At 31.6% G+C, this 144,179-nt stretch overlaps 4 protein-coding genes, 1 non-coding gene and 2 pseudogenes across 20 annotated transcripts; 2 read left to right on the top strand and 5 right to left on the bottom strand.

The window, feature by feature from the left end:
• Positions 1 to 1,560: 1,560 nt before the first annotated feature.
• On the bottom strand, positions 1,561 to 2,697 carry LOC133695408 (protein CURLY FLAG LEAF 1-like). The gene is made up of 2 exons (XM_062117388.1): positions 2,360 to 2,697; positions 1,561 to 2,227 (listed from the first exon to the last, which is right to left on the bottom strand). The coding sequence occupies exons 1-2, from the start codon at positions 2,573 to 2,575 to the stop codon at positions 1,808 to 1,810; spliced, it is 636 nt and encodes a 211-aa protein (XP_061973372.1). The 5' UTR covers positions 2,576 to 2,697; the 3' UTR covers positions 1,561 to 1,807.
• A 74,751-nt stretch (positions 2,698 to 77,448) lies between these two features.
• LOC133693134 (serine/arginine-rich splicing factor SC35-like) lies at positions 77,449 to 81,330 on the top strand. Of its 16 annotated transcripts, none has more exons than XR_009842081.1 (12): positions 77,449 to 77,670; positions 77,768 to 77,846; positions 77,919 to 77,998; positions 78,122 to 78,188; positions 79,294 to 79,365; positions 79,548 to 79,751; positions 79,860 to 79,955; positions 80,062 to 80,157; positions 80,266 to 80,427; positions 80,509 to 80,552; positions 80,635 to 80,735; positions 80,986 to 81,330. XR_009842081.1 is itself a non-coding variant. In XM_062114272.1 (10 exons), exons 1-9 carry the CDS (start codon positions 77,595 to 77,597, stop codon positions 80,396 to 80,398), a joined length of 903 nt encoding a protein of 300 aa, XP_061970256.1. In that variant the 5' UTR covers positions 77,449 to 77,594; the 3' UTR covers positions 80,399 to 80,414; positions 80,986 to 81,330. The 16 variants fall into 16 exon arrangements, 6 of the variants coding, with proteins under 6 accessions (XP_061970256.1, XP_061970253.1, XP_061970255.1 ...); XR_009842079.1 differs by having other exon boundaries at positions 80,976 to 81,330; XR_009842080.1 differs by having other exon boundaries at positions 80,266 to 80,414; positions 80,635 to 81,330.
• Positions 81,331 to 88,499: 7,169 nt separating this feature from the next.
• On the bottom strand, positions 88,500 to 91,554 carry LOC133695189 (uncharacterized). Its single transcript, XM_062117054.1, has 6 exons — positions 91,432 to 91,554; positions 90,849 to 91,297; positions 90,700 to 90,773; positions 89,803 to 89,938; positions 89,391 to 89,675; positions 88,500 to 89,053 (listed from the first exon to the last, which is right to left on the bottom strand). The coding sequence occupies exons 2-6, from the start codon at positions 90,972 to 90,974 to the stop codon at positions 88,790 to 88,792; spliced, it is 885 nt and encodes a 294-aa protein (XP_061973038.1). The 5' UTR covers positions 90,975 to 91,297; positions 91,432 to 91,554; the 3' UTR covers positions 88,500 to 88,789.
• A 2,259-nt stretch (positions 91,555 to 93,813) lies between these two features.
• On the top strand, positions 93,814 to 108,893 carry LOC133694359 (uncharacterized methyltransferase At1g78140, chloroplastic-like; annotated as a pseudogene).
• On the bottom strand, positions 100,393 to 100,465 carry TRNAK-CUU (transfer RNA lysine (anticodon CUU)). The gene has a single exon. It is a non-coding gene; the product is annotated as a tRNA-Lys (tRNA).
• Positions 108,894 to 110,640: 1,747 nt separating the features above from the next.
• On the bottom strand, positions 110,641 to 116,457 carry LOC133694358 (uncharacterized; annotated as a pseudogene).
• A 14,495-nt stretch (positions 116,458 to 130,952) lies between these two features.
• On the bottom strand, positions 130,953 to 133,147 carry LOC133693875 (uncharacterized). Its single transcript, XM_062115229.1, has 2 exons — positions 132,761 to 133,147; positions 130,953 to 132,615 (listed from the first exon to the last, which is right to left on the bottom strand). Exon 2 carries the CDS (start codon positions 132,596 to 132,598, stop codon positions 131,285 to 131,287), a length of 1,314 nt encoding a protein of 437 aa, XP_061971213.1. The 5' UTR covers positions 132,599 to 132,615; positions 132,761 to 133,147; the 3' UTR covers positions 130,953 to 131,284.
• Between the last annotated feature and the right edge of the window lie 11,032 nt (positions 133,148 to 144,179).

The raw sequence follows: 144,179 nt of genomic DNA, 5'->3' as shown, positions 1-144,179 counted from the left end.
ATTTGTAATAGACTAGTTTATTAAAATCATTATTTAATTAGAATGTTAGATTTTTTTATAAGATTAAGATTTCTTTTGAATATAATTTATTAATTCTAGGAGTTGAGACCTATAAATAAACTTGTAATTAGAAACATGATATACATATATAGAGAGATATAGAGAAGAGCTATAAAGGTATATCTTTTGACATAACTCTTAATAAAAATATCATTCCTTTTATTCTTCTTCATGTTCTTTAGCTTTGTTTTTATAAATTAGTTACCATACTCTATTTCTCTTTTCCAACAATTGCCCTTATGGCAAGTTTTGACAGAAACCATCTGGAAATTAACCATCACCTGCCTGGAAATTGTATCCATTGCCACTTCCTTCAAATCCACAGCACAAGCAACGACATGCATAATAGGCTGATACATCTCTATAGAATTTTGCAGAATTATTGTTAGGCATTTACTTTCTCATAGTGTGCAGTCCTATCACAAGCAGTTTCAATACATTGTCGAAATATCTCTGTCCTCTTTGTTGTTTCACTGGACATGGGAACCAATATTGTAGTATTTTCTTCTGTTAGTCACATCAGGCACATTCAAGTAAAATATGGGATTTGAGTTACGATGAAGCTGAGTTTTGCTATACAATCAAGCCCTTTCCCAGTCAATCGAACATGTTTGAATAGTGAGTCAAGTACCCAAAACCACTAATTTGGGGGGTTTTGTAAAATGGTCCCTGTGATTTTTTTTTCTCAGTTGAACAAGCGTGGTTTCTAGAGAAATGAGAGTTTTAGAGTGGTTCTTCTAAGTTCCAGCACCTGCGAGTTGAGATCATAAGCCAATCACGGGTGATATCCTGCAACCATGCATGTCCCGTGCATCAGATTCATGGTTCTAATCTTCTGAGTTGCTACTTGACCGAGCACGCATCAACATTTCTGATCAGCCTCGCCCGATGGATAAAACGTCTCGCTGTACCATGCATGCGAATTTGTTATTCCAATTTCGGCCAATCAGTACCAGCTAGGTTGATCCATTATATAATTTTTGGGATCATAATGTTAGATACTTGGATCGGATCGAAATGTTGGGGTTATTGGAGACCAGATGCTAAAGCAAATAGTAGGGGGTCTCTGCGTGTGTGTGTCTTTACGAGGATTTTTTTGTCGTCATATTGGATTGATATTTGAGAGTTTCTTGGCTCGAATCTGCATGAGACTGTGATAAAAGCTGTGTACATATAATGGTTCAAAATGCAGTACCGATAGCACAGGGAAAGAAAGATACACGCGTGTATGCGCGCGCACCATCAAGTTGAATGGTAGAGAAATGGTGACCTATCCGAGTTCCGAGTAAGAAAAGAGAAACATTATGGAAGCAGTTCTTAATTATGGAACTCTTTAATTAAAAACATTGAATTAATTCTACCCATAATTAAACCAAGAAATAATGTTTAGCAGGTATAAAAGGAAAATCCAATTAAAGTACGCCACGTATATATATATATATATATATATATATATATATATATAGTATTAACCAAATTTTCTCTACCAGCACCACCATGAATCATTATAAATATTGGGTCCCTTGAGTTAATTTTTATATTCTCATAAATTTGTGTACCATACAAGTTAATTAGTCCCCCACGTACTCATACTCTCTCTCAACAGTCATTTCTTAGCCTTTAATTCCATGATGATGAAGGGAATTAATGAACTCCATCTATTGTTTTCCCGGATAGATAGCACCCTAAAACTTGAAACTTGGCTTTGATCTTTGTCGACCTCATCACTACATAAGTGGCTAAGCCTTTACTTGAATAGTTTAGGAGAGCTTTGGTCTGGTGGATGCAGGAATTTGCAGTTAGGGCAGGCAGGAGAGGACCTGCAAAGCATCACCAACATGTGGCACCTTGTGCACACTGTCGCTACCATTTCTTCCTGATCCCTTTCAGACGCTAACCACGAGGGACGCCGTGTTAGTCCTCCTGAACTCTCCTTATCTCTGCTAGAATCCTTGAACAAATCACCAAAACCTCGGATGGAGCCACCGGAATTCTGCTTTGTAATATGGTCGTTTGCAAACCTTTTCCTTTGTGATTGATCATATGTTAGGTTTAGCTCAAGGTCTAAGCTCATATGATGATCAGGACTTGGTGGCTCGGGGGTTTTCCTTGGATCTCTTGATGTTCTCTTATGGGTCCTTGTATTATAGAAGTGTATCTGCCCTGACTGCATGCAAAAACCAGATAAAAAGATCAACAGTCTAATTTAATTTGATATTTGCTAGCTAGAGTTATTATATTGGTTTGCACACACATGTATGATGATGATACAAACAAATCATACGATATATAATAATACCTGAATATCGAGGCATCTTTGCCACTCCAAAGGTAATGGGGTCTCGCGGTGCAGCTCGATTTCTTCAAAGAACGATTTTGTGCTCTCTGGTTTTGATCTTTTCTCGAGAATCCCTTCAGTTTGCGACTCTTCCCACTTTCTCTTCTTTGATGAATCATCAAGCTCTGGTATTGACTTTCTCCCATTTGGAGATGGGAGTGCTTGAAAGGAGACCATATAGCTACTATACAAAGGAACTTTAACCTTTTCTCACTCTAAAGTGATGCGATCCATATGGTGAAAGACTTGGGTAGTTATATGGGCTGAGTTTGCGTTGTTTGGTCAGTCACATTACTGCAAGGAAGAATCTAATAGGGCAACTTTGAAGGCAAAAGAGCCTACCTATGCATGACGTGCTTTCCATGTTGGCTCTTTGAATTACTACACAGCTCCAAGCTGATCCTAAAATTATGACTAAGATGTGAAAACCTAACCAGCTCTTCTTGGTCATTTGTGCACACCCTTCACCTTGTTCCATTTATATAATTTTTTTAGATTAATGTGAGTGTTCGTCTGATGTTTATGTACATCTTAACTAATCCCACGAACCCTGAAGTTAATGATAATATAAATTTTTAATGGCTCTGAGAGCTTGTGTACATCTTGATTAATCCCACAAGCCATAAAGTTAACGATGATATAAATCTCTAATAATTCTGAGATTTGTGAAACTCAAACTGATAATTTATAAAGAATAAATCCAGAGCCTATTCAATTAAACTGCATCCAGCACCTAACCATTTATATAATTTTACACAGCACACAAGACCTTATAAGTGCCTAGATGCCATTATTTAATCATAGCGACGCGTAAGAATTTTTCAATGGACCACACAGTAACGTCAATTCGCCACACTGAGTCATGCATTGGTAGTTTGGGCGTATTCACAAACTTTGAACTGTTGAAGGTAGTAATTATACGATATGTGGTGCAATTTACTGCAGTTAGATACAATTTAATTACAAATGAAAAATAACCATTAGTTGAAGCAGTGCTTATATTTATATATAGCTCCTAATTGACTGAGAAAACATTAACACCAGCTAGATCGCGTTAGGATCGGAGGACGCACTAACAAACAATATTCAATATGATAGTATCATCAGCTTTTATCCTAGTGTAAACATATTTATTTTTGGAGCCAAGCCAAGCCAAAAGCCAAAAGACCAGAGCCACGATTAGTCTCTTGGTACTAGTCTTTAATTAGAGGCGGTGAGTGAAGGAGGAGGAGAGGTGTGGAGAGGGTGTATTAAATGCAGGAAGGCTGTATACGGTTGAAGGTCGTCTTGAATGCTTAATGATCTTTAATAGCTCATAACTCCAACTTCCACAATTGGGTCGCTCGAAGCAACTAAAACTTTTAAAGCTCTCATCACCCTCCTCAGCTGGCTATTTAATAAACAATCACTTCCCATGAACAAATATGCTTTTAAAGCTCTTAACAGTCTCAACCATAAAACAACTCATGTCTGAGGTGAAGATCGAACTAGTTATAAATTAATAATACACCATCTTAAATAAAAGTTTTTAAAATTCAAACTTGCTAAGTCTACACTATCTTATCTTACACTAAAATTATAATTTTAAAGGAGATATTTATGCCCATGGTCATTTAATCATCAAGAATTTAATTAATACAATAACAAAGAACTAGTAAGAAATTAATAATAGATTCTCTTGAGTAAAAGTTTTTTTTTAAAATTGAAACTTGCATATATACCCCTACACTACCTTGTACTAAAATTATAGTTTTAATAAAAATAAAAATAAAGATATTGAGATTTGAACTCATGGTAATTTAATCATAAAAAAACCATATCAATTTAAAATTTTAAATTATTAGGTGATGCTTCATTAATGATTTTATATTAATACTTATTATAGAATGTATAACATGTATGTGTATATATATATATATATTATAGGAATTAATATAGGATTATTCCAATGTTGTGATTCCTACAGTTACTACCACATATATATAAATAGAAAACCTAAACCATTCTATTATTCTCAACTTGATATCAGAGCCCTAAATAAATTAAAACACTTCATCTCCCCTCTGCAATGGACCGTTGAAGCTTATGAACACAAATTAGCTCTATTGATGAATGCAGATGAAGACATACCTTTTTGGTCAGAGTGTTTTTCACTTTGTTGATGGCTTATTGTCATGTCTTCCTTCTCATATTTCTAACAATTCTGATAGTTTCTCTTCGACAATTAACCTCTATTTTCTTTGTTGGAAGCAATAAGATCAACTTATTTTGAGCGCGTTACTCTCTTCTCTCTTCATAATGTGTTGCATCTTATGGTCGATTGTCATACCTAACATTGTGTTTGGTGCAACTTCGAAAAAACTCTTGTGTCTCTGTCTAATTCTCGTATTATACAACTTCATGGGTCCTTTTAAGATCTTCGGCATGGTGATGCTTCGGTTACTATACATATGCATCAAGCAAAATCATTATTTCATGAATTGGCTACTACTGGATGACCTATCTCTCTTGAAGACTTCAATCTCTATATGTTTTGTGGTCTTCATGGTGAGTTCCAAGACTTAGTAACCAGCCTTGCGACCAAGACACAATCGCTGTCATATGCTGACTTTCATAACCATCTCTTTACCCATGAATTTCTACACAAGACCTCCCTTCAATCTATGGATACAAGCTCACCTCTGCTACCTCAGCCACCGCTACTACCAACATCTTCTACTCACCTTGCCACATCTCAGCACAACCCCAATTTCAACTGTAACAAGGGATGTTCTCGTGACAACTGGCATCCCAACAGCAACCACCACAACCACTAAAACAAGTTTGACTATTGTGGCTTCTATTCCTCTGCTCCTACCAACTGGAGGCAGAGCAACTAGCAGCAAAACGGGTGACCCTTTGGGTCTGGATAGTAGTCTGCTCACTGGTTTTCTAAGTAGAATGTCAAGTTTCAATTGTGCCTCACCTTCGGCCATATAGCTCCATATTGTGCACAACTTCAGGGTAGTGGCTAGCAACCCTTTGCCCACCTTGCTGTTGGTAATGTTTTTGGCAGCACTTGGTTCCCAGACACCGTTGCAAACCAACACGTTACACCTGATCTTGCGACTATGATCGATTTTACATCCTATCTTAGTAATGATCATTCACATGTTGGTGACGGTAAGGGACTTGCCATATCCCATATTGGACATACCATGTTACATTCCCTAAAATGTATTTTTAAATTATCCAATGTTCTTTATGTGCCTCATATTACCAAACCACTACTTTCTGTTCATAAATTTTATCATGATAATAATGTTTATTTTGAATTTCATGCATCTGTGTTTTATGTAAAGGATCTCATCACCAAGGAAGTGCTCCTTTCTAGTCAGAGTAATGATGGTCTGTATGTTATGTCTGAGTCTTCTGCCACGTCCATTCCTCAGGCTTATTAGTCTCATTGCATCTCTACGACTGTTAATCTATGGCATCGTCGATTGAGTCATCCTACTTCCTGCATTTTAAATTTGTCAGTTTTCAAAAAATAAAATAGTTTGTACTTCTAGACGCTCTCTTGCTCAACGTCAACTGTTGAGTGTCAGTTTTCAAGTAAAAATTAAATCTGTTCAAATTGATTGGGGTGGTGAATATTGTAAGTTAAACCGGTTCTTTTAGACTATTAGTATTAATCACAGGTTAATTTGTTCTCATAACCATAAATAAAATGGTATAGTTAAGCGTCACCATTGGCATATTGTCGAAACCAGTCTTACCATCCCAGGAAAATGTAGTACTCCATTAAGATGTCGAAACTATGTATTTGAATCATCAATATATCTCATTAATCGCATGCTTATTATTGTCCTTCAAAATAAATCTATGTTTGAGTGTTTGTTTCATTGTATTTCTGATTATGATTTTCTATGTACTTTTAGGTGTCGTTATTTTCCTTTTTTGCGTCCATATCATGCTCTTAAGTTGGATTTTTGTTCATCTCCATGTGTTCTTAGGATATAGTTCCTCTCATCTTGGTTATCACTATCTTGATTTAACATCTCAATGTATTTATGTCTCCCGTCATGTTTATTTTCATGAAGATGTGTTTTCTTTTACAAATTCTGTATAGATACACACCTCCCAACCTTGAATCCTTCCCTAAATTTCACCCTACTGCCCTACCAATTCACTAAACCAACAGTTCTAACTGGCCATCTTCCGTACCCCTTCCGATCCACCACTCGCCCACCATGTTTGCAACAATTCCATCGCCACCCAGCCCTGCCCCTGTGTCACCATCTGCTTGTTTTTCTAATGATTATTGTGCAGGAACATGATCTCTTTCTTTAGAGTTGCATGCTTCCAGTTCTGCTACTACAAAGATATCTGGTTCTACCGCAAGTTCTCCGCTCTTTGCTGCTGCAATCCAATCCTTCGATAGGTTCTCCTACTAATTTGTAACTCTGTGTCGATCTCTCTTTATATCCTTTCTAGAAGCTTACGGGTTTAGGTTATTCTCCCCCTCGACCTGCTGCTTGTCAGCATTCCATGGTCCTTCTTCCTCAGCTGTCGAAAACTGCCTTGCTCATATCATTTGCAACTACCTCTGCTGCTCCAATCTATCAAGTAGTGTCTCCTCCTAGCTATGAACCCATTGCTTTTTCTGATATTGACAGGTATAAGGCTTGGCATGGTGCTATGCACGAGGAAATTTAGGCCTTATGCTCTAACGACACCTGGTCCATAGTTCCTTTTCATCCTTCGATGAATGTTGTTGATAATCGATAGGTGTATATGTTCAAGTGTCGTGTTGATGGTAGTATTGAGAGGTATAAGTGATTAGTACTTAAAAGTGCATTTTTATCAAGGTTTTATATCATCATTTTGCACTTAAAGTATCAATAACTCCTTAACTAAAGCATGTTTTATAATAACATATCTAATTATATAAGATACCTTTAATTTATGGTAAATGTTCATCTTAAATGCAGGCCTATCACATAAATGAAAGAATTGATTGATGAGTTGAAGTACTGAAATTGAAAGGACAAAAAGATGGCCAAAGAGATGCTGGTGCAGTCCAAACTGGAACATAGTTCGGTAATTGGGTCATATCTGGAGCTGTAGATCTTGGATTTAGGTCCATTTTATATGGATGGAAAGATGAGACATAGGCCTACAACTTTTATGTGGAGCCCAAGATTTAAAAAGGCTGTTTTCAAGTCCAAATTATAGCAACAACAAAGAAGTCTGAATCTGTCCTGCAGCCCAGATACTATTTAGTGTTCAACCCATATCTCAAGTTCTAGAAGTCCAAATGATCTCAAATTTTTATCCTGGAAAGATGAGACAATTTCCTAGAACTTTCATGATTTAAGTTTGTTCAAATTATGACTTCATCAATGATGTTTTGGGCAAACAAGAAGATAAGAATTGTTACCAAGTCAAGATGTGGCCACCCACTCATCAATTAGTCAACAAATCAATAGTTCTGAATTTTGGCCTATAAAAGGAGGCATTTGCCATGTATTTAGGCATCTTGGTTTCCAGATCAAGATCATACTCTTGCTTTCTCTCTTTATATTTTGTAATGCTTAAGTTTTGCTTATATTAATCTCTTGCTTATGCTTTTCATTTCCTTTCCTTGTTTATTTATGTTTCTTTCTTTCATTATGTTTAGTTAAATTAATTATGTCAAGGTGAAAAGGGTACACTAATGGTGTAAGAATAAGTATAATATAAACTTAACATGGACCTTAATGTTGGATACTAACATGCTTTATATTTGTTATCTTGTTCACTTTTAATACTTTGCTTGTTAAATGATCAATCTAGATTTATGTTGTATAACACTTGGTACAATAAATACTTGGTACTTTCATAGCCCATACTGTATGGTATAACCGACACCTAAGCTATGAAAGGAACTTGATTTGTTGTTAACATAAGTTATAATCATGAATGTCAGACAACATTTACAAGTATTAGCATTATTCGAGTAAGATAACTAATGTAATCATGTTAACAATTTATAATCCGATTGGAAACTCCTTTGTGTGTGGTTTCCAGTTGAGTAATAAAAAGAGTTTATACTATACTTGTTTGAAATACCATTAGTGGATCCTCTAACCTTGACAATTATTTTTATCCTTGTTTAATCCTTACATCAATATCACATCTCAAAGCTCTCTTTAACTTATTATTATTGTTGTTGTTGTTATTGTTGTTGTTTATAATTTATACAATTAACCTCCTTGTGGTTCGACCCCGGTCTTGCCTGGTTATTTATTACTTTGACACTCCTGCACTTGGGAAAAGACATCAATCTTTTGGTCGTGTCAATAAGGTATGCTTGGTTACTAGAGGTTTTACTTAGCAAGAAGACATTGATTACTCTGAACTCTTTAATTGATAATGTTGTGAGCAAATCATAATTTTGCGAGGAGGGTTTGGGAGAATCACGCTACAACTAGATAATATAAAAAACAATACGATAATTTTTTTTGAATTTTAAATATTAAAATTTCATTTGTCATTAACTCATATATAATACATTTGTATCATATAGGTTGCATGCTTTTTGGTATGAGGCGCAAAAAAAAATCTAAAAAATATGCGAGAGAAAACACTCTACTAGGATGAAATGATGTGGCAGTTTGGAAGGATTTTTGGCCACCATATTCATCGTAAGTGTTTCACACGACGCTCATAGTCCAGTGAGGGGAATCGTAGTTGGCAAATGCACGATTCGGTTACCATGCATACCAACAACTCAGTTCTATCATTTTCATGCAAAACGAATGGTAAAAATTATTTTAATCACAGCTATTTTAATTAATTTATTGATATTTATAAATATATTTAACTAGCAATATTTTTTTTTACATACTACGACTCTTGGACATAAGCCAAGTCCAATGGAGCTTTTTGTGGAGATGTATGTGCGGAGTGAATCCACCGAAAAGGGGTATAATAGTTCATTGACAACCGAGCTTAACACTTTTTGGTGCATTCGTTCAACCATTTTCTTTTGTAAGTTATTCTTTTCTTGAATTTGATATCTCACTTTTTATTTCCAAGAGATATATAACAACCAATTGAAGAAGAGATACAGGGACAATTCTTTAACCAACCCAGATTTCGTTCTAGATTTATGGATGGAGGCAACATCGTTTGGTAGACCCAATAGAAATCAGATGTACATACTCTCAAACACTACAACCGAGAATTTGCAGACGGTCAATAGTGTTTTAACCGTTGGGAGCTCTCAATCGATACCGAGCACTTAGTCTCTAGAGTTTACGACCTTATTACATTAAGGAGTGTAAGAATATTTAACCCATCTAAATGAAAAATGTGAACGACTCTCTACGGATTATGAAGAACTTTGTCGAATGGTCATGAATATGAGATCATAGATGGGTGGTATATGTGCACCCCCTTATTAGCCCTATATCCCGGGAACGACCAGCCTCTTCGTCCTCCTTCTTCAGCGCCGCCTTTGTTCTAGTTTCATTGTATTTGAACATATAAATTTGTAATAAATATATGGCTTTTATATTAAGATAATTTATTTTTGCATGATATTTATACAAAATTATTTTCTTTTTCTATTCAATAGATTTTTTAAAAAATATATATTTTTTAATTATTACGAACTGGGTTACTAATAGACTCATTCCGTCGGTATATTTTAGAGAGTTAGAAAAAAATTATTGCAAATGCCACTTTAACTGTTATGTCACTGACGAAATTATTTCGTCGATATTTTACAGAGAGTTGGAACAAAATTACTTCAAATGCCATTACTAATTACCAATGGAATAATTTCAATGGTATATTCTAGCAGATAAATGTTTTTTGTGCACATTGCCTGTTTGTAAAACCATTGATTTTTTTTATCGACAGACTTTTCGACAGACAAGAAATTACCGACGAGGTTTTTTCCAACGACTATATTTCATCCATAAATTTATCGGTAAAATACATATCAATAGAATAGTTAAATGTATTAGTGAATCATGTCAATGAATGATCTATGAGCCTATGTTAGGCTCATTGAACCCAGTTCAAATCTTACAAAATGTCCATGGAAGGTGCTTCAATGAGGTTCACCTATCCTATGACACATGGACTTTACTTGCAATATTTGTTGAAAAAACTTAATACTCCCAATTTCATATTTTGATATAATTGGTGAATATTAGATTGAAAATCTTCTTAATACTTCTAATTTTGTTATCAGTGAATATTAGACTAAAAATTTAATACTCCCGATTTTGTTATCAATGAATATTAGACTGAAAATTTAATTGTTTGAAAAATCAAGAGGATGCATTACTCCTCTTAATCTCCAAGGAAATGACCCATATTGAGTCACTTACTCTAAATACCAAAAGTGAATAGAAAAACATTTTTTTAATATGATTTGTGAGAAAACAAGAATGATTTTTTAAAAGTTTAGAATGTCGACCTGATGAGTTATAAAAACCAACATAGATACATTCATGAATGAACATTGATTTTCTATTATTTAATGCAAAAGACCATATCAATACATAATGTTGAATAGGTACATGTTTGAACACAAAGAAAGACATGTTGCAATGCTAAAAATAACGATGCGATGGCCAAGAACATGAAAGAAAACACTATGCAAAATTTAAAGGATTTGGTGAAATGCATTCAAACACAAATCTCAATCCCATAAATATTGTTCAATCTTAAAATCTCATCACAACACATTAAAATTAACAATAAAATCAAAATGCAATATTAAAATCATTCTAACACAAATATCCATTCAATGAACATTGCCCAATCAAAACATCATTATAAAAATATAAAAAATCAATAGTAAAGCAAGATAATTATTCAAGAGAGGTTTTGCGTTTCAAATAAACCTTTCAAAGTGGCTGAGGATGACTAAAAAGAGTTAGAATAAAGGTAAAACACTACTAGAAATAAGAAAATCAGTGGCAACATGTGGCTACCAAATGTTAGAAAGGAGTTGTTTATTTTGGCATGTTGTTCCATGAGTTACCAATTTTAGACCGTCATATGGAGAGTCTTGCAGGGTGCGCGAGACCATCCTCTTTTTTCTTATAGTGGTGGTGGGGGGTATTTGACATAATAAAACCATGGTGGTTGTGACTCTCTCGTTGCCATCTTATTTTTCTCCCTCTAATTGCTCACACATAGTTTTTTAGTATTGGGAATTATTTGGCTATGTAGTGATTTTCAAAATAAAAAGAATGACTATGGTCTTGCCTGGGTTAGAGGTGTGATGATAGAGAAACCAAAGAGAGAAGCTTTTTAGGCCTATTCTCCCTCTCTCGCTCTCTCTCTTCAAATGATGATGATGTAGGGATTGTTGACTTTAATTAATCGAGGGCTTTTATAAAGGGGTTCAAGATGAAAATAATGATGGTTGTCTCATCAAAATTGGAGTTTAGAGGTAAGACATAAGTGGAGAGTTTCAACTTTAAAGAGAAAAAAACAAGGTTAGGGTTTTTTTTTTATCAAAGAAAGGTAGGAGAAGATGAATAATTTTCTTCTAGGGTTTATTTCTCCCCATCTTAACTCATATTGTCTAAAAAAAAAAATTCTCTAATGGCTAGGGTTTTAATGGAAGAGATGATGAATAGTATTTTTTTTGTTAGGACTTTGGTGAAAGAGATGATGAGTAATGTTTTTAAGAGATAACCCCCTATTCTTTACAACCCACTCATCTATTTATAAGTCATAAGTTTCATCATCTTTTCTTTAGTTACTTGGTCCCTCAAGTAACTGAATCTCACTTTGGTCCCTCATTTATATTGTTTTACACTTTAGCCCACTTGACTTTTGTCAATTGTTTTACTTACTTGGTCCAAAGCAACTTCATTTTATCTTGATCCCTCATTTTTATTGTTTTGTACTTTAGTTTCTTGTCCATTTTTTCTTCTTATTTTGATTTTTGATTTTCTCTTTTATATATATATATAGACACACACACACACACACACACAAACAACGTTAACATCAATTTGATAAGAAAAGTATTTAAGAAATACAAAATGGATACAAATGTATATAAAACATTTTTCTTTGAATTTGATTTTTTGAAAAAGATATCAATAAGAGAAAAATAATTCAAAACTATAAAAGTGCATGTCAATGGTTGAAAAGCATTGAAAACATGTTTATTTGTTTTTACTATTTTTTGGATTTTTGGAAAATATTTGGAAAAAAAGGAGTAAAAATCGGGTTATGACAGTAAGCTACATAATTTTACTTGTGAACTAAGACCATGAATCCTTTTTTGCAAGGATCTAGGTTTTTAATTATATTTAAGAGGTAATGCTACTATAATAAGCAACAATTTTGATAATTTATAAGCAATTTGTTCTCTTTTTTTTTTCTAGATGTTCAACCTAGATAACTAACCTTTTATTATGTTAGCTATCTTTGCTCTTGTTTTCCTATGTCTATGGGCATCAGAGATCAAAGTTGATCCTATTTTGGTGATGACTACCAACCTAATGAGTGTTCCTAGTTCAATAAAAACAAAGAGATGCTAGAGTTACGAAGAATTCTAAACCAACTCAAGCAAAAGACATTAACCATTATTGAAATTAAATTGGAAGCCTTGAAGAAGCCTTTGGAAGATGACCAAAATATATTAGATATACCAAAAGGTAGTCACAAGGATCTAGATTATTTTCATGATGTTAGATCCATAAACCATATAATCCAAGGTGGACTAGAAAAGGAAAACACACTACACTTCAATTGATAAAGAGATTTAATAATGCAAGTAGTTTTGATGAGTCAGTTGTGAATTTGTCATAACTAAGCTTTGTGAATAGCTTTGTAGGGATTTTATGGATTGATGGGAGTGGAATAAGTCTAAAAAAAGGTTTAGGTTGCGCAAAGTTATCAACTTGATGAAAAGGACCTTGAAATTTGATCCGATCATTGGATCATGCTTAACTTTTATTAGAAGATTTTAAAACCCAATTTTATAAGAGATTAGCTCACCATAACTAGATGATTTCCAAAAGACCTCTAAATTAGGCTCATAAGCTTTTATTATTCTAATTTTGTTTATTTTCCTTATTATTTTTTATTTTCCTAGTTTATTTAGGATTTATATTACCTTTTACTTTATTTTTGGATATTTATATTGCCTTTTACTTTATTTTTGGGTTTTCTAGTTTGTTTAGGTTAGTTTTTAAATTTATTTAAGGAGTTATAAACCACTTAGAGGGAGGACTACTTGAATAAAAAATATTCAGTAATAAAATTTTGAATTAAGATATTTGTGTAGTGATCTTATTCGGTAAGATTTGGTTTGCTCATGCTTACTGTCTTTCTTGTGTTATTCTCATTTGTATTAGTTAAAGAGCAACAAACACTATTTGTTGAGAAGGAAGTTACGAATTGGAGTTTTTCACTATTATGATAAGATAGAGGTGGATTGGGATCTTCACCAATTTATGATATTTATTTTGATAATAATTATGATGTGAATTATTGCATAAATAATGACATTAATTATAATGATGATGTCATCAATGATGCCCTCATTGACAAGTTATATGTTGAGTATAAAGAGAACATGAAAGGGTCTTAAAAGAAATTATAATTTGGGATATGTTGATTATTTTTATTACAAGTTTACCATTATGATAAGTATAGATTTATTTAATGATTATATGGATACAACACATATTAATGAAGCAAGTTTGATGTTTTCCATAAATTACAATTCTAGAAGACAATAGAAAAGAAATAAGTTATCAATTGATTTTTTTCATGAAAAATTTAATATGAAGGGATTGAAAATAATATATAGAATTGTTATACACCTAAAATAAACAAAGAAAAAGGGATAAAGAGTCTAGATTGGACATCCATGAGATAAAGGCAAAAATAGTTTCAACTTGAGAACAAGTTTCTTCTATCTCGATCAGTAGCTTTATTTAAACTTTTCATGGTGTTAGGATTACTTTATTAGTCTAGATGTGTGATTAGTGTATGACTTTTTAAAGCATATCCTTTATAAATAGTTTTACTTATGGGACCATGAATCTTGTTTTACTCAAGGATTAAACTAGTATTTAAAAACTTTTGTCACTATAGTAAGCAATAACTTTGATATTTTAATAATTTTATAAAGAGCTTGTTCTCTTTTTCTAGATATCCAATATAGACAATCAGTCTTTTCTTGTACTAACCATCATTTAGTTTTTTTCTTCCTACATCAAATTTTAAATTTTAGCAATAATATAGCTCTAACATGAGAGGATCCAAATCTTTTTTACTAAAATTTTATTAATTACATAGCGATGAACCAAGATTATATAGATATATCTTTATATATCTTTTCTGAAAAAAGCTGGATCAAGAAAAATATACGGGTATAAGTTTCCTACATTTTTAGATGCGTTGGGCTAACATACATGTCCTCATGAAGGCGCACTAGGTGTGACACTAGACAAACCCAAGTGTTGTGGGCCTAGTGAAATCCAACCTAAAAGTTGATAGATCTTGCAATGTCCAGGTCCAAGTGATTGTTAGGTTTGACTAACACCAGACCTAAATGACATTGACTTTAGCGCTTGCCAAACCCATACACCACATAGATCTGGCGCTACCAAACCTAACACATAACAACGTGTGCCAGACCAATTGCATGAGTTAGTGCTACCACACTCAATGCAAGGGTATGGCAAATGCTGCCAGCCCAGTGCTTGGGCCTAACAATTCGTCAAGTCCAAACATAACTTGAGTTTGACATATGCTAGACCCAGACCCATCTGGGTTAGGTGTTGTAAGGCCTAATCACTTGCCCTGACTTATGTTATCCTAAGGTGTTGAACCCAAAGATTTTTGTCATTGCATCCTGGATATGGCTGGATTCGCTATACCTATGAATTCAAACATAATACATGAATATAATATAATCAATTCTATAGATTTTTACATAAAATCTTAGAGAATTTATTTCTCAACAAATAAACTTAATTAAATAAGTCTATTTTCATCAACACCATTAGATGTATTAAAGTTTCTCATGACCTACTATGTGTCCATTATTTTGCTAGATAAAATTAGTGAAATATAGCTCACAATACAATTCAAAATATTATAAAGGTGGAGTTACATTTCAGTCTCTGCTCTTCACAAAATGACAAGACTTTTAGATATAAATACACAATCAATTCTTCAAATAAAGAGTCATAATTTTTATTCTTTACTGTATATATATTTTAATTGAGAATATCTCTTTCTAAAATATATATATATTTGTCTCTAAAACCAAATTTCGCCAACTTAATATAAATAAGAGAGGGACACTGAAATAGACAACTCTGCAAGATCACATAATTATAAACCTGCCCTATTCTATTGCTAGTAGTCAAAACACAAAAGATCACGACAAGTAATTATATTTTGTTCAAAGTCTAATGGTGTTTTAATTACATACCTGTATTGAGCATAGAATCTGTAGAAAACTAAGAAAAATAATATAATAATAAAAGAAAAATAATATAAATAAAAGGGACCAAACTATATATTATAGGCATTGATGGAGAAAAAAGATGTTCAAACAAGTCTATCTGCCTTCATTAACTCATCTTTAATTTACTTAAATGCAGAAATCAAGGATGACCATTGAATTGAAACGCCAAAACCTTCTTTCTTCAACATCTTTCTTCGTCGCTTTTTCTTCTGTTAAATGCTCTCAACTCACCTCTTCTTCTCTTCATTTATGTTTTTGTTCATCTCTCTCTCTCTTCCTCACCCTCTCTTATAAATGCTTCAAAGATTTATTTCACTTCCATATGCTAATGAGAGTAACTGTCAGAATCTATTCTTATAACCATTAAATTACCTGTTAAATAATTAAAAAAAAAAGAAATTTCGAAGTACATTGTCAGTTGCACTTGGTTAAAGTGTACCGCGCACGCGGGCATATATATATATATATATATATATATATATATATATATATAAACAGCAAAATTAAGTTAAAAGTGCAAAGAATTAAATAGGCGTCGGATCGGCAAATGGGTTTTGGTCAACATATAGCAGACTCCATATAAAAAACCAAATTTTTATTATTAATTTTAAGAATATTATTGAATATAATTTATCTAGTGGATAGAAGTCGAAGGCAGATCTTTATCGAAAGCAAGAGGGCAATGAGATTGACTATATGTATCAATGAGGGTTGTCAATAGATATTCGAGAAATTTCATTTTATCCCTTAGATCGGTTGTCTTAGACCTAAGTTGGGTCGTCTCAGCACTAAGCTGAGTTGTTTGAGCTTGAACTTGTTCTCATATATTCGCTTGGATGACCAAAGATTGTTGCCTCGATCTCGATTGTGAGGAACCAATGATCAATACATTATAACACTTTCACATATCCTCAATCACAGTGTTGGAGATATCGTAAACTTGATTTATATTGAGTCCATTAGTAGATCTATCCTCTAATCATATGTTTTTTGAAGAAAAAAAAGTCTATAAATTAAAAAAAAATAACTTAAAATTTTTTTTGAAATCCAACTTACCATAAACTTCTGAGCTTGTCTATCTATAAGTTGATGCACCCTTTTCCCACGGTCCTTATTTTGCATGTAGGTTTCAACAAAAAGCTCAATTGGTATTGGATTGCATCCAAGCACCGTAGCCTATAAAAGAAAGCTATTGTTACTTAAATATTTTCATATAATACAACAATTTTTTTAAAAATAACTTATAAAACAAATGGAATGGATCCGTTAGTGTATGTTGTAATGGAATCATGAATCTTCTTGGTCTAGTTTTCTGCATCAGACTGCAATTACCATAAGAAATGCTCAGACATCACGTGCTAGATATAAACATCCTAGATACCCTTCGAGATGTGTAGAGGTCTGAAATTTCTCCACGCAACCACGTCTTCCTAACCTAGGAGACCTTTTTCTTTTGCAAAATTTTTTTTACCTCGTACCATAAATCATGCAACCTGGTTTTTAGAAAACAATTATCAATTAAGACTAGAAAATGTAAAATTTTAACATTTAAAAAAATATCACAATTTGAATTCAATATTACCTAATAGCATTGTGATTCTACCATACTCTTCTGGCAACAACGTTATCAACCTTCTCCCAGTATAATGTTTCCTTACACATTAATTTTGTAAAATAATTATTTTATTAAAATAAAAAAAACTAACCAAATTAAAAATAAAAAAAATTGTTTATGTATATACTAACTTTGGTCTTTTTGAACTAAGCATCAATCATGGGCTTCCATTTAGGATTTTTGAAAACTTGACTTTATTGAAACAAAGACATTCCCATCGATGATTCCATCATTGATTTTATCATGTGAGCAACCTCCACATTTGTAAACCTAAAATTTTATTCATTCATTAAAAAAATATCCGTTGTTGTTTTTTTTTTAATCATGCAAGAAAGGAAAACAAACTTACATGGTGTGGTTAGACTTCCATTAAGCAATATACTTCCCAATATATACATCCTGCTCAGAAGGAACACCCCCTCTGCGAGTCGGCCTCCCACTCGATGAGCTTATGTCAAGAAAGGGTGCCTATGCTTGAGGTGTCTGGTCATGGTCGACACCTAACTATTTATGGTCATCAGAAATGCTGTCAAAAGAACCAACAACGCTCTTGTCCGTATTACTCTCTAATGATATTCTCTTTAAATTCTAAACAAATTAATTATAAAAAGGTAATAACATTATCATTATATTTTATTTTAAAAACAAATTGCAGCACCCCCTCTATATGGGAGTCTACTTAAAATTTTATTACCTACAAATACGCATAAATAAATAAAGCCACAAACCAGTTGATTTTATTTATAACTAATATTTAATTTAAAACCATTCCAAAATTCAATTAACATATTAACATCCTTATATATTTTACAATTATTGCACATTACTGTTATCCAAATTAAATACATTCCATCATCATGCCAATCAATTTAAAACATAATAACATCATCTCAATTACTAAATTTACATAATTAAAATGTATTTTATTCTTTAAAAATTAAATATAGTTAAATTTACATCTAAATAGAAATGTAATGCCTTAGTTGTCAACCAAAATTGTAAAATATAATCCAAGTCATTATGTTCTTATAGATGCTAAGTATGTACCCTTAAAGTTTATTCATATGAAGGAACACAAGCAAAACATATTCTTCATGGTTTTTCTTACATAAATGACACCATAGGTTTATAGCTGCGTCACAATGAAGATAAGCAACATTCCAGGGGTGAGCATTAGTTTAAAAGTTTGCTTGTCACTTGTCACTAGCACTAAGGATAGGGGAGGGGAAGAGAAGAAGAGGGAAGATATAGAGAAGAAATTGACACAAAGAGAAGATATAATAGAGATGGGTTGTTCTTATGAAATTAGGGATTCTGGTATTTTATTATTCGGGTTTTTTACTAACAAAATTACCAATAGACGAATAAATATTTATTATTTTTGAACATCCATCAATAATTTTGTTGGTGATTAACACCGAAACTTTTCAATAAAACTTGAAATTTTTCAAAACCCCTTCAAAATTTTAAAATGAAATTTTGTTCCATCAGTAATTCCGTCGATCATTTTTAATTTTCAGTGGAAAAGTCCTAAAATTATTTTTCCAACCCTGTAGAACTTTTCGAGGGACTTAGTTATGTAATTATCAATGGAAAAGTCCTGTAATTTTTTTTTTCAACTCTCTAGAACTTTCCAATGAATTTAGTCTGTCAGTAATTATGTTTGTAATTGTTAGTGACAAAGTCCTATAATTGTTTCTCAACACTCTGGAACTTTCCAAGGAACTTAGTTCATCAGTAATTATGTCTATAATAGTTAGTAGCAAAGTCTTATAATTTTTTTCCAACTCTCTTGAACTATTCGAGGACAATTAAATATTTATTAATTTTTAACATTCATTGGTAATTAACACCAAAATATTTCAATAAAACCTAAACTTTCCCATAAGCCCTCCAAAATTCTTTAATGAAATTTTATTCCATAGGTAATTTCATCAATAATTTGAAATTTTTAGTGGAAAAGTCCTATAATTTTTTTCCAACATTGTAAAATTTTTCAAGGGACTTAGTTCAGTGGTAATTCCATTTGTAATTGTAAGTGGCAAAGTTCTGTAATTTTTTTCAACTCTCTGGATTTTCTCAATATACTTAGTCCGTTGATAATTCTGTTTGTAATTGTCAGTAGCAAACTCCTGTGATTTTTTCCAACTCTTTGGAACTCTCCGAGAGACTTAGTCCACTAGTAATTATGTTGATATTTTATATACTGTCAGTACTTACATCAGTATAAAACAATTGTTTTTTCCCTAATTTTTTGTATTCCATATCTGTACACCCTGTGAATACAATAAAATCACAACACAATAACACAATTTATATACAACAACATAACAATAAAATCAAAACAATAAACGTTTCAATTGTGTTAATAATAGTTCATTGTAAAACAACAACATATGGAAAAATTACATTAAAGTCAATGTCATTAAACATTGATATTTTACATATAAAATTAGTTCAAAATCTTTTTAATCATAATTATCTTATTCTTTTTCTTCTATTCACTTTTTCTTTTTCTTTCTTTTTCTTCTTCGTCATCGTCCTGTCCATCATAATCTTCTTTATTGAATTAAAGCTAATCAATCTCATCATCTTTATTGATTTTTTGTATGTCCAATCATTCTCAATATATCATTTAACTCTTCAGCGTCAACATCAAGAAAAATATTCATAGTTACATGAAAATTTGAATTTTTTTCTAACTCGGTAGATTGAGCAACTCAATAGGGATTTGGTTTTCACAACGGATAATCAATCAACCCTAGAACGATTTTTTCTAAAGAAAACAGTGTACGTGTATTAAACTTGTTACCATTGCTTGGTAAAAACAAAAATATTTTCAACATTGTGAAGTATAACCTTTGTATTAATTTCAACCAGACTATGGTGGGGATCTATTTAATTCTTTTATCAGTGGTATCATATCAATGACATTTGAATAAAAAGATTCTATTATGCTTGGTATGATATTGCAATTCCATCACCTTTTCTAACTTCCTATAATAATCAACTTCAACCTTATTAGAAGTTGATCCTTTAACACAAACTCCACTATTATTGGCCTTTCTACCCTGACCATACTCTTCAGTATGAAAGACATATTCATTGACGAAATATATGTTATAACACTTAACCTTTCTTTCAGGATCTAAACATATTTAATTCAAACTACCATTAACATTCCCTCTGATTTGATAAACCTGATACATGATTACAACCATTAATCATTAAAAAGAAAGGTGTAATGAAATTAAGTATTATGAGAGTTAAGAATTATTAAGTATTGTTTACATGTGTTCTGAACTATGTGATAAATTGTACATCTTATAATTGGAAAATTTAAGATTCAGTCAAATGTTAATTTTAAGATGGTAAAAATTGACAATGTTGCCTATGAAGAATTAATCAATCTATTATTTTATAAGATTATAATAGAAAATTATTTAAAAATAACAACATGTCTGAATTTTGGCTTCCCTAGCTTTAATTTTTTTTAGTTGGTTTTCATTATTTCATGTCTAGAGCTTAGTAGTTTCCGTCTAGGGTTCTTTAAAAAAAAGAAAAAAGAGGTGTTATGTTAGTTTTGTGTTGTCTTAGAATATATCAGTAATATAAAGAGTAAAAAAAAAGAATGTCCAAAGAGGAGCAATTGAATCAAGGAATGGGAGGATGGCTGAAAATGAGAACTTGCATATTAGAAGGACCTTCTTTGCTAGCAAGGTTCTTCTTTGATGATGATATTTTTCATCTTGTATATTAGAAGATGTTTTCCATGATACAAATTCGAGGTCAAATCTTTTTAAAGAAAAGAAGGATAATATGAACAGTTGGCCATTTTTACGAGATTAGACATATATCTTAAAACATGTATTGGATTGAGTTGAAATTTTATAGGGAGATACTAGACACTTGGAACTATATTGTTGTAAGTTATCAGATAAATGGAGTCCAGGAACATATTATTTCAAAGGTTCCAAGTTACTAGATGAATCTTGTAAAATATACCAAACTAGACCTAGAAGAATTTTAGCTTGAAAACTTTGTTTTTATTATCATATTTTCTTTAAAATCTGCAAACTAGATTTTTAATTTAAGCTTGTTTTGACCCATTAGACATTCTTTAGGGGTTTATTTCATTAATAAACTTATATCAGCTGATTACTAGTTTAGGCTCATTAGCTTGCAACCTAAAAAGGATCCACTATGCTTAGTTAATGAAGACTATATTATTATTTTAGCTGCAAATCTCAATAGTATGTTAACGAATAAACATGATTTTTTTTTTTGCCAAAACAACTTTCTTTGCAGGGAAAAAGATCGTACCCTGACTTATTAAAGATTAATTGGCTTTGTGGTATCATTTATATACTTAGAGTTCTCAGATATAAGGTTATCTTTGGGTCCAAGTATTTTTCCAATGCCTTTAGTTCATAGGTGCAGGGCTACCTCTTGGTCAAGGTTCTATCAAACCCGATTTTTGACTTTCTAGGATGTTATCTACTTTATTGAGAGTTGCTTGACCACGTGATCAAGAGGTCTGCATCAGTTGGTATCTAAGCTATGTTCTAAAATCAGGTTATATCCTTCATTTTCTTCTTGTTAGTTTTGACTTTCTTAGCTTTAGTTGTCTTTGAGTCGATTTTTATTATTTCATTTCTAGAACTTAGTAGTTTGCATTTAGGGTTTCATAAGAAAAAGAAAAAAAACAAAGGTGTTATTTTAGTTTGGTGCTTCTTAAAATATATCAGTAACATAAAGAGTAAAAAAAAAAGAACATCTAAAGAGAGGACTAACTAAATTAAAGAAGGGGAGGATGGCTAAAAAGAAAAGCTTATATATCAAGGGGACCTTCTTTACAAATAAGGCTCTTCTTAGTTTTGATGATGATGTGGTTTTTAAGCTTGGTATTGATATGTTGACCTTAGAAGACGTTTTTCATGATACAAATTTGAGATCAAATCTTTTAAATGAATGGTAGGATAATACGAACCAAGTCAAGTCCGAATTTTGCCTTAAAATGAGTACTGACCAGTTTTGCAAGATTGGGCATATATCTCAAACCGTATATTGGATTGAACTGAAATTTTAGAAAGAGATGCTAGACACAATTAACTATATTATGGTATAATTTCATGTCAAATGGATTTTTGTAACATATTATTTTAGAGGGTCAAAGTTACTAGACAAATCTGGTAAAATCTGTCATACTAGACCTTTGTGTACTATTTAGGTCATATCTAGAGCTATAAGAGGACTTTTTCTATAATTCAAGGTTGGCTATCAACTAGACATCGCAAGCTTCTCAATCATATATGGTAGGCTTAGTAATTCATTTAGATGAGAAAGAGAAAAGTGTTTGAAGTCAAGACTGAATATGCCAAGAATATGTAGAAATTGGAGATTCGAGCTATATGAAGGAATTTTAGCATGAAGACTTTGTTTTTATCATCATATTTTATTTCAATAATGAAATAAACCCCTAAACAAATTCTAATGAGCCAAAAAAAAGCCCAAATTAAAAGAATTGTTAAACATTAAATAAATAAATAAATAAAATAGAATGATAAAACAAAGTTTTCATGCTAAAATTCTTTCATGTAGCCCGAATCTTCAATTTTTGCATATTATTGGCAGATTTTATTCCTAACTTCAAACATGTCATTCTCTCTCATCTAGATGAATTATTGAACCTAACATTTATGGTTCGAAATCACAAAATGCATAGTTTCCATCCCAATTTGAATCAAAGAAAAATTTCACTTGTAGATTAAGATATGTCTCAAACAGTACATGAAGATCTAGTTTAGCATATTTGACAAGATTAGTCTAGTAACTTTAACCCTATAAAATAATATGTTTATGAACTCCATTTAACCTAAACATTTACCACACTATACTTTTATGTGTCTTGTATCTCCCTGAAGAAGTCTAGCTTAATCTGATGTACAGTTTAAGAGATGTGTCTGATCTTACAAAATTTGTCAATAAACATTTTAAGCCCAAATTTAGACATAACTTGGTTTGTATCATCCTCCATTTCTTTAAAAAGATTCGAGCTCAAATCTATATCATGGAAAACATCCTTTAAGATCAATAAATTAGTACCAAACCAGAAAATAACATCATCATCAAAACCAAGAAGAACTTTGTTAGCAAAGAAGGTCCCCCTAATATATAAGTTTTCCTTTTCAGTCATCTTCCCCTTCTTTAATTTTAGTTTCTCCTCATATATTTGCTTAGGTGTCAAAGATACATGAGTTATAGGTCTTCCATTCATCTCAAATGAATACTTATTTGTCACTCCATCATGTATAACTCTCTTATCATAATGTCATGGTCTACCAAGCAACATATGACTCACTTGTATTGGCATAACATCACATAATACTTCATTATAATATTTATCAATAGAAAAAACAATTAAAACTTGTTTATTCACTTTCACTTTAACATTATCATCTAAGCACTATAATTTATAAGGTATATGATGTTTGGTACTGTGCAAGTTCAATTTTTCCACCAATTCAGTACTTGTTACATTATTGCAACTACTATCATTTATAATTAAGCTACATACCTTATTCTGAACATGGCATCTCGTATAGAATATGTTCTCCCTCTGACCTTCCAAATCATCCACCTTGACATGCATATTCAATGCTCTCCTCACCACAAATACCTCTTCCTCAATCAAATACTCAACATAAACATCATCAACATCCTTCAATGGTGACATCTTCTCCTCTTTATCCTCACCATAAATCTCAACCTCATTATTAGCTTTCATAACCATAACTTTTTTGTTTGAACACCATCAAGGAACATGACCAAAACCCAAACAATGAAAAGTATTCTCCTAACATTGTTACCTTTAACAATGGTCGAGGTGTCTTTCTTCTCTCTAGGGTATGTAGCCTTACTCTCCCTATTCAATTGTGATGGAAAACCCCTGGTGTTAGCTTTATAAATGGTTTTCTAAGGTGTCGGAGGGCCTAATGGTTGGCTTTGTTGAATGGTACCCCTCTATTTAAGATGTTTCTCCACCTTCATGGTCATATACACCATATGCAACTCTATAATATGAGCTATATCATGATTAAGGTTATTCATGAATCTAGTCATAGTAACGTCCCTATCCTTCTCAACATTAGCTTGAATCATAGCAAGTTTGATCTTTTCGAAGTACCCATCAACACTCTTTGTACCTTAACTCAAACTTTACAACAATTGATACAATTCTTTATAGTAATGGGTAGGCACAAATATCCTCCTTATAATGGATTTCATCTCATCCTAAATATCAACTTGCCTCTCATAATTCCTTATATGGTTTGTCACTAACTGATCCCGCCACATAATGAAATAGTCAGTAAAAGCAATCACAATAAGCTTAACTTTCTTAGGCTTTGGATAATTCTGACACTAAAAAATTCACTTCATCTTCTTCTCCCATTTTAAATAAACTTCAAGTTCATTCTTCCCTTAAAAAACTAGTATTTTTAGCTTAATTGTATGCAAATCTCCACCAAATTCAGTATTATGGTCTTAATACATATAATTACCCCTCTAGCCAAAATTATCATAATATTTTTCCCCTCTCAACCAATCATTTCACTGCTTTCCAAAACATTCCTCATGTCCCATGGACACATCTTTAAAATCAACATCACTCATGTTCGTATTATTAACCACAAACTCATCCACATCAATGATAACTCGCCTAACAGCCCTCGTAACATTAAATTCTCTTCACTCGTGCCTATTTTGAACCCCCATTATGATCATTAGCATATTGCCTCTCCAACCTATCTAATCTATCTCCAAATTCATTAGTCATTTGATCCATCCGCTGATTTATAATGCGTAACTAAGTTACAATTTTATTATCTCCTCTATATGGTGTCATGTTGTTGCTTGCCTCTAACATCTTCAAATTTGAAAATTGGTTAGTTGACAAGAAATACATATTCCTCACCCACTCCCTCATGTGTTTGCACTCCTCTCATGTTTCACTCAAATATATGTATTTTAAATATGCTTGTCATGTTTTTTCCTCTCGTCTCAGCTTTATTCGGCTCTTGCAGAACTATTTTCAACACCAAATATAACATCCTTATCAGCGTAGCTAAATATGTGTATATGACTCAAGAAGCAAGAAAAGACAAAATCATAATTATAATTTCACGAGTAACAAGCGAATTTGTATGAAAAATGGACGTTAAAGAAAAAAATGCAAAGGTTATTAAAAAAAATGACACTTAAATATATCAATTATGATGTTATTATACTATTAAAATTGAAAAATAATAGAAGCGAAACAAGTTTGAATTATTGACACAATTTAGACTCGTTGCGACAAGTTCCAGTCCAAATTTATATCTTATAGCAAACAAACTCCAAATAACCTCAAATATGATATGGGTTGTGATTAGAATTGTAAACCTCATTATATGAAATTTTAGAATTGTATGGATTTATTTGACTCGAAATTCCCTTCTAATATGAATTTGACCTATTACGACAAGTTTTAATCCTAACCTTGGTTACTATAACAAACAATCTCCAAATGAGCTTAGTTTTTATATGGGGTGCAATTAGGACTCTTAGAACCAATATATAAAATTTGAGAATTTTTAGAATTGGTTTGGTCCGAATTGTCCCTTGTTTGTGTACTATGGCATATTCGACAAAAGTGACTTTTAGACATTCTTTTTCTTTTTCTTTGACTTTTTATGCTACTAATATATTCTAAGACAGAAACAAACTAAATTAGCATGGTTTTTTTAAAAAAACCCTCGATGCAAACTACTAAGCTTTAGACGCGAAATAATCGAAAACCAAATCAAAGACAACTAAAGCTAAGGAAACTGAAACTAACAAGAAGAAAATAAAGGATATAACTTGATTTTGGAGCCTAACTTTGATACTAAATGATGTGTACCTCTTAATCACATGGCTAAGCAACCCTCAACAAAGCAGATAACAATCTCGAAAGCCAAAAATCAGGTTTGATAGAACATTGATCCAAATGTAACCTTGTACCTAAGAACCAAAGATATTGGAAAAATTCGTATATCTAAGAACCCTTAGTATGTGAATGATGTCAAGAAACGATTTAATCTTTAATAAGTCAGTGTACGATATTTGTCCCTACAAAAAAAATTGTCTTGCCATAAACAAACAAAAAGAAAACTAATGTTTATTCTTCGACTTACTACCACAATTTGCTACTAAAAAAAACATTATATAGCCTCCCCTAACTAAACCTAATGGACCCCTTTAGGTTGTAATCAACTAACATAAGTCCAATAATGAAATAAAACCCTAAACAATATCTGATGGGCCAGAACAAGCTCAAATTAAAAATAATTATTCAAAAATAAATAAATAAATTAGGATGATAAAAACAAAGTTTTCATGCTAAAATTCCTACATGTAAACTAAATCTCTAATTTTTACATATTCATAGCAGATTCTAGTCCTAACTTCAAACATGTCATTCTCCCTCGTTTATATAAATTACTGAACCTACCATATATGATAGGAAATCACAAGATGTCTAGTTTTCATCTCACCTTGAATCAAAACTAGATTCCACCTATAGTTCCAGATATGTCCCAAACAGTATATGAAGGTCTTGTTTGACAGATTTAACAAGATTACTCTAGTAAATTTGGCCCAATGAAATAATATTTTCCTGAACTCAATTTGACTTGAAAATTTATCAAAATATATTTTCATATGTCTAGTATCTCCCTGTAAAGTTTTAGCTCAATCCAATGTACGGTTTGACATATATGTTTGATCTCGTAAAATTGATTAGTAGACATTTTAAGGCCAAATTCGGACCTAACTTGGTTCATTTCATATAATTAATAACTTCATCTTCAATGGAGATAGAAATAGCCTAAAAAATCAAATAGAATTGAGGGTCCTTAACTTGACTTTAATAAGTTAAGAATAAGAGAAAGGTATTGCTAAAAATTTTACTAGGAAAAAATGTAAAAGAAAAGAAAAGAAAAGGAATTGTGAAGGTTGTAAAAGAAAAATAATAAATTGGGATAAGAAAGATAAATTACAGAAAAACAGTAATGAAATTGTATATAAAGGGCAGCTATTGTTTTTAGCAATTATATGATCTTTTTATATTATTAAAGAGATAGAAACCTATAGGAATGATAATTCTGAACCTTATAAAAAATGTTAAAAGCAAATCAAGATCTCATAATATGAATCGTAATATAATTTAAATTCATATGAATCTTTATAATAACATGTTTTCCAACTAATTTGTGATACTTGCCACCATAATCTGCTAAAGACTCTTATTTAAAATAAGATTTGGTCTTCTTGTTAATCACTCAATTTTTTTTATCTTTATGATCAACTGCTTTCTATCCTTAATCAGTTTAAACTCTTTCTAAACCTGGTTAGTCTTACTATTAACAATCAATTTAACCTTTCTTTCCCTTCTTAGTAGTGAACAATTATTGTTTTTATTTTGTCAACACATGGATGTTTATTTTTGGTATAAATAATGTCCATCATATTTTTTTTATTTAAAGCTTAAATGAAAGAATATCCCTTGCCATTTCAATGTTGAAACTAATCATACAAATTGACCATAAATAATATGGAAAATGAATATTATTTCCTAAAATTATTGAGTACACTTTACTATCTGACATGTTACTAAATCAAATCATTTTAACAAGAAGTGTGCTCTAGCTTTTAAAAGCAATGCTTATAATTTACAAAAACAACAATGGTATATCATAATTAATTTATCAATTCTTTAATTAACACCTAACACGTAAAAACCATAGATTTTTTAAAAAGAAATGAACCATGAACCCTAAGCTTCCCTTATCTTTTCAATCTTTGAAATGGCATTCTTAAGCTCTACTTAGTAAGAATTTAACCTTATGACTAATTGAATCCATCACATAAATTGGTTATCATCAATAATGCTTTAGTACACATGACTAACAAAGAAGAAATCACAAAAAAAATGAGACAATTTATTTTTCTTTTATGTTTAAAGAGAGAGACTTCATTTACAACATGGTCATGAGAATCTTACTGTTTAGAAGAAGTCAATTCCCATATGGGCCAACATTGCTACTGCGGACTACATTGCTGAGGAATGGAAATGCCATAGGTTTTTTTTACAATTTAACTATTCAGAATTCCCACCTAGCTAAATAAAGAATTGTTGGCTACCATTTCTCTTTTTCATGATACTCTATGTGTGAAAGGACTTGACATTTTACTAGTTTTTTTTCTCAACTAGGATATAAGAAAGTTCACACGTGTCCTTTATATCATAGTTACCAATAATGGCACCCATATAAGGATCTTTATTCACTTATAGCTCACATTTTCTTTTATCTCATTAACTTTAGACTCCAATTACTCTTCAAAAATAATAAAATTTCTAGCCTTGTTGAGACCATAACCTCTGTGATTGTATAGGGATATAATATAAAAGTCATATAAAGAGACTTAGGACTAGTTTTAAAAGAAAATTTTTCTTAGGTTGTTATGCTATTGTAATTAACAATATTTTTCTCTTGTTTAAGGATTCTGATTCTTTAGCTGAGCTAGAAGCTATAAGATGTAATTGGAAGAAGCTTGTATTAGTCTATAGAGGTGAATAAGAAGGGAAATCTTCAGTCATCCCTAATTACTAAATATGGAGACACGGTGAATTATTTGGGATACATGAAAGTGTGGGAATATAAGGCCTAATGGAAATTAGCAAAGTGGGATAATTTATAACTAAAGAACCTAAGGGAAAAAGGATAAACAACAAAAAAAAGATGTGAGATGAGTTGGATAGGCTGAGAATTGAGTTAAATAACAATAGAAGTCAGCATAAATTCTTAGAAAACCTGCTTTTGGAAAAAGAGAAGCTAAAGGTCTTTCTAAATCAGCAGCTGAAAAAAAAGGATGAATTAATAGTTGCACTAATAAAAGACTTGGAACAAGGAAATAATGATCAGGAAATGGTTAAAAAGTCCGAGGAAATTGTGCATGGGATCCAAGAGTGGTTGAGGGAAAGAGTAGCAAAGTATAATGATCTGGTGAACAAGCATATGATGTTGGACAATAAGCTGGTATTATTGGAAAGGGCTTTTGAGGACAAGAGACATGTTGACAAGGGATTTATACTTCTTTGAAGAAGAAAAAAAGGAATCATAACAAAATGAGGTTGAAGGTTGAAAAAGAGAAAAACAGATTAGTTAATCTCAATATTGAGAAAAAAAAAAAGCTTAAGAGTTTAGTACAAAGCCCAAGCTCGTGATGAAAGAGAAGCTAAAAGGGCAGCTGATTCAAACATAAAGAAGTATCAGGATAGAGTAAATACCTTAAAAGACTAGGTCTTTATAGTTTTGTCTAAGCTAGGAATTTAGGAGGAAGAATTAAGAAAATTGAAAGAGCAGTATCTAGAAGCTGAGAGAGAGCTAGGTGAGCTGAGATAGAAATTCAAGGTATGACAAGATCATATCAGCAACTTCAATTTACAGCTGAACATGAAAATAGCAAAGCTTCGTATTGAATTGGAAGAACTTTATAGGGTTAGGAACCATATCCAGCAGTTAGAGAAGATAATTCAAATACTAGTAGGAACAATGATTTGTTGGCCACAAGCAATGGTGCACTGCTTCAAGACAACAATTTGTTCCATTAAAAGATTAAATAGACATATAGGTTGATCGATAGGGTGGCTCGAAAGGCATTACAAGTGAAGGTCTCCATGATCTACAATAATGTTGGCAAGTATGTAGAGTATTTGAGTGAGGTTTCAACTTTTATAAAAAAATATAGCCAATATAAGGGTGGCATTTAAGAATTAGTAGAGATGTATAAGATTTTTATTTATAATGAAAACTCATTGTATGAACTATTTTCTTTTGATGAATGAGAAGGGCTTAGACCCACTCTTCATATGGTATTTTTTAATATGTATGGAATTCAACCGATTCAAGGACTCGATAAAAATATTTTCAAATTTATCAGACTACGAATTCTATTTGTATTTAACAAAGAAGTCATGGATTAACTCCTTGAACCTGTTAATCTATATTTGATATATGTGTACCTACATTTACATTCATCAGCATGTATGCATTCATGTCTTAGAGTTTGAATGTCATGAGTGCATGCGAGGTTCAAATATAGGTCCATAAAAGCTTGAATCTATATATTTTATAACATCCAACTTCAATAGTGAAATATGGAAGATGAAGAATGTGCCCACTATGATGCCCACTTCCAAAAAAAAGTTGGATTCCTTGAAGGTTAACTGATACAACCATATTATTCGATAGTTTTACCCACATTTAACTAGTGTTTTGCCCATGTTATTTATATAAAATGCCTTGATATTCTTTGTTTTATGTTTTGAAGGCACCTTTAGATGAAAGATGCAAAAAAGGAGTAAATTGGAGGTAATTAGCAAATTTGACCCTCAGTCGATGTTTTATACAGAACGTGAGTTCTAGAAGTCAAAACGAAGTGATTCCAGTGGCATTAGAAATCTAACATCCATACCTTTCTGGAAATCTAAGTCAAGAAAAATAAAAATACAAAGAGCATGGAAATCACATCCTTCAAATTCAAATCTTGCTTTCTGCCAGTGTTGACCATTGGTCATTCAATATCTGGAGCTACAGAAGTCCAATTGATGCAAACTCAATTTTTTTAGATTTCTGACTCAAAGACCTACAAACGCTCCAAATTTTAGCCAAAAATAATGCCATATGAGGGAGATATGAGTTTTCAAAGATGATAACTGAATTTTGCCAGCAAACAAGTTTCATGAAGAAACGAATCCAAATTACATCCCAAAGCATCCAAACCAAGATCCAAGTTTTTATTTCAGCAATTTAGCTCCTCTAGTAAATCAATCCAGAAGGTCAAGGAAGGCAACCACCAACCACAAACCAGCTGCCAGCCGCCAGCCGCCTTCACACTACCACCATCTATTGATGTTCACACTTGAACTTTGATTTTTCTTACTTATAATTTGTGTATAAATAGGTAGCTAAGTTTATGCTATTAAGAGAGCCAAGAGAGAGGGAGAGAGAGTGCGGTAGAATCAAAGAAAGAAGGGTGGCAGCCATAAGAGAAGAAACACAAACTCTCCCCTGTACAAATCAGAAATCATGTATTCTTCCATCTTTAGGAGTAGTTGTTTAATAAATATGCAAGGCTAAGCTTATTTTCTTGGTTGCAAGGACGCAAAAACCTTCAGATTTCAAGAACTGTGAGATTTATTCTTCTATTTATTTTTAGTTTGTATTATGAATGAGTATGTTTGTTTTCCTATGCATATTTCCTATGATTGTTTATCTTAATTTCTAGAGCGGACTCTAAGTTATTATTGTGAACAATCTATTGCTAAGTTTGATATCAAAATCGGAGTTATGATATATAAACTTGTGAAGCAACTAAGCTTGATAATTGTAGCGGAACTATGTTATTAAACTTAGGGAAAACATTCGATCAAAGCAACACAAGCAGACAACTTGGCTGTTAAGATTAATGAATTTATCTAGATTTTAAGGCTGCCATTGGATTAAATCATTAGTGCGGACACTGTGATTGTTTGTTGGTTAGGGTTAGTTATATAACAGATCTGTTAATCAACCAACATTAAGAAAAGATAAAAAATTCAGAATATAAACTGAAGTTTCGTTTTAAAGATCGGTTCTAATTTATGTAGGTGGATGTGTGCTTGCAACCAAGGTTTGTTTTCTTGACAAATTTCAGTTTCAATTGATTTTATTTGCTAGTTTAATTTCTTTCATAGTTTAGATCATCACAAATCAAAACCCCCCAATTGTATAACGTATAGCATAAAAATCTGAACTAAACCTTCCTCATGGGATTGACCCTATGCTTGCTCTATACTATCTTGTGTGTTTTAAGCTAGGGTAATTAATTTGTGCGACCACTATATCATAACATTAACATAGCCTGCATCGCTAGCTTGCTCGAGCAAGTGCTCAAAAACATAATTGGTGAAGGCCTATCCAATTAGCTTATGACTCTTGCTCAGACCTATGCAACCATTCAATTTGAAGAAAGGATAGGTGAACAAGGCTAGGAACCCCTATTTAATACAGTATTTATACAATATATAATACATGCACTAGTCCTATCAGTTGTACACACATTTGTTAATGAATCCTATAAAATAAAGTCCTCTAAGTACATTGATCACGATAAGATAGTTATGCAAAAAGCCAAAATAAGGGCCATTGAAGGAGTGGATTTGTATAATCCCATACAAGCCGTAGAAATGTGATTGGTCCCGAATGTAGTAGTACTAAAAACATTTCGTACACCTAAGTTCATAAATTACACCGAAACTCAATATCTTGTCACCCACCTCAAGTCTTATTGCAACAAGATGGCAGAAGTAATGCATGATGAAAAGTTGTTGATACACTTCTTTCAGGATAATTTAAGCATGACAACATTAAGTTGGTACATAAAGTTTCATCAAGCAGTATAAGTACAATATAGACATGCCCCCAATAGAAGAAGTTTGTCTCGCCTAGAGAAGGGAGACAAAGAAACCATGAAAGAGTACACCCAATGCTAAAGATATTTGGTTATAGAGGTACATCCTTTATTTCAGACAAAGAGATGGTTACTCTATTTGCAAATATGCTCAAGACGTCATACTATGAACATGTAATGGGTAGTTCAGCATAGTAATTTACTGTTGTCATGGTCGAGCGTATAGTGCAAAGGATAAAAAGTGGTAGAATCTCTGCACCCATTAAAAAGAAGGGCTTTGAGTGGAAAAAGGATGTTGATCATATTGAGGGTGGCTACACAAGCAACAATTTCAAAACTACAACACTCCATTTATTGATCCTAAATCACTAATATCAACTTTCATTCTTTTTTTTTTTGTCAAAAAAATTTAAACGCAAAACAATCCAATCAACAACCAAGCTGAAAACTGACCTAAGACAAATTACCAAAGAATTCAGGAACAGTTACCCCCACTAGCACTACCCTCAAATGAGATGTATCAAAAGCTACTGAGTATCATATATATAGCTCTACAATGACAAATTACCAAAGGTAAACTACAATGATTTACCACATAACTACAGGTACTCCTTTTAGAGCATGCAACCAGTAGAAGTTGAAGGCTTAACCCGCAACGAAAGATGCTTTACCCTAGAAGAGCTTGAGAAATAAATGAAGGTTAAAGGGAAAGAAGTAATTGACCTGAAAGAAGAAGTGAACAAACTTTTCACTTAATAAGAGACCAATGAGTTCTTAAAGATGATAAAACATGGTAAATACAGTGTTATTGAGCAACTTAAGAGGACTCCTGCTAGAATATCATTTTGTCAATGATCTTGAGTTTTGAACCACATCAAAAAGCTCTACAAAAGGTTTTGAACGACATATATATATGCCTCAAGATATCAACTAGGAAACTATGATATACCTAGTAAGGAGAATCTAGGCTTTAAATTATTTGTACTTCATAAAAGATGAATAGGATCCAATTGGTATTGGGGATGGCAAACCATTGTACATCACGGTGCGATGCAAAGATGTCCTAACAAGAAAGGTACTGATCGATAATGGTTCGACATTGAACCTTCTGCCAAGGCACATGATGGGAGAAATGCTCATTGATAAGTCACACATGAAACCCAAGTATAATGATGACGAGAGCATATAATGGCTCACAAAGGAAAATAATTGGTACCCTAGAAGTAGAGCTATATGTAGGGCCACAAGTGTTCTTGCTGACACTACAGGTAATGGATATTCATACTTTCTATAGTCTATTATGAGGAAGACCATGGATCCATGCTGCTAGAGCGATAGCCTTTTCGTTAGATCAGTTCTTGAAATATATCATGAATGAGATGCTAGTAATTGTCAAGGTTGAAGAGACAATTTACATGATAAGAAATGTGATTGTACCATTTATTGAGAGCGAATATTGAAAGGACAAGAATATTCATGCTTTTGAAATCATGAATACTGAGTGGGTTCCTAAGAATACAGTACTGAGAAGGCTAAAAATTTCAAAATTAGCAAGGATGGCTGCCAATTGCCTTTTAAAATTTAGGATTTCTTTCCAGTATAATCCTGATACTGGGATGCCAAAGCAAACTCAATGTGATGAAATTAAAATGTGTTGACCAAAGATTCAAGCTTGGATATAAGCCCAAGAAAGACGACTATAAGTGGATCACCATGATCAAAAGGGGGGGTAAGAATGGCAAAGATTGAAAGTCGAGGAAGAACCTATTTTCCTGCCACTTCGAACAACCTTCTTGAGACCTACTCAGGTGATTAGATTTAACAATGAAATGTTAAAGATAACATATCTCCATATCAGAGCTTTAGAATGTAAAGATGAAGAGCATTTTGAGGAGGTAAAAGTCAAAGTAGAGGATGAGATGCTACCATAAATGTCTATACACATTGTCAATGAAATCCTTGTGAAAGCCTTTATAGAAAAGCTAGTTGATAGGGAAGTGTACCAGAATTGAAAAATAAAACATGTTCCTATTGTGTTCAAAAAGTAATTTTCCTTGTTTGACTATGCTTGCTGAGATTTTGTTTGGTTATGTTTTGTTGTTGTCTTATTATGTTTTGTGGTTTCTACCTATTTCAAGTCTTGATAGTAATTTTGGCTTATGATGCCACAAGACCCTCATTTTTCAAAGGAGCCTTTTATTTTAATAAGATCATATATTTTTTTGTGTTTCAAATTTTTCTCGTTTCCTTCTGTATACCATGCAAATACACACTTATATAAGTGCACTTTATGCTTTCAGGAGTTCTGAAAGTGAATCTTCCATCAATTCACAAACCCACTACATTGAGAATAATTGGCTAGACTTTAAAAATATAAATGCAATGGGTGATGAAGATTAGGAAAGAGAGAACCTAAAAAAAGTTTACTAGGTTGATGGAAAAAGCTGAGAAAATTTGGAAACCTGCTAGTGAAGTACTAGATGTAATAAATTTACATACTGAACAAGATAAGAAAGAATTGAAAATTGGTAGCCTTATCACAGTTGAGGAGAGAGATGGTTTGATTTCCCTATTACAAGAATATATGGATATCTTTGCCTAGAGTTATGTGGATATGCCTGGTTTGGACACCGACATAGTGGTTCATAGGATTCCCTTGGTGGAAGGCAGTAGGTCGGTCAAACAGAGGACTAGATGAATGCGCTCAAATATGCTTGATTAGTACTTAAAAGTGCATTACAGGAAGTAGATGTTATTGAATAATTAGTTTATGATCAATTTGAATCTACCATGAGTAAAATAGAATTTGACGAATATGCAGATTTGCAAATGATTTATTCTCAAAGAGAAATTGAGGACAAGAAAGGCACCGAAAATGTTGATATGGATTTTTTATCAAGATTGACAATAGATTCGATATCCGACATCTAACATCACACCAATCGATGATTACTTTCCTGATAAATCTTTACTTTCTCTTAGTTCAATGCCTTAGTTTGCTAAAACTATCAATTTTCCTACTTTAGGATTTTTGCCAACTCACTGGAATACCGAAGACAAAGGAAAATTTTTGAACGAAGTGAAGAAATTTTATTGGGATGGCCTTTACTTATTCAAATATTATCCTGATCAAATATTTTAAAGATCCATTTCGGACAATGAGATAAGTAGTGTCATTAAACTTTGTCATTCTAAGGCATGTGAGAGTCATTTCTCGTTAAAAAAGACGACTGTAAAAATCTTACAATATGGATTCTATTGGTCCACCATGTTTAAAGACACACATGTGTTCTACAAAGCTTGTGAAAATTATCAAAAGTCAAGATTTATTTCAAAACATAAGGAATCTTTAGATAATCTTTTATTGAATTTTGAGACGTATCCTAGTGAAGATGTGCATTGTGCAATTCATGATTTATAACCTAATTTTCATAAAAAAAAAAAAAACATGCTCGCCATAGTCTTGGGAATCTGACTAAAAAAGACCTTGTTTGCTAGTTTTTAAGAAAACTGGATGGGAAGCTTATCCTCGACCCATAGAGGGCGTTTAAGCCGTTCTTGGATGTAAAACCATAGGAAAATGTGAGCCACAATCACAACTACTTGTACATACACATGTTTTAAAAAAAAAACAGAGAGAGAGAGAGAGAGACTCCAGTTGCCTATATATAGGTGGTATGATTGCATTTTCAATTTCTCATCTATAAAATCTTCTTTTCCTTCCCTTCATTTCTACTCAACCCATACATTCAACAAATATAGAAGTGTATAGAAATGGCAGGTTCCTCAAGTCATCAAATAAGAAATATTTGTGTTTTCGGTGGATCCAGTCTAGAAAAGGAAATAGAGTTTTTAGAATCAACAAATCATCGTGGTCAGGTACTAGCTGAGAGAAAAATTCATTTAGTGTATGGGGGAGGCAGCCTTGGGTTAATAGGGGTGTGTCAATAGCTGCATTTCTAGGAGGCAGTCAAGTTTTGGGGGTCATCCCCAACACTTTAGCAAAATGGGACATCATTGAAAAAACAATTTGAGAGGAACTACAAGTCTCCACAATGTCTGATAGAATAAATACAATGTTTAACCATGTTGATGCCTTCATTGTCTTACCATGTGGTTTGGGCACATTAAAAGAGATCTTTCATATTTCCTCTTGGGCCCAACTTCACATTCACCATAAACCTATATGTTTGTTAAATGTTAATGGTTTTTATGATAATTTGTTGTCTTTTCTTGATCATACTTTGGAACATAAATTTTTAACATTTTCGACACGACAAATCAAAATCTCTATTGCTACTGCTGAACAATTGATGACCAACTACAATATTTCATCCCTATAATTGATCCCTCAATGAGTCGCATAAACTAGTCAACCATATACAGTCGTAAAAAGCTTAGATTGGATTTACACCTTTATTTGTAAAAACTTTGTGTCTTTTGGTTTTATTATTGTGTTTTGTTGTTTCTTATATTTATTTACGTGTATTTCAGGTTTGTCAGTGTTCATTGTTTCAAGTGATGTCTTCTATACTCTATCTTTCTACCTTAAGACATTGAGGATAATGTCTCGTTTTGGTTGGGGGGAGGGTAGTAGTTGATATTAAAAAAAATTAACTAACTGCAATTTCTATTATTAAAACCATTTGCAAAACTGTTGTTACTAAGATGGCAGAGTAAAGAAGGAATTTTAGTGACTCTTGAGACGCATCCTAGTAAACATTCTTAACAAGGTCTATCAAAATACTTCTTGAAATATTGAGGTTTACAAATTCTGGCATTGTTATCACTTGATTCTACTCATATACTCATTTAACAAGTATTCTTAAACCTTTATTTTCACACACACACACTTTAACATATGATTGTGGGTTGCACATTGGATTATTACATTATTTATGTTCTTTTATTAAAGGTAACAACTAAGGGAAATGGATAGTATATAATTTGCAAAAAAAGAAATTGAATAAATAAAAAAAGTAGATAAGTTTGGTTTCGTAACCTCCTTGACTTAAGCAATTAAGCCCGAAGGGGTGTTTTGACACCTAATACCTTAAAGTCAATTGACTTGGGAGCTATTGACTCAATGCTTGTTACATGGTTGAGGAGAAAGTTCAAGGAAATCAAACATTGCATTATTTAAATATTAGTATCTGCAACCCGAGTTACTAAGCTTGAAGGGGTGTCTCAACACCCAATGCTCTAAGACCAATTGGTTTGGGAGTCATTAGCCTAAAGCTCGTTATATGGGTTAAGAATGCATTGTGTTTTATTTTTAAAAAAGAAAAATAAAAAAAAAGATAACAATAATCTCAACCCAAATGACTTAACCTTAGAAAATTATTAGAATAAAATATTATTTTCTTCCAATAAAATCCTTATCATCTATGTTTTTATACATTGAGCACATAAAAAGAAGGTTTATTAATATCTTGTTTCAATAGTATGAAGCAGATATATAAATTTAATAAGAGTTTGTTTATTTGGATAGATTAATGGAAGTTGAATGATGAATGTCTTGCTTTGTGGAACTTGTAAATTATTTTTCTATTTTAACGCTTTGATTACTAGGGACTAGTAATAAGATGGTTGAGGGGTGTGATTAGTACTTAAAAGTGCATTTTTATCAAGGTTTAATATCATCATTTTTCACTTGAAGTATCAATTACTCCTTAACTAGAGCATGTTTTATAATAACATGTCTAATAATATAAGATACCTTTAATTTATGGTAAATTTTCATCTTAAATGCAGGCCTATCACATAAATCAAAGGATTGATTGATGAGTTTAACCATTGAAATTGAGAAGACAAAGAGAGGGCTAAGCTTAGAAAAGAGATGTTGGTTCAGTCCAAACTGGAACACCATTCAGTTATTGGATCATAACTGGAGCTGTAGAACTTGGATTTAGGTCTGGTTTATATGTATGGAAAGCTAAGACATAGGCCTAAACTTTCATGGGGAGTCCAAGATTTAAAAGTGCCATTTTCGAGTTCAAATGGTAGCAACAACAGAGAAGTTAGAATATGTCCTACAGCCCAGACACTGTTTAGTGTGCAGCCCATATCTCAAGTTCTAGAAGTCCAAATATACCGATTCTTATTTTGTTGGAAAGCTGAGACAATTTCCCAGAACTTGCATGAAAACTATATGTTCAAATTCTGATGTTAGCAATGGCGTTTTGTTCAGACAAGAAGATAAGGATTGTCACCAAGTCAAGATGTGGCCACTCATTCAACAATTAGTCATCAAATCAATAATTCAGAATTTTGGCCTATAAAAGGAGGCATTTGCCATGCATTTAGGCATCTTGGTTTTCAGATCAAAATCATATTCTTGCTTTCTTTCTTTGTATTTTGTAATGTTCAAGTTTTATTTTATGTTATATTAATCTCTTGTTTATGCTTTTCATTTCCTTTCCTTTACTTAGTTAACTTATATCTTATTTATGTTCTGATCTTGTTTATTTATGTTTAGTTAAGTTTATTATGTCAAGGTGAAAAGGTTACACTAATGGTGTAAGAATAAGTATTGTATAAACTCAACATGAACTTTAATGTTTGATATTAACATGTTTCGTATTTGTTATCTTATTCACTCTTAATACTTTTCTTGTAAATGGTTAATCTAGATTTATGTTGTATAACCCTTAATACAACAAATATTTGATCCTTTCATAACTAACTGTATGGTATAACCGACACATGTGTCATGAAAGGAACTTGATTTGTTGTTAACATAAATTAACATCATGAATATCAGACAACATTTACAAGTATTATTATTATTCGAATAAGATAACTAATGTAATCATGTTAACAATTTATAATCCAATTAGAACCTCCTTTATGTGTGGTTTCCAATTGAATAATAAAAATAGTTTATACTATACTTATTTGAAATACCATTAATGGATCCTCTAACCTTGACAATTGTTTTATCCTTGTTTAATCCTTACATCAATATCCCATAAAATTCTCATAAAGTCTTTATTTTATTAAATATATATTATTTGTAATTTATATAGTTCACCTCCATGTGGTTTGACCCTAGTCTTGCCGGGTTATTTATTACTTCGACACTTCTGCACTTGGGATAAGATATCAATCTTTTGATCATGTCAATGCTACTCAAAGTAAAGGTAGAAATACAGAAGCAATAGAATGCAGAATTCTTGGATGTGGTCCATTATCCTTAATGGGTGGCTAACGTTGTTTAGTTCACAAGAACGATTGCTAGATTAGGGTATGTGTGGATTACATAGATTTGAACAAGGTAATCCTAAAGGATGACTTTCCTTTACCCCACGTAAACATCTTAGTAAATAATGTTGTAAAGAGTGTCACATACTCATTCATGGATGGATTCTTATGATATAATCAGATTAGAATGGCAGAGAAAGGCAAAGAGAAAACTAATTGTCACGCTTAAGGACCTTTTTGCTATAAGGTGGTGACATTTGAATTCAAGAATGTTAATGCCACATATTAAAAGGCAATGGTTACCTTGTTCCATGATATAATGCACCAAGAAGTGGAGGTCTATATGGATGATATATTTGCCAAATCAAAGAAAGAAGAAGATCACCTACAAATATTAAGGAAGTTGTTTGAAAGGTTGCGTAAATTCCAATTGAAATTAAATCCCTTAAAGTGCTCATTCAAGGTAAAAATAGGAAGACTATTAGGTTTTGTAGTAAGCATTCAAAGAATAAAAGTTGATCTAGACAAAGTAAAGGCAATTTAGAGTATGCCAACGCCCAAGATAGAGAAAGAAATGATAAGTTTTCTCGGGCATCTGAACTACATAGCTTAGTTCATATCCCAGCTCATGGTGACTTGTGAGCTATTATTTTGTTTTCTCAGGAAGAAAAATCCAGGCATTTAGGGTAGTGATTGCTAAGAAACTTTTGATAAGATCAAGATGTATTTACAAAACCCGCCATTAATAGTACCTCTTGTGCTAGGAAGACCCTTAATCTTGTATTTGACGATGACAAAAATAGCTATAAGATATGTATTAGGCCAACATGATGAATCCTGGAGGAATGAATAAGATATTTACTACTTGAGCAAGAAGTTCAATGGTTATGAATCCCAATATACTATAATAGAAAGGCTATGTTGTGCTTTGGTTTGGAGTGCATATCGGTTTAGGCAATACATGTTGTATTACATGACATGGTTGATCTCAAAACTGGATATGCTCAAATACATATGTGAAAAGCCTTACTTGTCAAGTAGGATAGCAAGGTGACAAATGTTGTTGGTAGAATATGACATTGTTTATATGACAATGAAGGTTGTAAAGGTAGTTTTATTGCTAACCATTTAGCAAATAATACTTTGGAAGATTATGAACCATTAAATTCTAACCTTCCCGATAAAGACGTATTAGCAGTCAATGGTGATGGTGAAATGAACGACTAGTGGACCATATATTTTGATGGAGTTATGAACACATCACGGAATGGGGCTGGAGCAATGATAATTTTTCCAAAAAAAAAGCAGTACCCCGTTTCGGTGAGATTGTAGTTTGAAAACACTAATAACACGACTGAATATGAAGCCTGCATCATTAAAATGGATGTTGTTTTAGAACTAAAAATTAAAAAGCTCGATGCTTATAGGAATTTTATGCTAATCATCAGCCAAGTAAAAAGGGAATGGAAAACTAAAGATGAGAAGTTGAGGTTATATCATGACTATCTTTTAAAATTAGCTAATGAGTTCAAAGAGATAAAATCTACTTGCTGTGCAGAGATAAGAATCATTTTGCTGACGCATTGGCAACCCTAGCTTTGATGACACAGATCAATATTGGGATCAAGATCCAACCAATAAACATCAGAATCAAAAATCTCAAAATTCACTATTTCTTACTTGAAGAGTCACCAGATGGAAAACTATAGTACAGTGATGTTAAAAGGCTTATCGAGCACCAAGAATATCCTCTATGAGCCTTCAAGGTGGATTAAAAGACTTTGAGGAGGATGATAATAGACTATTACTTGGATGGAGAATTCTTGTATAATTTGATGAGATTTTGCTTAGGTGTTTGACTAAGAATGAAGTTGAGCAATGAGCATACAATGGCAAGGCAAATATAGAGGTTTGGGTACTTCTAGTTGACCATGAAGATGAACAATATCAACTATGTCAGAAAATGCCAAAAATATCATATACATGGTGACAAGATAAATGCATCTTCAGCATTGTTGTTCAAAATGACCTCGCATTTGCCTTTTGGTATGTAAGGATTGGATGTTATAAGACCAATTAGTCCAAAGGCTAGCAAAGGGCATAAATTCATCTAAGTAGCCATTTACTACTTCATTAAATAGGTAAAGGCCAACTATTACGCGCATGTGAATTAAAAGTGGTTAGGAGGTTCATTGAGAAAGATCTGATTTGTCGCTACGGCATGCCAGGAATACTGATAATGCTTGTCACACCCGAACATCACGGCGACCGATAAAAAAAAATCTTGATTGGAAAAAAGAACAGATATCTGGCATCTTGTTCTTTTAAGGAAAAATGTCTAGTTTAAGGAGTCGTCACCTAGTATTATGGTCACTAGGAACCCTAATAGGTCAACAGAGATTCTATGGTACGGGACTAGTCACGTCAAAGGAAAGATGTTATCACCCCTTAAGTGTCCTTCCTCAGGCAAGCTGTATTGCTGGTTTTGTCTAAAATTGCTAAGAATTTGTTCTCTTTTTCCTTTATTATTCTTCCTTTCATGTTCTTGACTCTGGCATCAGTGAACAATTCCTAAGAATATTTCCAGCAGAGCGTTGGTAAATATCACGCAAATCTAAAAAATATAATACTCCTGACTCTGGCGTTAGTGAATAATTTCGCAAAAAAAATAATATTGAAAAAGAAATTTTCTATGCCATTTTTTTTTCTTATTTATCCTTTATCAATATTTGCCCTTTTTAGATGGAAATAAAAAAGGCATTGCACGACATATTTGCATTTAACAATAATAGTCTATAGATTGAGCACATAGCTAAAAAACAATACAAAATGCAAAAAAAAATTCAAAGTACGAGAGGCCCACAAATAAAACAATGAAGATCCCCAAATATTTTTGGAATTTTCTGATATCAAAACGGGGCTCATTTGGCCAAATTTCAACTAGAGTGAGCATAAAAATTATGGTCAAGGCATAAGGGTGTGTTTTGCTAAACACATCCTTAATAAACACAATTTGGCCCGGCTGGGCCTAAAGCCCAGACCCGACCCACTCTCTTTTTCTTTTTTCTTTTTAGGGCTGGGTCGAGCCCACCAGTATGGGCTGGGCTGGACCCAGCTGGTCCAAAGAGTAAGCATGTGTGAGTTGTTCACACACGCTGCTACAACCCTTATGTAATTAAAATGCCAAAACGGGGAGAATGAAAGCTTACCTGGTCTGCAGAACCTTTGAATAAGAACCAAGCAGTGCAGGGCAACGTTTTCTTCTTTTGTATTCTTTGCTACTCTCTTTAAATGAGAATGAAGCTTGCTTGGTTTTCTTCTTTTCCACAGCACCTATGTAATTAAATTTCTTTGGCTTTTGTTTGGCTCGTCTGGTTCTCTCTCTCCATCTCCTTTCTCTCGATCCCTGTCTTCTTTTTTTTCTCGATTTTTCCTAATAACCTCTTCTTAGGGTTTCTTTTAATAGTCTCCTTTTAGGGTTTTTTTTGTGATTGTTCCTTCCCTTATGTGCATACCCTGAGATCTGTATTTATAGTGCAAGAGTCACATCGCGTGTAAGAAAGAAAGTTTCAATCAAACTCATTCTCTTCTTAGCAGTTCGACTCTTTTTGTCGCTCTTCTTTGATTTGCTCTTTATTGTTTTGCTAGGGCATACTCATTTTGTCTTTGTTATCACTATTTCTTGTGATTTGGGCATGCCCCCTAGCATTTAAGTTTCTTAGGCTCTTTTGCCTTTATGGCTTTCTCATGGCTTTTTTTCATTAAAATTCTCACTTGCCCCTAGTGTGGGGTGTGATCCTAGTCGGGATTTTTTAAAAAAAAGAAAAATTATTCAGGCTAAAAAGGGACCATAAGGGATATACTTTTTAGAATGTGAATGGAATAACAAAGATGGCTTTTCCTCATTTCAAACACAAGTAGTTAGGATCAATAAACTTTGATCTCGTCTAATGTGATGGTTTGGTCTTTGCAAAGAGATGCATTTCATTAGTCTATAAGCAATGAGTTCACTACATACATTATTCATACATTTAAAACAACATGGCTTAAGAGTCATGGTGTGAAGATGATAGATTATTTTCTATTTGTGCACTTTGGTTTAGAGTTTAATCACCTTAATGAAAGAGTTACTTGATTCATGTGTCATTCTACAAGTAGAATGTCAAAAATATCGCTTTAAATAAACATCAAATTATTTTGAAATCAAAATGCAAGTTTAATTTTCAAAATTCCAATGGGAAAACTGATATTGGTAAAAGAGATGAATTGAGTCTATGAAATCACGCGAGGCTTCAAAAGTATATTTGTGAGTTCTTAAAAGGAACCTCTTTTTAGGATATTTTGGATGTAAATCAAAGGAAGAGACATAATTGAAGGATAAACTCATTATTTCATTGAAATCCTAAAAAAGCAACAAAGACCTTATACTAGCAAGGTGATACATAAAAAAGGCTAAACAATTAGCGGTCATCGATTAGAATTTTTAGAATCTTCCAACCGTCCCTCTCTTTTGAATTCCTCGACAAGGGCACCTTTCCAATAGTCAGTTAGGGTCACACATAGACCAGTCTCGGCCTAGTGACACTGTAGCTTCATCTTCAAGACGAGTGATCTCTAGATGTCTTTGTTTTGGTAGCTCTTTCTCTCGCTTTTATAACCACCATTGACATTGTGAACTTCGGTTTCTTTCCTTTCTCCAGTGAAACATTTGTCCTCAATCAAGTTAGCAATCCTTCCTTACTGGATTGCTTGTTTAATCCTCTCAATCATAGCAACCAGGTCAGAAAAATATTGTGTAGAGCTTCCAACCAGGTATTCAAAGTACGAGGCCTTAAAAGTGTTGACAAACAAATTGATCATCTCCTTTTCCAACAAAGGAGAATTAACTTATGCTGCAGTGTCGCACTGCCTTTGAGTGTATTCTCTTGACCTATCAGGGCCCACATCCATATTAAACTTATATGCCTAATGAAGGCATCAACTAAGTCCTTCCACTTTTTTATCTTGGTATTGTCCAACCATATATACCAAGTAAAGGCAACATCACTCAAACTGTCTTGAAAGTAATGAATCAACAGTTTCTCGTCATAGAGCACCTCAACCATTTTGTTGCAGTATGCCTTGAGATGAGTTACAAGGCATTGAGTTCCTGTATATTTGATGAATTATGGCAACCTAAACTTCTTAGGAATGACTACGTTAGGTACCAAACACATCTCGGCGGCTTTTATATGGTCATGTAGGTTAGTTCCCTCGAATGCCCTCAACCTCTGTTCCAGGGCAACCCATTTGTCCAGACCATCTTATTTTACCATCTTGTTTTTTTGAGATTCTTTTATTGTAAGGTCAATGGTAGATGACATTCTTATGGGATATGCTAGTTGAGCAAATTGGGAATACATAACCTGTTGAGACACCTCATTTGCCCCCAGATTCTGTAGATTTACGAGCATAGGTTCAGGCTGAGCTTTAAATTTTTCTTCTTCAGATTTAGATCTTAAGGCCTGTTCGAATAGGCTAGTAAGCCTTGTGACTTCTTCTCTAAGACTTTCCATCTTTTTTCAGTGTTGAGCTTCCAACTGGACTTTTTCTTTATTTTCCATTTGTCTTTTCACAATCGAGTGTTATATTGTGTTTTAATAGGAGACCTATATTTCACCTGGAGTGCAGTATTATGATAGTTTATAAGTGCATGTTCAAACATGCATGAAGATGAATGCAACATATTAGGTATGGATTCGCCTTTTGGGGGGTGACATAACGATCTCTATTCTTTGGATGTGTGGTCAAATCTGAATCCAACATGCATTGCAATGTCGAGAGGAGATCTGTTTAGCCTTTTATCATCTGAGCTTTCAACCACATTCTTGGTGTCTTTTATTATGCATCTAATGTCTTGGAGTAGCGGCATCTCACCGACATCCAGTCTAAAACAGTCTCCCTCAGTCATTTGTAATGATTCAAACTCGAGTCCATACTCAACAGTTATCTTAGGAGTAGTGGCTATTATGTCACCTGAAAGCCCTATAATGAGGGTGCTTACATGTTAAGCTTATCTCAATGAAATTATGCAAGGATCCTCCTAAAGGATAGGCTCTAATCATTAAATGCATCAGGTTAGTTTTGCTATCTAGTCTCAAAGGTCTTTCGCATGCTTAGTGATCATCCTTAAAAGGTCGATATGAGGTTTACAAGCAGCGTGAAGATAAAAGCCCTGAGTAATATCAGTTCAGCATATCGACCGCTGTCGAGCAAACAATCATGTGAAAGTTGGATAGTTTCGCGAACCTTACCTAGGCTAAAGCCATTGAGGTGTCGTTACTCCTCCACTTATCTTAAAGTTGATACCCCTATAGTTTAAAAATGAGACGTAGATCCATATCCAATACATATGCAAGATAAACATGAATAATTATGCATGCTAAAACAATAAAAAAACAATAAAAACAAAACTTGATAAACACAAACAACATAACAACAAAAACACAGTACGACAAACATTTTTAGCAATAAAAAAAATAAATAGCAAAGCTTAGTCTTAGAAGTCCTCAGTGGAGTCGTCATTCTGTCACAGCCGGACATCACAGTGACCAATTAAAAAATAATCTTGATTGGAAAAAAAAACAGATATCTGACATCTTGTTCTTTTAAGGGAAAATGTCTAGTTCAAAGAGTCGACACCTAGTATTATGGTCACTAGGAACCCTAACTAGTCAATAGAGATTCTATGGTACGGGACTGGTTACGCCAAAGGAAAGATGTTATCACCTTTTAAGTATCCTACCTAAGGCAAGTTGCATTACTGGTTTTGCCTAAAATTGCTAAGAATTTGTTCTCTTTTTCCTTTTTTATTCTTCCTTTCATGTTTGTGACTCTAGCGTCAGTGAACAATTCCTACGAATATTTCCAGCTCTGGCATTGGTAAATATCACGCAAATCCAAAAAATACAATACTCCTGACTCTGGCGTCAGTGAATAATTTCAGAAAAAAATGAATTTGAAGAAGAAATTTTCTATGCCATTTTTTTTCTTGTTTATCCTTTATTATTATTTACCCTTTTTAGATGGAAATAAAAAAGGCATTGCACGATATATTTGCTTTTAACAGTAATAGTCTACAGATTGAGCACATAGCTAAAATAAATTCAAAATACGAGGGGCCCATAAATAAAACAATAAAGATCCTCAAATATTTTTGGAATTTTCTGATATCAAAACGAGGCTCGTTTGGCCAAATATCAACTAGAGTGAGCATAAAAATTATGATCAAGGCATAAGGGGGTGTTTTGCCAAACTAGTATGGGTTGGGCTAGACCCAGCCGGACCAACCTGGTCATTAGCCCAAGCTATTAACCCGGCTAGTCCAAAGAGCAAGCATGCTTGAGCTGTTCATGCACACTTGCTACAACCCCTATGTAATTAAAATGCCAAAACAGAGAGAATGAAAGCTTACCTGGTTTGCAAAACCTTTCAATAAGAACCAAGCAGTGCATGGCTATGTTTTCCTCTTCTGTATTCTTTGCTGCTCTCTTTAAATGAGAACGAAGCTTGCTTGGTTTTCTTCTTTTCCACAGTACCTATGTAATTAAATTTCTTTGGCTTTTGTTTGGCTCGCCTGGGTCTCTCTCTCCCTCTCCTTTCTCTCGATCTCTGTCTTCTTTTTTTTTCTCAATTTTTCCTAATGACCTCCTCTCAGGGTTTCTTTTAATGGCCTCGTCTTAGGGTTTTTTTTTGTGATTGTTCCTTCCCTTCTGTGCATACCCTGAGATCTGTATTTATAGTGCAAGTGTCTCATCGCATGTGAGAAACAAAATTTCAATCAAACTCATTCTCTTCTTTGAAGTTCGAATTTTATTAAGAATCAAATTTAAAAGTGGATAACTATCATTTTCTTGAAGACAAGGATTATCCTAAAGATAGGGATTATCTTGAAGATAAGGATAGAATGACAAAAGCACATTGTAGTCCCTAGTTTTCACGCAAGCTGACAAATCACACTTTTCATCGAAATAAATCTCTGATCTTTTAATTTTACATTTTAAACCCTGTAAAATTAAATCAAAAGCCAACGGGCCAAAATTGGGTTACAACAATGCTTAGAAATTCTACATAAAGTTAATTGTTGAGCTCTGCACTAAATGGAAGATTAAGCATCTAAATTCTTCTCCTTATAGACCCAAAATGAATGGGGGCGGTCAAGGCAGCCAACAAAAATTTCAATAAAATAATCTAGAAGATGGTGGTCATTTATAAGGATTGGCATGAGATGTTTTTGTATGCATTTCATGCGTACTGCACCACGATCAGAACTTCGAAGGGTGCAACCCCTTACTCTTTGGTATACGGGATGGAAGCAATTATGCCTTTAGAAGTGGAGATTCCATCATTAAGGGTTCTAATTGATGCAGAACTAAAAGAATCAGAGTGGGCAAAGCTAAAATTTAAGCAGTTGAATATAATCAGTGAGAAGAGACTGACAATCACTTGTCACCACCAGTTGCACCAAAACAGAATGGCTGGGGCCTATAAAAAAAAGGTTAGGTCAAGGATGTTTAAAGAAAAAGACATGGTATTGAAGAAGATTTTGCTAGCATCGGGAGAAAATCAGAGTATATAGGAACCAAACTATGAAGGACCATACAAGGTGAAGAAAGCCTTCTCCATAGGAGCTTTAATTATAGCCAAGATGGACGGAGACAATTTGCCTGGACTAGTAAACTTTGATGTTGTAAAGAAGTATTATGCCTAATATACTTTATTGATAAATCAAAGTTTGGCCAAGAATTCTTCAGTGTATTTTCCTTTTCTCTAAACAAAAAGCTTTGCATTATCTTATAGGCTCATACAAAAAAAACCATTTCTTTTAGTGTTTTCTCAAAAGTTTTTAGGAAATCAGAGTTGTTAGTACAAATGCAGAAGTCAAACTAGTGTTTGTTTTTAACAAGCGAGTTTTAGGATTTCAAGTGATCTCCTAGTGAGGTGACCAAATGCTTAAAAACTTGATAAATAAACCAAAAACCACCTAAAATAACTTTGAAGTTGTTTTTTGGTTGAATGAATAATGATTCATAATCACAATGAGAAATGATTTTGCATATCCAAACTAATCATACTGAGAGAAAGCAAAGCTTACTAATCCTAAACGCATGTGTTTGAAATGAAAAAAATACCATCTTTGATAATTCTTTCATGGTACTAAAAAATATCATTTGCAATCCCTATTTGGGCCAAATAAGTTTTTTCCTTACAAACCACCCTAACTACGATCACACCCCATACTGGGAGCAAGTATGAGAATTAGAAAGATTTTGACAGTTAGAATATATAAAATAATCATCAATGATCAAAGATGCCCAAACTAACCTAGGGCATGAAAAGTTCAAAGATTCAAAAAGGTCAAGCATGCCACACTAAATGAAGAAAAGAAATAAAAGAAATCCAAGCTCGACACCGGGGGCATGACTAGACCATTCTACAAAGTTAATCATAAGGTTTAGGAATCCCTTGACCAAAAAAAGGTTTGAGATCGAGCTTTAGTGATCCTTAGTCTTGAGATCCCTTAAACACCTTTTGAGCCTATAAATATCATTTCCTTTCATAGCCAAGAGACAAAGCCCACGTTAGATGCCCAATAAAGCTCTTTTTAATCAAAAGCAAGTAACAATGCTTTCCCTCATACAAGTAAAATGAGGTTTTTAATACAATCAAAAGCATGCCACACAAAATAATATTTTCAAGAAACTTTGGTTATGTTTTATTACTCATATAAGTAAAATGAATGCTTCAAATATTTTTCCTTCCTTTGAAACTCTCAAGTCAAAACTTAAACCTTTCAGGCCAACAAGATGAAAAACAAAAGGTCACTTCACATTCTCACTAACAGAAAAACCCACGGAGAAATTCAATTTTAATGAAACCCTATCTATGGGAATTGCTTGAATTCTTTTCAAAACAAGTTTGTTTTTAAACTTGTATCAAAATGGTTTTCGTATTTGGAAATGGCTTTAAAATTCCAAAGATTTCCTATAAAAGCAACCTCTTGTAAAAAGCTAGACACTCTTCTACATGACATCATCCCTACGAAAACCCAAGTAAAAAAAAAACAAGATAATATACTTAGGGGCATGATCAGACTAGGAGAAATCCAGGAAACATAATATGACTAGCTCCATAATTCCTTTATTAGGAAAACAAAGAAAGGAAAGCGAGCTTGAAATCCTCTTTTAGGAAAATAATAGGGTATATCAATATCATCTCACCTCATCAAATGAGCATCCCCTTCCTAGAGGATAAATCCATAAGTTGTGGTTCGAGTAAGAAAAAACAAAAGAGTCATGGGATCTTACTACCAGTATCGGAGCTTTGAGAGATAGAGTCATGAAGAAAGGGAACCTATATTTCTCGTGTAAAAATACATGCATATTAATCACAACGCATTGCATTTTGACCCTTGCAGGGAGTCTAAGGAAAGAATCCTTGATGGACTCAAATTTTTCCAGCAAAAAGACCTCGCAAGATTATAAGCCCAACAAGATTTCAAAGAAAGAGTCCAGTAACACTCCATCAAATAAGAATCCAGCAAGGTTCTAAGGCTAGCAAGGCTCTTGCTGATTAAAAACCAACAAGATTTTGATGCAGTATCTTTGAAATTATTTTCTTCCGAGTGCGCTTTTTGCCCTCACATATGAGATAATATGCTTTCTAGCCCTATCTATTTTATTTTGAGCGCTCTTTCTAAGCCTTACATATCAAATAGTATGCTTTCTAGCCCTACCTATTTCATTTCTGAGTGCGTTTTCTAGATCTCACATGTTAGATAATGTGCTTTCTAACCCTATCTATTTCCTTTCTAAGTGTGCTTTTTAGCCCTCATATATTAGATAGTGCGCTTTCTAGCCATATCTATTTCCTTTCTGAGTGCACTTTCGAGCCCTAACATATCAGATAATATGCTTTTTAACCCCATCTATTTTCTTTTGAATGTGCTTTCTAGCCCTCATATATTACATAGTGTGTTTTCTAGCCTTATCTATTTCCTTTCTAAGTTCATTTTCTAGCCCTCGGATATCAAATAGTGCGCTTTCTAGCCCTATCTATTTCTTTTTTAAATGCACTTTGTAGCCCTATCTCTTTTCTCTAAAATACGCTTTCAAGCCCTCACTTCTGACACTTTTGGAGAGATTGACCTTTTTTTAATCTAGTCAATCCACAATCCCTCATCTTTTTTTCCTTTCTAAAATCTCTTATGAGACTTTTTATCGTAAACATTATAAAGAGGGGGTAACTGTTATAACCTAATTTTGGGTTTCCTTTAAAATTATCTTTTTCTTTTAAAAAATAAAAAAAATAAAGAGCTAGAGCAGGCTAAAAAAGGTTTCTAATGTATAAAGGAACCAAAATGAGAATTTGGATAAAAATCAGGAACCTAATTGTACATAAGATTGAAAGACAATGTTGATTTAAGGTTTTAAATGATTATTGGACGAATCTGTATAAACATTAAGTCTAAGGACTTAAATTGACTTTTAATAAGCCGATTTGATTTAATTTTGGGCCCAATTAAAGGTTTAATTATGTTTAATAATTAATTTGGGTCAAATTAAAAGAATTAATTAAGTGCAAGTACTTAATTAGACTTTTAATTGGTCAAATTAATTTTATTAGAGACTTAAATGGTGAAAAATTAAGTTTAGAAGCTTAATTTGAGCTTAATTGAGAAGATTGGAATTTTAGATGATTGGATTAAATTTTTCCAAACTCAATCGGGTGAAATCGGGGATAAAATGGCAAGAAATTCAAATTTTAGGGGTCAATTAAGGATTAAATTAAAGAAATTCAAAACCAATGACCTTTTTGAAAAAAGCATGTGAATTCAAGACCCAAATCAACTGAAAACAAGGATGAAATTGAAAAAATTAGAAGTTTGAAGGTCAATTAAAGATGACATTGAAAAAAAATCAAGACTCGGGAGCAAGATGAAAATGGCACTAAAGTTAAGGGATCATTTTAAAACTTGACATGGGTGAAATTGAATTGATTTTTAGAATCAAAATTCAATTAAGAACTTAATTGAATAATTAAAAGATTGAGGACTGAAATTGAAACAGAGGATTTAACCTAATTTAAACCTAAAACACCAAAACAACATCGTTTCATTTAATTGAAACAATACGTTTTGTATAAAATGATGTCATTTGCTAATTAAAAAAAAACAATGGAAACAATATCGTTTTGAAGCATATTGTTCATCATCTTTAACACCTACCCAATGTAAGCAGTAAAAAGCCAGTCTTGATGCCACCTTTCAAACCTCTCTTCTCTCTCATATCCTCACCATCCCCTGTATCCCTCTGACACTGAGCTTTATATGTAAGCCACCTTTTATTTTTCTTAACATAACTAAAGCCCTGGCATGACAAGTGAAAATCACGGCCTGAACAACAAGCTAAAACATGCAAGTGCAGTGTACTGAGAGGCACATTCATATGATCAAGATCAACGGCCAGGATGAAGGTTTGGTCATCAACAATGATGATTTTACCAATGTAGGGGCCTTGGCATCCTTTAAATCCCTTATAAATACCAACTCCAGGACAACTATAAAGTGTATGGGGGAGAGAAGAAACAAAAAAAAACAAAGAGAAAATACATAAGCATGAGAAAAATAAAAAGACATGAAAGACCCTTATCCAACTAGTACACACAAAACCAGCACCACCTATAAGGTCCAACCACCTATCTTCAACTCTCCTTCTCACCACAAGACCCACTGTGATTGTCACCAAAAGAGAAACAAAGAAACTTAAACCAGCAGCAAGCAATAGTGGTTTTTACCTCATCTTCAACCAAACAACCAATAATAGAATACCTTCCACACACCATCATTCTTCTTAAAGCCACTACCATATCAACACCATCAAGGGTACACAAACCGACCCTCTTTAACACCTAGCAGGTCTTTGACACGACCAAAAAGTTGATGTCTTCTCCCAAGTGTAAGAGTGTCAAAGTAATAAACAACCCGGCAAGACCGAGGTCAAACCACAGGGAGTTTAACTGTATAAATTACAAATAAAGAAATAGATAATAACAAAAAAGAAGTTGAAGAGAGCTTTGAGATGTGATATTGATATAAGGATTAAACAAGGATAAAATAATTGTCAAAGTTAGAGGATCCACTAATGGTATTTCAAACAAGTATAGTATAAACTCTTTTTATTACTCAACTAGAAACCACACATAAAGGAGGTTCCAATCAGATTATAAAATGTTAACATGATTACATTAGTTATCGTATTTGAATAATGCTAAAACTTGTAAATGTTGTCAGGTATTCATGATTATAACTTATGTTAACAATAAATCAAGTTCTTTTCATAGTATAGGTGTCGGTTATACCATACAGTTGGGCTATGAAAGTGCCAAGTATTTGTTGTATCAAGGGTTATACAACATAAATCTAGATTAACCATTTAACAAGCAAAGTATTAAAAGTGAACAAGATAACAAATACAAAAATATGTTAGTATCAAACATAAGTCCATGTTGAGTTTATACTATACTTATTTTTACACCATTAGTGTAACCTTTTCACTTTGATATAATAAACTTAGTGATTAGTACTTAAAAGTGCATTCTCATTAAGGCTTTATATCATCATATTGTACTAAAGTATCATTAAATTCCCTAACTAAAGCATGTTTTATAATAACAAGTCTGATAATATAAGATATCTTTAATTTATGGTAAATGCTTATTTTTAATACAGGTATATCTCACAATTCAAATGATTGATTAATGTGATTAACTATTGAAAGTGAAGAGACACAAAGAGGACTAAACTTAGAGAAGCGGTTCAATTCAAACTGGAACACCATTTGGTTATTGGGTTATAACTGGAGTTGTAGACCTTGGATTTAGGTCTGATTTATATGTATGGAAAGCTAAGACATGGACCTAAAACTTTCATGTGGAGTCCAAGACTCAATTCTACTATTTACAAGTTCAAATCTTAGCAACAACGGAGAAGTCGGAATCTGTCCAGCTGCCCAGACACTGTTCGATTTTCAGCTCATATCTCGAGTTCTAAAAGTCCAAATAAACTATGGTTTTTTAAAAAAAAAAGCTGAGACAATTGCCCACAACTTTCATGAGTAGAAGATGCTTGAATTCTGATGTTAGCAATGACATTTTGGTCAGCCAACAATATCAATAACCAGCCAACAATATCAATAATCAACAGCCAACAATGTCAAAAACCAGTCATCAAGTCAATGGTTGGCCACCAACTAAATAGTTTGTCAACCAATCAATAGTTCTAAATTTTAGCCTATAAAAGGAGGCATTTGCCATGTATTTAGTCATCTTGGTTTTCAGATCAAGATCATGTTCTTGCTTTCTTTCTTTATATTTTTGTAATGCTTGAGTTTTGCCTTCATTAATCTCTTGTTTATGCTTTTCATCATAACTATGTTCTTGTCTAGTTTATTTATGTTCTTCTTCTTCATTATATTTAGCTAAGTTAATTATGTCAAAGTAAAAAGGTTTCTCTAATGTTGTTAGAATATGTATAATATAAACTCAACATGGACTTCAATGTTTATATCCAAGAAATTTTGCTATTAACATGTCTTATCTTTTTATCTTACAATTATTAATACCTTTCTTGTTAAATAACTATCTAGATTTATGTTATATAACACTTGGTACATCAAATGATTGATCATTCATAGTCTTCGGTTGACATCGTTGTTATGAGAGGAACTTGATTTGTTGTTAGCATAAGTTAGCATCTTGAATACCTGACAATATTTAAAAGTATTGGTGTTACTTAGATAAGATGATTAATATGATCATGTTAATGATTTATAATTAGCTAATAACAATAAATCATTCGATTGGAACCTCCTTTGTGTGTGGTTTCCAGTTGAGTAATAAAAAGAGTTTATACTTTACTTATTTCTAATACTATTAGTGAATCCTCTATCCTTGACATCTGTTTTATCATTGTTTAATCCTTACATCAATATCACATCCCAAAACTCTCTTCAACTCCTTTTCTGTTATTATTCTCTTCAAATCTTTTTCTTTATTTGTAATTTATATAGTTAACTTCTCTGTGGTTCGACCCCGGTCTTGCCAGGTTATTTATTACTTTGACACTCCTGCACTTGGGATAAGACATCAACTCTTTGATCATGTCACTTAGCTAAACATTATGAAAGAGAGAAACACAGGTAAACAAGATAAGAACATTATTATATAAGTATAGTAAAGGAAATGAAAACCATAAATAAGAGATTAATGAAAGCAAAACTTAAGCATTACAAAAATATAAAGAAAGAGAGCAAGAACATGATCTTGATCTGAAAACCAAGATGCCTAAATTCATGGTAAATGCCTCCTTTTATAAGTTAAAATTTGGAACTATTGATTTAATGACTAATTGTTAAGTGGGTGGCCACATCTTGACTTGGTGATAATCCTTATCTTCTTATCTGAACAAAACATCATTACTAACGTCAAAATTTAAACCAATTGTACTCATGAAAGTTCTAGGAAATTGTCTCAACTTTCTAAAAAAGAATCAATGCATTTGGACTTCTAGAACTCGAGATATAGGTTAAACACGGAACAGTGCCTAGGCTACAAGACAGATTATGACTTCTCTGTTTTTGCTAAGATTTGGACTTCTAAACAGCAAAATTGAGTCTTGGACTCCCATGAATGTTTTAGGCCTATGTCTTAGCTTTCTAGCCATATAAACCAAATTGAAATCCAAGATCTACAGCTCCAGATATGACCCAATGACTTAACAGTGTTCCAGTTTGGACTGAACCATCATCACTTTTCTAAGCTTAACCCTCTCTTTGTCTTCTCAATTTCAGTAGTTGAACTCATCAATCAATCTTTTAATTTATGTGATAGGCTTGTATTTAAGATAAACATTTACCATAAATTAAAGGTATCTTATAGTATTAGGCTTGATATTATAAAACATGCTCTAGTTAAAGAGTTATTGATACTTTAAGTGCAAAATGATGATATAAAACCTTGATAAAAATGCACTTTAAGTACTAATCAGTCTTCTTCACACTAGCAGGAATAAATAGATTCTCTTTACCAACAAGTCTTTCACTCCCTCAGCCATCAGTTGCATTATGGGCCATCAGCAGCTCCACCATCCACCACGCCATGACTAAGACGCCACAACAAGCCAACCAACATCCTTCCCCATGCCATTATCTTCCTCTCCCTTTCCTTTCCTCAGATGTGTTGTGCATAAAGATATGTTAGGCCAATGGTGAAAAGGGAAGAAAGTTAGGCCTTCATTCAACCCCAACCCATGTGGCTAGGCTATTTAGTTTTTTTAATCTAAAAAAAGACATGTTAGGCCATCTTCCAGCCTAACAAATAAAGTTTAGGCCTCGAGTCCAATAGGCCTAGCCCATGTGGTTGGGCCAAGCCCAACCCAAAAGCTAAGGGCGTATTTGGCCGCGTTAATTTTATGAAGGATATAAAGCCTTGTTTGGATCCTTAAGACGTGTTTGTCAAACATAACCTTAAAGATTTTTTTTAATGTCTCTGATTTTAGGTTAAGGGCATGTTTGGCAAACACACCCTAAGCTTTTTCCTTTAGTTTTAATTGTTCTTATTTTAAGGTTTAGCCAAACAAACCCTTAAAATTTTTAAAAAAATCTAAAAAAATTCAAAGACCGTTTTGAAATTATTTATAGGTCTCTCGGATGTTTTCCAATAGGTTTTGCCTAATATTGGACAATATACTTATATTGTAAGATAGAGACCTGATATTTAAAATACCTGATTTTTCTCCAAAATTTAAAAAAAAATAAAAAATTCAAAAAACAATTTCCCATATTTCAGAAAACACAAAAATATGTTTTTTTCAAGAATTTTATTTAATATCGAACTATAGACTTACAATGTAAGATACAAACTCAATATTAAAAATACTTAGTTTTCTCTAAAATTTTAAAAAAAAATCCAAAAACAATTTAAAAAAATTCCTCATTTCAAAAACATAAAAAATTATGTTTTTTTTTTCGTGCATATAGCCAAATTATAAATGTTTTTCATGTATATTTTCTATAAAAACAAACAAAATTGCATTTTTATCGTGTTTTAAAAAAAACAAAATGGATATTGTAACCAGTTTATTATTATCCATTAGGATTTGACAAAAATACCAAAAATCTCACAACAATTAATTTGTTTAATTAATATTTGGAGTACTAGGATTTAATTGTAGACTTTAATATTTTGGGATATAAAATTACACTATATAGTATACCCTAAGGTATTAAAGATACAAAATAGAAATTAAATGCGATGATAAAATTAGGATCTTAGAATGGTTAAAATTGAACTTGATATGATAGAGACTTCCTCATAAAGGGAGATCTGCCTTGAACCTTAGATGAGACTAACGGATAGAAACATGACTTAGATTAACAATCAATCAATAATGCAACTTACGTTAGGTAGGGTGTACTAGGGGTAATGTGTCTTTCCCTTACACAACTAGTCCCCTTACCCAAACTCTCGCAGACTATAGGTTTTCTAATGACCATGATACTAGGTGGTGACTCCCTCTAATTATAACTTTATGATTAAATCCCAACACCCTTCAATCCAGGAGGCAACTCCACCATTCGACATCGTTCACATCACGACAAGTTTTGTGGGGAAAAAAAAGAGGTTTTGTAGTAATTAAGTGTGTTTCCTTCAAGAACCCATCATTTGGTGTGTTAAGTATTTAATTTGCATAAGTAAAGGTTAATCTTGAAAGGAAATAAAAACTCAAGATTTCAAGGATAAGGGTTCGACTAGAGAAAAAGAGAAAAAGAAAATTTCCAAATGCTAAAATGAGCTAGCCATTTTGAGAAACGACTAGACCGATTTAAGAAAACTGTCATACCGTTTCTCAAAATTATGAGATTGTTTTGGCTATTGTTTTATGGTGACCTGATTTTGTGTTTCGGCTTTTTCTTGGTTTTTTTTTATTCTTTTAGGTTGTTTAAGGAAGATAGGTGATTATTATGCGGAAAAAGAAAAACATAATATGTGTGTATGCATGAAATAAGCTTATATGATAACATTGTTTATATTGGAACATTAAGAGTTGGGAACCTTAAGTTTAATATGAGATAATATAAGAATACATGTATTCATGAGTAAAAAGTACTCAAATTGTTGTTAGAATATTAAGAAGTACATTCATGATATTTAAAGAGTGAGTTTGATGTAAGACCTTAGGTGATGTAAGACAGGCATCACCTACGGGATCCTAGGCAAGTGGGACAAGACCAATTAGAGGAACAGGTAGGTGCTCGTCACCTTAACTTCCTTAATTTTCAACATTAGTTTAATGTTTAATTTCTAAGTTGCACTCCGATAAAGAGATGTTTATACAAAGTAATTAAATGATTAAAGACTAGTGAAGTCTTGTTAAATGTGTACTTTAAATTATGTTATGTTTATGAAAGTTTACCATATGAGTGGGGCTTGGAATAATGAACTATAAATTTCTCATATGATTGTGTAATTATATGAAAACTAACCTCACAGCAAGAAACTTAGTTTGTAAACCTGTGTTGGAAACGGGTATGAATAAAATGTGTTCATGGAAGCCTGCCACATGAGTGGGGCTAGTTTTATTAGTCCTTGAAGGACACATTAAAAATGTATTGAACAAGGCACCTTAACACATGAGTAGGGCTAGGTTTGTGGTCCTTGGAGGACATGTAGAAAATGTATTTGAGTATGAGAGTCAGCCACATGTGTGGGGCTTAAAACATGAGATAACAATGTATGCAAAATTAAAAAAGGTGTTGGTATAAATCTTGGACAAGATTAACTTATTAGAATTTGGATTGTTTGTACAGTTATATAAATGTACAATCAACTGAAAATCAAGAAATTTATCTTGGAGTGAAGAGCTTGTTTTGTTTAAAGTTAATTATTGGTGTAATAACACCAAACTCAGGCTTAAAACTATATGACATATATTGGTAAGGAGTTTTGGGGTTTAAAATATTATATGACTTATTAGAATATTTTGAGAAGTAAAAGAAATTTAGAATTTTGTAGTTAACTCAAAATCCAAACTTAGGGGTGATATGGTACTATGTTACTTCCAATGGTTGGTATAAGTAATGTATATGGTAAAGTTATGTTGTGTAACTAAAAAGGTTGTATGAATCATATGTATTTATTAAGAAAAAAAACAACATTTTTGCATGTTGAGTGATTACTGATGTAATGTGAAATTTAACTATTATTCTTTTTACTTAGTTTGTTTTATTTTTTATAGGTTCATTATATGTTGTTCAGGACTAGATGGCTTATTTTGTATAGTTGTAAGACCTCTTTAATGGATTTTACCTAACCGTAAGATTTTCATAATTTATGATATTCATGTAGCTTATGAGAGTTTGTAATAAACAAAAAAATCAAATTATTATGAATTATTATTTGTTTATGTTGAAGTTCTCCTCACTAGTGTTGGATATTTATTTTCATTATTAATATAAGATGTTGGATGTTTTACACTTTTAAGTATTTTTTTTTTATGACGGTGTTATATTGCAAGATGTATTCGTGTGAGTTGATTTGGAATTGTTATAAACAATTATGGATAAAGTTGGGGTGAGTATGAGTCACCCAAAATTGTGTTTTACAAAAACAAAAATCACACTACTTATGTAATATATTATTGTTTATCTTGTATGATCACATACTGAGTATGTGAGAGCTATTACTGAAAGACTCATGTGACAGTTATGTAAGTAATTCTTAAACTTAATATCACTAAGTTATCTTATATATAAAATGATATGTTTTGATCATGACTACATGTTGCCTTAATCATGGGTACCAAACGATTAGGTATTATGTATAACATGAACTATATGAAGGTATTTGAGTGATGATAAGAGGATTCATCACCCTAGGTAAATTAAAAAAAAATATTTGACATGTTCTCATATAGTATTGATTGTGAAATTCTTGTGTAAGATAGAATGATATTTGAAAAGAGTTTTAAATTTTATTTAAAGAATCAATGACTAGTGTTGAGATCAAATATAATTTGACAAAACAAACACACTTCATACTCAAAAGTCCAAATCAAAACATTCTTGTTGAATAGATAATAATTACAGTGAAAAACTATTTACTGAAAGGTCAAGTCAAACTATATATGACTTTCTTAATATTTAAGGGATTATGGTACGTTACTAGATGATGCACTTGATCTTCAAATATAAATCAATCAATTATTAAATTGATAATACATTAAATTATTTAATTTATTTTATCCTATTTTATTTAAAATTATGATTTGTATTTGGGTCAATATATTATAAAACCTAATGGGTCGTACATATAAAGAACCATTAATAAAAAAAAATTGTGATAATTAAACAAATATAACTTGATTGTATATAAGTTTTAGAAATTAAAAAATATAAAGTAATACATATAAGGGATTATAATTCTATACTTAGAAAAATCAAGTAGGGACTTGATTGTATAAATTTCTAAAACTATCATAAAATAATAATATATGTGATATTATTCTGGGAACAAAGTGACACTTTACCATTTATAGGATAAATAAGTCTTATATTTTCTCAAGATAAGTATGTTCTAAAATTAATATAAAAACATCTGAAATCACAAAATTTAAAAAAAAATTGTATTCAAGTCATAACAATTCATCTCTTCTAAAAGAGTTTCAAGATATTTTTGATTTGATAGTTCGTATAGATTATTATTATTAGAGATTAAATAATTTAAAAACTTGTAGTATGACCCAACCTTGAAAAGTAATTTTTTCTCCCCAAAATGTCCTTCCCTTCCAGCTTTACACCCCCCTTATTTTAACTCAAAGAAAAAGAAACGAAACATAAGAATAATGTGATCGCAATTATTTTAGTCATAGAAAGGAAAGGGATGGAGGTGGGAAGCCATAAAAATGGTAGCTTCTGTTCACGAGTGGTCATGACTCCAAAATAAAATGGCCACCAAAGCTAAAATACCTCAAAAGTCAGAGCCGTTACACGTTTCTTATTTTGTTTTCAGTGTCCTAAGACTATATTGTTACAATCAAGGTGGTTAAATATCCCATTGAATTTTAATTCTGCGTGAACCCGAAGAAAAAAACACTAGTGTATTAACCTAATATACTAAAAAAAAACTTGGGAAATTTATGAATAGTTAATAAAATTTTATTTCATTCTTTTTTCAATTTAATTTTTATATATTTTTAATAGGAGTCCGGGTTATTTTTAAATTAACCAAGTCGACTAGATAACATCAAGGCAACTCTCACACGATATAATTTTAAATTTAGACTCGGCAAGGAGTTGAGTCGAGAATTTCTTTCTGTCAATTTTATTTTTTTTTTTAATTTCATCCTCATATTTTTTTACCAATCAGTCGAGCAATCTTTAGACCATCCAAGTTAACTAGGTCATGTCGAGACAACTCCACGCAATTTAATTTTAAACTCAAGTTAGACAAGAATTTGGGTCGAGAATTTGGGTCGAGAGGATTTTTTTTGTTAATTCCATTTTTTTTTTTAATTTCATCATCGAATTTATTTTTATTGATTGATCAGATTGTTTTTGAATCAGACAAGTTGATTGAATGATATTAAAACAACTCACATACAATTTAATTTTAAATTTAGATTAAGTAAGGATTGAGAATAAAAAATTTTAAAATTAATCCAACCATGAGCATGGCGCAAAACTATAAGCTTGGGTCTACTGTATATATTATGTCATCCACGCGTTTGCTTGATGTTCTCTTGACGTCCTAATTAATTTCATCTATTGATGAGGGCATTTATTTAATATGGGCAAGAAGAAATATGCATAAATGTGCTTGAAGTAAATGCATAATAAGCACGACATTTTCCTAACTTCATTGCACAGGATTTATGATCTACACGCTGAAAATAATGTACACTTCAAAGGTTTGAGCTTGAACCCAAGGCCTCGTGTCTTGCAAACCACATTGTTTCTTTCCTTTCCTTTTGTTTTTTGATAGTTGCCAGGCACCAAAATGTTTTAATTAGTGTTGAAAATGTAAGTGGATCCAATATTATTGTCTAGAAACAGCAACCTTGTCTGGCCACGAATTCAAACCCATTAATGTCGGGTGCTCAAACATGCCCACAAGCACACTAAGGTAGTAGGCATTAAAAATGACATGTTCTGTGATTATGAGGAAGGATTTGGACCAATTAACAGCAGTGAATCTAAGTAAATTGTTTAGAGTACTTAATTTTATTTACAATTACCAATTTAGGTAACGAAGCATGGAGGAGCACTAAGGTGATGGACTCTTATAAGAGTTAAATTATAGTGACCAAGGTTAGGTAATGGATTTGTTGGGCTTCAATTTTCCTGCTGTCTATTAACTCTCATATTCCGTGCCTTCCAAGGCTTGTTGGTTTTGGGTGACCACCATCATTTAAGGTTTCTGCCGCCTTCGAAAATGAGCCTATGGACGGAGAGAGAACATACTGTCATTCTTGAATATTAATATATATCCAGCTTGATTTTGCCGACCATGCTGTATGCCAGGCATCAATATCTTATAGCACGTTCTTGGCAGATTAATACCACGTTTATTTTTATATTGTGTTTTTGAAAAAAAATTAAAATGTTTTTATTTTAAAAAACAAGTATTCGAAGAAGCACCCGTTCACCGACGTTTTCTGTGAAGGATAAGATTTCGGTCCTTCGAGCAATGAAAAGCATGCCCCTAATTAATTGCATATAAATTAAAGTACTGAAATTAGGTAACCAGGCTCCAGCAGTCATCGATGTTGAAGCCATAGAGGTGCGTGCCCCGTTGAAGTCCCACGTGTATTGTATGCCAGCAAGTTTAATTAGTTGTCCCAAGTGGCGTAGCGTGGTGGCAAAGGACTTGAGATCTGTACAGTAGGTCTCGAGTTCGAGTCAGGGCGTGCACCTCTTGTAAGAGCCTGGGACAGCCGGGGTTTTACTCATTTACTTGGGTCCACAAAGTGCGCTTTCCGAGAAGTGGGGTTTCCTCGAATCCAAAAAAAAAAAAAAAGTTTAATTAGTATTTTAAGTGATGTGTGGAGTTTTGAACAAAAGGGAAAGTTCAGTAGGTAAGAAGATTTATTCCCTTCTTAATTTCACGTGAATCAACGAGAATAAACTGAAGAAGGTCCATGATTTTGGTATTGTTTGGAGAGAAGCAAGGGAATAAACTAGTGTAGGATAGGTGCTCTTGATCACAGCTTAAAAAGTCAGCTTAGTCGCTCGAGTAGACTAGGTGACCCGTCACTTTAAAACCTAATTCAAATCAATTTTTTTTTTAACTAGTTTAGAAGTTTATTAGATCAATCTCAAATGATTTACTGATTAACACACGAACAAGATTAATCCGGCTAAACTCGGATGAGACTTAACTAGTTTAATTTTAATATTTTTCATTTCTCTTAATCCAAAATGATAAGGGAATATATTACTAGGTATTTCTAGAGTATGGATACTTCATATATATTATGTTCGGTCTATTTCTTATGTTCGGTCTATTTCTTCCGAGCGAGGGAGTGATACTCTTGAAAAACTAAAAAGAAAAAAAGTATTTATGAATGCCAGACTCTTTGATTTGGACTTGTTTGGGAGTGTGGTTGCAGTTGTTTTTCAAAGTATTTTTCATACTGAAATGCATCAAAATAATTTTTTTTATTTTTAAAAAATTATTTTTAAAATTAATGCATCGAAACAACTTAAATTATAAAAAAATAATTTAAAATTTTTAAAAACACATGTTAGGTCGCGTTTCCAAACACTCTTTTAATGGCTACTTCCTATGCAAGTAAAGCAAATTGGCTTCCGTCCGAAAATGAAAAAGGAAATTGGCCTGTAAGGCCCATACAAAGAGTCTAGGCAACAATTCTGGAATACTATGGGAATGCATACAAAGAGTCTAAATTGGAAAAACGAAATGATTTTTCTTAATGTAAAAAATAATTTAACAATTTAGAATAAAAAAACTTACTGAATGATTCTTCAATTGATTATAAACACGCATGAGAATTTTTTGATAAAAATATATAAACTAATTTTATTTTTTTATATATTTTCTAGGTTTTTTTATAATAAAAATTACAAAACTACTAGATTACAATGAAAACTACAGGTATAGTATTACAAGCCTAATGATTATTGCTTAGAAATTTTTAACCTACAAGTTAATTATAAGATATCTTATTATCGCTAATGGGATTACAAGTCTACTAAAAAAACAAATTTTGAAAATCCCGAAAACTTATTTCAATTGTATAACGACTGTTATTATTGATTTTTGTTGAGTTTTTTTTTTCCAGCCTGGAAAATGTTATAGATAACCATCTTTATTACTCTTTATTTTAAAGATGGATCACTTGCTTACTTTAATATTAAAGTTTCTTTTAAAATTCTGTATCTTATCAAACCTCTCTTATAGCTGAGTCTGCATTCTCTTTCTTCTTGTACAAACTTAAACCCTGTTTATATTTATGTTTTAAAAATATTTTTAAAGAAATTTAAAATAATTTTATTTTTTTTCTTTAAATTAATATTTTTTTGATGTTTTTAAATTATTTTAATATGCTAATATTAAAAATAATTTTTAAAAAATAAAAAATATATAACTCCCCTATTTTTTATTTATTACTCATATCTAGTACAATGCATAATCAAGTTTGTTCTCCTTTTCTCTTGGCCTAGATCTTGGTGTATTTGAAATTATGGTAACAATAATGTTTCAAAATATTTTTTATTTAGAAATATATTAAAATAAAAATTATTTTATTTTTTAAAAATTATTTTTTACATCAGCATATCAAAACGATCTCAAAACATAAAAAAAATTAATTAAAAAGAACATTTTTAAAATTTAAAAAAACACGATTTGTACTGTATTTCCAAATACACCCATCGGCTCAGCTCATTATTAGGTTTGTCTTTATTATTCGTTGACCCATACTATTTTTTCTAATTAATTTACTGTGTAACAGATAAAAACAAATATGAAGTGATTACAACATGCTCTAAAAGAATTGAGATAGTGCAAATTCGTGGTGAAATTTGCATCAATGTTTATGCTTCGGCCTGTCGGTCTCATTTTTTATTGAGACCTTTTTATTTTTTCACAGATGCTCTGAGGCTATTTTGGAAAGATGTTTTTATTTAATTTTATAACTATTAAAATAAATACTCAACAAATTTCAATTATTAAGATTATGGAGTCAGAAATTATATTTTTTTGGTTTAAATTATCTTTTATTTATTTTTTTATATTTGACAAAGTCATGGCTTTTTTTTATTAACAATACAGTTTTTTTAATACAAACATAAATAAATTAAAATAAGATTTCAAATGATTTAAATTTAGGAGAAAATATATATTTCTTGAGACAAAACTCCCTTTTCATTTCTCATTTATTTCTCTTTTATTTTGATGAATAATGCTTTTTTATAAGAAGATTGGTTTTTTTATAAGAATTTATCATGATTTGTAAATTAATTTTTAACCAAGAAGAAAAATATCTCGATTATTTTTATATGACTGTATGAAAAAATAAAAGAATAAATAATTCAAGAAAAAAATAAAAAATAACAAAAATATATTTTATTCTCATTGAATCTTCATGTACAATTTGTTTTTTAAAAATTCATACATGTTACTTTCATACATAATTATTTTAAAAAATACAAATATCACTATAAAAAATTTTAATTTTATTTAAAAAAATATGACATAATTGAATATTTTTTTAAACATCAAGATTTATTTTAAAATATAAAAATAAATTTAACAAAAAAAAACAAAGAAATAAGAGCTCATAAAATAGCCCAAATATGTATGGACATGAAAGGACAAAGTTCAGGCATATGCATTCTAGCTTTCAGAAACCAAGCCGATGAGTAACTAGGCCTTCAAGCCAAGGCTAGAACCCCTAAACTTTCAAAAAAACAGCCTAGGCATGCCTAGGCCTTCGAGTCCAAACTATTCCCCTTCTTTTTTAAAAGGATATGAATGACAAGTCATCCATATGAGCAAATGATATGTCTCGTGCTGTAATAGTTTCCTGCCACCTTTGGTGACAGAAAAATTAGGTTGCTAATTCTGCATATCCTAAAAATCTTATTCTGAACCTTTTTCGATTTAAAAATATGAAAAACAAATACTAGAAACCTCTAAAACACTATTTCCAAGCACAAATTATTGGTTTCTTAAAGCATATATACACAATAAAAATTATAATTTTAAATTTTTTTGAGATTTCAAGATCCTTACTTGATTTTTCTACATCTATAATTATAATTTCTTGTATAGATTACATTATAGTCCTGAATTTCTAAATCTTATTTAGAATCAAGTTATACTTGATTAATCATTCTAGTTTAATTTCTTACTCATGGTTCTTAATGTTCATGACCTAATAGGTTTTCAAATATGTTATCACAAATGGAAATCATGATACTAAATAAAATAGGATTGAAAGATTTAATTTATTAATTTATATTTTAAGATCAAATACATCGTCTAACAACGTATCATGATCCCTTAAATATTAGAAAAATCATTTGTGGTTTGTCTTCTTAACCTTCCAATGATAACTCTCTCAGTGTAATTATTATATTTTCATCAAGAATATTTCAATTGAGATATTTAAAAATTAAGTGTGTTTGTTTTCTTATATCATGTTTCTTCTTAATATTATAGTCATTGATTATTTGAAAAAAATTTGAAACTCTTTTCAAATCTAATTTCATCTTGCGCAAGGATTTCACAATAAATATTATTTAAGAACATGTAGAATATATTTTTTTAGTTTACTTAGGGTGATAAATCATCTTTATCACTCAAATAACTTCATATAATTCATGTTATACTCAATATTTTTTTCATTTGTTACCTTTGATTAAGATAACATGCAGTTAGAGTCAAAACATAACATTCCTTATATAAGATAACATAATAATCTTAAGTCTAAAGATTACTTATACAAGTGTCACATGAGCCTTCATAGAAAATCTCATGCAAGTCAGTTCAGTGTAGATGTCATCTTAGAAGCACTTATATATTACTTTTAGGTATTTCTTATACCTTAGTTTATGAGAACAATTGTTTTCTTTCATAGAAAAAAGAATACAATATGTATCCGTTTTAACAGGTCTAATTAATATCTAGTCTTAATAGAATATCGATAAAGAACATTTAAAATAATACTTTGATACAAAGCAAATATCATAATTATAACTAACAGATTATTTCACAGATTTTGATTATTTTTTTGTCACTCTCCACTAACATAAAATTAAACACAAATCAAGCAAGATCTTTCAAATTATATAAATTTCTGGTTTTGTTTTGTTAGAATGAGTCATTTTCTTTAATAAAGTCATTTTCTATTATTGAAACTTCGAAGTTCGGTCATGCCCCTTTTCTTTTACCATTCATCATCGACCAATCTTTGGATGCAATGTATTTGGTAGAGAAGGTTTTAGGTGTGGAAATAAAGAGAGAAAAAGATGATTCATTTACCCAGGATGGGGTGGCTAAGGCTCTGAAACTTACTCACTACTGCAGTTTTTGGAAACTAGAAGTTGCATCAGGAGTTCTTTATTGGCAAATTTCTTTATTTTCTCGAGAAGAAGAAATGAGATGTTTGAGAGAGACAATGTCACATCTCGCATGGCAGATTTGATCATCACCAATAATGCTGGAAATTTTATTCAGGTGCAGTCATATTCTCAAGTGTTAAAATAGAAATAAAAACTTTTTATTTATAAAGAAACCTCATCAAACTAGCTATTATAATTGAAATTATGCAACATTTAGTTGCCTTTATAATGAATTCATGGGTTCTTGCGCACTATATTAATTTGGTGGGTTAATTAATAATTAATTGTTTACCGGACCATGGGTTTTGGTCGCTGGATTTGGGCTGCGAGAAAAGAGTATGGGTGAATGCTTGGTTTTATTTATTTATTTATTTGATGACAAAGTTATAATATATATATATATATACACACACACACACGTATGTATATATATAAGTTATAATGGTTTTTTAGTCATTAATTCAATTATAATGATAATTTTATAATTTTCTCAACATTTTTTATTGATATTTTTCTTTCATACACTCAAGCTAATATGAAAATTGTTCTAAAAATTATAAACAATGGTACGGAAAGAGTGTTGGAATTGGCTTTATAAAATATGAATGGATTCTTTTAAGACCAAATTAAATGTGATATCCACTTACATTTGATATTAAAATCATATTGGAATTTATAATTTAATATTGAATATTAACATATTTTAAAAAATCAAATTAAAGATAAATGAGAGATTATTCTTGAAGAATCTTTGGATAAAAAAAAAAGATATGAATCCAAAATAGCTTGTAAATTGGACAGTGAGTTTATGGGCTTATGAGTTTGAAATTAATTTTGGTTAATGAAAAATATTGATTATTTTGTTCGATCAGTAACTTTTTTTAGTCCATAAAATGTATTCGCACATGAACCAGTACATTAATTATGTGATAAAAATAAATATGATTATGAGTAATTTATGAACTATAAACATTTATGAATATGTTTTATAAATATGAACTTACATCAATATTCATGAATATAAATATTCATTATAATTAATAAAAATTCATGAATTATAAGCAATTAATGTTTTGGATCTTAAGTCATATAAATAAATGTCTTTGATAGGTGAAAAGAAAATTATGAAATTTCTTGAGATATTTTCTTTTTTTTGTTGCCGGTTTTTCTTAGACTTATTCTTCTACTCATTCTTTCTATTATGGAGCTCAAGTACCATTTTTTTTCAAAATAAATTTTTTTATTTATTTATTGAAATAGATACTTGTTGTAGGCTAGTGATATGCTAACTTGTAGACAACAATTACACTCATGGTTCTTTCTCACATGGCGAAAAGAATTACTTTAGAAATATGTATATGAAGGAAAGAAATACAAAGAAATCATATGACAAATTATTAAATGTAATAGCATGAAGAATGATGATAAGAGAATATTAATGGAAGAGAAACAAAAATTTATAAAATATTTACATAACTATAATACAAGAAAGACTTTAAATAAGAAAAATTACATTTAAGAGGCTTGATTCTTCATGGCCACTCACTTATGATTAAAAGCATGTGTTGGTCTAGGGTTGGAGGATATAAAGATTGGAATAAGAAATGATAATTTTACCCGAACCTAATAGATATTAACTGTAATTTATCCAAATGTGTATGATTTTTTTCTTGTTCGGGGTTCAGGTCAGGTTTAGGTAATACCTGAAGTGAAAAAGTTAGGTTCGGGTAGGGTAAGAATAATATACATAATCATAAAGCTTTAAAATTACGTTTGTAACTAGCTATATATTTAAAGAAAAACTAAGGTTATCCACGTACCCTCTCCAACCGACTAGAGAGTCTCCCAATCACACGTCCCTTCTCTTGCTCTCTTATCTAATCTCTAACTAGCAGCAAACATGTCACAACACCAACAGCAAGTTGGTTTATTCTTTGTTCCATGTGATCTTGCACTTAAAACAACCTTCTTTTTTTCTTTGTTACCTTTACTTTCTTGGCTTGCACTCTCTTTTTATCTGTTTCTCTTTCAAGAGACAAGCCAAAATGGCTTTTATACCAAAGTCTCATAGTAACTTTAAGGTTTAAAGCTAGCCTTCCAGCTTTTTTTGGTTTTAATTTTAATTTTTTTTTCATTCTAGTAGACTTTATCAAATGAGCATAACAACCCAATAAAAATAACTATTTTTTCAACCTTAAGCCTTGAGAACATTTTACTTTTAGGTTTTTGCTTGTTTCATGAAGTTTGCAGTTTCCTTGATGCTTTATTTTGGCGATGTCAGTTTAGAAAATGTAAGGTATTAAAACTGTTAGGGTTTGATTGTTATGAATGAAAATAAAGCATCTAAAAGCTTGGTGTACTTATTGCTTCTTTTATCCTGGAATTTGAAATGCACCCCCTTAATTAGCATACTAATGTTTGAATGTCTATTGTCTATTTCTTTTAATCTATATGGTGTACATATTTGATCAATGCAAATTTAATTGATTCTTGATTTGATCTATTTGGATCATTTGATTAAATGATGGATCAAACTATTTTGATGTATGATTTGTCCAATGCAAAATACATTATAGTTTTGGTTTTGGTTTTGGTTTGAGTTCAGGTAAGGTATGGATACCTAATAGATATCCAATGAATAGCTAATAAATACCCAATAAATGCCTAAAACCCAATCGAGTTGAGTTTGGTTTTTGCCCTATCAAGTTCAGATAAAAAAATAGAGATCAGGTTTAGTTATGAATATACAAAAACCAATCTATAAAACCAATTGCCATCCCTAAATGGAACTCGAAGGGGTGTTCGAGTATAAGGCTTTAGACCATGTTTATTTATGTGGTAATTTCTATGTTCAATTGAAACCACAAGATGATGTTGTTTGGTTAGCCTGTGAACCACATTTTTTAACTTATAGGACCTATAATTTATGTGTTGCAACCACAGGTTCAACAAAAGCAAATGCAACTTGCTTTTGTTGAATACTGACTTCAATTGCACAAAGAGTGCACTGGCACCTTTAAACCATTGAATTTCATATTGTCCAAAATAACCCTGTCATTTCTTTTCACTTGTCTCTTCTCCCATCCATCTTCTTACCCTTCTCTCTAACGTGCCTTTCCTTTCTCTCCATTGTTTTTGCCTTTCATCCAGCCTTTTTACCTCCCACACTATCACTTTTATATTTTTGTATGTCAACAAGTCATTCAAACACCCAAAATATTACCTATCTCCAACCCAAATCCTCAACCTAAACTCAAACCATACACCAAATTTGCCTTCGTCTTCTATTCTTCTCGGGTTTTTGGGTTTTCTTAACCCATAAATGGTTGACAATACACCATAATTGACACCATCTTCAAGGTAATTTTTTAAGAGAATATTTCAAAAACTTCATGTAATTAAAATTACCAATATCATAGAAAACCATTCCCTTCGTCTTCTTCTTTTTCTAAATTTATGTGTTTTATTTTGTTTTAGGAACTATAAATCTAACATCTTTATTCCTAGAAAGCATAAAGAAATCTTGATTCTCACTGTTTCGGTACATTCTAGATTACAAGACTCGTGATCTTTGTAATTTATTTATTTATTTGCTTATATGTTTTGAAGTTTAGCTAGAAATAGCAAAAAAATGAAGACTGTTCTTGTGTATGTTCTTACTACACAATCACTATATATGTCTATATTTGCATATATTTTTTCACATTATAAACTGATATATTGTATTATTATTCATGCATAAGCATTTCAATTCCAATAATAATATTATTATTTATTTCACCTAATTGCAAAAAAAAATTAGGATGTCATTCATGATTAGGATATTTAACAAAGTTGTTTTTAACTGTGCATATTACTGATATTTGACGCTTTTATGTCTTAAGCGAGATGCATTGTAGAACTTCATGATTCCATTTACATGTTAGGTGACATGATTTTTCTTACTTGTTCTTATCCATGTGGATAATCCTGCAATCTCTCATATTTTATCTTTCATGTATGATTTATTGCATGTGTAAATTACAACAGGTAAAATGTATGGATTGGTCATAAATATTGCTTTTGGTTTCACATTAATTGTCATATCTAGTGGCGCTAAAATCCATTTTCTACATATCATTGCCTATGTTAGGACGAGAACTATGAACAATCAATTTCCAAATTGAAACTGACAAGCTAGGCCTATATACAGATAGACTTCTCAAAAATTGTTTCTGAACTTGAAGGATTTCTTGTAACTTAATTGTGACACCCATGTTTTAGATTTCTTTTGTTTGTAGTATTATAGTTAGTGTGTGGGTGTGATGATTTATGTGGGATAACTTTAACATTCTCATGAATTACTGGACTTAATTTTTTTCCTTTACGATTTGGTTTTCTTCTTCTGTAACTCTCCTTTCTAAACTTGTATGGGTTTCTTTTAATTATTGTTTTAAAAAACTTGGTCCAATCCATGCGTGATTTTTCACTTGCATTAAATGCTATAAGATCAGCTTATTTGGTATTAATGTTAAATTCGTATCATCAACTGCATCAAACACCTTCTCTTATCAAGTAGCCATTAGTAATTATTGCTTTCAAAAACCAAGATTGTTATTGCATTCACACAAATTGATGTGTTGTCATCACCTTTTGTTATATTGCATCTAGGAAATTAACTTATTAATTTGTATGTTAGAAAAAATATTTTAACTGAAAACATGGAAGATTCTCAATCACAAGATAAGACATGTTGGACTAGAAAGATATTAAACATATATTGTGATATTTGTATCAAAGCATTTGAGAAAGGCATGCAACCGAACACACATTTCGACAAAGCTGGATGAAAATATGTTATCAATTGCTTTAAAGAGCAGGCCGACCATGCATTAACGAAAGCACAATTAAAGAATAAGTGGGATGAAATAAAAAAAAGATTAGAGAATATGGAAGAAGTTCATTTCTAAAATAGAAGTAGGTTGGAGTCTTGAACTTGGAACAATTTCAGCCACTAACGAGTAGTGAAAATCTAAAATCAAGGTATGTTCTTGTTTAAGTATGTGTATAATTACTATAAACTGCTTTATTTTTTATTCTTACAATTTTTATGATTCATTTGTATCTTTATTTTTCCTTGTTGTAGGAAATACGAGGAGCTTGAAAGTTTAGGCATTTTGGTATCAAGCCCGTATTGTGTTGTAAATATGATATTATGCTTACAAACATTGTGGCTATCGATAAATATGCTTGGGCTCCATCAGAAGGTTTCAATTTTGATGATGATGATGATGTAGGTGAAGGGATAAGGAATGCTACTAAGAGGATTTAATTTTAGAGGAAGGTAGTGGTGATTTAGAGGATGATACTTTACTACATTTTATAAAAGATGTCAATAATATGGTTACTGGTGTTAACTTTGTCAATAGTAGTAGCAATCTAGTAGTAGTAATGGAAAGAGAAAAGGGTCTCAACAATGTACAAAAAGAAGTGCTAAAAAAAGATTCAGGAATAGGAGCGCAACTTTTTTTGCGTTTAGATCGATTAGTTGATAATGTCTCTCTACTAAGGGTGAATGTATATCTAGTGCTTGGGATAAAAAAAAAAAAGATGTAGCATAGAAGAGGTCGTGAAGGAGTTTCACTCCATTGAGAAAGTGGTTTTCGGTAATGAGCTTTATTGTTTTACAGCTAAGTTTTCATGGTTAGAAGCGGAAGGGGAATGTGGGCAGCAATTGAAGATAAGGAAAGAAAATTTCAATGGCTGAAATTAATATTTAAGAGGAGATCAAACCTTAAACTGTGATGTAAGGGTCAATATGATTAATCTACTTTAAATCTAAATTGCATATTAAGTATTGTTGTAATAAAATTATCTCTAAGGCATTTCTGAAAAATTGATATTGAAAATGATTCATGTGTTTTGAGGTATTCTTTGAATTTCATATTTCAAGTCTAATATCGTTGGATAGGTTTTTACAATTTCATTTAATGATATGCAATGATTTGTTCATTAGATGTTAAATGCTTCATGAACATAATATTTATTGAGTATTATCATATACATACTTTAGTGCTCTATGTTTTATAGTTATGAGAGATAAATTTTGCTATGATATGTTGATCTAGACATCATTATTGCTGCTAAAATGTTGTTGTGTTGTCCATTAGTCTGAATGTACGAAGTTAGGCTTTATTTTTTAAAAATTTTATTCTAATGTTAAAGATGTTGAATGTATTGCATTTTATTAGTGACTGTTGTAAGTTGGAATTGTAGGTGAGAATGATTCATATTGTAAGTTGAAATTATAGGTGAGAAAGTTGGTATGAATGTTGAAAGTTGGTATGAATGTTTGTTAAACATTGAGTATGTCACTTTCATATTTCAACTCACGTGAAATTTTATTGGTTGCCTATATAATGCACACTTACAATAAAAACACATCCATCATTTTTAATAGCTATTGTAAGACACAACTGTATTCATTATAAAATGCATTTCATTTGTATCATTTTAAATTGCATGTATTTTAAAAGGTGAGTTGTCTTTTTTCAATTTACAACCATGACCTCATATGAGACATGTTTTTTCATCCTCATTTCATCCCAATTAGTCTGAAAACTTGACTAGGTTTTATTAAACTTAACTCTCAACATCATGTATACAACTAATCTTAATTAAATGCCATAAGATATGTTGTATTAAACTCATTTACCTAATTAAAAGCTCACATATTTGTATGTTTGTTTTACATTTACTCTTATATTCATTAATTATTACTCACAGAACTATGGTAATTTATGAATGCTTCCATAATTTTCTATTTGGGTATAAGTTTAAGCCTATATCAAATTTTCAAATTATAAACATATCCCTCCGTCTTCGTCTAATTGTGTCATTCTCATGAGTGAAAAAATATCGTTCTTCTGTAGATATGGATGCAAATTGGTTTAATGATCTATTTGATGGGGATTATGAAAATGTTATGAATAATGTTGTTTAGTATGTGTTCACATGGTTCTGGTGATAGAAGTAGTGGTAATGGTCTTAAATATAATAGCAGTGCTGGTGATGACAACAATACAAATGATGATGATGATGATGACGACGATGATGAAAATGAATACAATGATAATAAGGAAGGAGATTTGTTTTGGCTTAGAAATTTTGATCGGCGTAAACAACTATTATGCACAGCTAGAGCACTTGTTATACATTATAAGGAACCATGTATGGTTTCATACAACACGGGAAAAGGGATGTTTGAATGAAATTTTAAATGGGTATTGGATATGTTGTGTTGACATGTTTAAGATGGATGCAGGCACATTGCAGAGTCTATATGTTTATTTGAAAACGCAATATGGATTAAACCATCTAGGAGGATGAGTGTTATTGAGAAGGTAGTCATGTTTCTCTGTACTTTAGCACTATGTGCTTCAAATAGAGAAGTCCATGAGAGATTTCAATATTCAGATGAAACTGTAAGTATATATTTCAATGAAGTTCTTATGTTGATGTGCTTGCTAGCTGTTGATTTCATCAAACCAATAGATCCAAAATTCTCAACAATACCGAGAGAAATCGCAATGAATCCAAGATATATACCATATTTCAAGGTGACATTAAAGTATTTTAATTATTTAATGATTGAAAAGGTTACAAAAAACATATGTTGACTAAGTTTCAATTGATTGTTAAACTATTCTTTTTGGAAGTAGAATTATATTTGAGCGATTGATGGAGTATATGTACATGCTTATATATCACAAGAAAATCAAATATCATTTATTGGCAAAAAAGGTGTACTCACTCAAAATATAATGGCGACATGTAACTTTGACATGCAATTTACATTTGTTTGAGCTAGTTGGGAAGGTAGTGCACGATACAAGGATATTTTTTTGAGACGATTGATAATTCAAATATAAAATTTTCAAAGCCACTAAAAGGTATTGAGAAATAAACAATGTAAATGCTATTAAATTTGAATAATTTTCTTTTCGGTCTGTAATAGGAATAAGTTTAAAACAAACATTATGCTATTGCAGGAAAGTATTATCTTATTGATTCAAGATATTCAAATGAGTACGGTTACTTGGGGCCATATAAAGGTGAGAGATATCATCTTCCAGAATTTTATTAACGATGCCAATTGCAAAGTCGAAAAGAAATATTCAATCGTGTCATTTCATCGATACAATGTGTAATAGAACACACTTTTGGAGTTTGAAAAAAAAAGGTAAAAAATCTTGTAGAACACACATGTGTTTCCTTACAAAACACAAGTTTAAATTATTGTCGCATCAATGACACTACATAATTACATTATAAGGAAGTCAATCCAAGATGTTGCATTTAATGAGTTTGATCGCCATCTCGATTTTTTTCCTGAGGATATTTTAACCGACGTGGTTCCACGATCACAAACACATGGGCACTAGAGGGCTTCGCGTATGGATTATATTTGTGATGACATTGCAGCAAATTTGATGGGATAATTATATTTTTTTTAAAATGAACAATTTCCTTTTATACTGATTAATATCAACTATTTGTTATTTTTTTCTATTTAAAACATAAGAAATAAATTTGTGTCCTTTTTAGTCATTTTATGTACAATATCAATTCCAACCACAATTTTAACCAAACATATCATGACATACTTTTGGTCAAACAATAATTCAAATCACAATTTTAACTAAACACATATTTTTATCTAAACCAACCATAAAAAAATGATTTTTTTAAAATCACTTTTCCAAACCACCACCACAAAAATTACCGTAAAAACAAACACACTATTAGCTTATGGTGGTGCCAACAAATGGTGATGTGGAGAGTAGAGAGGAGATGTAAGAATTATTGACCTTATTTCTATATATTTTGGCCTTTTCTTTTTAATAACATAAAGTTATTTCTTTTTGAAAAAGAAAAAAAACATTTTTGTAGGAAAAGAAATGTGGGTCTATGTTGATGGGAAAAGCATGAGCGAATCTTGAACTCACAAATATAGTTTTAAAATCCAAATCGGTTTAGGCTCCGGATTGACTAAGTAAAAAGAAAAACTTAGCTATCTCGGTCAAAAATCTAGGTTGATTTGGTCAACCCAATTTTAACCTAGTCAAAACTCAGTCATTAACTTGTTAATTTTTTTTAATATTTTTTTATCAAAATAATATTATTTTAAATTTTTTTCATTAATCCTCATTGACCATTTCAATCTATGACCTAAATCTTATTCTAGTATTGGATCGGGTTTTAAAACAATGTCCACGAAACAAGTGGAGGAAGCTTCTTGTAACTCTAAAAACAAAATAGGGGCATATACGTAAAGATATAGGTGGTATTTAGTATTGTAGTCTAATTATATTTTTTAAAAAAATTAATTTTAAATTAATTTTTAAATTGTTTTGATATATTAATATTAAAAATATTTTTAAAAAAAATTAAAAAAATTATAATATATTTTCAAATAAAATAAAATATTTTAGAGACCACCCTAGACAGCTACGTAAACTCTTCTACTGCTACTATATTTGCCAAAAAAAAAAAAATTCAGTCGCATTTTTCCCACTCCTCAAAATTCAAAACCCTAGCCCCCAATCCGCCACGCACAGAACACACACACTCTCACTCCCTCACTCCGTCACCCCGTCACCCGCTAGCTCATCAAAGCCGCACAGCGATATGTCACATTTCGGCCGATCTGGTCCTCCAGATATCAGAGACACCTTTTCTCTCCTCGTTCTCAACATCACTTTCCGTATTTATCCTTCCCTTCTCTCCAGTTTTACTCTTCCCTTTAATTTGGGTACCATAATGTTAATAATTCATAACTCTCTGTTCTTACTCTCTCGCAGGAACCACTGCCGACGATCTTTTCCCTCTCTTTGACAAGTACGGCAAGGTAGTCGATGTATTCATACCCCGCGATCGGAGGTATATAAATAAACCTATGCATACACTTTTTTGTATATAAATGTGTGTGTAGTAATGATTGTTTTTCGAAAGGACTGGAGAATCGAGAGGCTTTGCGTTTGTGAGGTATAAATACGCTGAAGAGGCGCGGAAGGCAGTTGATAGGCTTGATGGTTAGTGTTTATACTTTTTTATACACTCGAATTGTTGTATTCTGTTGTTGTTGTTTTATTATTATTATTATTATTATTTTGGAAATTTAAGGTTATTAATTTGTATTTTGGATTTTTTTTTAGGGAGAGTTGTGGATGGGAGAGAGATTATGGTGCAATTCGCCAAGTATGGGCCCAACGCTGAGCGAATGTGAGTAGTTAAAACTCTCTTAACTTGTTTTGAGTTTATTTAATGGGGAAGAAAAAATGTTAATTTGGATGCTTGTTTTGTTAATAATGAACAAATTATGAGACTTCTAGCGCCTGCAGCTGTGCAAATAATCTACAATTTGGATTAGGTAATACATTACTATTGATCCAAATGAGAGCTATTTTGCCTGTAACTAGCAAACAACCGTATGTGTTACTCTATTAAAATTTTTGTTCTCGGGTCTATGTTAGTGATGTAGATGGAAGCTAAAGACGACAACAAACAAACAAAGAAAGAACACATGAATTTTAATGATTGAAAGGGGCTGCAGATATGAACCTCAAGTTTGCAGGTTTTATTCTCTAAAATAACAATCCTCAAGTGCCCCTTTTTAGGAGGTATACAAAGCCTTAAATAAACCAAAAACCCTATCTCAATCAGAAAACAAAATAAAAATCTGAAATTACAAAGGAAAGAAGCATGAAATCTGAAAATAACAAGGAAAATCACAAAAACTGCCAAAACCGGGGCCTTATGGCATTTTCAGAATCTAAAGATCCGATGGTTGGAGTAGCGATTCCATGCTACACTAAGGAAAACAGCCTCCAGAAACTTCTATAAAATTTGAGTGTGATCCAATGGTTAGATCAAAAGTTATGGTCCTTTTGAGTTGTTATTCTGGTCTGGCGCAACCAAACTTTTTCTTAGACCTAGATTTGTCTCACTGGTCCATAAATGTATCTGTCCGGCTATCCATGTAATCTGTCTAGGGCAGGTTCTCATATAATTGTGATAAACCCACACCTGACTGTTTATAATCATTTGTTATCGCAAACCCAACTATATCAATTAGATGGAAGCTTTCTACTTGTTCTTTTTCCCCTTCTGTGGAGTATGTTATCTTTCTTTACCTTGGTGAAATCTTTTTTTTCCCTTTGTGTTCTCTTGTTTTCAAATTAAGTTTTCTACTTTTGTTTGCTATATGATTATCTTACACCAGGATATTTTTTATTAAAACTGATTGAGAAGTTGCATTTTCTTCTTCAAGTAATTGTTGCTTCAGGTTTTTTCCATTTTAATTCAGTTGTTTTGTTTATATTTTCAGTCGGAGTGGGAGGATAGTGGAATCATCTTCAAAGATTAAAGGTAGGTCCAGAAGCCGCAGCCCTCGTCCAAGGTGAGGATCTTCTCCAGACTTTGGCTTGCATTTTGTTTGTATTGTGGAGGATTTAGGTTTTAAATGAACATTTACAAGGAGATGCCATCATCTTGCAAATTGATTCCACCTTAAAGCTTGTAAATGTGACATAGTGTTATTGTAGTTTCACTGCTTGTGGTGTCTCACCAAATATTTTTCAGGTATCGAGATGGCTACAAGGACAAGGACAGGGATTACAGAAGGAGAAGTCGCAGTATAAGCAGGGATCGTTATGACCGTGATGGGTATCGAGGTAGGGATAGAGATTATCATCCCCGAAGCGTGAGCCACAGCCCAGATCATCGCAAAGAATCTGGTAGAGGACATGATGAGAAACGACACCGTCGGAGCCAGTCTTATGGAAGGTATTATTAGATCATTCTTATGCTTTTCTCATCATCAAAATTGCTTGTAATTTGTTTATCTAATTGGAAACTTGATCCATGTTTACATGCCTTACTTGCTTGGCTCAGCCCTAATTCTCCAAGCAGCCCTTCTCCACACAGGGCACATCCTAGGGATGGAAGTCCTAATGGACGTAATGATAACAAACGATCACCTAATGGAAGGTTATTAGATCATTCTTATGCTTTTCTCATCGTCAAAATTGCTTGTAATTTGTTTATCTGATTGGAAACTTGATCCATGTTTACCTGCCTTCCTTGCTTGGCTCAGCCCTATTTCTCCAAGGAGCCCTTCTCCATACAGGGCACATCCTAGGGATGGAAGTCCTAATGGATTTAATGATAACAAACGCTCACCTAATGGAAGGTATTATTAGATCATTCTTATGCTTTTCTCATCGTCAAAATTGCTTGTAATTTGTTTATCTGATTGGAAACTTGATCCATCTTTACCTGCCTTCCTTGCTTGGCTCAGCCCTAATTCTCCAAGGAGCCCTTCTCCACACAGGGCACATCCTAGGGATGGAAGTCCTAATGGACGCAATGATAACAAACGCTCACCTACTTCAAAGAGTGTCTCACCTTGCAATGAATCAGTTGATTCTTGAGCCCATTAACATGAAGGTTTGATACCGATGTGAGTCCCGTGCAATTTGATTATTGATTATATTCTTCATTAGTGGCTGGACCCTTAGTATTATGACTTCTTGCCTTGCAGGAATGTTGGGAATTTTGTTCGTGGAGTAGTGTGTTCCTACTTTTGTAAGACTAATGACATGCTAGAATTATCTTTTTGATGGATGAAACATTGTATGTTGGATTTAACCAACTTATGCTTTTGAAGGTTGCATATATCTACGTTCTTGGTGCATTGCTCACCAAATTTAGGCTTGATCGAAGTTTTTGTACCTGCTCTCATTGCCTGATGCTGTATGAGTCTCTCAGGTGTTTCTTGCTCATTCACATGCTATTGCTTTCACATTCCAGCTTTGTTGCTTGCCATTGTTGAGACTTTACTAACTCCGGGTGGATTCCTTTTCCTTTGTTCCTTCCCACTGTGATTCCTTGGTTCATTACTTCCCTTAAATGATCTCTCTTTCCGTTATGATTGTCGTGTCCAATTCTATTACTAAATGTTCTAATCAATATGATTTCTCATGGTTCATTTATATTGGCCTTATATAGTGTTTTTTAGGAAGTGTGAATGATGCTGACTGGAAGAGGATGCACCAGCTATCGCTGCTACTCTGCCATCAACGATTTCATATTAATGCTGGCCAATCTGGTGTTTTAACAACTTTACTGTGACATTGTCTTGATTTGGCCCGGTGATGCTGTGCTTTTTATCAAGTACTTCTAGCACTCCACCAACCAATAGTAATGCATGAGCAAGCTGATAAAGAGCTGTCTTTAAGTTCTAGATTCCCTCTTTTCTACCGATGCAGCAGAAAGATTGTCAATTCTGTGCAAATTATTGAACTAAGTATTTGAATATTTTGATTCTCATGAAGTTATTCTGGATGAGGCTTTGGTCCTGGAATCTACTTCTGCAGGTTTTAGTTTCCATGGAAGTGGCTGCATTGACAGATTGACTACCAATCCTGCCAGCCCTTTCCATTCTTTGACACGTTTGAACTGAAGGGAAGATTCAGGGCGAAAAGGATCAATCCAGATCCAAATGAATATGAAAACTGGCGCCATTAGGTATGTTTGTGTCGTACGTGTGTTGAGTACAGATATAACAGCAAACAAGGTGCTTTATCTTTGCAACTCCCGGATGTTAAGTACGAATATATGGTATCAGTTTGCATTCATGGTACCCGTTTTTAGGTTATGACAAGCCTTCAAAGAGGGTAAATATTGTCCACTAAGACGAACTGAGGGTAAATATTTTTGGCAACAATCTCGAGAAACGATGAAGAAGCTAAAGAATTGGATTGGTACAAGAAGCTAAATATTGTCTGCCAAGGCGTTGCTCATGCGGTGGCTTGCATGCACCACGATATTTCACCCCAACTTGTTCATCTAGACATAAAAACCTATTGCTCGATTTCGAATACGGAAGCTCGCATATCAAACTTTGGCACTGGCAGGCTTTCAAAATCTCAATTCATCTAATCACTTCTTGCATATGAAAGCCAAGAAAAAGAAAGAAAGAAAGAAAGAAAACCCCACGGTAAGACTTGACTTGTTCACTCAATTGTGTGGCAGAGCTTCTTTGTGCACCGAAGTAACCGAAAAATGTGATGTGTATAGAGGTGTTTAGTAGTGGAAGTGATAGAAGGAAAGCATCCAGGTGATCTCATCCTTTCTCTGTCTTCTTCAGCTAAAAAAGAAGCTTTTCAGTTAGAGATTGGACGTCTAACATTTAAAACAAGGAAGGAATAATAAAAATAAGTGCAAGTCTGCTAAACCATTTTAGCATAGGCTGACTCAACGCACAAGAGGAGAGAATAACAAGCACTCTCAATAAAAAGGCCTAGCAAGAGTTAAAAAACCATGATCACCACCAATCTAAACCTCGAAAGTGAGCCTGAACCCAAGCTATAGAAATTCAGAACCAGTTTTAGTGGTGGTGATGTAGTTGGGTCGGTTTGTATTTATAATTATATCTAATTTAAATTTTAATATTTAATAAATTATAAACTTGGTATATTTATTTTTATTAGATATAAGCGGGTTGGATTTATTAAGTTGGGCTAAATTTTTATAAATATTACATGTTTACATGTATCTAATCTTATATTACTAATTTTCGTAAATTCACTTTTGGAATAGAATTTACAGCATTGACTCTAAGTGATATGATACTCTCAACATTAGGTCTAGTTTTCATACATTGTAACACCATTAAATTATAATCACTTCTCTTTTTCTTTATAGTAAAAAAGACAAGCTTTTTTTTGTTATGTTAAATAAATTTAATAGAAAAATCACTAATAAGAATTTTGAAGTCAAAACATTTTTAAATAAAAATAAGTGTTCGGTTCGCAAATTATCAACTCTGACTATAAGATATTTTGATTGACATTTTTTAAAATTATATTCTGTCCAATTTAACTATTAAATATGACATACAAATCATTTTCTTTTTTAAAAAAAAATATAGTAAAAAGTCATCAAAACGGCCTATAGTGCAGGATGTTTACTTTAAATGGATTAATAGAGTTTTCCAAGTATATGTGTACAAACTGTAGCTGTTTAATAAATTCTTTTTCTCGTTCTTGCAGAAAAAAAAAATTCCAGTTATTCTTGATCTTTCCTTTTGATTTCATAATCTTTCTCACAAGTAAATTTAAGCATGTGAGATTTCAAAATTTAATCTGCAATTCTTGTCCATGCTTTTTCTCGATCGTGGATTACTCATTACAGTCCTGCAGTTAAATTCGATCTGAAGATCCACTCGCTAGCTAGATACAACACCAGTATGTAAAACCACCAATGGAATGGTGAATTTGTAATTAAACAACCGATAGATCTTCCGTGGAGTGATAAAATTTATAAAACTACAAATTTTTTAGTCGATGCTACACTGTAGGTTGATAAAAAAATTAATGTAAAAAAAAAGTGTAGGACATTACTAACATCTTCCTATGAAAAAAAAAAAAGGTATAGGACATTGCTAACATCTTCTTAATAATTGTTTTTTAATTATATAGGAGTTTATGAGATCAAATCGATTAGATGAATTTAAAGATAATCTAAATGATTGGTAAAAATATAGTTTAACTAAAAAAATCAAGATGATATTTTTTTTTTAATATTGAAACAATAATATATTAAATCGACCTGAGTTAACTGCTAAACCCACGATCCGGGTCATGAGACCATGATAATACAATAGAAAACAAATTGAAACAAATTTGAAACTCAATTCACAATCAATCCAATGTTGAAAGATGAAATAAAAAAAAAGACAAAAAAATATCTTAGCCAACCCATGTTAACCTACAAAATCCACAATTCAAGTTATGAGACCGGGATAACCTAATAAAAAGCAAATCAAAAGAAATTATGAAGCTCAATTTCTAATAAACCCAATGTTGAAAGATGAAATTGAAGAAAAAAAATCAATGAAAAAAAAGGACATAAAAAAACAATTTGAGTCAACCCGAGTTAACCTGCTAAACTCATAATTTAAGTCATGAGACCAAGATGACCTCATATAAAGCAAACTAAAAAATAACTTGAATCAAGCCAAGCTAACCTCTTAAACTCATGATCCAAGTCATGAGACTGAAATAACCTTATATAAAGTAAATCAAAACAAATTATAAAGTTTAATTCTTAATCAATTTATTGTTAAATGATAAGAATGAAAAAAAATCAATTTAAAAAAAGAATACAATAAAAAAAAGACTTGGATTATAAGATCAATATAATCTCATAAAAAACAAACTAAAATAAATCATGAAACATAATTCTCAATTAACCCTATAGGAATGGTGAAATTACTAATTAAAAGGAAAAAAAACCAATTAAAAAAAAAAAAAACACTCAAGTCAACTAAGTTAACCAGTCAAGTCTCTAACTCAGGTCATAAGACATTAATAATTATATAAATAGTAAATTAAATCAAATTATGAAGTTTAATTTCTAATAAATAAAATGTTGAAGAATTAAATAAGAAAACATAAATTAAAAAAAAACTAAAAAGAAAAAAGAAAAACAAAACACTAATTGTGAGGTTCACCATTTTTAGTTTCTGTTAATTGATGCATGTGCAATTTTTCAGTACATGAAATGTCCCTAAATGCCGCATTAGATGCAATATTTAGTTTCATTTAAGGGTTCTATTTCTAATTGAAAATTTGGATATCAAGATCTCCCACTGACCATTGTTTTTTCACAGACCATGCTAGTGCTTCGAAAAGCCGTGAAAATGGTATGGATCCTTCCTGAAGTAACGAGAGTTTCGTATGCATTCATGCTAGTCATGCTTTTATGGATGGGATTGTGATCCTTTGGAGCAGCTGATGTTGTGGCTTCAAACATTAATCACAGTGGACATTGGTGGGCAAGCTTTGCTCTTGATTCCATCTTCTGTTTCTGGAAATTGTTTTGTATTCTGACTCTTATGGACCCTTGGATATACTAACTTGGCAAAGCGAGCAATGCGAATGAAAATATTTTTAGATAGGTATATACTAACTTGGCTTCTCTGCCACTTAATGGCTTTGTATTTCGGTATGTTGGGATGAAAGCTCATGCTACAATGCACCATAGTATCATTCAATCACAAGCACGTCCTTTTACAAGAGGTGGAGCTATGTTTGAGCAAGGCTATATGGAATGCCAAAACGTTCATGGAAGATGATGATAAGGGTTCGTATTGGCCTGTGAATTCTAGGCAGGTTGGTGAGGTAGTTAGGGGTAAATCAGGTTTAGAGTTGGCGCAAAGTCCGATTATGAATTTGAAGCAAGGGCACTGCTACCAAGAACATATTCATCAGCACCTGATCTTACTTTGAAGCTCTGAATTCCATTTACCTTTTTGAGTATTGTTTTTCTCTTGGACATGCTACTCATAACAGTCTTTACTTTGTACAGTGAGATATGCATCGCCAATAGCTTTGAGCTTTCTGATTTTCACTAGAGCTTCGCTCTCTGTCTATTTTTCTTGTCAATTTCTTCTTGTTGTATTTTTATAGGACTAACTATGTTGTTGAGCTGCTTATCTTGACACAGAACCATAAGGTAACTTCTACATGTTTCAATTAAGGAAATCCTTAGATGTTAACATATGTGTTTTTTCCATGAATGCTCAACAACATAGTACAATTTTTCCATTTCAGTGAACCATGAGGTCAACTTAAGTTATGAATGAGTTCCTCCGTCCTTAATTTGAAGATGTTTTTTAATGAATCATGACTTAACCGATCAGATTTTAGATTTGTTTATCAAAAATTACTAGTTTGAGTCTTACAAACATCAGAATCACTGGACATTTACATAGTTATTAGATTCAAGACCCGTAGAATTAGTCGAGGTACGTGCAAATTGATCCAGACACTCACGTTAATAAAAAAAAATATTTTTTGAATGGATTTAAACCATTTAGATGTACTCTCATAATAAAGGTGATATAATTAGAATTTGATCATTTAATTAATAGTTAAAGTCAGTCTATCAACATATCGCTCATCTTCGATGACCATATTACGCTTTATAATACACACTTTTATAGTAATTGTTGGTTCCAAAAACATTCGGTTCACGAGAATTATGGTAAACAAACCGTGCCTATAGCACCCCCAAAGCTTGCTCTTCATCTTTGCAGACTCTTAAACTGCAAGAAAGAACTTTTGTTTTTTTCCTTGTGGAGATGGAATTGTATTTACCAAAGTCGACCATGTTGGATATATACCATCAATAAGATAATATCATATTGTATAGTTATAACCATTTAATGAACAATTAACACATGGACCATGCCTTTTTGCTAGTTCAGAAAAGATATAAGAGCATTCTAGAACATTGATGACACTGTGAGGTCTGGTAATTAATTCAAAGAAAGCATGCTATATCCAAGTATCATATAAAGCCACGGCTTCTAAAATAATTGTTGGTTCGTGAACATTAACTGGAAGAAATGTGGAGGATATAAAGGGGTTTCAGCAAAACAGTTATGCTCAAGCATTTCATGACCTTCAGGTCTCTCACGATAAATGGAAGAACCACATATAGCTTGTTGCTCTCTCTTCTTCTTTAGTTGTAGCTGCTGCAAATAGTTTAAAATTATCATCAAAATTACTATCGTGAAAAGGCATTTTAAGTAAGAAACTGTTAGAAGCCATAAACAGAGATTGAACTAAAATGGCTTTTTATCTGTTTTAGCTAAAATGCAGAGAGCATGGATGTGGATGTTGTATGAAGTTAGAGGGAAGAGAGAATTGGAGCTACTGACCGATTTTGGCTGCAAGGAGCAAAGCATAGATCAATGCTACTCTGAACCGGTAAAAAAATGAATTTGGTAATGATATCAACAAGGAGTAAGCCTCATTGTATGGTAACTTTTCTATACAGGATATAGCTGTAATTGTGGGATTTTTTGACATCTTGATTATTTTTAATATTAGTGCATTAAAATTATTTAAAAATATTTTAAAAAATCAAAATTTCATGGAACGCGGTGCAAACGGTTATAATCCAAGTCGAACCTCAAATCCACACTTCATCCCTGGTTAGCTATTACAAATTTCATGGAAGTGGGAAGTCACATCTTGCTAGGAAGCCTAGTTTTATATTTAGGCTTTCTGTTAGTTGATCATCAATTGCTAATTCTTTAACGGGCACTTCTATGCGAAGGGCTTGAAAGCCGGTCCCAAGGATGAGTTCTTCGCATGGCTGAGTGCCACTGTTGAGTGCTTGACTCGCCCTGAGAAGTGCTCTGTAAAGGTTCTCCGTCGAGCGATAAACAGGAGAGGAACAGGTGAAGGTGCTTTGAGTACTAGAGTTGTCGCAACAAGGGCGGAGGTTGACATGAAGGTCATAAAAGATGAGTGAATACCAGCGAAGGAACGGTACTAAACCTCTGGGTCGTGCCATTGTCAAGGACATCCATGGTGACTATGAAAAACTACTTCTAGAATTAGTGGGGCATGAATATGCCTAAGCTGCAATATATTTCAGTACATGATTCTGCTACAAGGCAATTAGTCTATCAGCGTGTCTTTCCTGCTTTGCCTTGCTACTTCTGGTTGTCTTGGTTGCGTGATGTGGTTACCAAGAGCTCCCTTTCGAATAGGGCGGTCTCCGCCATGGCAGCGGTGGAATGTGTCCCAGTCTTGAAGAAACTATTTCAGAGACCTCTTGTCATTTACACTCAACGTTGAGATTCATCAGCAATCTGATTACTAGCTCATTTATGATCATACTTGTAAATTGTAATATTTATTTGATGAACGAAGACTGCAATAGATGGACGCAGATTTGGATTAACAATAAAAATGCCTTGAATGAATAAACCATCAGATAGAAGCACTGGACTGAAGCATAGTTTTTAAACGGGTCACCCCAGAGCGAGCCCAAGTCATTGTTTTTAACCAACGTCAACTCAATTTTTTTATTTTATAAAAAATTTAAAATGACATCATTTTTTTATAGAAAAACAATCAACAGGTTTTAACTATTTTTTTCCTAGACCAAACAAGTCACCCAGATAAACCCAGGTTTTTTACTAGATTATAAAGTAAATTCTCCTTACTAGATTATAAAGTAAATTCTCCTTTTATTTGTATTTAAATTTGGAGTCACAAGTCAACTACTTAGATCACAGCTGTGGCTGCGTTCTCAAAAAATTTAAATTTTTTTTTTGTTAAAATTTAATATGGTTTATACATTTTAGATCGTTTTGATATGCTGATATCAAAAATAATTTTTAAAAAATAAAAAAATATCATTGACATGTATTTTAACATGAAAAATTATTTAAAAATCACCCGCAACCACACTGTGAATGTATTGTTTAGCTTCAAAACAGTGGACTGAAGTGCAGACCGCAAACACTACAATCTGAGCACTACAGAACTACGATTACAGATATTGGAGACAATCCCTTCATGGATTTCTTGTCCTCTGGACTACTCTTAAAGGTCGGGAAAATGATAAAAAAGGACAAACACCAACTGCTACAACTTTTAAGGTTCAACAAACACCGAACAATCTTCTGCTGAGCTATAAAGGCGCTCAGTGGGGACAAGAAAATAGTTCATCAGAATGAATCACAAACAATTAACAATGGCAAATTTAATCCTAAGTACAAAATGAAATCTGGTCAACAGCCCAAGTACTTCACTAAAACAAGCACTGAAAAAACACGAGTATGGACACACAAACCAATTAGCAGACAGTCCACAACACTGTTTGGCGTGTTAAGACCTAAAATATAATTCCCAAAACCCACAATGCAAGGTCAAAATAATATTGGAACACATTCCCACTAGCAATAAACACAACCAGACACTGCGTGATAAAATAACGGGGTTAGACCTAATAAATTAAACCAGGGCAATGCTGCTCTCGCCGCCAGGGGGCTTCCGTACGCCACCTAGGAAGTCTCGAGACTCTACCTTCCCATCAGCAAATATATCATTGCCGCTCATCTCTCGCAATTTTGCCACGCTCAGAGGTTTCTCTGCAGATGATGGAGGAGCATCACCTTTGAATATGTCATTTCCAGAAAGTTCATTGAATTTCTGATTATTAATTTTCTTTGCTGTCTTCACTACTGATTCCTCGCTAGGCTGCTGACCTCCAACAGGCTAAAAAATTCCAGCAAAACACATAACCAGTTAGGCTTTAATTCAAACCTACAGAGCAGGTCAGTCCTGCTGCAAGGAAATTATATACTTCCTCTAGTAAACAAAGTCCATTTATTTAAGCAGTCATCCTAAGCTTAGGCGAATATAACCTAAAAATTTTGAACAATAAATCTTTGGCCTGCATGTATGACAACCATTACCATGTCCCCCAACCAATTCATTTGGTCGATTAAATTCCCTTGCAAAGCAAGAGAGGAAAAGGGATTGGGAGAAACCAGAACACTTTGCTTATGCATCCACACGAACTCAAATTATAAAGATTGATAGAAGCACTTACATCATGCGGAGACGGTTCACCCAATTGGATGCTTTCTTGCAAAGCCAAAGCACGCACAGTTGTCGGCCGTGGTAAAATTTCAGGAGGGGGTGCAAAGATGTCATGTCCACTGAGCTCTTTGGACTTGGCATCGGAGATCTGCTTCTTCAACTTGGCATCGGATTCACTTTCTAAGGTTCCACTTAACTCCCGTTGTTTTGCTACCTCGGGCAGAGTAGTAGGCTTTTTGGGAGAAACACTATCATCCTCTGCAAATGAAATGTGACTGATTCCAGCAATTGCTTGCTGGCAGTTCCCGAAATCAAAATACAGAAACACAAGTCATCATATCATTTAGCGAAATTACTTTAATGTGGGCAAAGAGTGGTGCGTAAACTAGAAGAAAATTAACCAAGAACAATGTAATAGGTACCTGGTACATTCGCAATCCTGTTTTGCTGTTAGGAATAGGGTTGGCACTGCCAGATTCGGCAGTATCATCTTCTCCATTGGCTGCAAAAATGCCACTGCCAGTCATCTCCTTCATTTTATACCCAGAACAAGGTTTCCTGAAAATTTCAAAGCCAACCAATTCAAAGACCTCACATGGAAACCTCAAAACAACGAACAACAACAAGGTGCAGAATGACTGTACATCATTGCAGTTTTTTTAGTATCAGAAAACAGAGATTTTGACAACCCCACGGCCATCAAAGACTCCATCACTCTACGGAGAAAACAATATTGATAATGGTTGTTTCAATATTTTGAAATAAACCTAAAAAACTAGAATTGTTAAAAGCAATATCAATGACTTTAAAAAAACTCGGTAGAGATTATTATACTACTTCAATGAGAATATTGGCAAAGAGTAACATAAAATTAGAGAGGATTATAAGTCAAAAGGAACAAATATTAGAAGTAAGATGTGTAAAACAAATTTTTTGACACAAACCTTATGAGTAAACATATTTTTTAAGCTCTGTGAAATCTGATGGAAATGCATGTTTCAACAGATCTAAGGACAACAAGATGGATTAATCACGCACAAAATGATTCAAATTCGACAGACAGTAACTAGAATTATATATATCGCACAAAATGGTTCAAATTCAACAGAAAGTAACTAGAATTATATATAAGACCCCCATTGTGCGAAAAAATAATAATAATGACAACTCTTCCAATTTTAGACAAAAAAAAATCTCTTCTTTCTCAGTTTCTTATCAAAGCCAAATTTAGAAAGTTTATAGTGGAAATAAAGATGAATTATTAAGATCCTTGAAAAGTAACGGGACAGAAAAAACAAAAGAAGGCAGGCAGATCTCACCGTTTATTTAAGCTCTCGAACTCCTCCTCGGTAACTTGGCCTCCAAACACCACCTTACTGATCCCATCTGAAGGCTATAAATCAATCACCAAAAAAATTAATCAACTAACAAGTTAAGAATTTAAAAAAGAAAGAAAAAAGGGAGCGACCTGGTGGGACCGAGTAGGGCGAGGAGCGGAGCCAACGGAGGGAGAATCAGGTGGCGGAGTCTCGGACCACGTGAGCAGATCTGCAGTGGAAGTGTGTGGTTTCCTAACCGGAGTGCTCCTCTCCATTATTTAAAAAAAAAAAAAAACAAGAAGGTATATAAGAATGGTTGAGCTAGAAAGAACAGCTGTTCGCTTGCCTTTTCAGACAGTATGAAAGTGTATAAGAGGAGAGTGTCTCCCCCTGGTTTTCCTGTGTGTCTTTCAGGGAGAGAAAATGGATAGATCTGAGGGAAATGACTACGATGTCCTTGATGCTGGTGACCTGATCTCTACTCTAGAATTTTCTGTTTTTATGGTTGGCTGAGCTTTCTGAGAGAAGGGGATTTTAAGAGAGAGAGAGAGAGCGAGCGGGCAGAGGGTAGTGTAGTAGCTACTCTTTCTTTCTTCCTCTGTTTTAAAAGCAAATAGAAAGAAAAAATATAGAGTTAAAAATGAGACTTGGATGCACAGCTGTTGTTGGTTTTTTTTTATTATTATTATTACTATTTAATTCTTTCTCCAGTGCTAAATTTGAATTTCGTACCGCCCTGGGATTTTTCTTTCCTCTGCTTAGCATAAGCGTTTTCCGTTACGGCCAGATGACGGTTTTGAGCCGGCGACTGAGATTATTCTCCATTTTCCAAACTGCGTTCGCATGCCATTAGAACTGTTAATTGATTTTTTTATATTTTTTTTTTGTAGAATAATATTGCTTCCTCTTTCTATTCAAGAAATGAAGCGTTTCCGCTACTCCACCACCCATGTGAGCGAGCAACCAAAATGGGTGACCTAGAGATGCCCATTCAACACTTGACACCACATCATTTCGAGGGTCGTGTGCCAAAGCATCAGCTGTCACGTGAGGTTGAAAAGGCGGCCCGCCAATTGCCTGCTTAAATCACATTACATTACATTTACTATCACTAATCACCGTTACCAATACAGCTACAAATTTTGGAAAATGAACTCCGTTTAAGGCGTTAATTGTTGAAAAGGAAATTAAATAAAAAAGCTAAAATATGTAGTAAAAACCATTTTATATATATTTGTTTATTATGAATTGTAACGTTGAAATGATAATTTTATCATTGAAAAAACTTTTAGATTACAACTGTTTTTTTAAGGGTAAAATGATTTTTTTTTTGTTCATTTATCATTTGAGATTTATTCAGGGTGTCTTTGTCTTTTTATTATTATGTTTTTTTACAATAAAATTATTTTTCTACTCTTAAAAGAAAAAAAATCATTTAACTCTAGTCCAGGTCTTTTCTGTCATTTGTTTTTTGTTGTAGTATAATTACTCTATTACTTTTGAATTCAAATTTTCAAAAGCTTTGATTGAGGGGTTAATTTGTAATTGTATGATGTTTTTTTTATAATAATATTTAGGCCATGAGGATAGAGTTGTATTTTAAAAAAAAACACAAAAAGCTACTGATGCGTGCATTGAACGCGTCAGCGCGTCATTCACATTAGACGGCGCGTGCAACTGAATTCCAGTGGAAGAAAATTGATTGTGCCGCGTCATTTGATTGGTCTCGACCTCCTCTTCCACCTTGTATAGCGCGTGTAGTCGTTGGACCTCCGATGCATCGCCAACATCTTTTTTCTATTCTTTTCTTTTCTTTTCTCTTTTCACTTAGAAAGATGTGCCTTGCCCTCCACAATTTTCAAATCAACTTTTCAAGATATTTTTCCTTTTGATTTTGTCCCTCATTTTGATTTTTATTTGTTTTATTTTTATTTATTTTTTCTTTTTTTTAATTGGATCTTCCTTTAATTTTTTTGTCTATCAAATTTGATCCCTTTTTTTAATTTTTTTTTCTATTTAAGATAGTTTTTGAATTTTTCTCTTTTTCAATTTCACACCTTCATTTTTTTCCTCCTTCCATATTTGATACTCTTTTTTTTTTTTGCTTTGGTTATTTTTTTATTTAAGATTTTATTTTTAATTTTATCATTTAGCATTAAATTAATTGACAATTAAAATTCTTAATTGAACTTAAATTTTTAATTTCACAGGTTACGAATTTGAATATTAACTAAGGTTTAAAAGATTCATTCAGCTTAATTAGTATGGGTTGAAATAGTCAATTTAACAGTTTTTCCTACAATGACTTTCATATTCACCCTCCTTCAATTACTGTGAATTAGCTATCTTTTAATTGATCGAGGTTATTGACCTTTTTTTATTCTTTTTTGCAAAGTTAAACTCCTATAATGCTAAATGCAAAACAACACTTGACTAAGTTCTTTTTATATAAACAAAAATCACTTTTAAAGCTTGACTTTAGGGGTTTAACGGTGGACTTGGGGATAATTTGGTGTTTTACTTAATGTTGATAATAATTTAAAAACCATTTTATTTTATTTTTCATATTTCATGCATCAATATTGAATTGCTTGGGAAGTAGACTTCATGGATAGTTTTTTTCTACTTTGTTCAGGGTTGTCACGGTCTCTAACAAATATCTATTTTAGAATTGATACTCAAAATTGCAAGCATCTAATTTCTATCATATAATTAAGTAAAAATTATTTTTTAAAAAAATATTAAACCCAACCAAGTTCATGAACCAAATCGTGCGTGTTTGGAGTCATCTAATATGACATTGTCTTAATACTTTTTCTAAAAAATTCTTTTTGGTTTTTTAGACGATCCATATCTTTTCCAATCATCCAGTTTTCTTTTAACCTATTAAATAAACCAATTCACATCGAGTTAGCTATTATATAGTTAAATTGAAAACTCATGCAAGGATCCAAGTCAAGGTATTTCAAGATTTATCTTCTTGCTCGAGTTTAATAACATTGTAAAAAAATTATCATGCTCTTAATAATTTTTTATATATTTTAAAAAATATTAATTTAGTCCACGATAAAATACAATAAAATAAACTAGTGGATTTTATAAAACGAAGGAACAATGGACCCTAAGAAGATAGGTGTGCAAGATAATTGTGCCCCTCGCATTGCCATGCCATCTAGTGTAACCTACCTTGGAACATACCCAACGAACAAGGTTGGAGATTCCTTAAAGAAGCCATAACATCCACTTTGCCTAGGTTTTATGATTTTTCTATATTATCCTTGCCTTGCAGATAATGATTATCGCTGTTTAATTGGTTTGGGAAATAGATTATGCACATCACAGTTGTTTAATACTATAATACCACTTGTACAGAAAAAGGGACCTGAGACCTAGAAAGTAGAAACCTCGCCCCGCGTAAGTGTTGAACAATATATATTTATTTAAAAAGTGCTTATCAATTTTCTAGAGAAATTGCTTGAAATATATTGTAGAAAAAGAAAATAATAATATGAAATCTCCCTTGTTTCTTCTATAGTGAAAGCTTGAAGACATTCCTTCTGAGGCCAGGAGTGTAATTTAACAAGGCGAATCCAGTACCATTTTTGCTTATATATATTTTATCTATTTTGATGATAAATATTATTTTATTTGATAGTTATAACCTGAAAATATATCTTAATATATGATTATTTTTCATTTTTTTCTTATATTTTAAATTTCTCCATTTAATTCGACTGTTTTCTCCTTAAAAATATCATGATGGGTTTTTATAATAAAAAAATATTATAAAGGGATTTTGGTAATTATATTTCTCTAAGTAGCTTGGAGGCAAGGCTTGTATTTTAGATAATCAGTTAATCTTTTCATTTTGACAATATAATCTATTCTTCTCAACCAAATTGGTTAGGGGTGGGTGTTTGATACTTGTAAAAGATTTTTTTTGATGAATTTAGAGACTCTCTAATGATTAAATCAATGATTTTTTGAGAGAATATACAATAATATTATAGAGAGATACTATAATAATAAATATTCAGTAAATAATGAAGATTCCGAACCCTTTTGGTTGAAGGATTCATGATCTATTTATAGCCAACAAGTCTCTTTACGGAGAGGAGAGATTAAAGTATAATATTGTCCTGATAATTTTAATAATAAAAAATATCGTTGACATAGGTGTTAGTGTTGATAAAAAAATATTTTTGACATATGTATTAATGATATAAAATATCTCTGACATATATATTAATGTTGATAAAAATATAATAGACTATTAGAAGACTTTTATATATTATCTCTTACACAATATTAATATCAATAGAAATATGGTGGATTATTATAAGATTTTTATACACCTAATAATATAAAAAATGTAAGATCTAAAATGTAGTTGTGCTTATATATCATGTTGTTTTGTAGGCTGAGCCCAAGAAAAGTGATTTATGAGAGGAGGTTTTGAGTCCGTTAAATTTGAGTTTAAGTAATATAATTTTGTTTTTATTATTTATTAAATCAATTATAAAAAATAAAAACCATGATTTTATAAATTGTGTGAATAAAAAAAAGTGTTTTCTATGGTGGTTTGAGAAAGGAAAAAAAAAAACAGATTCTATGGCATCTTGATACAAGCTTAAATCAAATAAAAGAAACTATATAAAAAATAGACATTGAATATGTTATACAGAAACCACGCGAATGAGTATTAAATCGAAAAAGAAAAAATAATAGTATAATAAGGGAAAAGATTAAATAGGAAACACATATTAGAAAAGGCAAAAATAAATAAACCTATGAAAGAATTTATATTAAAAATATATAAACCATACATATATTAAATTTAAATATAATAATGCTATATGCAAAGGGCTAGGATTAAAATTAATTGGCAAATCAAAATAGTATTACCATCTTCTACTAAATAAAAAAATTAGATATCATAGATTTGTATCAATATGCAAAACACATTAAAATAATATTTTTTTATTTTTAAAAAAATATTTTTTATATTAATACATCAAAATGATCTTAAAACACTAAAAACATATTAATTTGAAACAAATATTTTTTTGAAAACACTTTTAAAACATAAAAATATCATGATGATATTTTTATCTAATTTGATGATAAATATTATTTTATTTGATAGTTATAACTTGAAAATATATCTTAATATATGATTATTTTTCAATTTTTTCTTATATTTTAAATTTCTCCATTTAATTTGACTGTTTTCTCATTAAAAATATCATGATGGGTTTTTTTAATAAAAAAAATATTATAAAGAGATTTTGGTAATTATATTTCTCTAAGTAGCTTGGAGGCAAAATTTATATTTTAGATAATTGATTAATCTCTTCATTCTGACAATATAATCTATTCTTCTCAGCCAAGTTAGCTAGGGGCGGGTGTTTGATACTTGCAAAAGATTTTTTTTGGTGAATTTAAGGACTCTCTCATAATTAAATCAATGATTTTTTTAGAGAAAAAACAATAATATTACAGAGAGATACTTTAAAAATAAATATTCAGTAAAGAATGAAAAATCTAAACCCTCTTGGTTGAAGGATTCATGGTCTATTTATAATCAACGAGTCTCTTTATGGGAAGGAGAGACTAAAGTATAATATTGCCTTGATAATTTTAATGATGAAAAATATCTCTGACATATGTATTAATGTTGATGGAAAATATTTTTGACATATGTATTAATGATAAAAAAAACCCCCCTACTATGTGTATTAATATTGATGGAAATATGGTAGGTTATTAGAAGACTTTTACACATTATCTCTTATACAATATTAATTTCAATAAAAATATGGTGGACTATTAAAAGATTTTTATACATCTAATAATATAAGAAAAGTAAGATTTAAAATATAGTTCTATTTATAAGATTATGCTTTTTTTTATGCTGAGCTAAAGAAAGGTGATTCAAGAGAAGGGGTTTTGGGTCTGTTAAATTTGAGTTTAAACAATACAATTTTGTTTTTGTTATTATTAAATCAACTATAAAAAATAAAAACCATGATTTTATAAATTGTGTGAATAAAAAAAAAGTGTTTTTCTATGGCATCTTGATACACGCTTAAATCGAACGTTCAAAGAATATTTATGGTGCTATAAAAAGAAAAGTTATGACAGTATATAAAAGAAACTATATAAAAAATAGACATTGAATATGTTATATAGAAACCACGCGATTGAGTATTAAATCGAAAAAGAAAAAATAATAGTATAATAAGGGAAAAAGATTAAAATAATAGTATAATAAGGGAAAGGAATAAATAGGAAACACATATTAGAAAAGGCAAAAATAAATAAACCTATGAAAGAATTTAAATTAAAAATATATAAACCATACATATATTAAATAAAAATATAATAATGCTATATGCAAAGGGCTAGGATTAAAATTAATTGGCAAATCAAAATAGTATTACCATCTTCCACTAAATAAAAAATTATTTATCATAGATTTGTATTGATATGCAAAACACATTAAAATAATATTTTATTTTTATTTTTAAAAAAATATTTTTAATATTAACACATCAAAATGATCTGAAAACACTAAAAACATATTAATTTGAAACAAAAAAAAATAAAATAAAATAATTTAAAAAAAAAACGCTTTTAAAACATAAAAACATTATTTATTTATTTTCCAGGCAAAGTCTTTTCTACTATTGGCAGAAATGAAATTGTGCCTTTTAATCTCCTACTAGGAAATGTTTTTTATTTTATTTAAATCTTGGAATTATTGATTATTTGTTAATTATCAATGGCCATGTAATAATTATTTATTGAAACAATTTTATTGACCACTAGCCAACCCTTATCTCATGATGGCGGGATCACTACAGTGACTCGATCAAACCGAAAGAGTGGTAGAAGGTTTATGTGATGTGAAGAACAAAGCAAGGAAGGGCACTTTTGAGTCTGGTTATTTTTTAAAAATATTTTTTATTTTAAAATATATTAAAATAATATAATTTTTTAAAATTATTTTTAACATCATCATATAAAAAAATTAATAATCAAAAGAAATATTTTTTTATTCCAAAAATATTTTTAAAACAAAAAAGTGAATAAGCTCTTGGAATTTTGTTTTACTAGACATCAATATCATCAACTAACGATCATTTTTATGGGCTCGAAGAGGTTGAACTTCTGCGAATGCGCCAAGCCACCAAAGGTCTGTCGGCAGGAAAAATAAGAGGATGATAATTAAGATCATCAGAAGCTTAAATGTTCGATGCTTGCCAATCAAACAACAATTGTTGGCATCCTAATTCAATTTTTTTTATTTTTTTTAATTTTAGATTAATGTTTATTTGGTATTTCCAAATTATTTTAATATGTTAATGTTAAAAATAAATTTTTAAAAATAAAAAATATCACTTCAATATAATTCTAGACAAAAAATTACTCCCTCGTGTAATCTAGTCACTACACAAACAAATATAAATTACCGCATAGAAAAACTCAACTCACAAGTTTATTAACAAAATAAAAGCTTCAAAATTTAGATTAATCATATAATTTTAAAATAATTTATTATCTGCTCTTTAATGCTTCCAATGCTTACAGTTAATTACAGTATTATTTGCATTAGATTTATATATAACAGTTGATAAAATAGTTGTTAATATAATTATAAAAAAATGATATTTTATTAAAAAAACCATGATAAAATTGGATAATATTTTAAACATTATTTTTATTTATTTATAATGAACTTGATTTAAAATAGAAAAGAAAAGAAAAACAATTAAAAGGTGATATAAAAAAAAAGGCTAAGCAATAGGCTTAGGAGGATTGGTTCAAACACCTGGCCCCAAAAGAAGCTTAAACGCATATGGGGATGCAAAATCAAGCCGGACACGCCTAAACTTTTTTTTTTTTTGTCTTTTTTTAATTAGATAAAAATTATATTATTTATTTTTTTAAATCTAAACGGACAACAGGAGTCCCTTGTTTTAAATAAAAATATGTTAGGTATTGTGGTAGTTTTTATGGTTATAATTTGAAGAAAAAATTGTTTTATTAAAAATATTTTTGGTTGATGTTGGTTTGATATTTATACATGTTTGGTTAAAACTGTAGTTGTAATTGGGGTTGAACAAAAAGTAATTTAATGTATTTGATTAATAATGCCTTTTAAATTAAGGTTATAAAATAACTAAAAAATATATATATTAATATTGATGGTTTTTAATTTAAATATTATAGATTTAACAACTGCTATTACATCATGAAATAAATAATACTTTATATAAATTTTTTTATTATTCCATTAACTTATCTATAATTCTATCGCGTATGAAATTCATCCGACAAGAACTACAGTTTCCATAATTTTTTGAGCGTGCAACAAAATCAGGTAAAATATCATCAGGAATAAAATTGAGATTACGATTAAATTCTGCAAATGTTACGTCATCATACGATATCCTTTTAATTTATGTAGTGTCATTGAATAATGTTAAACACTAGTTTTTTTGAATAAAATAAAATTAAAATTAAAAATAAAATAAATTTTAATTTTTTTATTGTTCACGTGAACAGTGCGTAGTGAATAAATTCACTTTGCACTATTCACTTTTGTGTACAGAGTAAATTCAGTGTAGAATGAATTAATTTACTCTGCACAGGTGGTATATAAGAAGAGAAGTAGACTGGAGCTGCTTATGATTAACCTGCGTTTTAAACACAAAATATATTGGATCCCACAAATAATAAACCGCGTTTTATACTGTTACCAAACAGTTTTAAACGCATATACAATAGAATGAAAATAAAAGCGAATTAGGACACATAAATGGATGAAAATATCAAGTGTAAAATAAAATGATGAAATAACAAGGAAATAAAAGTTAAGAATAAAAAAAGAAGCATTGTAAGATGAAGAATAATGTACAAAGATAAAACCCAGTGTTTTAGTGTTTTTGCTTAACTTTAATTTAGTTTATTTAGTTCATCCTTTGCCTAACAATTTATGCTGCATGGAGAAACAAGTACAATAATACTGTTCCAGCCAACTTGGAAATAAACCACGTGTTATCATCTAGACTTGTTTAGACTTGATTGGAGAATGGTTTCCATTGTTTTTTAAAGTGTTTTTCATGTCAAAATATATTAAAATAATATTTTTTTTATTTTTTTAAAATTATTTTTGAAATTAACGTATCAAAACAAACCAAAACAAAATTTTTTTAAATTTTTAGCAAAAAATGTTTTTTGAATTTTTTAAAAACGCAGGTTGACCTACGTTTCCAAACGCTTTCCAGTAATTAGTGCACTCCATGAAATTTAAATTTTTTTAAAATTTAAATTTAATATTTTTATGTTTTAAATTATTTTGATGTGCTGATGTAAAAATTAATTTTTTTTTAAATATTTTTTTAATATATTTTTAGATAAAAAATACTTTAAAAAATAAACTGCTACCATATTTCCAAACACCTAAAACAGACAAAATAACTCTAGTTTGATAAGGTTCTTACAGCAAGACGAATTCATTAGATGATGAAATATAAATGTAGTTTACATTAAAATGAAACTAATTTCAGTAGCAAAATGGTCAGGTCTCGTTCATAATAAACAGTTTCCCACCCCTTATCAAGAAAGAACGAAAAAAACAAATGGCCTTTCATTATGGGAAAACCAAAGCTTGAAAAAACGTTCTATCGCCCACCGTGGGGCTCGAACCCACGACCACAAGGTTAAGAGCCTTGCGCTCTACCAACTGAGCTAGACGGGCTTCTTGTTGACCCGATGCTACTTAATTTATATATATATATACACATGCGCACACAAATAATCACAATCAAAACATCAACGATTTAGTTTTTGTCCCCGGACTTTCGACAACGTTCCGTTTCTTTTCCCTCTTGTTTTAATTTCCCGGATTTTACCCTTATGACTGGCTCGAAGTTCCAATAAAAATTGATAGTCTCGGCAAATAAATTGCCCACTTTCACCTTTTTGTAATATTCTTTTTTTTAAAAAAAAAACATTAACAAAAAAATTACGAAAATTCCAATTCTTCACAAAACCTATAATTCATAAAATTTGAAAACCCATAATTTTGAGAATCACTAAAAAAATTAATAAAAAAACCATCATTAAAACATATCCCTCATGCAAACCTGCTATACAATAAGATCTTAATCTATCCTCTTTTCTTCCTCCTCCCCCCTCTTATTTTGATCTCTCATATAGTTTTCATTTCTCCTAGTACTTATCACAAACACCAATTTATAGGTCAAAATCATCACTGCCATCGAATTATTAGTTGCTTGGAGTTAGGTTTCAGTTTTGAGATTTTGTTACTGATAGAGATTGGTTTTTTAATGTAACAAAATAAATGTTGACTTTTAGTTCCTATTAATGAGGTTTTTTTTAAAGAGTAAACTAGATAGCTAGTTCACGTTATATTATGGACTAGGTTAAGTTTTTTCTAATATAAAAAAAATAGTTAGATAGTGATAGTGTTTTTAAAAGTACCAAGAAAAATTTGGAATTCGAGTTATTGATTCAAATGAGTTAAATTAACTCGGTTAACTTAATAATATTATTATAAAAAAACACCAAAAAAATGACAATGACTAATAAAAAAAATAAATTCTCACAAATATTATGAAAATAAACCCTTTAAATATTCTTAAAATGTCTTAATAGTCTTATTTGATAACAAAGCAAAAATTAACTGAGCACGAGATAACTTTATAAAAAGAAAAAAAATCTAAAGCTAAATTACCAGGAAATCAAATGTTGAAGGAAAAATTGAAAAAAAAATCAATTTTAAAAGAGAATAAAAAACTTGACTCAAGTAAGCATGCTAAATTCGCGGCCCTATTTAAGGTCATGATAACTTCGTACCAAAAAAAAAAAGAATAAAACAATGACAAGCAAAACTGAAAAAAATAAAAAACAAAAAACCTAAGTCAATTTGGGTTAATTCGACTAACCCTTGAACTAGGATATGAGATCAGGATAAACCCATAAAAAGAAAAGCAACCGAATTCATAAAGTTGAAGGCCCAATAACCTAATATCGAATGATAAAAATGAATAAAAAACATAAAAAAAACTGAAATCAAATTAGGCTAATCTTCAAAACCCATAACTCGAGTCATGAGACTGGCTTATATCATAACAGGTAAACCCGAAAAAATCATGAAGAGAAATTGTCATTTATAAAAAAAACTAAATAGTGATAAAAAAATGAAGACTAAATTAGATAAAAAAAATAAATGAAATAAAATATCGAGAGATGAAATTGAAAAAAATCAATTTCAAAAAACATTAAAAGCAAAACAAATATGAATCAAAAGAATGAAGATCAAAATTAATACAAATACAAACTACTATGACACATTTTATTTTTGAAAGGGCTAGTGTGAAATCCGAGGCAAAAAGAGAGAAAAGAGGGAAGAAATAAAAAAGTTTATCGAGGCCCATCTACTGCTCCTCCAAGAACACACACTTTACCATCGATAAAAGGATGGCACGTCACTTCCAACGCATCGTCAAAGATGGCATTTGACTAGTGGAAGGGGTCACATATGCCACCCAAAAAGCATGAGCCTCTCTTACTTGTTGGCGAGTCCTATGCATGCGCCATTCACTTTTAATTATTTAATTATATTTATATTTGTTAAAAACCTGAATTGCCTCTCATTTAAATTGATTATAACTAAAAACTCATTAGGAAAATACAAAAATTTCCCTAGACATCGTTTTATTTTATTTTTCTTTCAATTGCGATTTAGTCATTACACTGTGCAATCAAAGTGCAAGAGACCTAAAATCTCCTAGAACTTTTTTTTAGAGTATTTAAATCATTTCACTATTTATAGAAATATTAAAGGACTAATTTAACACCAATTAATATAATAATGATAAATAAACCTTGTGAAAAATACCATTTTGCCCTAATGACCAATTCATCGTTCTTTGTTGTAAAGGGAAACATCACCACTTCATTATTGGAATCCATAATTCATTGCCTCACAAGCTATAGTAAAATGAATATATAATAATGCTTATTATTGTGTACAATTCTTGGATTGTTTGGATATTATTTGGTTTGGATTGATGTTTGTTTTTGGCTTGAAATGATTTGATGATTTGTATTGATTAGCGAGTTTATTTTTAGGGTCATTATTGATATTTGAACATTAAATGTTAATTCATGAATTATGTTTGGGTTTGTGTTGATTTACTTGAATTAGTATGAAATTTGAACGAAGTTTGTGAAATTAATAAGATTCGCGTGGACTTTTTTGGTTTTGTTTGATTTTTGAGTTGATGAACGATAATTTATCTTAATTCGACATCGTGGTTCAAATAACTTGATTAAAACCTTTTTTTGTTGTGTTTTTGCCAAACATGGCTTCAGTTTATTTTTAATAAATTTTAAAATTTTTGAAAGATTATTTTGTAATTAATTTTGAGTTCTCTACTTTTTTTTATACTCTGATATTTAATATTTAAAATTATGACCTACACGCTAGACACTTTTTTAATATTAAATAAACCTTGTTTCTTTCCCTAAAAAAAAAACAATTTTTTTTTAAAAATTCATTTAATGTTTTAATTTCATATGGCTAAGTCTCTAAAATAATAACATTTGCATAAATAATAATAATAAAATACATGGCATGATTTAGCATCCTCAAATATAAAAATTCAAGAAAAATAGTTTTTTTTATATCTTTACATGTTTTTTTGGATTTAATAACCAATTTATAAAATCTACGAGAACTTGGCCTACATTTGAAAATATATAAAAAAATTATTTTGTTTATTCGAATATTAAGGATTATAAAATTATACGTAGGATGTATTCACAATATTAAAAGAAAAATATTAAAAAAAATATTTTGACAATATGATGATTATGATTTAACTTGATAAGATAAAATTTTTTTATTGATGAGTACTTTTCTTAAATCTTAGACATATCAATAGTTAAAAAATACAACAATACCTTAGAGTATATCATACAAACAAATAATACAGCTTATCTTAGGTAAGGTATACTAGAGGTGATATATTTTTTGTATAAACAATTAATCTTTTATCCAGACTCTAAGACTAGTTAAAGTTTATAATGATCAAAATATGAAGTGGCGATTTCAATTTTTTTTACTAATAAGAAATAATAATTTCTTGTTGTTTCCACTCATCACAATAAAAATCTTAATCCAGAAGGACGCTATTCACGTAAGACAAATATAAAAATAAAATCCCTTATTTATAAAGGAACATAATTTTATTTGCAAGAATATAAAAAAATAGATAGCCATTTGGTTGTTTTATTTTAACCACCTTGACGATGTGTATTTATTTTGCTTACTTGTAGGCATGTAATTGATTGATTTTACATTAGTAAGAAGTAAATTTAGAACTTTACCTAGTATTCCTACAAATACGAAGAAAAAAAACATTGTATTTTTTATACCCAAGTCACAAAAGATGATCTATTGTATTTATGTATTCGGCAAAAGCTTGAGATGCCTGGACAATGTCATAAAAAATACCCAATAATAATCACATAATATTACAAAATAACTAGGTAAAAAATTATAACAATTTATAGTAACCAATTATTTTTCTTTTAATTTTCATCTTGAAACCTTTTGTTTTCAATTGGAACTTTCTATTCATAATTTGATGTCTAATTTGTAAAACTTTGCTAAGGAGAGACAATATTCAATAAAAAGGATCAAAGTATAAAACAAGAAGAAACTTCATGGCCTACCAAAGAGAGAAAATACTTTTCTTATTTTTTCTTTATTGTCCTTATAGTTTTTATAATTTTAGTTTTGATCTCAAAATTTATTTTATTTATATTTTAGCTCTTGAATTTGAGAGGGGAAAAAGAGAGAGTTGTCTGTTTACTCATTTTTCGATGATGAAAATTATAATTTTGGTATCGATGTGTTTCATTTAATGATGGACATCCTTTAAAAAAAATAGATTTTATTTTGAGGTGATTTTTAGGTGTTTTATGATTTAGAAAGAGTTTTATAGTATTTACTAGAAGTTTTGTCCAAAAATTAGTTGAAAGATAAATATTCAACCCAAAAATCACGATACTTGATTTTTCATCCACCATACTACATACTAGTGACTAGATTTCAGGAACAACAAGCAACACATTGTATGTCTATTTTTTTAATAAAATAAAATAAAATAAAATAAAGGTTTGTTTAAAATAAAATTGGGCATCCTTGATAAACATGTGTCGATGTCGCCGAGTAATTGAAGAGAAAAATATGAATTGTGTTGGGCTTCAGCGTGAAGGCACGATTTATGGTTAAGTTTTTAAAAATTATTTTTTCTTATGGTGATTTGAGAAATATTTTCATAAAAAAAATGATACAAGAGAGAAAATAAAAATATAAAAGGACAAAGAAATTTAAAAGAATTTTTTTATTTAATTTTATTTCATTAGATATTTGAATTGCTAATCAAGCATTACTTTTGGTCTTCTTAAAAAACCTATTTTTTCCTTTTTCTTTCAATTTTATTTCTAAATATTAAGTTTTTTATGATGTTTTTTTATTGGCTTGTTTTTCCATTTCATCCTTCTCTGGTTAATTCTGGCTTGGTAGTAATATTTTTTTAATAATATAATTAAATAAAAAAAAATTATTGAATGCAATGTTGTTTAAGATTTGAACTACATATTTGACAAGTTAACTCAAGACAATTTAATATGTCTTTTCAAGTTTGACCCAATAGATTTTAATGACAATGCTAAAAAAATTCTATGCGCATGAATATTATTATTATTATTTATATTAAGGTAGTGTTTGACATTGCCGTAATGATTTTTTTAAAGTGCTTTTCACTTAGAAATGCATCAAAATAATATTTATTTTTTTATTTTTTAAAATTTATTTTGACACCAACACTTCAAAATGATAAAAAAATATAAAAAATTTATTTTAAACAAAAAATTAATTTTTTTTGAAAATGCACGGCGAGTCCCAAAAACAAACACAACCTTATATGTTTTAAGAAAATCTCATTTTGAAATCTTTTTTATAAGCCAAATTATGTTTTTTTTTAACTCGTTAAGCCGATTGAGTTATATGAAACAATTCTCATACTATTTAATTTTAAACATGGACTAGACAATGAATCATGAGTTTTCAAATTTGACCCACTTGATTGAGTCTTATAATAATATTTAAGAGATTTTTTTATACTTAGAATATTATTATTTTATCAGATCATCGGGAGAAGAGTAAATCTGAAGCCTCTAACCAAATAAGTATTTTACTAGTCATTAAATATAAGTAGTGTGTGTTTGGTAATATGATACATAATATTTTTTTAAAAAATATTTTTTAATTGAAATGCATTAAAATGATATTTTTTTTATATTTTTTTAAATGTTTTTTGATATTATTAAATCAAAAACATTAAAAAAACACTTAAAACAATATCAATTTAATACTTTTTAAACCAAAAATTAATTTAAAAAATAAATTGAACTACGATTCGCACACTCATTATATGATTACATTTACTAACACCCAATTATGTTTGTACCAAAAAGAAAAAGAAAAGGAGAAAACAATCATATATATATATATATATATATATATATATATATATTTTGGACCAACATAGATGGAACATGCGTTTTTCTAGGAGCAAATACTATAATCTGAATTTGCTTTGTAGTAGTTTGTATGTAAGGGGAAGCAAGCCATTGGTGGTGTCATGCCGCCCGCCCGCCCCGCCCCGCCCCCCCAATCCAATTAATCTTTTGTCATTTGTTTATTTTGGTTACTCCCATATATTTCATCCACTCCCGACACCCTCTCTGCTATCCTACAAAGACAGGAAGAAGCCATGGCCTCCTCCATTATTCTCTCGTCCTCGTTTCTCCCGAGTCAACTCAGCAACTCGAGTCGAGTTCATTTCAAACCGTACTGTACCCCGACCTTTAGACGCACTAGTTTCGCGACAAAAATTCGCGCTTCTTCCACCGCCTTTGCCGAGACTAAGCCAACGGTCTGCCTTCTATTTTTAGACCTTTTCAAATTGCCCAGTTTTTTATTTTCCAATGCATACTGCGCCTTAAGTCATCTTTCATTGTGATCACAAGCATTTCCCTCATTTCCTTGTTTGGTTGCTGAGAGAAATTAACGGGAATTGATGCAAAAGCAAATGTTACAGGCTTTATTAATGTTTGAGAATTGAGATTGTAGGTTATTAATCTTGAATGATTAGTCATAGATTGTTCCAATATATATATATATATATATATATATCGTTTTGTGTTCTTATTTGATTTAGGGTCCCGTGACAGTTGAAAAGGATGTCCGTAGCAGCAAGAACATCCTAGCCTGTCCCGTATGTTACGAGCCCGTGACTTTGATTGGCGCAACCGTCCTATCTGTGTAAGTTATTTTCAAAATTGTATGCAGAAATTGTTATTGCTCTTGGCATGGAAATAGTTTTGTGTTTGTAATGGTTTGATCTGGTACAGATATTCTGCACGTCGATCTAGTTTGCAGTGCAGCACTTGTAAGAAGATATACTCTGGGAAGGAAACACAACTCTTTTTTTTTTTAATCAAATGTAAAAATATAATAGATCAAAATGAAATAGGCAGAAAACTGGAAGTCATACATACACATATACAAATTAGAAAAAAGAAATATGCTCTCATTCATAAAAAATATCAAAAACACAGTGAAACACTTACCTAGAAAGAAAACAAAAAATATCATATTGGTTAGCTAAGGAATCCAGGATCCAACAGGTGCTAAAAAAAACCAACAACAAAAAATACCAACCAGAAAAAAATCCAGCTGAAGCAAGTTACAGTTAAGAAAACCACCAACAGCTACTGAAATACATAAGAGCTATTAATAAAAGACCTGCAACCCCAATAACAAAAACAAAATAAACTCAGCCAACATTAACTCGGGAGTGGTCTGCAGCAAGGAAACACATCTTGAATTGACGGTAGCTAGTGGGTCTAAGGAATATGGTGATGCTATGCCTTTGGCCACAGAATTTTTCAGGTGTGAATAAAATAGTTGTTGCGATCTTCATGAATAAGATAGTGTTTGAGGAAATGGTTCTTGTTGCAAATTTGGGACCTGGATAATGTTCATACATGTTCGCACTATGACCGTTGCAGAGTACAAGTAAGAAGATTTGTGTCCATCCTGAGGCAATTCAAATACAGGATAGGGTCATTTATCAATTACAGTTATTAATTTTTATTAGATAGATTCCGGACCCATCATGCTTTACAATGATGTTTTTCATTTCCAAAACTAGAAATTGCCTCCAAGATGACAAGCTAGTCTTTTTAAACCATCTATTCTGTCATGCTAACGAAAGGTCAAGTTTCTTGCCGCTAAACTTTCAGCCTGGTATTTTTTGGATTCTATTGCATGCTCTAGATGGTGGTGCCCCAATTCTGTCATTGTAAATTTCATTTTGAAGGGATTGGTGTCTGTTGATTCCCACAACCAATCTAGGCTTCGTTAATCTTGGCTAAATCCATTTACAGCCCCAGACAACCTATTCTGGAATTTCTTTGGGGAAATTGCATCTTGTTGCATCTGTTGCCTGGTTACAGCAGGAAATTTTGTAGAACATTGTGGATTGACTTGGTTTCCATGCATTGAATGAATACAAATTTCAGTAGGAATATATAATCATCAGCCTGATGCATTTCATGCTATCCCGCATGATCAGTATGAGTGCCTCTCATTAAAATCTTGGTCATGCCCTCCTTGTCTTGTTTTTCTGAATCAGAACTCCATTCATGTCATTCCTTTACGAGAGAGGCTGGCGTCAAAATTTTGTATGGGGTGGTTTTCCAGGCCCAGAGAAAGAGGTAACAGAACAATCTCTTCATTGAAAGCTTTCACAGGAAATTTGTTTGTTCAATTGGAAATCTTATTTGTGTGGTAGCGCTGTAAACTCACTGTGATCTGGACTGCAGTTTGAATTGATGAATTGGATTACCTCAAGCCAGTTTTAGGTGGCAATAATCTAGATGCTAGTTGTCGTAGTGGTTTATTTTCAAGACTATTCACCAAGAGTGGGTTGTTTTCTCTTGTCATGGCTCTGGACTACTCAGAAAACATGCGGCAACAGTGATATGAATTCATCAAGCAGGAGGAGAACTTTCCAAAATGATTATCATAGGGTGTTGCATTCTGCTAGTTAGAAGATATATTGAAGTGAAATACTTTCAATTGACGACAATAATAACAGATCTTCATAAAAATGATTATTTGCATTAGGTTTGTTTTCATTATGTATCGTGAATAGACCTCTTAATTCATATGAGATATCTTATTTTTTGTTTTCTGTCATGATGTACATTTGAGATGAGTGTCGCACCTTCTTATTTGCATTGCTACCTGCTTCTTTCACAAGTGTGCTTTACATGATTCCACTTTTGCTTAAGTTTACCGGCTTATGATCTCCATGATGTGGTAGCTATTCTTGTGCAGGTAGCTGAAGTAAGTCGAGTTTTGAGGCCTGGAGGAGTGTTCGTTGCCACCACCTACATACTTGATGGGCATTTCAGTCTCATCCCATTTTTGAAGCCTATAAGCCAGGTATGTAGTTCAGTTTGAACTTGAACTGCTATACCTAATGACTTTAGACAACATGCTCTTTAGACATCAGTGAAGCAAGAAAAATAAAAATTAACCACTAGGAACTTGAATGGCAATGCTTAAGGACTTTGGCTCAACATGCTCAATTTGTTCATTGACATTTTCTATATCCTCAAACGGGAATAATCTCACACCCAAGGTCGAAATAGCTCCAAGAAGCTTTGCTAGAAAGACGCTATTTCAAGCATCATATTTTTGTCTTCTTTAAGCTATATATGATCGATGGATTATTTATTTGTCTCCCATTGTAGAGATTCACACAAGTATCAGGCAGCAACATCTTCCTATCTGAACGTGAACTAGAAGACGTCTGTAGAGCCTGTGGACTGGTTGATTTTACATGTACAAGAAATGGGCGGTTTGCGATGTTTTCAGCAACCAAACCCAGCTAAGCTTCCCGTGCTGCTCTCATCCTCCCTCTCCAATTATGTTGTTTACAGAGCCCCGCGCTTTACTTTAATACCTGTTTGATTGGTTTGTATCTCCTATATACCTAGGTGATATATTTTGTATTGACAAGGTGCATGAAGACACGTGATTGATTATATATCATTATAGAATGCTATTAATGGAAGAGAGAGAGAGAGATGAATAAAGGCTTATAAAGCATGTATTTGAAAAGATCTTTCCCATTTCTACATGCTCTAGGTGGCAAGTCTCGATGATGGCATTAAATATATAGAGATAAAGGTCGTCCTAGCCACCATTATTGCGTAGATGGTCGAAACTTTGATGACGCCTTTTCGAAAGGAAGCAACGAGCCCCAATCACGCTGTGCTCGACAGAGGCAAAATGTCAAAATGCATGCGCAAGACCAGCCAATGCTTTATGGTTTAATACCGTGGCTTTGAATGATTCATGTTTCTGAGAGCCATATGTACAATCCAATCCCCTGGGAAATGGTGAAATGGCGCAAGCGCTCTTTAAATTTTAACGTCTACATATCACCTACCGAAAACATAAAAGGATCTTCAACAAATGAAACTACAATTATAAGGTGTTAGAAAAAGAAAAAGAAGAGAAAAATCTATCTATTCATTTAGCTTAGAAGACCTTTCAATGGGGTCTCGTATTTCCAAAGCTAATTTCTGGCTGAAGAAGATCAAAGCAAAGAGCTGAAGGCCTATTTATATGGCTCCTGTACTGTTTACACTTTTCAGTATTTTGATGTGCTTTGCTAATCGAGAGATTTTACGTTCTCCCACAATGCATGATACTAGTATGGAGTAACTAGTAGAAAAGGTCAGCTTCAGCCTGGCTAATATCAAAACCAATCTTCCATTATTCACCTAAATTGACGAATGTCAGTTGACGATAGAGTGATGTCTTCTCATCACTTTCATCAAGATCAAGACTATCCTCTCCTTCATAATCCATTTCAATAACACTTCTGTCCTTAACAGAAGGTTCTTCTGCTTCTTCAAAGAAACGAACTTGAGAATAATCTCTAACAATGGTTAAATTATTATCAGACATCAATTGCCGCATCTCTTATTCTATCAGTGCTTCCATCTGAGTCCGCTCTCTGTCTGTTGGATAGGTACCATAGAGGAATGAGTAGATGAGACAACACAGAGCCATTGGAACTCCTATTGAACTGTACAAAGCTCTGGCCAAAGATGCAGCATTCCCTCTATCTGTAGCAATCTCTTCAGATTCTGTGGATATAGAAGTGGTTTATAGCCATAAACATGCTGAGCAAGTATTCCAGCTACTGGGGGAGCAAATGATGATAGCACAGACTCAAAAAGATCGATCCAACGCATAGACGCCGAGATTTATAGGGTACTATTTCAGCAAAAATTGGACTGCATGGGCATATATATAACAACCATCAAGAATTTGAAATGCTAATAAACATGCGCAGTAATATAGTCTATGCATGCAAGAATCTAGTGATTTGGCAGTCTTGCAAATCTCCTAGTTCCCACTTATGGTACTGTATAGCCATGCTAGTTATTTGGTGTTGATCCCATTTTATATCGATGAACTTGCTCGTTCAAATTCTTTGGCTATTCTGTCTTATGGCTTTATTTGATTAACTGTACATTAATATTTTGAATATTTATTGCAGAGGATGCAAATAAGTAAAAGGGAGGAAAAAAAGAGAAAAAAAAAAAGAGTTCGAGAGAGTTTACTTGTTTGTAGCTGGAGCATTCCAAGACATGCATAATCCCATTATGACCAATACAATTCCATGCATGATTGCTGTTGATGGAGCATCAGTTAAAACCAGAAGAAGCAATGCTGCCAGAGGGATGGCTGATGCAGAGCTTATATGTGCTAGAACTGTCCTCCCAAAATTTGGGTGACGAGCAGAAACGAAATCCCCCATTTTGCCACCAAACAATCCCCCAAAGGAACTAACAATGACAAACAAGGCAATGAGGACTGCAGTTTTCTCACGAGAGAGACCAACAAGCTCTAACCACATGGGTGCGAATGCCAAAGCAGACCAAGGGAATGAACCGGTGACTCCCTGAGCCACAACAATCTGGAAAGATGGAATCTTAATAACTGGCTTGGCTTCATGTAACAGTTCCTTCACCTCTGACCAGAAGGATTTACTCGAGCTTTTGTACTGGCATCTGAAAAGTGTGGATCATTGGCAGAGAGGTAAACTAGCACACCTACAAGAACACTGATTATGCCAACAATATGGAATGCAACCCTCCACCCAGGGATTCCTATGAATGTTACTGGAGCTATCGACACTGAGCAGAGTCCACCAATAATTGAACCAAAGTTGGATGTTAGTTGTAGCCATCCAAAGGCTGCACCGCGATTGCTTTCATCAGTAGAATCAGCAACGACGGACTGAATTGCTTGTGCAACAACAGCAAGGCCAATGCCTTTCAAAGCTCTAGAAACAGCCACCTGTTTGAGAAAAGCTGAATGGCTTGGAAAGGCATACAATCAGCTGGTATGCCAAGGGCTACTTTTCTTGATAATTGCCTACCAAAAGTTATTTGAGACTAATTTTCGAACACATGAACTGGGAGTACTCTATTTTCAAATATTTTCTTTTCTAATGAAAATAAACTGTCTTGACTATTTTGTTCTTAAAATCATTTTTTTTGTTACAGAAAACCTTTTTAAATAGCAGCTGTTGACAAGCTTATGTATACGAAGAGCAGACTAATCTAATAATAAATCAGCAGCAGCAGCAGCAGCCGCAGCAGCAAATCACGACGTGCACAATTCTTTTTAAATAGCCACAGAGTTCATATGCCTCCATGGTAATAGCCCATCTAGAGCATGTTGAGCATGCATTATGACGCCTAAATGTTTAATTCCTGGATAATAATGTTTTCCCACCAAATCACATTCTTAAGACTTCATTCAAGCAAAATCAGATTTAAATGGTATTTTTGAAATATTATTTTTAATGTTAATTCCATGAGAAATTACCGTAGCACATTAAAGAGTCTCCTCTCTGAGGAATTTGCTTTTGGTTATTCATTAACAATTAAATTTAAAAACTCAAGAAATTGATTTAACTTGAAAAGCTCAAAGAAAGGCACCAAGAGCTATAACACGGGCACGGTCATGCCTGACAGCTAAATAAGCAGCAAGAGGACTGCACTATAGATAGACCTAAGCAAAAGTCAAGTTTATGGCTGCACCTTCTTCTTTATAAACACCGGGACTCGTCTATGCTCTCTCCATGATCCCTGCTCGATTCACCGGAACTAAAGTCACCGTTTCTTGCTTTTTTTTTTTTTTTAATCCTCTTCTTTCCCGTAAAGGGAGTGAATTTGGATTTCACGAAATTGGTTAAAACTAGTATTTTTAAAAATTTTAATTCTTTTATTTAAAAATATATATATTTTTTATTTTGATATGATGATATAAAAATTATTTTTTTAAAATAAAAAATTAATTTAATATATTTTCAAGTAAAAAACACTTAAAAAACAATGTTAAATATCATTTTATTAAAACATTTTAAAAAATAAATATTATCACGTTCTTAAATAATTTTTTAGTAAAAAGTCTGATAAGTAGATTAAAATATTTTTCATTCAGAAATGTATTAAAATAATATTTTTTTAAAAAATTATTTTTAATATTAATTCATCAAAATAATATAAAAATATTAAAAAATTAATTTAAATTAAAAAAATAAATATTTTTAAAATATAAAAATAAACCTCCCCGACAAAGTCGGGTTTGAAAACCAGAGGCGTTCATGGGCACGTGTTAGATGGAAGAAAAATGGCGGGCTTGACTGGTTGATAGTAGTTTGACGGTGTATTTTAATTAATTCTTCAAGTACTTGTACTACACTCTTTTTCTTTATCAAGGAGCGACGACACAGTGACACTTGGATTTTTTGGGCCCAAGGCTTTCTCAGAAGAGTGTTGAATTCAGAGAGGCTACATGAACGAAAGTGTCTTTATGGGCCTGTCTCGGATGCTTCCGACAGTGACAAGGAAAAGGTTTAAAAGAATGCCACAAACCAAGTGGTCCATGTGCAAATAATGTCGTAAACTTTGAAATTAGATTAGAGGTAATTGTTATTTTTTAAATTATTTTTTATTTAAAATTTTTGTTTTTATTTTTTAAAATTTATTTTGATATTGATACATTAAAACAATATGAAAAATATATAATAATAATAATTCGAAATAAAATAATAAAAAACATTTTGAACTTTTTTAAAATACTTTAAAATGCAAGAAGAAAGATGGTCGTCTTAGTACCTGTTTAAGATTGTTTTAATTTTAAACAAAAATAAAAATAAAAAATTTTAATATTTTAAAAAATACTGGTTGAACCGGAGACGAGCTAGCCCAGGAAAGATGAGCCACTCGCCCATGGCTACAGCCGAAGGTCTTGACACAGGCCGGGGAAAAACTCGATGAAAGCGCCAGGCTGCTAGCTAAAACTGTGGGGTTGATAGATGTCACAATCAAAGTAATATGGGTTCTAGAAATGTAAAAGGAGGTTATCATCTTGCTTTCGTACAATTCATACGCAACCACAGTCACCACTTTACCCAGGTGCGCCCATCATCACAGCGAACAGCTTGTCATCGAATGGTCCACGTGGAACCTCAATCAACCCTACACGTGCATCGTCCTCCTTGATATTCGCCTTGGCGGTCTCAGGAGCCCCTGTGACGTGTGTCTCTCGGGTACTTTGCTGGCCTGAACTTGCACTGACGTCGTCTTTTGCGTCACTTGGCTGTCAGAAGCGTCCTGTCACCTTATCCTTCAATAATCTAGATTCCTAATTTATTAATTAACTCTTTTCTTTTTCAACATTTAAATATTATAGGACGATGCAACTACATTTTACTATTTTTCATTATTACTTGGATTCTTTTTTTTTTAAAAAAAAAAAGAAGTACGGGCCCTCTGTCTTCTAAATTAGAAGAAGCCCGTTATAATATATATATATATATATATACACACTGAAACGAAAAAACCTAGAACATGAACCATATGAAACTTTCAAGATATAAAATTGAAGTTTTTTGAGATATTAATTTTTTTTATTAATCTTGAACCTTGTTCTTTTAATTTTTTAAAAAGTAATCTAAAATTTATTTTTATAAAATTTATTTTTAATCTAGTATTGAATATTTCATGTCACATCGGATACTCAAGAGCATACAAATGGAAATGATTCTTAATACATTAAAATCAATCATGCTAACATAATTTGCAATGATGATGAAATTGAAGAGGAATTGAGTTTAATAATCAAAATGTAAGAACAATAAAAACTTCAAAGACCTGGAAAGGTAAACAATCGGATATAAACAATGATGTGAATACTGAAATATGAAAGGACATATAAAGATGATGAACAGTATAAAATCAAAATCTTTTAATTTATTTTATAATATAATTATAATTATATCATATAAAATAATCATTAACGAATCGGAGTTTAAAGATAACAATTATATATATATATATATATATAGCAAATCTCAATAAGAATAACTACTGCCAAAAATATTATAAGTAAAACCATACATCCTACGCATAGTGAAACATATTAAGGGTGAGAAAAATACTAAAAAACGATTAAACCGATAAAACCAGAAAAAAAATAACTGAAAAAACCGAACCGTAAAAAAAACCGATTAAAATTGTGAAAAAACCGACTACTTCGGTTTGATTTTATAAACTTGAAATTGAAAAAATCAAACCGAACCTAAAGAAATAAAAAGAAAAAATTAAGTCAAACCAAAAAAATCAAGTCAAACCGATTTGAACAAGTTTTTGTCCTAAAAAACCAAACCGAATCGAAACCGGTCGGTTTGAACCGGTTTTGATTTTTTTTAATTCGGTTTGGTTACTTTTTTTGATAAAAATCGAATCGAACCGAAAATGATCACCCCGACACATATACAAATTAGATGTTAATAACCACTTTGAAGAACTAATATTGAATTATTACAAAGAAAAAAAGAAAAAGAGTAAGAATAATATTGACATGATTTAAGCTCTGGTGAAATAATTTGTAGAGCATTACATCATCCACTTTCATAATTATTCTAATTAATCTTGTATTGATAGAATAAATTCAAGCTGTCCATTCATAACACGTATTTCTTTCATGCGAAACTTGTCAAGCTTGAAGTTTAAGAGGGATCAATATATGTAATACGTACAATACAAACATGACAGAAAATGCGATTTTGCAATGGATTTGATTCTATTCTTGTCGTCGTAGAACCTTTATTTTGAGGAGAAGAGGACCTGAAAAATGAATAAAAAAATAATAATAAAAAAAAGGGGGCCTCACAGACCACAGCTAGCCAGCATTCATTGTATAGCTACGTATAGATTCTTCTATGATTTCTACAGTAAATATTCCTGTACGTCATGCATGTGCATCGGTCTTATTCTCCCTACCGCTCTACGTATAATAGATGGCTACGCTTAATTGCATCATCACGATATGAAATGCCTGGCTACTTGCGCATTTATTCTCTAATTCTCGCATATTTAACCAAAGAGGGGGGAGAAAAACAGAGACAATGTATAAGTGGGGAACATGTGGGGTTCATGAAAATCACATAATACCTGCTGAGGCAGACACTGTAATGTCTTCATGTCTGCAAGAACCCCATTAGTTTATGTGAAATCTTAAGCATCCGTGTGTGTGTGTGTGTGTCTCTGTGTGTGTGTGTGTGTGTGTCTGTCTGTGTGTGTGAGAGAGAGAGAGACAGAGAGAGAGAGAGAGAGAGAGAGAGAGCGAGCGCAAAATCATACAGTGCCGTGTAAAAATTAGGAAGAGATGCACTCCTACCGGAATCTCCATGACATAATGGAAGGAGAGAAAAATCCATTCACAAAAATTTGTACTGTAATAACAGTTCAGGATTAGTGGCATATCTGAGTCCTTGAGTGAATATTTTTTTCTCCACAATGGTTTTTCACTTCAATAAAATTAATAAATATAAATGGAAATATTGAAATAATATTTTTATTAGTAAATTACAATGAGTTTTACCAATAGGATATTCTCTTACTATATTCATTGGTAAACACTGATAGAAATATTCTTTTGGTATAAACCGAAAAAATTATAGTGAATTTTTATTTTTAAAAAAGCCAAAAAGTATGATGACATGTCATTTATACCGAAGGAATTATCGATGGTATTAATACCACCGGTAAAATCCATCCGTAAATTCGTTGGTAAACTATTCACTTCTCCCTGACATTGTTCATTATATCAATTACAAAGGGTATCACCGACGAATTAATTTTGTCGGTATTTTTCAGAGAGCTCTGAAACTGTTCACTTCTCAATTGCACTATTAATTATTGTTCTTTACAGATAAAATTACTGACAAATTGAAAAGTCGTTGGTGATATATGAGGGGTTTCTGAAATTTTTTGATTAAATTAAAAATTTAAATTAAATATAACAAATGTAATCACCCTTATCTTCCTCCTCCTCTTCTTCTCTCTTCCCTTTATGTAAAAAACACCAACGTCCCTTTCTCTCTCTCTTCTCTCCTCAACTCCTTCTCCGCTCCTCTCTTCTCCTCCACGAGCTGGTATGTCTTCTTCTCTCTTCTTCTTTTCTCTTCTCAACTTTATTTTTAATTAACATCCTTTATAAATTTATTTCTTCTTTTCTCTTTTCAGTTTCACTCACAATTACATTAAGGTAAGATTTTTCTTTTTTTTTCTTTTTTTATGTTTTTTTTCATTATATTTTCTTTTTTATTTTTTTTTATTTTTTTATATTCTTAATAATTGTATGAATATTGTTGTGGGATTTTTTCTCATATAAGATCAATTTTGTTGGATTTTAGTTGAATTTGTTTTTTGAATTTTGCTGTTCAATTTCAATTAAATTATTTTATTTGTTGCTAGATTATGGGTTTTGAAATAGGTTTTCTAGGTAGGTGGAAATTGTTTTTAGTTGATTTATTTATTTTTTTTTGTTGTTTATTTTTTGCAAATTTGTTTAAGTTGATTTTCTCTTCCACCCCCCCCCCAAGCAACTCAGTTCTTGAGTATTATCGAGTGTTGATTTATATTAATTTAATTATTTTCTACTTTTGTTAAATAGATTTTTTTGAAATATTTTTAAATAATTACCGACGATATTATCGACAAATTAAGTCCGACGTCGGTATATTCTAGAGAGTTGAAAAAGAATTATTGTAAATGCCACTGTACCTTTGTTTTATCACCAACAGAATTGCATACAGTATTTATGTCGATTATATAGCAACATTCCCAAGGGAAATACTGACAGAATAAAGAGGATAATTTTTTTGGCACGTTTTTCCTGTCAGTAAATCCATCCGTAATTTTATTACTGATGGACTCATCGAAAAATAAAAAATTACCGACAAGAGGTTTACTAATGGAGCATTTCTGTCCGTGAGCCTGTCGATAAATTTATTACTGACAGAATGAGAGTATAAATATCGATGAAATATTCCATCAACATTTCTAAGAATTATGATAGTGTTTCTTGTTCAAAATCTAAAATGGAATTTATATTAGTGTTGGCATTCATATCATATTAACAATGGTTGATTTCTTATAGCTTTTTCAATGCTTCTATCCTTTATGGACCTACCCTAATCCACCATTAAGGCCTTCTACACTTTAAACCAGAGGCTATATGATTTTCCCTTATTGTGGCAATCCCTATTTTGATAAAGAATCTCATGCATTGATTTCATGGAGAAATAATTTTCCAAAGATGATGTTGTAGGCCAAATCCATCTTTATCACCATGAATATATGCTGAAAAGTGTGATATTTAGGATAGGTGTCAATAATGACTAGTAGTTTTAAAATGCCCTCTATTAGCACATCTTTCTCTTCAATCCCAATCAACGGAGCTCAAACTAGTATTGTACTAGAAGAATCAATTCCATTCTATTTCATCACTTTTCAAGACATGATGTTCACCACATTCCTATAATCCATAAGAATCTTTGCACCATGCATAAGTGATGATGCTTTTTATTGGGGAAAAGGTAAGACCCTAAGTTGCTCTTATGTAACTAAGAGGGCATTTCTGAATATTCTCACTCAATGAGTTAGCTGATGAAGATTTAGAAAAGTTAAAGGTGCCTTTATGATGGGAATTCTATAACCTTCCCATACCCTAAAACTTTAGGATTGTCAATTATGAAATGAGTTAGAAAATCTATAAAAAGGGAGATGAATTGAATTTTGTTCAAGATTCTCATAAAATACATCATTAACAAGGTTTTAGGAAAAACCCCATTAGATGTAATGTTTCTCAAGGCTACTAATGATGCGATCCAAGCAACATCAAGATATCCATTAGAGATTCTAGTTGGTCCAGTGACAAGACTTAGGGCTAAGAGAATTAAAAAGGCTTTCAATGGACTTCTTCAAGACACATGGCTAAGGTGGAGTTTAAGAATACATTTAATAATGAAGTATAAGCTTTAATTAATTTATTTAATGTTTAAGAAAGGCTTATAGGTGGACATTCAAACATTACAAAAAGATTGGAATAAGAAGCTTCAAATCTATTTTTTTTAATCTTTTTCTTATGTTTTGGTCATAAATAGAGCTATACAAGAAGTTTTAATATCCCTTAAAAATTTTAGGTGTACACATCAGTTGGTATCAGAACTTGTACTGTTATTAAGTTATATCCCTTTAATTTTTAGTTTGTGTCGTTTCTTGATTTTCTTTCTTTCTAGTTTTGGCTCGAGTTTTGTTTCTTTTGTTATTATAAAAAAGAGTTTATTATTTTTTTATTATTTCAAAGTTTGCGTCAAACTCTATATTAAAAAATCATCTTGCTTAGATTCTTGATTTTTTTGAACACATGAAAGAAAATTTACGTTCTTGATCTTCATCTTCTATCTCTCTTGATTTTAGCCTAGAGCAAAAAAAAAAAAATCTTCTTGATAAATTGTGTGGATAAAAAAGAGGGAAAACTACAAGAATTGATTGAATTGACAAGTTAGGGCATAACCAAATACAAGCCCTTGAATTTTAGGGTTGGCCAAAAGTTTCTTGAATATTACAAGCCTATGAATCTTAAGGTTGACTGAGAGTTTCTTAAATATTTTCTTGATTTTTTTAATAGATACATACCAAATCTTGTTATTGTAGAATTGAATTCTTGTTTTTCTTGGATTATCTTGGCTTGTTTCATTAAAATTTGGTTGGTATAGATCTTTCATGCTTTATTTTAATTGTTTTTTTTAATTCTAGAACTTGAATTAGTTAGTTTTCTTTTAATCTTTATAAACTCCATGGCTTTTATTTCATGTCTTCTTTTCATCATTATATTTTGCATGAATTTACATTGTTATTTGTAAATTTATCCTTAAGTTTTATTTTGATTAATTTCGTATATTCTTGATTCTTGAGTCTTTATTATTATAAAATAATTATGTTGCTTGATTAATTGTTTGATAATTTGCTTGAAACACGAGTGTAGTGGCATTAAATTGAGTGTAGACACAATCAAAGATGAAGGATCTTGTAGAAAATAGGTTAGAGATAATGATGAAGGCTTCGATAGGAAAGATGAATAAATTGAGTACTAAAATGATGAATAGACATGATGTTCTTAGTCTTAAGGGAAATGAGATTAAAAGGTTTACTAGACAAGCACTTTCTCATCCAAATAAAAGTGTAGCTGAAAACTCAGATAATGATGAGGATGATGATGTAGTTAATCATGGAAAGAAGTCTCGTACATATCAAAATCCCTTATATAAGAGACGACCAATGAAAGAGTTTGGTGGTAGATTTCAGCCAAGAGAGGAATTTTGATGATCATAATGGTTTAGATTGTAATTTGGGTAACATATAAAATTCTAGCATTTCAGGGAAAGAATGATCCAAATGCTTATTTGGATTAGAAAAAGAATGTGGAATTTGTATTTGATTACCATTGATATTTAAAGAAAAAGAATGTAAAACTAGTTGTAGCTGAATTAACTAATTATGCTATTATTTGGTGGGACAAATTTGTTACAGGTACAAGGTGTACTGGAAAAAGACCTATTGACACCTGAGAATAGATAAAAGCAATCATAAGAAAGAGGTTTGTCTTTAATCATTAGTATAAGGAAGTATATAATAGATTGCAATCTTTATCTTAGGGTTCTAAGAGTGTTGAAGAATATTTTAAGGAGATGGAAATAACTACAATTAGAGCTAATGTTTCTGAAGATAGGTAAGCCACAATGACTAGATTTAAAAATGGTTTAAATAGAGATATTGCTAGTGTGGTTGAATTGCAACGTTATTTAACATTTGAAGATATGGTGCATATGACTATAAAGATGGAAAAACAATTGAAAAGAAAGAGTAGTGCAAGACTAGATAATTATTTGGGATCCTCTCAGAGTTGGAAGTTGAATTTCAAGAGAGAGGGTAATGCACAAATAATGCCAATAACAATACCTCAAATTACCGAACCCTAATATGTTAAAAAGCAGGTTGCAGCAATAGAGGAAAAATGAAGAAATAATATTTAGTAGAAGCATAAATAAGAGATTAAGTGTATGGAAAAGTATACTCAACTAGTGATGAATATGAATGTGAAAACATAGCATTTGAAGATACTAGTGATGTTGAAGATGCTATTAATAGTGAATCCTTGGTTATAAAGAGATCTTTGAATGTTTATGTTACTGAATGAGATGTTGAGCAATAAAGGAAGAATATCTTTCATAAAAAAGTAAGGTATGTATTATGATTATTAATAATAGTAGTTTTATTAATATTGCTAGCACAACTTTGGTTAGAAAGTTGAAATTGACTACTACTAAGCATAGTACACCCTGTAAGCTCCAATGGTTGAATGATTATGGAGAAGTTAGGGTGATTAAATAGGATTTAATCTCATTCTTAGTAGGGGAGATATAAGGATGATGTTTTTATGCTTGCTACACACCTATTGTTTGGGAGGCCTTGACAATTTGATAGGAAAGCCAAACATGATGGTTTTAAAAATAGATATACACTGGAAAAGGATGGAAAAACATACACGCTTACACTATTATCACCTAAACAAGTGGATGAAGATTAGTTGAAGTTGAAGAAAACAAAAGAAGTCGAACAAGCCTTGTTACAAAATAATGGTGAGGATGTGAGGCTAAGTGAAAATAAAGTGAGCCATGAGTGTGAAACACTAAAGAGTAAATTTTTGGATATTGGAAACAAGTTTGAAGGCTTCTGCCAAAATAAAAAAAATAAAAGAAAGGCCAAATATGGAGAGAAACTGAGTAGAGAGAAGAAAAAATGTGAGAAAAGAAGAGTATGTAGGAAAAGTAGGGAAACACCTTGATTTTCATGTAAAACAAAATGATCCTACTCATTTTTATTTTTTTGATATTCCTATGATTTTACTCTTGTATAAGGAGGTATACTTTAACACTAACGAACTTGATTCATGTGTTCTTAGTGTTTGTGTTTCTTTGTTATAGGAATTTTAAGATGTATTTTCCCATAAAATTCTTAGTAGATTACCACATATAAAAAGAATAAAACATCAGATTGATCTAGTACAAGGTTTGACTATTTCTAATAGACTAGCCTATAGAAGTAATCTAGAGGAAACAAATAAGCTTCAGAGACATGTATAGAAGTTAATGTCGAAGGGTTACATTCAAGAGAGTATGAGTCCATGTGTGTCCCTATACTTTTAGTACCTAAAAAAAAGTATTTAGAGAATGTGTGTTGATTGTAGAGCAATCAATAACATAACAATAAAGTTTGTGTGCGCGCGCGCGCACGCGCATCTTATCCCTAGATTAGATAATATGCTTGATGAATTGCATGGATCTTGTTTGTTTTTTGAAATTGATCTTGAAAGTGGATGTTGTCAGATTAGAATGAAATAAGATGATGAATGAAAAATTGCTTTTGAAACTAAAGATGATTTGTATGAGTGGTTAGTCATGCATTTTGAACTTGCTAATGCGCCTAGTATTTTTTATAAGATTGACGAATCATATATTATGTGCATTCATTGATAGGTTGATAGTTGTTTATTTTAATGATATATTGATTTACGGTAAATGATTTGATGAGCATATAGATCATTGAAGACAAATACTTGATGTGCTTATAAGAGAAAGTTTGTATGTTGATCTAAAGAAGTGTGATTTTTGCATTAAAAGAATTGTTTTTTCTTGGATATATCGTTAGTGCAAAAGGTATTGAGATAAATGACGCCAAGATTAAGGCTATAAAATAATAGCATATATCTAAGATAGTAAGTGAGGTAATAAGTTTTTATGGATTGGTTGGAATATATAGAAGATTTGTGAAAGATTTTAGTATAATAGCTGCTCTATTAACTGAAATTGTAAAGAAGATAATAGGTTTTAAATAGAAAATTGAACAAGAAAAAGCTTTTAATTTGTTAAAAAATAAGCTTATTTTAGCCTTATTACTTGCTTTGCCTATCTTTACAAAAACTTCTGAGATTAAATGTGATGCTTCAGGTATAGATATTGAAGCTATTTTAATCCAGAATAAAAGGCCCTTAGCCTATTTTAGTGAAAAGCTTAATAGTGCAACTCTAAACTACCCAAAGATTGGTGATCAATATGAATCACAATTCTAAACAATCCAACATATGATAAAGAGTTGTATGTATTAGTGAGGACTTTAGAGACTTGACAACATTACCGTTGGCCTAAAGAGTTTGTGATTCATACCAATCACCAATCTTTAAGACATTTAAAAAGTCAAGGTAAGTTGAATCATAGACATGCCAAGTGAGTGAAATTTGTTGAGATATTTCCATAAATAATGAAACATAAGTAAGGTATGGAAAATATAGTTGCAAATGCATTATCGTGAAAGTATGTTCTTTTTTATACTTTAGATACTAGACTTTTAGGATTTGAGTATGTGAAAGAATTATATCCTGATGATACTGATTCAGTGAAATTTATTTCCAATATGAACTTGCAACAACTAATGGATTCTTTAAGCATGATGGATTTTTATTTAAAGATAAAAGATTATATACGCCTAATTGTTCAATGTGTGAATTGTTTCTATGGAAAAGCTCATGATGATGGATTAATGAGATATTTTAGGATTACTAAGACCTTAAAAGTCTTTCATGAATATTTTTATTGGCCTAACATGAAAAGAGATGTGTAAAGAATTTGTGATAGGTTCATAACATTTAAACAAACAAAGTTTAAAGTGATGCCTTATGAGTTATATACACTTTTACATGTTCCTAATGAACCTTGAATTGATATTTCCATGGACTTTATTTTAGGTTTACCTAGGTCAAGAAAAAAGAAGAGACTCCATATTTGTTATTGCATATAGATTTTCTAAGATAGAACATTTCATATCTTGTCATAAAACTAATGATGAAAATAACAGATCTATTCTTTAGGGAGGTAGTTAGGTTATATGGTGTTCTAAGGAGCATTGTGTCTGATCGAGATGTTAAGTTTTTGAGCTACTTTTAGAAGGTTTTATGGGGTAAGTTAGGAACCAAACTTTTATTTTTTACTACTTGTCATCCACAAACAAATGGTCAAGCTGAAGTAGTAAACATGACTTTAACTCAATTATTAAGAGCTATCATTCATAAGAATCTTAAAATTTGAGAAAATTATTTGTCAATTATTGAATTGACATATAATCATAGTGTGTATTATATTATTGATTATTCACAATTTAAGATTGTTTATGGTTTTAATCCTTTAACACCATTAGATTTGATTCCTTTACATGTTGATGAAAGGTTTAGTCTTGATGGTAATAAAAAAGCATAAGTGATGAAAGACTTACATGAAAAGATAAGATAGTAGATAGAGAAAAAGAATGAGCAATATGCATTAAAGGCTAATAGAGGACACAAATTAGTAAGGTTTGAACCAAGAAATTCAGTTTAGATGTATATGAGGAAGAAAAGGTTTGCTGAACAAAAGATATAAAAAATGATGTTTCGAGGAGATGGTCCTTTTCAGACATAGAGAGGATTAATTACAATGTTTATAAAATGAATCTACCAGGTAAGTATGATGTTAGTGTTATATTCAATGTTAATGATCTATCTTTATTTGATGTAGGTGATGATTTAAGAATGAATTCTTTCGAGGAAAGAAGGAATGATGCGATCCAAACAACACCAAGAGATCCGTCAAAGGTTCCAGTTGGTCCAGTAACAAGACTTAGGGTTCATTGTTTCAAAGAGGCCTTTAATGGACTTCTTCAAGACACATGAGCTAAGATGGACTTCAAGAAAATATTAAATAATGAAGTATAAGCCTTGATGAATTTAATTCATGTTCAAGAAGGGCTTGCAGATGGGCATTCAGACATGACAAAAAGATTGGAATAAAAAGATTCAAATATGCTACTTTTCACCTGTCTCTACTGTTTTGGTAATGACTGGAGCTATACAAGGAATTTAAATGCGAGTCTAGTTTTATTAGAAAATAGACATCCATGTATTTCTATCGATATATCTTTCGCCTTCTAATTCTGAATTTAGGATTTGATTTTACCAACAAATTAAAAAAATAATTTTAGTCTTATTTAATTTAACTAGGCTATTGTTTTATTTATATTATAGTTTTTATTAGGCCTTTTAGATATATTAGGGTCTTTATTTAAATTTGGGTTCATTGGATTATTATTTTAGGTTGGTTTATGTTAAAAGCTCACAATAAGTAAATGCCTTGTACCTTAAACATGCAATCTATTTATATAAAAGAGCTATTTTATTGTATTTTTTTTGTTTCTCGCGCACTAGTACAAATTTATTCTCTTAAGTTATTTGCTATGGCTTTCTTTAACACTTTAATTACTTACTGAATTTTAGTACTTTTTATTTATAGTTTTATTTACTTTTTTGTTGTTTTTAACTTATCTTACATGTTTGTTATGAAAACTATAATATCTTTATTAACCTCTCATAGCAAGCTTTTAATAAGAAAAATGAGTTTATCTTTTTACCGAAATATTTTCAAATTATCTTGTTTTTCGTCTATAGTTTATTTTGTATATTCCTTGAGAAATAAAGGATAAATGTGTTTGTTATAAATCAAAACCTTTAAAGACCTACAACTATGAAGAAACATTCAAAATATTTAATTTTTATCCATCAAATCTCACATACAAAAGGTTATAACAACCCTTTATATATTAAAAAAACTAGAGAACCTAATAATATTGAATAGAAAAATAATACAAAAATTCTCTTCAAATAGAAAAAACTAGTGAAGCCTAATAATACTGAATAAAAATATAAAAATAATAAATATAAAATTACTAAACTAAAAATAAAGATATAAAAATAATTTTAAAAAATATTTATTTTTCAAAAAACTCATGCATTTTTCAAAATATTGTTCTATATGCACCAACGAGTGGGCGGCAACCGCACCTTTCAAGTGATGGGAGTGACGTCGCTCGGTGGCTAAATCTAGCAATCTGCTATTTCCTTGGATGCGCAGTAGTGCTTTTTTTTTTTTTTTCACATGGTGTGACGCATGTAGGCTTATAATAATTGGATTGCTGCCAATGATTGATTTTTTTTTTGTTTTTGCTTTCTTTTTTTTCTCCTGATAACTAAAGTGCATAATTATCCTCTTTGTTTATTGTTTTTCAATTTCAGTCTTCATTCTTTGAATTTCTTATTTTTTCCTTATTACTTTTATAGAATTTTTGTTTTTTTCATTTTATCCTTCAATTACAATTTCTTATATGTTTTATTTTTCATTTGAGTCCTCTTATTCCTTTATAGTTTCAGTCCTCCTAAATCCATCCCTATTTTTTGTTGATGTTTCAGAATCCATCTTCTTTGTTTTGATTTTTGTTTTTGGTCCTTTTCTCTTTTGTTTTTGTTTATTTGTTTACAATTTAGCCCTTCAATTCTAATTATGTATATTATGTTTTTTAATTTGATCCTTCTACTTTTGTTTTTTTTATTTTTTGGCTCTTTTTTCAAAGTTCTTATAGTTTTTAATTTTACCCTTGAAATCAAATTTATGGTTTTTTTCATTAGTAATAATATTTTTTTTCAAATTTATTAATAATTATAATAATAGTAGTGGTGATAGTAATAGTAGTAATATATTAATAGTTAATAGTAATTGTGTTGTGATAATAATAATAATAATAATAATAATAATAATTTTTAATTTTACCATTCAAATCAAATTTATGATTTTTTTCAATAGTAATAATGATACAATATAACAATAGTTAATAATAATTGTGATTGTGATAATAATAATAATAATAATAATTATTAGTGTGGTTATAACAATAATAATGATGATGATAGTAGTAGTAGTAGTGTAGTAGTAGTAGTAGTGACAGTGATAATAATTATAACAATAATATAAAAAAAATAATAGCAATGATAAATAATAATAATGATAATGATAATATTAATAATAATAATAATAAGAAGAAGAAAAATAGTAATTGATATAATAATAATAGTGAAAATTTATTATTTGATTTATTAATAATAATGCGGGAATATGCTAATGTATGTAACTTCTTGCGTTCGGATTTTTCTCTAGTGGGATACGCAATGGCGTTTAGGATGGAGACATGACTAGGATGGCAGACCTAAATTAGCAAATCTCCTTGTATTGTACATAAATCCATTCTGACCATTCTTCTGCTTCGATAATATGTGGAATTATCATATTGACATGTCGTTTACGGTTCCAAACTCTTACACACACGCGCACACACACACGTACACATGTATGTATGTATGTCTGTATACCATAGTCGTAAATTAATTAAAGGGGCAAATCTTTGGCAGCGTTGTGAAGCTAGCGAGGCCAATCTCCAATCCAAATAATTGTCAAAGGAATCTATTATTAATTTTGAAACCGAGGCGACGGTCCAACATTGCAGCAGTACCAGTCCAGTCACGAGTTCTTGTTGCTTGAACTAGCTTGTCCTCAAAGTTCTTCGACCTGGCGTCAGATTGCAATCCCCTTTCATCATCGCTTACGTACCCTATTTTTCACCGAATAATAAATAAATTAAATTAGGACGCAATGAAAGCAACCGAACAAAATTCAGTGAAAAAGATGCCACCTGCAGCATGATCATTGAAAATGATAATTAATTAATAAAGTATTTATATTTCATCATGTTGTTTTGATAAATGAGAGTAATTAAGTGTGTTCTTAGAATTAGTGTCCATAATGCCTTTTAAATTAGCTTTTCATTTGAAAATGAATAAAATCAATTCTTTTAGATTTTTTTTTATTATTGGCATTAACGTATCATATTAAAAAAATATAAATTTAATATTTTTTCAAATCAATAAAAATATCTAAAAATATATAGAAATATAGTGTTCAACACCGTTTAAACTTATCATACAGAATGATAAATCTTTCTTCTAATAAGGTATCTCCAGGGAAAAAAAAAAAGACCCATATGGAAAGGCAAAAGGAAAAACACAATTTTTTTTAGCTTTTTAATCTCTTATTTTTACAGCTCCAAGAAAAATATTATATTGAAAAGTCAAAATAAAATTCCTACATCAAAAATTTGTTTAATATATTTTACGTAAAAGAAATGTTTTAATTGGAGTTGTATTAATTAAATACAATGAATAAATTTAGCATTTCTAAATAGCTTTTATCCTTTGAGATTATCTTATGCTTAATATTAACATTAGTCTGGGTTAATATATTGGAAAAAAGTGACTGCTTCCTCCATTTGCGAACAAGGCCGGGTAGGGTGTAACATTGTGTTTCGAAAGTGTTTTTTTTTAAAAGTATTTTTTTTATTTTAAATTAATATATTTTTAATGTTTTCAGATTATTTTAATATACTAATATCAAAAATAATTTTTTAAAAATAAAAATATTATTTTAATACATTTTAAAATAAAAAACATTTTAAAAAATAAACACTTTCAATCACCTTGTACAACTGTGACCTTGCTGATAATTAGCGTGTGTTGTAATATCAAGGCCTAGCTCGAGATGAGATTTTAATACACTACAAATTAATACATGCGAACATAACATTTATGTAATCGTATTAAGAGCAACATGGTCGGTAGAAGGAAAAAGGATTCAAACTTTTTGGCAAAACTCTCAGAGAGAGAGAGAGAGAGAGAGAGAGAGAGAGCCTGCACTCGCACTATCCTTTTCAGTTCAAAGCTTAGAGAGCATGCAGTCTCTCTCTCACATGACCCTGAGGGACAGGAGAGGGGGGAGGGGGGTAGATGGATAGAGAGAAACACCCATCATTGCTAAAAACCAGATTATTCCCTGGCATGGGCCACCATGATTCAAAAAGAGAAGATGTCACATGTCACCACTCTCCTTCCCTCTCCTCTATCTTGCAAATTGCTTATTTATATAATACCTAATCATGTAATAATCTCTCTTCCAATTTGTTTCCCCAAAATTCTATCATTATTATGTGTCTGCATTGGGCTAATAATTTTCCTCATCTTTTCCTACCATTATCCCTAATTCTCATGGCTAATCATTTCCTTTAGCTATCAAAATGATTCACTACAGATTTTTTTTTTTTTAGTTATCAAAATCTCTCTCTTCTCCTTCTTCGGTTTATGCCCTTGTTATTGTATGATCATACCTTTGTTAATTATTCAGCTATAACTTCCCACGATAAATATCTCCGATGCAAGGAAATCTAGAACAACCAATCAACAAAAGCAGAGACTGACTGGAATTATCATTGACTTCGATGGTAGGATCCCCATCTTATATTATTTTGTCATCAATTATACCACAAATTGCTTCTACTTGTTAAATTACCGTAGACTCTCATCAGTTATACCACGATCTGCTTGAACAAGTAAAATCCAGTGGCCTCGTAAAAGTTGTAGCTGCAGAGTTATATGGGGATTTATACTCAGGCATCATCTCATATCCACCACACCCCCACATGACACTCCACAATCTTTCTTCTTTTGTTCGTTTCTTATAAAAAAATAATAATTAAGAAATCAATGGAACGTGTGGATCACGAGCCCACCATATTTTAATAATGACTACCCCATATAATATGCGTGTTGTCTGGATTTCCTACATTGTCACAAAACTTATGAAGCTGTATCTTGTATGTGCTCATGCTCGATGGTTGTATTAATTTGCAGGGTGGTTGGGCTACGGCATCAATAAAGAAAAAGAAAAAAACAAACAACGAGGTTGTCTTCATTACAGACTGATATATAATGAATGGTCTCAGGTAGGCGAGCAAGAAACGCCTTGTGTGTGCACTTGTTTGAAGTGGCTTGTTCCCGAATTTTAAATCCAAAAGAAACAAAAACAAAGGAAAAAAAATATCTCTACAAGAACTCCGACTCTAACACGTCTCCAAACCCAAGGAAGCTAGCCAACTAACGAGCTAAACTAGTTTGATCTCTTTCTTTCTTTATGGGCATCCATTAATGAGCAAAAATAAATTAGAACTTAAGAATCTTAATGTCATGGATGTAATGGGGATGATTTTTTAACTTCTAGTTTATGATTGCGGCAGGTAAGGATTCCCCTGATCTTTGCCACCAATCACTCTATATTGTATTATATAACCCCTATAGTACGATAATCTATAGTAAAATGAATTATTATCCTAGAAGATCATGAGACATGTATACCATGAAGATGATGAATTGAACCATGTGGGATTCATATATCACAATTAACAGTGAATTGGAAGGAAAAAAAAACAATTAAAAGGGCATTATATGTACAAGAATGGAGTTGTTTGAAGGATTACGAAGGAGATAACAAGTCATGATAGATGATAGGCTTGTTGGCACGCCACAAAAAAATTGTTCCTTTGTACTGCAACTCAATGATACTGTGGCATTGCAGGATGTATGCTACCTGGTGTTCAAGAAGAGCAGGATTAATGGAATGAGCTGCAAATCTTTCCCAGCAGACAAGATCATCTTCATTGACGCGGCACCATCGACGTATTTATTTTCTTCCGGTGGATAATGTACGAGGAAGACAATTGCGTACTGTGTTATGGGACTACATTATAGTACACCAGTAGAGTACTAGCTAGATGAAGATTCAACCGGAACTGGATTAATTCAAACTAGCTAGCAAGAAGAAAAGTAGCAGAAATGGAAAACTGAATCATGCATAGTAATGATGTATAATGCCAAATATAAAGAAAACACACACACACACACACACACACATGTATATAATTTAAAGTGTGACATCTCATAATCTAATACTCCTAAAATTCTTGATTATTTCTTGAAAAAGGAGAGAAAAAAAAAGGATGCTGCCATCCAGCCGAAGTAGCGGGGACTGTGGTCAATAACGCAATTATACCCTCCTTACCAAAATCATCACAACCACGACCACCATTAACACATGACAATCAGTAGCCTGCAGCAAAATCTTCTTCATCTATCACCTACTCGTGCCCCATTAATCGCCGAACCTGATTAATGATCCCCTACTCTGAACTCTGAAGGACAAATCCATGAATCAACTGTACCTTCAGCACCTCTTGAAGAAACGTTCTCTAAAACCTTGTCATGGTGAAAACCTGATGAAGAAGCTGATGAGTAATTCAACTTGCAGCTATTAACACGTTTCATATTGCCATAATTCCCGTCCAAAGACCTCAAGTTATGATCTTGACCCCCATCACTCGATAATCTCATCCCTTCTGTTGTTACATGACTTGTTAGCCCACCAAGATGTGCATTAACATGTCCATCTCCATGGCCCATACCCAATTCCTCAAAGGAAGGTAAAGGAAAACTTGCTTGAGACTTTGCACCTAAACCAGGCACATTAGCTAAAGGTTGAAAAGGAGGAGCAGGAGGCTGTAGAAGTGGATGGATTGAAAGCATTTGATTTTGCATGTTTAGCAGATTTTGAGGTTGTTTGTGTAGGCCTAAATGAGCAGACAGTTGGTAGTTAACAGAACTGGGATTGAAAGTACTAGTTGTGGCTGTGGTAATAGTATTGTTATTGTTAGCAGTAGTACTGGTACTAGCAATATTAGTGCCATCCACAATATCATTGTTAAAAAATGAAGGAGAAGAAGAAGATAAAAGTGGGGTTTGCTGATGATGAACCTTTTGAGCTGAGGGACGTAGAGGGTAAAGTGACCCTATTGGTTCCAAATGACCAGACCTCAATCCCGATCCAGGACCAAAAAGATCGAGCCTACGAGTAAACGATGAGCCTGTAAAGGGTGGTGCTGGGATCCCTGTGAATTCTTGCACCATTTGTCTGAAATTGGACGTGTCTGTCGTGAGAACTGTAGTGGGTGCCCTTCTTGATGCCCTTGTTCTTTTCTTGGGGTTTCTGGCTACCCCATGTGTTTGATCTGACGGTGAAGAAGAGCGCACTCCATTATCATGAACCGATCGCAATTGCATGGATGAAGGTAGAGCTTGATTTGATCCTTGAGCACCCAGAGGTGCCGATTGGCTTGATGATAATGAGTCTGGTAAGTTGATACCAAGCCGAGTGCAACTGTGGTCAGATCTCAGGCCTCGTGAATGAACCATGTCCAGATTTAGCATAGAAGAATTGGGATTTGTGATTGATTGAGATTGAGAGAAAGCATGGAAGAGAGCTGGTGAAGGATCAAAAATAGTGGCTGGTTGGTGGTGTGAAAAAAGAGAAGGATCAAAGTTTTGGCTAGAAGCATTCAAGAAAGCTGGGAGTGACTCTGGTCTTGAGTCATACTCTTCATCACCACCACTAGAGGATTGCATACTGCCACTGTTACCGGAATCCATAACTTACAAATTAAAAGCTGAAACAAAAGAAAGGAAAGAAGATAGTGGTAGTCGCCAAGTTGCAGAGGAGAAAAGATAATCTATAAAAGTACTTAAGGGGATTCTGCAAAAGAGCCCATCAAGTAAATGAAGACTAGTGAGGATTGAACATAAGAAACTTACATATCAGCTTTTGAGAGAGTTTCCCATATCTTTTAAAGCCTCTGAAATGGAGGCAATCTCTCCCTTTTCTTTCACTAACAGCAAAAGTTTATGGGAAAAGAAAAAAATGCACACAGATATTCTCAAATTAATACGATGGCTAGAGAGAAAAGGAGCAGAGAAAGAAACAGGAAAAGAAGGGTGAAGAGTAAAGGCTAAAAGGGGGAATACGTGAAGCTATCTAGCTAGTTTTGCTTCTCCTGCTTCAGGGCATGTCTACGGATTAGGGTTTTTGGAGAAGGAAAAGAGAAAATGAAGGGAAGAAGGAGGTTATTTAAGCTTTTTTGCTCTAAAAGAGCATGAGACTTGGCAAGAAATAAATGTTTCCACTAAGAAGATCCTCTAGAGAGTGCAGGGTGGGGTCTCCATTGGAGTAGAGAAAGAGTTGCCGGTGGCGGGCAACGGGTCAAACTCAAAGTGAATGAGAGAGAGAGAGAGAGAGAGAGAGAGAGAGAGAGAGAGAGAGAGGGTTGTAAATGTGAAAGCAAGAAAATGATGTGAATACTGAAATTAATGTTTGGAGGGGAAATACGGGAGAAGATAAAAAGAGCATAAAAGAGAAGGTGACAAGTAGTTCGGTTCTTTCCCTAGCCAAACTACGTATTTTAATTACATGAAAAAAAAGTAGCAAAAATTCAATCCACCGCCCCCCAATTAATCACTATTTCCGAATTCTCTTTTTTATGTTCACACTCTACATTAATTAGCATATACTTGCGCATAAATATAAAAACATTAAATTAATTCTTTCGTGTCCAATAGGAGTATTAACAGCATTTTTAATTATTTTAAAAAAAGGGACCAACGGTCGTTGTTGGTGAAACCATTTATAACACGAATTTTCGTGGATTTCTTTATGGGAAGATATTTAATCGCCCCCCTTACAACTAAATCTATCACTAGCTAGGCAATCTCCTCGGCAAGGAAGAGAAGACTTCAATTTTCGACATTGATTTCTTGAAATCTGCAAGCATGGTATGTTTGATGACACACCAGCGACTTTAAACCAGACCTACCTCAGCCTTTGACCAAGTCAGGTTTCAGGAACCAAATCTAAGTTATAATTAAGCTCCATCACAGAATCTCTTAACTTCTTCGTCAACATGCGAAAATTAATCAAAGCTCTGGTTCATGTAATATCGTTTCCTCCTCTTGTTTTGTTGGAGAATGATGTATCATAAATCAAAGCCTCAATAATCTTTTATACCCTTGTACAATATACATACAGGGTTGATGCTCTGTCCTTTTTTTTCTTTTGAAATTTTTTTTAAAAAGAAAAAAAATCTAAGTCTATTTAAAAATATCGTTTCAGTAAGTTTTTATTTAAAAATAAATTAAAATAATATCTTTTTATTTTTTAAAAATTATTTTTGATATTAATACATTAAAATAATTTAAAAATATTAAAAAATATTTTTAAAACACAAAAAAAAACAAACAAGTAAATGCATACGTTTGGTTCACCAACGTCCAAGTTTGCTGCAACCATCAAAGCTAAAAAGTGACTAGTTTCCAGTTCCTTGACTGCTATCTACTTCAAACAAATGCCTTCATAGTTCACACTTACGTGTAAAACTGTACTTAATTCAGTCGAAAAAGATCATAAATTACCAGAAATACAAACTATATGCGAGGCAAATATGTCTCTGTCAAACTACGTGTTATATCTTATTCTTTACTATGTTTATTGGCCTGTCTATGCCCTACATATAAACCAAATTGAATTCTCTTCATGTCTTTTATGCCTGCACGGAACGTATTAAAGTATACGTGATCTCCATCTACAGATCTGATTGCACTGCCTTTCACATCTACCCTTCTGCTTCTTTGCTTCGTGCTTTTGTCCAAAAATGGCTTGCTGGGAGACAAGGGTTTCAAGCTGCTCGGTAGCTAAGCAAACCGGTGAACTCTCCAATAATTAAATATACTTGTGGGAAAAAAGAGAGCACATAAAATTAAAAAAGCGGAAGAAAAACACTGACACCTTCCTTCTTGAACAAGAACAATTAATTAAACTGTCAATCAGATTTCTGTATCTTATCGATATGTTAGGTTTTAAGAATTAATGTTCGGTAATTCTGCATATTATCATGCTTTAGTACAAGACTACAAGATCTTGGTGATGGAATCAAAAAAAAAAAATATATCTAACTGTTTGGGCTTGGGGCAGATAGCTAGACATGTTAGCAGCTTGGGTTGGGCCTCAATTAATGGCCTCTCCATTAATGATTTCAGTATTTTACCTGACTGTTGCTAACTTTGTGGGGCCTTTATAATTCTAATTTACATGAAATTTTATCCCAAAACTAAATAATATGATTTAACACTAAAAAATTCTAATTCTAATTCTAATTATAACTTCTCATTAAATTTTAACCCGATTTAATGGTTGAATTAAGAATTATATATAATAACGTAAAACTAGATAGCATATGATTTAACACTAAAAATCTGACTTTCCTCTTTAGTCCTTCCATAGTTAGTATTAATCATTCCACTATATCCTTGACATCATTTTTTTTATTTAAAAATATATTTATTTTGAATTTTTTTCTTCCTTATTCTATTATCTATTGAAAATCATTATCGTTTTCACCGATGTTATGAATTTTGAACCCAAAATTTATAAATCTCTTTTCAACTTCCACAAAACCTTTAGGTTTAGTTATGGAGGTCATCATCTCTGTTGCTTGCCACATTTATTCATTTCTCCCCATCTCGAGTTTTCATTACTCGTCGGAATCATACTACCTTTGATCTCACGTTTATGTAGGGTTTTACATAATATTTTTTTAATTAATAATAACTCTATTTAACTCATATTTATCGATTTTATACCGAGGATTTACAACCTTGATCAATGAAGTATAAAACTATTCTCTTTATGAGAATGACTATACATTTTTCCCAATATAATTTTTCTAAATATGAAACTTGTAATGAAGAACTATATTTGAGTAGAAAAAGCAAGCATGACCAAATGGGGACACCCTTGTTGCCAGAGAGTATAATCTTCCCAATGCCATCAATTTCCTACATGCATCCAAAAGAAGCATTAAGAGACCTTTTCATGACTGACTAGCATTCTCTAAGCTCATGATCACTACATGTGTTGGGGTATTAATTTTTATTAAGGAAAATGATTTCATATGATACCCATCTTCTATAAAAGGTGGGACAAACATATGGAACCATTACAAGTTCTATCATTTTTACCATAACCATGATCATGATACTAAGGATGTGATACTCTAAAAAAAGATAAAAAAGATTGATCGTTAATGATCATATTTAATCATTCTTAAGGAAGGAAACATAACTCTTTAAATAATTAGAGAAAGATCCTCAACATGAATTATTAGAGATCACATAATCTCCATAAATTATATCTCTACTTGAGAAAATATCTTAAACATTTTAATAAAAACAATAATGTTTCTTTACGTCTTTAATGTATTTAACAAGAATCTCCATGGTGAGATCTATATGTCTACATTGAATTTTCCATGTCTTAAAACATATTTTCAAGTCTATAATGAAAAATCTCCATGTCAAGATATTCCAAAATAATTCTCAGGGTCTCTAAATGTGTTTATAATGTCTCCAACATAAATATCCATAGTGAGATCTCCATTGAAATCTCATTGTCATTATATAGCATCTCCTCATTGCACAATTCTTTAACTCCACTTTCATGATCACAAAGCATTCTCTATTTTCTAATATACTATACTATAAAAGGAATACATAAAACCGATTAAATTTTCATCTCTCTTGTAGAAACATTAATAAAAAATATGAGAAATACTCTCATGCAAACACATTAACCAATGTCATAAAAAGGTAACAACAGTTGTATAAAACAATAAGTATTTACATTCCCTCCTACTTGTACTAGTTAAATATTTCAAACATGATTGTTCAAAGACTTAGGGGGCAATTGATAATACAATAAAAAATATATATATTTCTAGCCGTTTAGGCCAAAACCTAAATGGTCGGGATCTTGGTCATTCAAGTCCGGACCGAATGGCTCTCCCTCTCTTAATTCCAACTTACCTCTATCTATCTAATAATGACCTAAGAACATATCCCAACTTACATATCACCCATTAATGCATGCATATACATTGCACATATAAATTCTATATGCACATTTAGAGTGCACATACCACGTGTACATTGTGCACATTCAAGCACACACATATATGAGGCATGATACACTTTGCACATAAAATATATGTGCAGGAGTGACAGATCATGTGCATATATAGGGTAGGCATCACATTTCTTACCAATGGATATTCTTTGCCCACATCTAGCACTACTAACTTCACCAGCAATGACACAACAAGCATTACTACCAATGATGCGCTCCAACCTCTCCACCAATGATGCAATACCACTCTCTCTCCACACACACACACACACACACACACCAAGGTACTGCAACACCACTCTCCACACTTCATAAGGTAAGTTGATGTGATCAAGATCTAGCAATATCTATGGTCATTAGGTAAAACATCCAGGTTAGGTTAGGCAAGCAAAAGCCATTCACACTCATTTTTCTCTTGCTCTTCATATTATTTCTCTTTCTATACATTATTCTTTCCTTTTATATTTACTAATTTAATCACCAAAAAGTTCATTATTCCAGTAGGGGGACTTGTGGTGTAGGAAACACCAAGCCTAGATAGATCACAACACAAAACATAACCTGTGAAAATGTCATTCATTTTTAAAGTTTTCACGACTTCATCAATAATAATAATAGTAGTAATAATAATAATAATAAATAATACAACATCTTTGGTTGTTGTAAGTTGTAAGAATGATATACGTGAATTTCCCATCATAATACTTATATATGCCTTAATTGAGGACCTCGTACATTCACATAACTTTTTCAATAATATTTATCACTCTCTTTTTAACTTTCTTAGCCTTTAATTTTATAATTCAAAAATGCTTTCAAGTATAGGGTGGTTCAACAAAATTCTTGAATTTTGTTATTTGTAGGAAATTGATGGGAAATTAAAATCTGTTCTTTTAGATATGATGGGGACTATGGTGACTAGCTCACCTTGAATTTCTTGACAAGTAATGGAATGAAATATAAATGTGGGCTTTGATAAGGAACCTAAGTTTTTCATTTTATTTTACAAAGCAGAAAGCCTTTACCAATAATAATATGAAATGAAAAGGTATGGAAAATGTTCTTTGCTTACTCTCACCACTCAAATTTATCTTCAAAAGAGGGAGGGATTATAAATTTTCCTTTTCCTTTTATTTTGTAAAGCATAAAGGAAATTTTTTTGATGCATCATTTAATTTAAGAATGAGAAGGAAAAAAACTAAGAAAACTTGAAAGCTTGTTGCATGACTTATTAAAAAAAGCTAAAACAAGATTGAAAAATAGTGTAACATCTAAGTGAGAATATTGTTCACTGAAACAATGTTTTTATATTTTTTCCCTTCCCACTAAAATCCTTAAAACTAGCTATTGGGAGCATTGAAGTCTTTTCACAAGACCCATCAGTCATTACTAAATTGATTAGGAATAAATAAGTCTTTTCTATTTCAAAAGCACAGTGAAACAATTAAAATATCATTGAAAGCAAAAAAATTAATATTAGCATTAAGGGGTATTTTTGTATTTTCATAATGCGTTTTTTTTCCTGTTATTATTAGGTCAGCTAAGTGACAATTTGATACTTAACCAAATATAAAAAAACAAAAAGCACAATGAAACGATTAAAATACCCTTTAAAGCAACAAATTTAAAATCGGTGTCAAGAAGCTTTTTTAGCTTTTCACAATGATTTTTTTTGTTATTATCAAATAAACTTAGGGAAAACTAGTATTTTAATAAATATAAAAAATAAAAATAAAAAGTTGTTGGTGCGTGCTATGCAAATGCCAAAATATGAGAGGCGTCCGTGCTCTTTAAATGGCGTGTGCGGTGCCTATTAGCAACCAAAATTCTCCTTGCACTATGTCATTAGAAGTGCAATTTTGTCCTCTTACATCTACAATGGGAATGTGGTCGTTGATGGCATTATTTGTCACTAACGATGCTTTCTTTCCCCCCTACTTTTCTCTCTTCTTCTTTTAAAATTCACAGTAGCCATGCATAATTTTAGAGTTGTTATCTGATTTATAAGTATTTCCACTTCGATCCTTATTTTTTTGATTTCTAATTGTTGTTCTTGGTCTTTTTATATATAAAAAAATGATTTGTTTTCAATTTCACCCCTTAACCCTAATTTGGGATACATAGTTTTTTTTTTCTAATTTGATCCTCATTCTCTAATTGTTTTTTTTAATGATGTTTTGTTAAATTTGTTTTTCTTTTGAGTTTCACCATTCAATCAAAAATTGGTTGTATTTTTTATTTCAATTTTCATCCTTATTCTGTTGATATTTTTGGGTCCTTTTAATAAATTGATTTTTCTTATCAATTTTACCTTTCAATCAAAATTAAAATCTATTTTGTGTTTCAATTTTGATCCTCATTCTTTTAATTGCTATTTTTTTTTTAATCTTTTTGTATAATTGAAATTATTTTTTCAATTTCATGATTTAACATTTGATTAATTGAGAATTTTATTTTATGATTTTTTTAGATAGGGTGCTTCCAATCTAATAACACAAGTTGCGGGTTTTAAAAGTTAATGCGGGTTGATATGTTTTTTTATAAAAACAATATGGGCTTTGTGATTAAAAAAACAAGAGGGTTTTGTGAGTTTTTTAATTTTCTTTTTGATCGTGTTATCTTGGTCATGACCAGGATCATGTGTTTGTCGAGATAACTCAAGTTGACTCGGCACTGATTACCATAATTACAAGTTTGTTATTTTTTAGATTAAAAAAATGATTTTATATTTAATGGGTTGTGAATTAAGCTACATAGTTGTTCCTTTTAGGAATTTATTTTTCAGGTTATTATGATAATTTGATAACATAGTCCATCTATTATTGTTACCTTTTTTTATTGTTTAATTAAAATAAAACCAACTTATTTAACTTAGTCAGATCTATGACTCGACTCATTAATTTATCTTTCTTCTATGAAATGCATTTGTGACACCTAATCATTATTTTCATGAAAACAAATCATGCTCGCGGTGCAATGCATGTTCATAGCTAGTTATAATTATATGCAAAGAGGGCGAGATCACGAAAGAATAGAATTTGACTAGTCTATTGGCCGATACTACGCAACAAGTTGGAGTAAAATTTATTTTCAAATGCAAAAAAAAGGTCTAAGTATTATTCACGTGTCTTCGAAAAGAAAAATAATTTTAACCATGAATTTAAAATTAGTTGTATATTAGATGATATTTTTATCTAATATTGAGAAGAAAAGATATTTGATCTACCTAGATCATTGTAGGTTGACATGCGAAACTTGCGAGGATAAATTTATAAATAGAAATGTAATTCATAAAAAATATAATGATAAAAAGAAGACATGACCTAAAAGCAATGGAGTTTTTATTAAATATTCAACTTCAAGAATTTTCAAGAAAACAATTAAAATAATGCAAGAAAGATTTATATGAACCAAACTTTAATGAAATAAGACAAGATAATCCAAGAAAAACAAGAATTCAATTCGACAACACCAAAATTTGGTATGTACCTATTCGGAAAAAATCAAGAAAATATTCAAAAAAACTTTCGGCCAACCTTAAAATTCAATGGCTTTAATTTGATTATGACCTAACTTGGTAGTTCAATCAATTCTTGCAATTTTTTCTTTAATTCTTCCTTTTTTTTTATCCACACAATTTGGAAAGAACAAGATTTCTTTTTTTTTTTTTTTACTCTAGGCCAAAGTCAAGAAATATAGAAGATAAAGATGGAGAACATAATTTTTCTTTGATGTGTTTAGCAAAATCAAGAATCTATGCAAGATGATTTTTTTTAATACAGTGTTTGATGCAGAATTTGAAATAATAAGAGAAGAATAAACTCTTTTTTTTTTTAAGAAACGAGAGCCTAGCCAAAACTAGGAATAAAGAAAATCAAGAAATGACACAAACTAAAGATTAAAAAGTTATAACCTGATAATAACACAAGTTTTGATACCAACTGATGTGAACATCTCCCAATATACACTAAAATCAGATTTAAATGATTTGCAACTTGAGCCAACAAGAACCTACTTGCCTTAGAGAACCAAAGTTATACGCAATGCTTACTCCTACCTTACACCTATAAAGAGACACGGACGAGTAGCATAAAATCATAACGAAGTTGTCCAATCTTTCAATTAAGTCCAATCAAGAACTTAGTATGAGAAACAATCAACTACACAAAAGATAGCAAAAATGTTTGATTTCTTTATTAAAAATCTCCTTAAAAAAGTCTCTACAAAAATATTTATCCTAGAAAAAACCATAAGTCTAATAGGATATCCCTAATAAATAGTAATAATAATCCAATGAATTAAAATTTAAATAAAGACCCTCATATTTATAAAAGTTCTAATAATAGCTAAAAGATAAATAAAACAATAGCATAACTAATTTAAATAAGAATAAAATCGTTTTTGTAATCTGCTAGCAAAATCAAAACCAAACTTCAAACACGTGGTTTTCTTTCGTCTTAATGAATTAGAAAACATTCCATACATCTTTAGAAAGCTATGGATGTCTAGTTTCCAATTAAATTTAAATCACATTAAGATTTATTCTAAAGATCTAGTTATGACTAGTACAATAGCCGAAGGTCAAAACTGACAGATTTGAATCGTATTATTTCAATATTTTTGTAAAGTCTAAATGCCCACCTACAAGCTTTTAATGAACATGAATTAAATTTTTCAAGACTTGTACTTTATTATTTAACATTTTCATTAAGTGCATCTTAGTCCATGTATCTTAAAGAAGTCAATTGAAAGTTTTTTTGAGCCTCTTAATTGTAGTCTTGTCATTAGACCAATTAGAACTTTTAACGAATCTTTTCGTGCTGCTTGGATTGCATCAGTACCAAAATTGAATTTTTAACAACTAAAAAGACCGAGCACACCTATAAAAAAAATGGGAAACCAAAATAATTTGTATGAAAATTGAAGTTGCCACCTATTTTAGCTATTCTTTTCACTTTGATCCTTTGTCTATTAATCCAGCCTTTTCTTCCAAAACAATATGCAATTGGTCATCAATTTCGGCTAAAAAATGTTTAATTGTAAAAAAAAAAATTTGAGGACCAAATTGATTTTCTTTTTAAATTGATTATTTCAATCTATAGTAATTTGTTAGAGAATAAACGGTGTCACATCAACAGTAAAATCAACACATAACTTAGTTTTGTTAACGAGCCTTTTTACATTAAAATCCATCATGTTTTATTAATTTGGATCAATATCCATTCAAGTAAATTTGGATCAACATCTATTAGTTTCGATGAAATTGAATTGTCAGTGATGAAATAGTGATTGTTAATCTTCTTATCAAATGCATCATGTTTTGTTATGCATAATCTTTTAAGAAGAGGGCTTTTGTTACATAAAAAGTAGCAATTCCTATTCTTTGAGGCATTTCAAAGAATATATATATATTCTTGCAGGTGGGTTTTCCTTATATTGTGGTTTTTGAATATAGTTTCAAGGACAGACTTCTGATATTCTCTTCTTTTGTTTATTTTTTTTCAAAACCTTAACAAGGTGTATGCTTACAAGGTGATAGTTGAATATAGATGAATTTTAAGTTCTAACTTCAAATGGTTCTTTTTTTGTTGCTGCTGAAAGAATTACAGCTAGTTAGGAAGAGTAGGTTAGTGACTAACTTGAATGAATTGATGATCTCTTGTAACTGGCATGAATTATTCTGTTCAGAAAGACTAGTGTGCTTTTGTCATTGATCATTTAAGATTCTATGGTGTTTGGTAGAGTTTATGCTTGATTGTTGATGCTTGTCTCAGGTCTGCTATCATAACACCTACCTTTAAGGATAATATGTGATGATGATTTCTTAAAATATCACAAACGCTGATTTATGATTGACTAGTAAAAGTTCAGGAAAAAGAATTTGAAAAGAGATGTTGGAAAATAGAGAGCTTATTGAGGTAGTCAGAAGTTCTATTCACATTGTAGGAAAAAAGAAGAAGAAAAAGAAAAAGAAAAAAAGAATTTATGCACGGTGCTCGTCTCTTTATCTTTATTGCCATTGCTAGATTAAGAACGCAACGTGAATGGATGAGTTGCTTTCTTTTAGGCAAAGTTTATCTGTATATAGCAAACCTATGCATGACTATTCTAATCTTGATATTTGTATTGCAAATAGATATCTTGTTTGCAAATATTCGTCAGTCGGTCGGCTGTAGGAGTTTATGGGAAAAGTAGAATTGGTGACGAATGCGTTCTTCAACTCATCCTATTGTTTCGTATGCATTCTTTGGCATGACATGTGCGAGATAAGTCCAGTTTACTTCTCTTTTGGCTTATGTTTCCACTGCCATAAATAGATTTCTAAGGTGTTGAGCTTATTTTTAGAACAAAAATATTATGGCCTTTAGATGGTGAGTATTAAATGTGTTTCATACTATATTGTTAGAAAATGGTTACTAGACATAATACCAGCTAAATTTAAAATGGGCCCACTCATTTTTAGGATTTAAATTTTGTTGGAGATTATTTTCCAACATAAGTTCTTTAACATGAAAAATTAACGTGATTAAAATGAATTATGAGTGAATGAGAAACTAATCTTAAACAATATTGGTAAACATGTTTTTGTTAAACCAAAAACCTTTTATCCTAAAAAAAATACAAGATTGTTTTGTAGTTTATATTAGATAGGTAACTCATGCTACACTGTGGCCACACCATTTTTTTAACTAAAAAAAGAATGTCTAGGTCACAGGGAACCTTTTTGATGGTCAATGATCAATCTTGAAACTTCCTGAATCGTCTCCGTATGTAGCTTGTATTTCAACTCAAACCATTCAAGATTTTCCTCGACATGACACAATCGACTTGGTGAGTTCAAAGACAAACTGAATGATTGATAGAAATGTGGTATGAGTTTAAATATAAATTTTAAAATAACAAATTTTTTAAAAAATTAAGATAATGATTTATTGAAAAAATTTGGATTTCACAGTCTAACCCATCGAACCCATGACCTAGGTTATGGATTTCATCGAGTTAAAATTTCTTTTTAAGATTATTTTGTATTTAATCTTATGATAACAAAAATCATCACTCATAAAATTGAGCACCAACTCAATGTTAGGACATTTGTTTTAGACTTTGATAACTTCATACAAAGTAAATTCAAAAAATTATAAAGCTCAATTCATAATAAACTGAAGTTAATAATCCAAACTCATAACCTGAGTCATGGACTGAATTAGGTCCAATAATTTT

Source organism: Populus nigra, chromosome 5, assembly GCF_951802175.1.
Source record: "Populus nigra chromosome 5, ddPopNigr1.1, whole genome shotgun sequence".
Taxonomy (NCBI): Eukaryota; Viridiplantae; Streptophyta; class Magnoliopsida; order Malpighiales; family Salicaceae; genus Populus; species Populus nigra.
This window is presented reverse-complemented; position numbering and strand designations above follow the sequence as displayed.

Coding starts and splice junctions, on each gene's coding strand:
- LOC133695408 (XM_062117388.1), bottom strand. CDS start 2,575: ATGGTCTCCTTTCAAGCACTCCCATCTCCAAATGGGAGAAAGTCAATA. Junction 2,228..2,359: donor AAAGATGCCTCGATATTCAG/GTATTATTATAT, acceptor TTTTGCATGCAG/TCAGGGCAGATACACTTCTA.
- LOC133695189 (XM_062117054.1), bottom strand. CDS start 90,974: ATGGAGAGGAGCACTCCGGTTAGGAAACCACACACTTCCACTGCAGAT. Junction 90,774..90,848: donor GCCCTACTCGGTCCCACCAG/GTCGCTCCCTTT, acceptor ATTGATTTATAG/CCTTCAGATGGGATCAGTAA. Junction 89,054..89,390: donor GTGAACCGTCTCCGCATGAT/GTAAGTGCTTCT, acceptor GGAATTTTTTAG/CCTGTTGGAGGTCAGCAGCC.
- LOC133693875 (XM_062115229.1), bottom strand. CDS start 132,598: ATGGATTCCGGTAACAGTGGCAGTATGCAATCCTCTAGTGGTGGTGAT.
- LOC133693134 (XM_062114272.1), top strand. CDS start 77,595: ATGTCACATTTCGGCCGATCTGGTCCTCCAGATATCAGAGACACCTTT. Junction 79,752..79,859: donor CGGAGCCAGTCTTATGGAAG/GTATTATTAGAT, acceptor TGCTTGGCTCAG/CCCTAATTCTCCAAGCAGCC. Junction 80,158..80,265: donor AAACGCTCACCTAATGGAAG/GTATTATTAGAT, acceptor TGCTTGGCTCAG/CCCTAATTCTCCAAGGAGCC.